Below are 133,664 nucleotides of genomic sequence, written 5' to 3'. Positions count from 1 at the left end.
AAATTCTGTCTAGAATTTTCTGTCTAGAAATTTGACTAGAAATTCTTCAGAATTTCTCCTGTTTTAAATAATTTTTAATCTTGCCCTGTGTTGTAAACTTTCTGGAGTATTTTTGGTTGGGAGGGAGGATTACAAAAGGCCTGACAAGTGAACTGCATATGGTTTAAAACTTTCATTCTGAAATTTCAAGTTCTTAAGATGAATGATGCAAACATCAAGGAACAAATCTCTAGTTCAGCTGTTGGATTTTGGAGGAGGTTTGTAAGTTTCTGGAGTTTTCAGCTAATGTTTGTTTCACACTTGCCTGGGTTTCCTTAGCACCTTTGCACTGCAGAATATGCCATAGTATCTTTTAAGAGAAAATCACAGATCCTTTTTCTGAGTTCTCTCAGGCATAGTGGCTGGTCACTGAGGTGAGTGTGGATGTTGGAAAGGAAGAGGCATTATCACTGCCTACAGTTTTGTGTTTAAGGTTGAGGGAAATGCCAGTGGCTCACTTTTAGCTTGTTCCAAATGTGTGCTGGTTTCCCTCTTAACAACTCCCTAAATTCTGGGATTAATCTATGTATGTAAAATTGTTTCAGCTTGCCAACACTCCTGCTTACTGTCTGGAATTATGTTACCTGGGAAGGGAGAAACAGTTTGGTGATGTTCAGTCTTAAGGCTAAGACCAGTTTTACTGTTGCTTTACTGGGAAGATTCACAACAAGACAAGTCTTCAAGCTGCAAGGAGACAGGATCATTGGAAGTGGACACAAAATAAAACATGGGAAAAATCCAGTTAGATTTAATTGGGAATAACAATATTTTATTACCTAAAAGATCATTAGGCACTAGAAGCAGTCACCCAGAAAGGATATGCAATCTCCACCTTTGGATTTACTAAGTACCTCAGCACCCTGATAGACCTAAACCTGCTTTGAGGAGGGAGTTGAACTCTGGCCTTCAAAGATCCCTTCCTTGGCTGAGAAACTGGAATTTAAAAAGTGGTAGCAATAAGCAGTTAAAAGTAGATTGCTGCAGATCTGTAACCATGGTTCAAGGAAGCTGGTCTACAGCACAAGGATTCACTTTATGGATAGGATTGGTTCCTAGGATGGGGATGAAGAGTCTGAAACACAGCTGAAGTTAACAGGTTGCTTTGGGAGAGCAGTTTCATTATGCTGAGCATACTGTATGCCAAGTTCCTTATTCCCCGAGTTTTCTATCGAGGGATTGATTAAATTGCAATCTGTAGATTCACTCTATATTGTTACAGCCCCAAAGCAGTCGCTTCAGAACAATCCAGATTGTGTAATAGCCATGTTCCCTGTTAACACAGTTATAGAAGTGCAGTTGTGTAATAATTAAAGAATTTTTAAATGAGATAAAATAGGAATGTTTCTTTGTAAACAGCAGGGAAAGGGCTCACATACTGCTTTTGCTTTGGAAGAATTAACTTAAAAGTACAGATTTACAATAATCTCATCCCAGGAGTGAGATACTGTGTTATCATGGTTTTTGGTTCTCTGTGTTTTGGACCTTCAGGCACAGAAAAGGTGCATGCAGATTGTAGCACTACTGAAATACTTGGTAACTTTGTGTCATGCCAGTTCCCCGAAAATTTTAGGCTTGAGAATGTTCTGTAAATGTGAAAGCCTTAAAGCAAAACTTCCATTCAAAATGATAACAGTACCTTCTGTAAAAGTATTGAGCAATGAGATGTCTTTCTGTCCTCTCTACCCTTTAATTCTTACACCACCATGATGCTGTGTCAGAGGGTCTCCCTTTAAAGATTTCAGTCCAGCTCACAAACCGCAACACTTTTATGACTCACATTCACTAAAGAAACAATCATTACTCTTTTATTTGATCCTTAGGAAGCTCAAAGGGTGGAGTTTATTCAACTTGTGGATGTAAAACCATTGCTTTGTGGGTTGATTCTGATTTTTTTTTTTTTTTTTTTAAGGAGGGTGGCAGGCGAGGAGTTTCTTGGTTTTGCACTGTCATTTAAATCCTGGTGCTGTCATTGCTGATGATTATAGTACACAGATGGGTTTCAGGACAGGAATTCAAAATAATTCATACAGATTTCCAGGAGAGACATTTGCTAGTCAGTTTACTAAAATAGAAATCATGTAATGGATGTAAGATTCAGAGCAAACTATATTCACTAGTGACATCTCAGGTAGATGTATTGTATGTAATGCTTTTCATTTTCTGAAATTGCAATTTTAGATGAAAGGGGTTTTAAGCAAATGATTTATTTTTAGTACTTCTGTCAGTACCCCTCATCTCTGCTTAGAAGTTTAAAAAATGTTCTTGTCACTCTTTAAAACAAAAAATGAAACAGAAGGGTGGTTGTATGGTTGGAGAGTGGTGCATTTATTCTGAAGCCCACCTGCTGCTACACATATGAAGTAATGTTTCTAAAAATCATTCTTGTAAATTGATAGATCTCACCTGGTTTCAATGACTGGAAGGGAAAAGCTTCATTCAAAATGCTGCTATGAAGGACTTTACTTCACCAAGAGGTAGCTGGAACCAAACCTACTGTGCTTTCAGCAGCCCAGTAAGAATCAGTCTGCTGGGTTTTTCTGTATGTCCCAGTGCTGCTGTTCAGAGAGGAAAGCTTGGCTGAATCTAAATCTCCAAGAACAAGCCCTGTCGTGGGCTCTCCTGCCAGTGCTGCAACAGCCCTTGGCTCTGCCAGCGGTCACCCGAGGCTTTTCCGTGTGGCTGAATGTGTGCTTGGCTGGGACTGTCCCCGTGGTTGTGGGGAATGTGCTGCCTTCCCTGCCTGGCAATCTGGGACACCTTCACAAATAACTGAGTTATGATTGAATTATACAGGCAGGGAAGAGCAGAAGGGGGAAGGCAAAGTTTATTCTCAGGCAGAGGGTGATGCTGGCCAGAGTGTGAGTTTGCAGTAGGTTGGCAGTAGATGAAGCTTTCTTCAAGCATGACAATTGTAAATTCTGTCATAACTTTCCATTGACTAAGCTTTAGCGATCTCATTAGTAGCAATATTTTATAAACATCCAAGAATAGTTGTTCTCTAAATTACATGAAGATAACGTCTACTTCGTGTCTCTTGTTTTGGCTTTGCTTTTACAAAAAAATATTTGTAGTAACTGCTAAAAGAAAACTTGGAACGGGGAGAGGTCTTGTTTTAAGACTTCCTTCTCTTTCCTTTAGTTTTTGGAATGATGAAGGGTGAAAGAGAAATATTGTACTTCTGCTCCAAGGACTCTTTTAAAATTAAGATTTTTTTTATTTTTTCCATAAACTTGTTGAGCAGATACAATGTTATAATATCAAGTTTTCCCTCTTTTGGAGAATATAAAAATTGTTGTTTTCCCTTTAAGCAACTGTAACATGTTTGGGAATTGTTGGGGGTTAAAATATTTAATCTGTCCTATTTAGAGAAGATGTGTTGTCATGTTTGCAATTATTTTAATAAAATTTTAATAGTTTCAATAAATGTCTTCTCAATTCCCATTGTAGAAATACCATCAGAAATTAAGCCTGCAAAAGCCATTCAAGGATCTTTAACGGGAGGGTTGTGCTAAGGCAACAGTGCTGCTTCTGGTAGAGAGCTCCTTTTATAGCATGTGGGAGTGCAAGAACTTGTGAGGCACTTCCACTCTTCCCTGCAATTGTTTATGTAACCTGTAATATCCAGGAGGGAAGCAAAATCAGATGACTGTAAGCTGTACATTAAAATAAAGAAATCCCACCTGCAGCTTGGAAAGGCAGACATATTTTCTACTCCAAGTTGTCACTATGTTTTATAGCCTAAGACTCTGTTGTGCCAGCCAAGAGCACTGACTGCTGGAATTGTTGTGAGTCAGAATGGGGAATGAGCAAATGTAGGAGATCAGCAGAAAATGCCAAGAGCACAGAGGGGCTGAAAAGTGGACTTGCCTTTCCTTGATCATTTTGTAACTCAGCAGAGGATTTGGTGCATGAGCTATCTTTGTAAATAAACAAGATGGCAACAAGTAGGTGCCTTCCTGTGTAGAGCAAGACTTCTGAGGCCTGTGGGTAACAGCACAGTGAGGTGATCAGTACCAAGAACTGGCTACCCAGGAACTATGGGAGGTGCATGTGAACTCCCTGCAGCTGGATTCGTGAATAGAATAGAATAGAATAGAATAGAATAGAATAGAATAGAATAGAATAGAATAGAAGCCAAATTGTGAAACAAGTTCCTTGCCATGTATGAGTAGCCAGCTGATTACTTGTGTCATGCAACCCTGGCTAAGTAAAGTGTAATTTAAAGATGTGAAAATGCAAATCTGCAAGCCTCTTAATGAATACTTTCATTTTGTGCAAGAATGAGTAATGTTTTGCCAAGAGCAAAACCACCACTGGTGTACAGCTGTCCAAAAATACAGCTCTCCATTAATTGTTCACACAGAGGATGCCTATGGTTTCTTAGCAGCCTGGGCAAAGGAATAGGCCACATAACCACATCTTCCTTGACCTCACAGCACACACAACTTCAGAAGCAGTCTATTTGTTTCTTGCTCAGTGCATCCTCAGTGATAGGAGGATATTTTGAATGAAGGGTATATATAATCCATATCTCCTCTTGTAAAAAAAGCAGGCTGCATGGTAGCAGACTAGACCAGGCATGGCAGGCCTCACCCATCTGCCCTGTGTCAGTAGAAAAGTCTAAACTTCTCCATCCACTGTGTCTCAGCACTTGCTGAGCTTTAGCAAGAGGTGAAATCATAATGCAGTATGTGCATTCCACAGCTTAAGGCATTTAAAGGTGTATGAATTAGATTATTGTCATTTGGATCTCATCTTCCTGGAGTAACCAACACTGAATATGCTAAATTGGCAATGAGGAGAAACTTTAATGCAAAGAACATAAAAGTTTAAGCCTGTTTCAGTAGGTTGAACTTCTTGTTGCAGTAAACATCTAATGTAAATGCTAAAATTTGCCTTAAAAAAATGAGGTGCTTGTGAGAGCTTGCACACACTGCAGTAGCATCTGGAAAGGTGCTGGCCAGGCTGCTCAGCTCCAGCTGCCTTGGCTGAAGTGGCCACAGGCTGGAAGCTGCACTGTGTGAGTGTGTAAGAGTTGGACGCATGCAGATGATATTTCTCTTATAAGAACCCTGGGCAGGGCATGTAGAAGCAATTGTTTACGGCAATTATTTTTTATACCCATGTTGAGAAGACTAAATTGTCTTCCTGCAGAGATCAGGAGTGATGGTATTTAAGGAAATACTGTGCTGTGCCAAAGAGCCATTCACTGAACCTGTAAAATTATTAACCTTGTGACTGAACAGTGAGGCTGCCTGTAGAAGGATCAAGATTTTACATATGGACAGAGGTTTCTTGTTTAATCTCATGGCAAAGAAATGTATGCTTTATGTCCCATCTTAGGAATTAGAAGTCAAAGTAGTTCCTTGGAGTTTTGAGGTGTTAATTATTTCTGTATGTTTTCATATTTTACAGTAAGGCCCACAGAAACACATTGTGATATTTGATAAAAATTGTTTGCATAATTCATAATTTAGGTGGGTTTTTCCCTATTTCTTCTGCTTTAAGGTGCATTTTTCCTCTCATGATGCCAGATTGATGTATTTTTGAAGAGACAAAAGGTGATAACATTTAGATAGTAATCGTTTTTCCTACATCAAGCTGCAGTTCCTCCTTCTCACTTGTACAAACCTTGTGTTGTATGATTTCCCTGATGTAAAAACCCCTTTTCCTAATGAATTTAAATGAAGAAATTTTGTTTGCAATAAAGGAAATTTTATAGTTTGCTTAGTGTAAGGAACAGAGAACAACCTGTTTATTTCTTTTCCATAGGTTTATTTTTGACCTAACTAGTCCTGTTTGTTTGGTGCTGTGCCTTCCTTACTGCATATATTGGGAGAGGCTTATTTCAACTTCATTTCTTCCCCATTCCACACTTCATATTGCCTTATAACTCTCCCTGAAGGATCTGAAACTCACTCAAGGCAGTCAGCTTCCAAAGATTTGAAAACACTTATTGGAAATTATTAGTATAAAATTATAATCCAATATTTTGTATGATTTGAACATAAAGCAAATGTTACCCAGAATGGGAAATGTCAGATAATTTCTGTGAGTCTCCAGGAGGTTCAAATTAGGTTAAAAGTAACAAGAACACTCATCTATTTTGGCTTTCAGCATGGTTAGATATTAGTTTCCTGGACAAATTCAATGAGAGTTTTCAGCAAATATAGAGCTTAAACTATAATTACAAGCCTTAACTGTACTAATAATTTGCAGTGTCCCTGCCAAGTAAACAGAATTTATGAGAGGTCAAACACTTGTGATTATTGAGTTGTTACTGGTATAGCCAACTCGAGATTGAGGAACTTAATTTAGACAGCGACATCATTTCAAATTTTGGCTACGTTTAGGTAGTGCTACAGGAGCCTTTTGGATTCAAAGGTGCCTTGTGTCAATAGTACAGTGAAGGAACATCCCTGATGTGAAATGAGCTTTCCATTTTGACTTCACTCAATCCTCATCTCCCCAAAAATTATCTGACTGCATCTTGTGTATATAATTTATCTGTCAATTCTCTCAAAAAAGAGAGCTTAGGTTACTTGGAGGGCCTTCATGCCAATTCCAAAATGAAAAGCAATACACACTGCCAATGCAGCAATTGCCTGCAGGCTTATTGAATTTCTTTCTTCACTCCTACTTGCCACCAAAACCAACTCAAGGAAAAAAAATCCCCCTAAAAATCTTGTTAGAAGTCAACAGAACTGAAAGCTGATAAAATACTAAGTGTTTTCCTGGGGTGAAAAAAAGGGAAAAATTAGGTATTAAACATTATTTATAAGCTATGGTGTATATGCTTTGCTCTTGAATAGAGCCGGACCCAGCAGGACTGAGTGTATGTGTAGGCAGAGGGAGCCACAAAGAGATATATGTGGTGTTAGTTTAAGGCCACATATTCCAGTACTCTTTATCTTCACTTCCTCTACAGCTTCTGCGTTGGTCCCATGGAGAGAGAAAACACAGCCCTCCCCTTCCCTCTCTCTGTTAGAGCTGCACTTGTGAGAAAAGAAAAGAGGATATAAGGGGATACCCATCAGCTGGCAGGCTCCATCTAGGTGAGTGGCATCTATCCATTAGTTAAAAATCCATGATGCAGGAACCATCAACTCAACATCACCACTTCCGGAGCAGCAGGGAACTTGAGATGCAGTGTTTTCCTCCTGTGGGTTTTTCCATCTGTATTGTTTTCAAACTGAGGAATTATTAGGGACCCATGTAAGGGAGTAAAGATAAAGGATGTGAAGGGAAGTCGTGGGAGAAGCCTCTACTCCAGAAGAGTGTTTGAAAGGGATTTCTAAAGAAATGGGAGACGGCAAAGGGAGGAGGAGCCTGAGCAAAATACAAGGCAGTATGAAACAAGAGCATGTTATGAAAAAGAGAGAAAAGATGCTGTCAGATAAGAAGAATCAAAAAGTACTAGACAAAGTTAGGAAGAAATTAGAACAAAGATATAGACAAGATAAAAATTCTAGATAGCCACGAATACTGGGAGCAGTATTAAAATTGCATCAGTACATGGGGCACATTGGCCAATGACATTGATTCAAATGTAATTTTTAAATATTTGTTGGTATTAGTGGTAATAACTGGAACATAAAAACTGGACAAAACATGATGGGAAAAGAAAGAGGATGAAACATGCTCTGCTGTTTGTCTCTTAATTTTGTCTGTTTTCGGTGTATTGGCTCATTAGCTATCCTGCCTGCCTGCCAAGAGAGAAACCATTTTGGATTTGCATAGCTGTAGCCATATGGGGAAAAGATAGTGTTCTCCCTGAAAAAAATTGTTTTCTCTCTAATGTAAGATAAGATATTTTGGACACACCATGCTGTTTGCATGGAAATATTACAGTTGAGGAGTTACATGGCAGAAACAGAAATGGAATAATAATCTTGAGAGAAGTAGTCTGGTTGGCAGCTTATTGGAGGTTTTGGTTAGTATTTATGACAATCCAAAGGCTTCAAGTACCACAAGCATATTTCTTTTCTTTTTGGTTTATTTGTGATGAGAGAAGAATGACAGAAAAGATCCAATTTTAAATTTCCAACATATTTATATTTTTTCTCTTGTGTTTGGAATGGTGATTTATTAAGTGACAGGGAAGAAGACTTGCCACTGGGGGAATGGCACACTACAGCTCTTGCTATGCACTGGACAAAGCTTCCAAGCTCTAATTTGCACAGGAGCTCTTATACAAAATGCTACAAATAAATAACATAATGTGGAGATGGCTGAGAGCAAGAAGTCACTGCAGTCCAAGCCTCCCCGAGCTAGAGAAGTCTGGCTGAACAATCCTGTGTTTCAGCAAGGGATAGAAGGCTTCTCATGTTGGGGCAGCCTGCCAGGGACCTTAAGAATCAATTTATTATTGCTAGACTGATCTAAAACGAGGATAACAATTTCCAGTGCATAGTTGTTCCAAGCACCATAGGTGGCTTGTGTGTCTTGATGCTGTCAAGTGGCCTGGAATATGGAACTAGAAATAATGTGGCTGTTGCCTTAGTCAGGAGCTTTCAAATCCAGACCTGCTTTCAAGATCCTCCCACATGGTGCTTCCAGATGTATCTGTCAAACTTATAAATGGAAAAGGTATAAAGTTCACTGAAAAATTAGGGCCTTAAGCCTATTCTTTACATTCTCCTGATCTGCCCCTAAAAGTTTTAGTAAATAGCCTCAAACTACCTCATAAAGATATAAGTGGCAACGAGGATGCTCTGTCACAGGACTTGGTGCAGAAGAAGAATCCCAGGAAGGCCTGGGTGCTCCCAGTAGGTGTGCACAGCCCATGGTGAATCCCAAACCACTGGTGCTCTGCTAGCTTACCCTTGGAGTTTCACTTTCAGGAAAGGCTTAATCTATGTGTTAAAAATCCCCCAAAGTATAGCAATGTTGGGATAGCCCTGTAAATATCAGAAAATAAGGATGTGCTCTATTCCTACAGCAGTATTGCCTTAGGCACACTGTGTGTTCCCAAAATTGTCTTGCTTTCAGGTGAACACCACAGCTCTCTGTACTTCTACATCTGGCATCAAGTCTGTGACAGTTTTCCTGCAGTCTTTACTTAGATCTTCTAAAACTGTGAGAATGGTGGTTTATAATTTTTTGTTCCAACAATAGTTACTAATAAAGAAACCAGAAGGAAGAGATGTGGTAGTTTGCAGAAAAAGTTACCTTAGTCTTATGGGCAGAAATGCATAAGAAGACAGTATTCAACCACCTTTCTTCAGCCAGGTAGTGGGATTACAATTAGAGGGGAATATCTTTGAAAACCATTACTCCATCTGTCATCACTGTACAGGCTGAACCAGTGATAGAAAATTGTTTCACTGTCAGGTGCCTACATACAAAATTTAAACCTGCTATGCTTTCTACAGCTGCAATCTAACTCTTGAGACTTCTGAATTCCCTGTATGGCTAAATGCCCAATTTCATACATGCAGGCCGAACTTTGCAGGAGCTGAAGTTGTGTTCCTTTTCCTGGAGTCCATCCTACCTGGTGGGCATTCTCTGGGATCTGTCCTATCAGGAAAACAAACCCAGAGGAGGGATTTGTCAGTTGTGTAGCCTGAGTGAATGCCCAGGACATTTAATACCAGGCTTACATTCCTCTTTTTCCTGATTTTAGAATAAGGATTTGAACCTCAACCTGTCACCTCTCCCAGAGCACTAGGAGGCTTTCTGGTTTTGCAATTCCTAAATGAGTTTTGGATCAGGTCTGCCCCAGGAAGTTTGATAATCACTCTCTTACAATCAATGTTTAATTGCTTTTTTCAAAGCAAACCAGCTATATCTAAGAAAAAGAAACAATATTGTTTGGGAATCCAGTAACCCCAACACAAATGCTTTCTATACCTTGCATGCAATATGATGCAGTTTATGGAAAGGTTTTGGTATAACAAAAACTCTCCAGCAGCGGAAACAAAGTGTATTTATTTTAACTGAGGTATCAGCTAGTGATATCTGACAGATATATCTGCAACAAGAATCATTCTTAGCAAAGCTCTGCTAATTGCTTACTTCAGGTTGATTTACTCAAAAGGTGGCTTTCTTCTACTGCTTGTTTGAACAAGTTACAAAGTATTGCAGGATTTTTTTGACTGAACATGTATGATTTATATAGTTTGGGTTTTAACATATTTTTTTACAAAAAATATTAATATTTTTTCATTAGTTACTCTGATGTGTTTTCTCTATTAACATACTACTTGCTGTTACAAAAAACTCTCCACTTACAGGCTATCTTGCTGGAAATTATTATGTTGTGTGTGTTTGTGTTGCAGAATGAAATGGAAAAACAGTTGTTGACAATTTGGCATTTAATTAAACATGCTGCAGATACCTCAGCCAAATCTCTCGCCTAGTGTAAACAACACTACCAGGTTAGATGTTAAAATAATATTTGTAATATAATTTTAATGGCCTCTGTTCTACTGGATCTGGGATTGTAAATATTGACAGTTTATCAGCCTCATTAGACTGTCCCCAACCAAGTTCAGATCTTTTGTCCTCAGGCTTCCTAAGCAGTCTCAGACCTGACACCTCAAAACAAGTTGGCCTTCTGTGCCAGCTCAGAAGACCCACGACTCATTTTCCCAGTTAAGAGACGCATGGACTTGCTGGAGTGAGCCCAGCAGAGGGGGACCAGAGCATCTCACTTGGGAGAAGAGGCTGAAAAAGCTGGGACTGTCCAGTCTGGAAAAGAGAAGGCACAGGGGGTTCTTATATGTATAAATAAATACCTGGTGGGATGGGATGAAAAAGAGAAAGTCAATCTTCCCAGCAGGGTCCGGTTACAAGTTGAGAGGCAGTGATCACAAACCTAATAAACCTAAATTCAATCTGAACACAAAACCCCCCACTTTTTTATTCTGCGTATGATCAAGCACTGGCACAGATCAAACTTTTTCACTCTGAGTATGATCAAACACAGATGCCCAAAAGCCCAAAGTGTTCCTTGGACGTACTCGAAAGCCATCTGGCCAACCAGCTGTTGCTACACGAGCAGGGAGGTTGGAGCAGGTGACTTTCAGAGGTCCATTCCAACCTCAGCCATCCTGTAATTCTGTGATAATTTCTTTGTACATGTGACCACTGAATGGAAATGTGCCAGTACCAAACACTGCAACGTACCCAGATTTAATACAAAACTATGACATGGCAATGCAGCTATACCAGAGCTAAATCAGGCCCCAGAAATTGCTAGGAGTGTATTCTCCAAGGCTGGCATGACACTAGGCCTCCCCTAGTACAAACCATAACACAAGAACAATAGTTGGAAATGTCCAAAATAAATTTCTCCCAGCAATTTCAATATGTTTGTGGCCAGGATCTGGCACAGGACAGGACAGGACAGGACAGGGCTGAGTTCTAATGCAGGTCTGAAAGAAAGCTTGGTTTGATGGGTCCTCTGAAGATGAAGTAGTATCTTGTGTCTGATGTGAGCATCTGAGTCATACCCTGAGCATAAACATGAATGGAAGAGGTCCTGGAGGAATAATCTACCATTAAAAGTAGTTTGCATTTTGCACTTTGCAGGAGAAAAGGGTTTTTTTGGAACAAAACATTTTTCAGTAGCAAACTTTAATGTAAGAATGATATATGGCTAGAGAGTGAGAAAAACATCAGTGGAATGGAAAAATCTGCTCTAAGTCTTGCCAAGAGTTTCATGCTTCAACTCTGTTGCTCTTACCACCACTAGTAAGCATGATTTGGTACCTTCCCTCCCCACAAACTCACATAAGCTTTTCAAAACTTCTCCCCTCTTTCCACATTCCCTTTTAATAATGGTTGATTTTGCAGTTGGGAGCCGTGGTTTCCTTTGTTTTAGCAGCTGCTGGATGCCCTGCTGCTGGCTGGGCTCCTGCTCCTGTCCCCTCCATGGAAAATGCCATTTACCTTTTTCCAGACATCCTCCAAGCAGGCAGTGGTCATTTTGGATAAAAAGCTAGCAGGTTAGTTTCCTCAAAAAACTATATGCTGTGATCTTATTGTCCTGGTCCTAGACATCTTCTTGTGCCCACTGATTTTTGCACCAAGATCATATCCAAGCACAGAAAGAACTGAAATTTGGGAAATCAAATGCATGCACCCCCGTACCAGTCATTTCTTATTACAAAAAAAAGAGCATGGAAAAACCCACCTAGCTAGACTGGTTTTATGTGCTGTTACCTGCCTTTCTTTTCCATCCTCTTCCTGCAGATGATCATAATTTAAAGCATCTCCCAAAAAAATCTGTAGTGTTATGTGTGAATTATAAGCTCAGGTAGCAAAGCAATATTCACACAGCCTTTCACAGAGCTACAGCCTCCTCAGCTGACCCAGCAAGGGTCATTTGATGCACTTGGATCAGTGCTTCAAATGACATTAGAGAAGCAGATGCCAACACAAGTTAAACAACAACACAGTTAAAGGCATGGGTTGCCTTTAACTTGGATAAGAAGACAGCTCAGTCTGAGGCACCTGAATGAGGCTCAGCAAACACTGCTAGTGCTGGGCCACTTTTGATCATGCTCTCATCCTTGACTTGTGAAGGGCATTTTTTATGTCATGAAACCATAGGTAGCTGTAAGCCAGTGATCCACACACCTCTGCTGCCATCACATATGCTCAAAAGCTGACATGTCATCACATGGAGCTACTGAGGAAACTGTTAGGGGAGCTGGGTTACAGCTGCCTGTGAGTGGTGTCCCGGTCAAAGGTGTTTGGGAGGCAGCAGTGCTCCTGCACCTCTCCAAAGAGCCACCGTAAGGGAGATACTGCTTTAACCAGTGAAGAGGGTTGAAAAATATAGCCACCATGTGACTTACCTACAGCCATTTTGCCAAAGAACAGATAATTTTCTTTAAAAAAAACCCACCTTGTTAGGTCATGTCTCTCTTTTATACTGTCTCACGCAGGTGGATAAACACATCATGTGGTGGGTGAACATCTGGCTCACGGGTTGGGTACAAAGTGTTGCAGTGAACAGGGTGACATCAGACTGGAGACCTGTCCCTAGTGGGGTTCTGCAGGGCTCCACCCTCAGCCCTGTGCTCTTCAACATCTTCATAAATCACTTGGGACTGGAAGGGATACTGAGCCAGTTCACAGACAATGCAAAACTGGAACTGAGTCCCATGAAGGTAGGGAGTCCCCACAGAGAAACCTCAACAAATTACAGAACTGGGCAATCACCAACCACATGCAGTTTAACAAGAGACAGTGCTGGATTCTGCTCCTGAGCTGCAGCAACTCCAGATGCATGGACAGACTGGGGAATGAGATGCTGGAGAGCAGTGCCATGGAAAGGGCCCTGGGGGTCCTGGTCAATGGCAAGTTGAGCATGAGCCAGCAGTGCCCTGTCAGCCAGGAGGGCCAAGAGTGTCCTGGGGGGCATCAGGCACAGCATCACCAGCTGGGCAAGGGAGGGGATTGTCCTGCTCTGCTCTGCACTGGGCAGCCTCACCTTGAGTGCTGGGGGCAGTTCTGGGTGCCTCAGTATAAGAAAGACATTAAACTGTTAGAGAGTGTCCAAGGGAGAGCAACAAAGATGGTGAAGGGCCTTGAGGGGAAGCTGTATGAGGAGTAGCTCAGGTCACTTGGTCTGTTCAGCCTGGAGAAGAGGAAACTGAGGAGAGACATCACTGCAGTTACAACTTCCTCATGAGGGGAAGAGGAGGGGCAGGCACTGATCTCATCTCTGTGGTGTTCAGTAACAGGACACAAGGGAATGGCCTGAAGTTGTGTCAGGGGAGGTTTAGGTTGGATATTAGGAAAAAGTTCTTCACCCAGAGAGTGGTTGGGGCATTGGAACAGGATCCCCAGGGAAGTGGTCACAGCACAGCCTGACAGAACTCAAGAAAAGTTTGGACAATGTTCTCAGGCACCTGGTGTGACTTTTAGGGATGGTGCTGTGCAGGGTTGGGAGCTGGACTTTGTTATCCTTGTGGGTCCCTTCCAACTCCGTTTATTCTGTGATTCTGTGCTGTAATTTACATGCTGAGCCATTCAGCTGGGGGGTGAGAGATGGGTACTCATGAATATTCTCAGCCTCAATGTACATTCTGATCCACATCTACTGCTCCCCAGGCACTGGTAGCCATGTGCTTCTCTAGCTGGAATCATCATGGAAGGCATGGAAGGCATTGCTGCCTTCACTTACAGCAGCTTCATGGACAGTGTTTGCAGACAGAGCTTGCCATGGGCTGATTGCTCCAAAGTAAATTTATAGCTGAGGGCTCTCAGCCCCCCATTCCAAGGCAGTTTTCTGTAGTGGGACACATGTAATATTTTAGGCAGTAACTGATGAACGCAAACATAAACCTTTTGGGGGACAGAAAACAGGAAGCCATGCATGGATCTTTCCTAGAATGTGGGTTTCTTTCTCCTGCTTTTTTCCAGTCTAACAAATCCTGATTTCCTAGGATTGTTTAGATCACTTCATCCCCATTCTGCCTTCCACTACTAATTACTTAGGATACATCCAGAAATGTAGGCTTTGCTATCATGAAGCAAATGGGAAATAGTCAGTTGTGTAGTGTTAGGGCCGTGTTGCTGTCTAAAAAAGTCATCTGTGGTGTTTTGTAAGGACACCATTCCTGAATATTTTCTCAGAATGCATCTGATAAACCACACTGGCAGAGCTAGGGGCATAGATTGAAAATAGTGATCTGCATTTCATGTTTGTTTTGCAATTAAGGTTTGAGGATGTGTTTGCTGAAGAGGGTCTCAGCCTTGTACATTTGCCAGTATGAGGTAGCAAAGTTTCCAGGATCTTTGAAATCAAGCTAAATGGTGCTATGGAGTTTAAAACCTTCAGTTGAGAAGCAAGACAAGATTTATTATTATTATTATTATTATTATTGATTTCCATTTTGTATTTAGGTGCAGCAATTCAGGTAAAATTTAGTTGCAGATATTCAAATATGTTCGTCAGGGATTTAGCCCCTAGTTTCCATCCCATATGTATAAGGGGTATGAGACAAGGTACCTTGTTTTTCCCTAATATTAAAAAAGCATCTTAAGTTTTGAAGGTGACACTTTGTAAGGGGCCAGCAGTAGCACAACACAAATTCCCTTTTAAAAATCCCTTGCCTGAAACTGTCCCAGCTACATCCCTCTGCATTCCTCATGAGGAGCAGATAAAATGTGGATTTTGATATTTCAACAATTGCTTACTGTGCAAGATGCTGTTCCCCAGAAGTACTAAACAGCAGGGAGTGGAGTTGGGCCCAGAGATATTATTAGTTGTATTCACCAAGTCAGCTATCAGTCAGAAAATATTCAGCTGCTAGCTGTGTGCCAAACCAGCACTGGGGTAAAGAAGGTTTGGGACAGTCATGAGGGCATTGAAGATGATCAGTAGCTGTTTTTAGACTGAACCATGTGATTTGTAATATTCCCTTTGTTAATTGTCATGATAGTAAAAAAAAGTCCTAACTTAGTATTTTCCCCAAGGAGAGAAGTTGCCATTAAATAATGAAAATCAACACAGAGGTCCAGCTGATCTGAAAATATCCCTCAAAGTGATGATAAAAAACTTCAGTATTGAGTTCAGGGAAAGGAAAGTGAAATATCTGCATTTGGCATGGCCTCACATACTCCTCTGCTTTAAAGGGCTCAGTGGACAGAGAAAAATGTCCAAAATAAAGTAGAAAGTAAATCTTCTAGATTATCATATGTATTATTCTGCCAGTGCATGACTGAATCCTTTAATACTTATTTAAGCCTTTCAGTCCCTAAGGAGCATGATTTATGGGCTTTCTGCTGATCATCAGAAGATAGGCATGGTTATAGGCTACAACTACTTTCGTACTGTGGTTCATGCTTTTGGCTCCAGCAGTCTTCTCAGCCCCTGGGGCACTGTTGAAATGGCTGCCATCACAGTTTCTCTGCCCTATTCTTTAATTTAATTTTACTTTGAAGAATTGTTCTGAAGAATGATGACCTCAAATTTTCACTTTTTTCCCCTTATGGTTTATCTCTATTTTATTTTAAGGACAGAAATAAGTCTAATTTTGGTTCCAGAAGATAGATATGGTACACTTCTCCAAAACTTGCAATGAAGTAAAAGCTGACATGCAGCTCCCATCATGACTGGCAGCCTATAAAGCTCAAACAAAACAATATTTTACTGTGGTTTATTGCGCTTTTTAAAAATTAAAGCTGTATTTTGTGGCTCTCACATTTAAAAAATAAGTCTTCAGTTACATCTGTGTAATTCCACTGACAAAACTGACTGTAAGCTCTTTTGTTGCCCTTTCACTAAAACCCCTGGTTTCTGTACTTAGGTATTTGTACAAGGTCATGTAGGGGGCTGGCATCCCAAGTGCACTGCTCCCCTCTCCTATTCCAAGGAGTAAATATCCTTCAGTGTAGGATCACCTACTGCTCCAGGCTCTCTCCTGAGCTGGGCTAAAGGAGGTGACAGTGTTTCAGAGAGAATGCTCATGAGTTCTCTTTTAATTTGTTTTCCTGAGCTGTTTGTTCAATACATAAGACAAGGACTAAGCAATGATGTGGCAGTGGAAAAGTATAATATTTTGCAGATTATAAAACTGCCTTGAACATATTTTTTATTACTGGAGACAATTTTACTTTTGAAACTTGGTGTAGATTAACTACACAAATTTCAGGATTTTATCTAAGAATTCTCAACTGTCCAAAATTCTTTTTAAACTCCCTTCTTTATTATCATTTGGCAGAGATACTTCTCGTATATTCCAACAAGTATTGCAATCACTTTATTGCTAAATAGATATGCTGGAGAAAACATGCACTTAACATCACAACATTTAACACTTAGCCTTTATTAACATTAAATAGTAAATATCTCTAAATTATACTTGGAAGACATCTCCAAAGGCAGTTACTAAATTAGAAGGCTATTGAGAAAAGATGTTGAATACAGCATATGCCTATGCTGAACAATGCTTCTGTTACAAGAAAATAATCCACAAATTGTTACATTTCAATAAACAAGTTTCCATCATATAACTTTTCTCACTTTGAAAGCCACTTTTGGTTGTTATTGCTCATTGTGGTAACAGTTCTGTGCTTACAGGTACACAATCATCTTTGCTCCCTTTCCTTCTGCAACCAACAGAAACAATGGGAAAACAAACGAAACATTTCAAGATGATAGGGTTGGTCTCAGGGATATAATTTTAAAGAAATATCTTAAATATTTCTCCAGATATAAAGGGGAACTTATAGGAAGATGGAGTTCGCAGAGAAAAGCAAAGTGGCAATAGTTACAACTTGCAATGAGGAAAGTTTTCTCTGGAGACATAGCAAAAATTTTCACTATGAGGATGGACAAGCACTGGAAGAAGTCACCCAGAGAACCTGTGGAATCTCCCACCTTGAACTTTTTCAAACCTCAGCCAGATAAGGCTCTCAGTAACCTGACCTAACTTTGAAGTTAGCTCTGCTTTGAGCAAGAGATGATCTTCCATGGTCCCTTCCAAACTCAGTTACTCTAGGATTTTTATGTGTATGAGAGACAAAGCAGTGACTGCATAAAGCTTAGGGGACATGATGTAAAATCTTTGTTAAAAAACTATGCCAATACCAGCTCACCATTCATCTTTGCATTCCAGATCCTTGTGAAGCCATTCTGTTGAGGCCATATTGGAGTAAATTTAAACCCATATATGTGTGTTGCAAACCTCCTCTGTAGCTGTGGTGCCATGAAAAGCAAAACAGAAAGCCTGAACTTTGGTATACATTAATTTTTCAGTAATTTTCTGATCTATATGCTGGCAAACTAAAATCACCATTGTCCAAAAGAAGTGAATTTTCTGCAGCTGCCAGGCTGGAATTTGAACTCTCACCTTCAGAATGCAGTATCCACACAGGAGGACACTGGCTCTTGCATACTCCAAGAGAATCATTGTGTCCCAAGCTGGCAGGCAGGAACTGGTAGTGTGATGCCAGTCCAAACTGGGAAAGGAGGATACACACCATTTAGAATATATTTTTCTTACTATTTTCTGTATTTCTTTCTTTTAGTTTTTTTTTTCCAGAAACAACTGAAAATTATATTTGAGAGCTACTGAAGTTATTTTAGAGATGTTAACCCCTTTCCCCCATCTTTTCTTCTCTGAACCCTTAATAAAAACATACAGCTTTGATGAATTGATGAACTTATTCTTTAGGCAAAACACTCATGGACACTGTTGGTAGCTCTGCAAGAGCAAAGTCTGCACAAAGAGTTAAAAATCGAGGAGTTTGATCATGTTTCAGAGAGGAAGAAGAGTCAGAAGGATGACAACTTTTTGATCTCCCCAGGGTTTGAATGGAAGAGATGTGGGTGTCCAGAGGTGTGCAGAGCAGTCCTCTCAGCCTGTTTTGGGAGCTCATGGGTTTTACAGGATTGACAGATCATGAAGCTTGGCAGGGACCTTGGGGGTCCTGAGTGCAACCCCTTGCTAAAAGCAAGTACCATCAGCAGAGGCCAGACCAGGCTGCTTAAGGCCTTGTTGTAGGAAGGAGAGTCCACAACTTGTCTGGCCAAACTGCTTCCAGTTCTTATTCATCCTCAGAGGGAAAATTATTTTCTATTATACCCAGTACAAATCTCCCCAGTTTCAGTACATGACCACTGTCTCCTGTTCTTCTGTTCAGCACCTCCATAGGCATCCTGGCACTTCCTGCTCAGTAACCTTCTCATAGGTGTGGAAAGGAACTGTTTGGTCTCCTCTAAATCTTCTCCTTCAGGGTGAACAAGCCCAGCTTCTTAAGCTTTACTTCACAGGACTAGTGCTCCAGCCCCCAAATATTATGGTTCTCCAGTAGTCTTCCTCTGATTTTGGGAGAAAATATTCCATTACTGTTATTATTATTTCAGATGACATTTTGAAGAACAAATGAAGTAAGTGTATTTTAAGAATTTAAAGAAGGTAAAATTTGACTAAGAAATAAAAAGTTTGAAGCTGGGCTTTATAAAAATGTATTTGTTTTTGAAGGTTAGATATAAAGCTTGTCACATTCATTCATTTCTTTCACTGAAAAAAAAAGATATGTCTTTTCTACTGCAGTGTAAGGCTGCTAAGACTTACATGTTGTTGCTGAGATCCTGGTCTTAGGAAAGATCATGACTTTCACATAGCAATGAGTTGCCCAGTTATAAGAATATGGAGAAATTTCTTCTAAAGTAAACCTTAGTGTTGCTCATTTTGAGATGATGAAGTTAGGATACTTACAGATCAAATCCTAGGGAGCCCAATAAAAAATGGAAAGATTCAATTACAATTACTTTATATCGCAAAAGCAGCAGTGCTTTGGCTTTAATACAGCTGAAATGTAGAAGGTAAGTTCTTTTACAGTCAGTGAAACCTCTGTGGAGCAGAACACATAAAAATTAATTTTCTATGAACTGAAATTTGGTTCTAGAAAATAATATGATTTCTGAACAGTGTGTAATGAATCATCTCAGCACTATTCAAATACATTAATTTGGCTGCTAACAGTTTTGAATGATCTATGTCAAATACACCAGTTCTTAGCTATCCCCATTGCTGAAGCTGTTGCCAAGACTGTCATCATCTGGTAATTCAATCATTGCCACATCATCCACTTGGGCCTCGACTAAAGCATTCTTTCTAGGACTGTTAATTGACCATACTCAGATAATTTTCCCAGTTCCTCCCTGTGACAAAGCTGGCCTCAGAATGAGTGCAGTGTTCATTAGAGCTGCAGTACACAAAGTGCCATACCTACAGTCAGTTCCTCTCTGGTAATTGAAGTGAAGCTGCAGAGACAGAGGTCTACCATGTCCTACAGAAGTCATCCCAGTACTTTTCCTTCCTCCGATTTTTAATCTCTTGCAGCCCCTGACTTTTTCCCCTCTGACTGTAAAAATGGGCTCTGCAGACTCTGGTTTGGCTTCCAGGCCACAGACACCACACTTTGACAGATGTCAGTCATCTTCAGTACCAGCAGGACACCTGTCATAAAGTCCTTTCATACTTTTATTTCAAACACTTCCAGAAGTGGAGCTGTGTTAGTGAGGAGGTCCTGGTATCACTGTTTGCAAAAAGGACTCCAAAACTCTAGAAAGCTGTTGTAGAGTCAAAGACACATAACTATGGGTTTGTAGACGTGAAACAGTAAAGGGGATTAGTTCCTGGAGCCCTCACAAAAGTGTAGTTAACACCTTTGTTTCGTTTCCCCTTCTTGTACTTTGATATCTCTCTCCCTGGCGTTAAAGCTTGGGAGGATCTCTAGGGTGCTGGTACACTTCTTATTTCTGCATCAGAAAATCACAAGCACGTACTCTAAAGATAGTGCTAGTGCAAAAAGGCTCACTTTTAGCTGTCTAGGGTACACAACATGTCACATGAAACATGAGAGGATACAGGGACTGCACATCTTGGAGAGCTCCAGCTGACAGTAAACACACTTGACTGAAATAGATTATGGCATCAGTTGCAACAAGTTTTACAGAAAAGTTTCACTGTGTAAGTAGATTGGGGAAAATAAAGACCATAAACCACATATACACATGCCCTTTTTTTGGCACTCTTTCTCTTAGCATCCTCTCCAAACCCACTTGGATACCACTGACACTGAGCTAGACTGACCTTGACTGACTGAGTTCTTAGATCTGTGTTAATTACTTTGACAGGTCACATCTTTGTAATTCTTGGATTATGACAGTACTGCAAGATATTGGTGCTCTGCATAGCACAATGGAATCTCACACACTGTCACACCATCCTGACAGTTCTAATAAATAAATATTTTGTATCAGAAAATACTTATACCATAGAATCATAAAATGGCTTGGATTGGAAGGGACCTTAAAGAACATTTAGTTCCAACATTCCTGCCATGGCCAGGGACACCGTCCACTAGACCAGGTTGCTCAGAGCTCCATCCAGCCTGGCCTTGAGCATTTCCAGGGATGGGGCAGCCACAGCTTCTCTGTGCCAGTGTCTCACCACCCTCAGAGCAAAAAATTTCTTCCTAATAGATAATATAGAACTACTCTCTTTCAGTTTGAAGATCCCTCCCTTGTGTCACTACAGCCCCTTGTAAAAATTCTTTCTTTTCTTGTAGGCTCCCTTCAGGTATTGGAAGGCTGCAATTAGGTCACCTCAAAGCCTTCTCTCTTCTAGACTGAATAATTCCAATTCTCTCAGGCTTTCCTGAAAAAGTGCTCCATCTCTCCAATCGTCTTGGTGGCCTCCTCTGGACTCACTCCAACAGGTCAATGTCTTTCCTGTGCTGGGGATGTCACAGCATTCCAGGTGGGTTCTCATGAGAGCAGAGTAGCAGGATGAAATTGCCTCTGCTGACCTGCTGCCCACGCTGCTTTTGATGCAGCCCAGGACGTGTTTGGCTTTCTGGGCTGCAAGTGCACATTGCTGTCGCATGTCCAGCCTCTCATCTGCCAGCACCCCCAAGTCCTTCTTGGTAAGGCTGCTCCTGTATTGGTACTGGGGGTTGCTCCAATCCATGGGCACAGTGCTCTTGGTCTTGTTAAATCTCATGAGATTCCCTTGTGCCCACTGCTCGAGCTTATCCAGGTCCTTCTGGATGGATCGCGTCCTTCAGGGTATGTCAGCTGCATCACTCAGCTTGGTATCTTCTGCAAAATTGCTGAGGATGCACTCCATCCCTACTGTAACATTACTTTAAAAAATCTTTATAATTTATACTAGTGATTAAACTAGTGTAGTGCTACTATTATACGCTAGAAAAATATAAAGAAGGGCAGCGCAGGGATTAAAGAAATATCTGAGAGCTTGGGAAACTCAGGACACAGTCTCATATGTCCCTTTTGATTTCAGGCAAGTTATTTATCCTCTTTGTAAGTCAATCTTCAGTATGGAAACTGATGATACTGATCCTTCTCTGCACCAGAGGAATATTATACAATAAATGAAGTCAAAAATGCTGAGGTCTCAGGATGGTATGGAAAACACCATACAGTCAGACTTCACTTATCTATGGTTAGATTGTTTCATGGGTGAAAAGCCAGCATGGATCTAACACGACATATTAGGTCAGGCACAGTGCCACATGAATGCAGTTATGCTCTTTCTAAGGCCAGCTCTGCTGTGGAAAGAGTACATCTGCTTTTGTGAGAGCCTAGCTGGCTCCATCCCCAGGCAGCTCAGGTATTTCAGCACCAAAATTATTGGCGCAGGGTTTGGGGGAGGGGGCAAGAAGGAGGAGCAGAAACACACAGCACAGACCTAGCCTCGATCCTGGATCTAGCTGGGTTTATAAGACCTGGCTTTGCACCAGCTGTACCAGATCCACGCTGCCTCCCAGCCTTTGCACCTGCTTCCCAGAGCCCCAGGCCCTACAGGGTCAGGCACAACGGGATGAGCGCCACAAGCAAAGAGTCATGGTCTGTCCATACCTGGCTGGGGAACAGGCTGTGAGTGAGGAGCAGAGAAATAAACGGCACTGTGGAGTCAGTGTAGTGGATGTTAGGAGGAATTAACAGATCTTCCGTATCAAAACTAAATTCACTTGGAAACTCTTGGCTTGCCCCTTGTTTCAGCCTTCCTTTTCTGTACTATTGGGATTCCCATTTTACTAACTTTACAATACCTCTGCCAAGTAGAGATGTGGCTAGAAACAAGTACAAATCACTTACTGAAGTCACACTTTAGGACTTCCAGAGCCATCTTGCCAAGACAATGAAAGTGGTGTTTCAAGGAAGAGACTTTGAAATGTGTGAGATCAGACTTTAGGAAGCCAGAAAGAAAGGGGGGGTGGGGGCAGAATAAATCAATCAAGGTCTTAAATCCAGGCTTGAAACACAGAGTTATCAAGACGAAAAGAAAAGAGAAAGGAAAAATAAAAAAAGGAGAAAGAACAGGGCGAGAAGTGAGGAGAACTAGGTTTCCCCAGGCTGAAAGCAGGGCAGAGAAAGAGAAAGGACGAGAAGGCTTTGCGGGGAGAGGGAGAAGCCCGCCGAGGAAGAGCCTCCAGGCGAAAGCATCAGCGGCTCTCGGGCCGGCGTTAGGGCCCGGCGGAGGCGGCGCCAGGGCCGGGCGGCGGGAGGGCCGGGGCCGCGGCACCACCCACGCCCCGCGGCCCCGCGCATCCCCGCGGAGCCCGCACGGCCCCGGCGCCCCCGCCTCGCCGCATAAAAGGAGCGGTCGGAGGCGGGCGGCCGGGGGCCCGGCGCGGACACCGCCTGCATGTGCCCGGGAGCCCCCGCCGCCCGCCCCGCCGAGCCCGCCTGGGGCTGCCCCGCGGCGCGGAGCCGCGCTCGGGGGGGACCCGGCGGCGGGACGGGGCGGCCGCGGGGCCGCGCCGCGGGAGGTATGGGGGGGACGGCTTCGCCCCGCCGTGCCGCGACCTGAGCGCGTGTGGGCGGGGAGCGCCCCGCGCCGGGATAAATAGCGCTGTGCCCCGGCTGACAGCCCGTCCCGGGGCGCGCGGGGCCGGCGGCAGCGCTCGCCCGCCGCCGTGGGCAGGCTGGGGGCTCTCGGTGGCTCCGCTGCGCGATCCCGCTCCTGCCCCGACGCGGGTTGTGATTTTTCTCTGTCTGTTTGATTTTGGGGAGAGCTAGAGCAGAGGAGGACCAGGAGAGCCCGGGTCCAAGCTTTTCACCTCTCTCTCCCCGCAGCACAGGGGAGATGCTGGAAGCGGCGGTGAGTTCGCAGCGCCCGAGAAGGGCGGCAAGAAGCGTGTAAACTCCTGCGGTCCCCAGCGGCAGCCGCTGCCCCGCGACCCTCCGCCGGCCCCTCCTCGCCCCGCACGCCGCCGGCCTCGCCGCCCCTCGCTGCCGCCGGAGGAGGCTGCCCACCCCAGCGGCCCAGGATGCAGTTTCGCCTCTTCTCCTTTGCCTTGATCATCCTGAACTGCATGGATTACGGCCACTGCCAGCCCGGCCGCTGGAGACGCAGCAAAAGAGGTGAGTGGCGCCGGCCGGGGCAGCTGCGGGAGCGCCCGCGGGGCAGGGCCGCTCTCCGGCAGGTGAGCCGCGCTCCGCTCCGCGGGCACCGGGCCGGCACGGGGGGCGGCAGCGGGGGCGAGCCCGGGGGCGCGGGGCCGTGCCGGCGTGGCGACCGCTCCGCGGGGCTGCTCGCCGCCGTCCTGCTGCGGAGACGGGAGCAGGAGCAGCGGCGTGGACGGGAGCTCCGATGGGAAGGGACCGGCCGGAGCCCGGGGCAGCCGGGGACGAGAACGCCGAGCGGTGGGGCACGGCCCCCGGCCCCCACGGCGTGTCCTCCCCGGGGCCGGTGGAGCCGGGGTCTCGCTGGGAGCTGCCCACCGCGGGAGGGGCCGCAGCGGGCAGGGAACGTCGCTGATGTCGCTTTCGCTCCTCGTCCAGCGGCTGCCCGGGGATCCCTGTTAGCCCGCGCAGTTAGAGGCGTGTGTCCACGGGACGGACTTTGAAGCTGCTTTCCGAGGACGTTCTTGAGGCAGAAAGGCGGCTGCTCCCCTCCGTCCTCCGGTGCCGCCGTGCCGCTCCCGCGGGGCTTGGCCGCCGGGAGAGCACCGCGCCGTGCCCGGCTGCGCCGCCAGCTTTGCTGGAAACGTGCAGACCCCTTTGAGGAAAAAACATAAACGGTGCGTTGGGGCTTCATCGGTTTCCCTAAACGCGGATGTCGGGATGCCGGAGCTTTGAGCCGGAGCGGTGCAATATGCCAGTACAGCTCCCGTGTGGACGGAGAGGTTACTGCAGCAGCGCCTTCTGGCTGGCAGCCTGGCCGAGGCGTCGTCTGTTTCTCTGTTAATTTTTTTTTTTTTTTGGTGATGGGGAGGTTCACCTTATTATAAAATGTTTTATTATCCACATATTCTGAATTACTAATTACTTTCCTGTCTCTTTTCCTGTTATTTTCTCGGCCGTGCATCCCCTTCACATTTCTAAAGTTCACTGAAAATCAGGTGGCTCAAGCTGCTGAGAAATTTCTGAAAGAATTGCACTTTTAGTGGTATTATTTGGAAGGGGAGGGACTTCCAGTGTTAAGCTGGTACAAATAGTAACAAAACTGTGAGAAGAAAATCGTTTGCACTTTCGTGCATATGTCATCTTCAGAGTAGGTACAAATAAAATTGTAAGGCAGTTTGGTTTTGATGGTTTCCAGAGTTTAATTTATGTGTGTGTGGCTAAAACGATAGCAGTCCTTTAAAGTGACCAGACTATCTGTGCTAACAAAGGGTATACTGTGTCTTTAATTAAATGTGGAACTACTTAGAGTGCTGGCTAGACAGCGGAGGGTGATAGTGGTATTTCTGCTTTACAACAGAGCTTAAGGGCTGCATTGTGGGAGTACTGAAATGAATAGACATCTAACTCAAGTTGTGTGAATTGTCCTCTTACAAAAACTTAAGCTGGTTTTAATTGATCTCATGTTCACTGATTGATCCTAGACCAATTGTTGTGCTTGTTGAACAGTTGGCTTTTCCAAAAGAGATTGATTTAAATTAGTTTTTAGTTTAATTATTGGATAAATACGATCAGTATTGACAGTTGACTTACTGGCTCTGTTTTGTGCTATCACCTATGGGTTTTGTTTTGGGCTTAGAAGAATGCAGTCTTTTTCAATTAATAAGTATAAAGAAGTAAGCATAGCCAGTTCTAAGCACAGAAAGCACAATCTAGAATGTATTCAAATTATAATAGGTATTTGCCATGACACATCCAGTCTGAAGTAATGCTTTCATACAGGACTCAAAATTCCAATAATTTCACAATTTTTCCATATCCCATCTGCAAATAATCAGGCAGTCACTGTGGGGTACTGGCAGTTAAAATTTCTCTGGCATTCTGTTTTGTCTGTTACATGATCTCAGATGCTCCATAATATCGTTTTCTTAATGAAATACAATTTTTGGCATAGATTAAGTCTCCTGTGTGGTGGGAATCAATTGCATTCAGTCTGGAATTATGGGCAAATATCATGTGTAGCTGATTTTTTAAAAGCAGCTAAATGTAATAAACTTAAAGTGTATATGCCTGTATTGGCATTTGCTTGGATTTGTTGCTGATGTAGAATACTCTAGTAAAGAAGACTTAAGTAAATTTGGGGAGATGTTCCCAGAATTCCTCATTCACCATCTGCTTGCAACCCTTTCCCAAATCAAGGCTTGCAACATTGATTGCAGTAGAAGCAAAATAATAAAATAGAGTTTAGAAAGTGCTTCCTACCTGGCATTGTTTTGTTAGTCAATGTCACTTCACTAATTTTTTTTTTTAATGAATATGTAATAATCAACAGGCTCTACTTATTCCACTGCTGCTCTTAGTTACTTTTTCAGCTCATTAGGGTATTGCTTTACATAGTTGCTCAGAATAGAACCTTACTTTCCTTAAGACACCTCACGAAATTATTTCTCTGGAAGCCACTGCCCTGACCAGAATTAAGGCCTTTTAGCCTTTCCTGCAAAAGACATTTGAAAACTACTTAAAGGTTACCTAGCTTAAAGCTCAATGGTTGTAATATCACTGCTGGTTTAGCCTAATCTTTCCTTTTCTTGTTGAATTATGTAACTTGATTTTTTTGTTTCCCTTGTAAGCCTTCTTCACTGAAAATTAATGTTTATTTTTCAGATTTCTCTTTAGCAATCAGTATAAGATGGGCAGCTTCATGTCTTGACATTTCACTGAATATCGCAGGGTGCGTGAAAGACCAGTGGTTTTTTCCTTTGAGACGTAATGAAAGCAACTTTTCCAAAGAGTACCACAAGTCAAAATGGGCACATAGAAATGGAGACTCTCAGGGAGGTGTGGTGGCAATTCTGCAAAAGTTCTGACAGAAGAGAGTATAGGGATCATTATAAACAGCCATCAAAAACCAGATGCTAACAATATTCCCCAAGAGAAAAAAAGTCAATGTGATAGCAGTGCCTAGGTTGAGGGGAAGACTCAAGAGTTTACAGAGAGGCTCTCTACAGTTGGTAAGACCAATGTGGAGTAATAAAAAATGTGAATGGGTCACATTCACACAGTCAAAACAGAAGTTCTGTATATCCAAGAACTCAAAACCTGTGGCTGTAAAATACTTGTCTTTCCATTTAGTTCCTGTTCATGGAGTGTCATGAAGGCTAAGATGAATACTTATCTCCTAGATGCTTACACTCTGTGTTAGAGGTACATAAAGGTGGAATACCTGTGGCAATGAGTGAATAATGAGGGACAGTGGTGATGGCAAAATATCTACAGGTAGAAACAGGAGGAATACCCAGGGCAGGAAATTTCCCAGGTGTTTCTCAATATAGCTTTGTGCACAATGTTTATTGAAGAATATGATTATATGGAAGGGCACAGTCACTGGGTTCAAAATTATGTCAATTAAATTTTTATCATCTTAATATAAGATGGGAATCCTGACCAGAAACCTGTTATTATTACAAGAAGTTGTTTCATGGATTTTCAACTAGGAAAAAAAATCTGCTTGGATATTGGGGATTGTGATTTAGCTTTCCTAACAAGCTATTTACCTGGGATAATTTTGGAACCTGTCTCAGCTGGACTGTATGGCCAAACTTTGTGAAAGATAGATGATTTAAGCATTAGGGAAAAAGAAACTCTGTTATATATACTTGACTGAAACAAATACCACAGCTACTTTTACAAGGACTGTAGTAGCTCTTAAAGAGTAATTTATCTCAAAAAAAGTCACACTATGTGACTTTTAATTGTCTAACATTATCCAACTATTCTAGCTGTTATTAGCTAGTGTATCCTCCTCTCTTTGAGGTTGAAACATGTTATGTTTGAAGGACAGTTAACTTTTTTGTCTGCAGGTTAAGACTTAAAATTCTATGTGGAAGCAATACTTTTAAGATATTTTTTTTCCTCAGGTGTAACATTAAGCAGTTGTAACAGAACCTGTGAAAGAACTGAGTTGTGCTACCACAAGTGGTAATTTTACAGGCACTGATGATCAGGAGAAATGCCTCCTATGAGGAACATAGCTTCAATTTCTCAGACCTGTACTTAGGATAGTTACTGATCATTCTTTATACATATATTGCTATTACAGCAATTAGAATATTCTAATGCTGTAACCATTGAAAAATGACAACTTTTAAACCTTTGGCTGTTTACATTTATTATTGGGTACATCTGAGGAAGTTTCTTAAACTGCCAGAAATCACAATTTCTGTGTGAATGACTGAATACTGAACTAGCTGATGATGCAATGTTAGTGAGGATAAGCAGTGCTCAAACAGATTGTGGAGATTTGCAGGAGAATGCTCAAAGCACCAAGAGCAGGATTCACTGTCAAAATAGACATCTAAGTTTAGGTGTTTGTTTCAGCTTCTCAAAGTTGGTTTTCAGTGGTGCTTATAATATTTAAAAGATATACTTTTGGGCTTGGTGTGTACAAGACTGTCTTTAGCAAGCAGGATATCTTGGGGCAGGCAATGCATTTGGCACCTTTGGGTGTCCCAGGACTATTACTGGGGAAGCTAGAACTGGGGAGCATGTTCTGGCACAGTGTTGGGTTGTATTTGCCTTTCCTTGCCTGAATCCATCCCTTTAGGTTCCATTATAGGTCACTTGAGTTTAGGATGCAGGGCTAGATGGGTGTGCCTGATCAAATCTTGAAGTCTGTGTACATGCTTTTACGTTAAAACCTGCTGTAAGATTTACACTGTGATGAAGAGCTTAGATTTGTATGCTTGATAAACTTGTTTTAACTGTCTATCTTCCCCTTTTGGGGTATGGAGGGGATACACATTCCTTTTGTAAGCCTTTTCTAAGGCTTGGCTGAAAACTCTCACTAAAGCAGCTCAAAATGCATGATAGGTACTGAAAGTGAGTTTTTACATTAATATAGGGACATTATGGTGATAAAAGCAAGAATGCAGTTTCTCGATTCAATGTGTTATTTACAATACACAGGCCAGCATAATTACTATGTTAAAGTATGTTAGCATGGTGTTGTTTACATATGCTGCTTTTAGAAATATGGAAAATATTAAATTATTTAAAAGGTAGTAAGTGAAAGAGGTGCTTGCTATCAAAATTCAAAGAATAAAGAAATAGAAAAACCCAACAAAGAAACAGCCCTTTGTTTTTCTCTTGCTCTTTCTGCCAGGACTGACTACCCCATGGAGGCCTGCATTTCATTTCTGATAATCTAGCTATTTTTTTAATACCAAAAACTTAAGCTAACTAAAGGAACTGTCTATTCAAACCTGCAAATCGTCACAGGCTGAAAATATTGCCCAACTTACCATACCTCCAACTTGAAAACTTATAACTCACCATAACATCCTTTCCAAAAATGCATCCCTGATTTTGAATTCTGGGGTGGGATTCATGTGACTACAGGTAACTGTCTGGAGCATGAAGGGCTATGTGTTCTTTTATAATTGATCTAGTTGCTGCAGTCCATCGAACTGTTGGTACAATTTAACTCATCCTATGGTAGATGCTTGCCTTTGATCAGATAAAGCATACCCCTAACTAAATAAATATAAGATTACTTGATTACCTTTATCTGTAATTGAAGTGTAGTTCAGCTGCACATGTCTTCAGTGTTAGCCCCTGAATAAACTGAAATCAGCCCTCAATGAGAAAGATCCACTACCTATATTAAAATTAAATGTTGGTGCAGCTCTTAACTTTAACAGATACAGTCTCTGAAAGTTCTAATCTGTCCTGTATTAGAGATTGATTTAGTTTCAGGTATTTTTTAATAAATTCAATTCTTCAAGCATGCCCTTTCTTTTCACCTCAAAGTTTTGTTCAGGCACAGTTGGAGAACCTTCTGTATTTGTCTAGGCTCCAAGTATTTGCTAATCCTTTTCTTAGTGAAGAGCATGACTTCATAAGTATTGGCTGTTGGTAATGCACGAATGTAACAGCTTGATCCTTTCATCATGGGCTGCTTTAGAAACTGAAATTAGGTGCTGCCGTGGTTTGTATACTCATTGTGTTTGTAGTACGTGTTTAGCAGATGTAATGCTTTGGTGTCAGTGTGGTGCTGCAAAGCAATTTTGTGCAAGAGGAGTAAATCTATCACTTTTTGGGACAGCGGTGGTGAGTTTAAACCTGTTCCTAAGTAATTTTTGTTGTAGAAGATGGAATAGGCTTTGTATGACATTTTGATACTTGGATTCTAACTAATACATCTTAGGAAGGGAGGTGTTGAAGTGTCACTTGGATCTTGCTGGTGAGCACCATAAGGCAGATGCAGAGCTCTCTTTCCTGCCTACATGGTGGCCTTGTCCAGGCAGCTCCGTCCATGAAGACCTCTCACTGGTCAGACTTCAGTGTTACCCTTGGTGAGCTTTGCATATCTGTGGGCAGTAAGGTCGCTTGTAAGTCTGACTTGAATTCCAGCTGTGTCACTTTATTCTCTCTATATGTGGCTCTTGTCCATTTTTGCTAATACTTTTCGAAACTCTGAGGAGAAATGAAGTTGAAATGGATCAGGGTGGTGGTCTCTGCAGTGCATGCCCCAAAAAGGCAGATGGTGATACAACAGTGTCCAGCACAGGAGAGGCAAGAGTGAAAGCGTAAGTTTGCCAACACTCTAATGTCACCTTTCTGATGAAGTTTCTGCAGTGGAGGGGGGACGGAGGAATTACAAGAAATTGGTATTTATACATAATACTATTTCAAAATGACTGGTGTAAAACTTGTGTTCTGAACATGGAATGGAGATAACAAGTGTAACTTCTGTGAAATTATGGAATATAATGATATCTTGCTCTGTAGATCTTCCTTTGAGCCTAAATGGATTTGAGATTTTAGTTGTATATTCTTACTTATGTCTTAGCACTTTGATTTTAAACATCTGCACACATCTCTGACCTTTGTCTGTCAAACTGTGGTCCATGGAGCAGCTGCTAGCATCTTCTGGATGTGTAGAGATCACACTGTCTCATGCTTGTGTTTCTACCTAAATACCCTTGAATGAAACACTCCAGTGAACTTGTATAGCTCTGCTTTAATCTTATCCTATTTTGATGCAAGTGCTTCTTACTTAAATTCAAATTTAAGCTTAAAATTTGTTTTTAGGGGACAGCATGTGAAAGATTGGCAGTTAAATTATCTGAAATTTCCTCTTGGTAGTGAATTTGAATGTGCAAACTGTGAAGTGCAAAAAGATATAAAAGAAGGAATAGAATTGTGGTGTGGACGAGATTAATTATCTCGAAAGCAGAGAAGGAATTAGCATTTGAGGTACCTTGATTATGTGATCAGTGGGTGGTTTTTAAGATCCCATTTTTAAGATCTGGTGAGAAGTAAAAAAAGCCTTTACATTCTTTTTTTCAGTAATTATACTGTTATATATTTCTTTTTGAAATACAAATTTCAGCAGAGCCAAGTACTTGATGTGTCTCCGAGATTTTGTCCTTTTGTGAGGAAATGTTGTCTCCTTTCCCTCCTTTTTTGTTGATTTTATGGGATGATCATAAGACTGTTACTAGGGAAATGTAAGCAATTACAGGTTACACACAGAATATTTAGAAGAGGTGTGCAGTTCTGTAATTTTGTTTCAAACATCACCCTCCCTGCCTACCGCACTTACAGTGGAATTATGTGTGTTATTTGATAAGGATAATCAAAAATCAAATCTCATGTACAGTTAACACAGATCCAAAATATCCAAATATGAGAGTACTTCTACTGTGTCTTTCTGTTTGCAAAAATATTTTTTCTCACTAGGAATTAAATCTAAAAATAATTAAAATCATATGGTCTAGGGACTGAGTCTCAAATTTACCTTGCAGAAAATTTTGTCTATATTTTTTGTGAGAATTGTCAAGATTTTCTCCATCATGATCAAAACTGGACCCAAACATAGATGTAGAGAGATGGAGGAAGGGACTTGGAAGTTAAGTAATGTTTGTGATGTTGGCTTTTACGTTGGTGAATTTTTTTTAAATCACTGGACCATTGCATGAGCACTAACTCCAAAGAAGACCATGTACAGCAATGAAGACAGTGTTTGTGCCTTTTTATCTTGGAAGATACTTGTACTGCTTTTACACTGCAAAGGGACAAGTGTATTTGTGTTAAAGAATTGCAGTGGTGCCATGAAATATAAACTTCCTGATCCAAGCACATTATTTTCTTTTTTGAGTTGAAATGCTGGCTGAAATATGTTGCACACAAACATATACTCTGCAGTAATGTATGGTCTTCTCAGCCGTATGGTTGCCACCTTTGGAATACCAAAAAACCCCAAACTAGCCACATCAGACAAACGGCTGTTGTGCATGCACAGATTAATCTGCACGTGTATAGCAGCACTGACAACACCCATCACATCCATACCAAAACATTATGGGCAAGATGGAAACAACTGAAACAGCAACTGTGCTTAGTAAAGATAGATGTTACTGATTTGCTCTTTTTTCTTTCTGCTGTTACTCAAAATTTTTGGTAGATACCATGTGTTTTTATTACAAACCTTCCAACTTAGTGTTTCCGCTGCCAAGCATGTGGCTATGAATGGGCACTAAAGTTCCATCATCTTTTGCTTTACCTATGTTGAGCTGGTACTTAAGCATCCCAGCTGAGGTGAGGCCCTGCCATGCTGGCCCTGCTGACATGAGAGCCTCTGAACTAAGGTCACCAGAGCAGAAATCAGAAATCTGTTCTGGATTCCCTTCCCATAGCAGACATGTTCTTTGGCCCTTCATGCAAGCTAGTTCAGACTTGGTTCCCATCTCAGTTTACACAATGCACACTAATAATGGGTTCAGTGATGGGCATGGGTTCAGTTTTGACTCAGCACGAGTAACTGTAAGTTGGCACAATCACTGCCATGCACATGAAGTGCATTAGGTTCTGTTCACAGCACAACACAGCAGCTGCTGGTTTCAGTTTTCTTAAAGCTTTTAGCAATTATTGTGAAATACTTACAACTAGCCTCTGATCTGAGATGCTTCAGTCTTGCAAGAAACCTAAACCTAAAGAGCATTTCACAGAGCATTTGCTTATTTATCTGTTGGCATCAGCTTATGTGTTTTACTTTCCCAGGGACATTCTAAGAAGGTGGTTCTACCTCTAAATTTGCTTTCCTGTCTTCTCCAAAATGGTCAGCGTTCTCTCCCCTACTTTGTTGGCACTCTGAGACATCTGAGGGAAGGCACCTTTTGCCTTCCCTCAGTAGGGTAGCTGTGTGCCTTTGCTGTTGTGATGTACTCCTGTGACAGCAGGACCGTTCTTACTTAAGTTCCTTGCCTGGGCCATACAAAATATGCCTGGCCCGCAGACATCTGTCTTGGTCTTTTTGAAGTTGTTCAGCAAATATTGATTGTACATGGCTACAATCATTATTATACATTAGATGTTTAATTTTACCTGACATGGCTCAGTGCTGGGAATTCTGCCTCCCTGGTAAAAGGTTTCCTTCAGGATGTCTGAGGGATTTCTTTTATTGTTAGTCTTCCTACCTGTGAAGCTTGCGGTTCATATCTGTGTACATCAATGAAAATAGTAACAGAAAAGAAATTTCTCTTTTCTGTAAATGCCAAGCAGCTTTCCAGTGTGAAATATTATGGCAGTAGAGATGTAAATAATGCCAGCATCTAATTGAAGTGGTGCTTCTAGACAGGTGCTTTGGTTTCCAACTCTGTGTTCTACAGCACTATTGTGATATGCTGGAATTCAGCATCTTTGCTGATGCTGAGAGGACACTGGGTCATGATTTCTCTTTTTAGCTGTAATGGAACTGCAGAATTACAAGTGGTTATCATAATTCTTTTATTAGTTGCAGAGTTTGCTGAATTTTGTCTGTGGCCTTCAAAGTTGTTTTGGGATTCAGTTTTAGGAAATGATTATTCTTTTGTCATGTTTAAAGTTACTTTTTTTTTTTTGTTTTCTGTAAAGCTTACTTTGACTCCACTTTACCCTGGCTTTTTTTTTTTTTAGTTGGTTTGGTGTTTTTAATGGAGATTCTAATAGAAGTAGCAACTATGACTTTGTGATGCAAAATGCGTGGTGTGAAACTGAGAAGAAAATCTGCAAAATCTTACATTTAGGGGAACAGAACATGTAGACTACCTAGTCTAGTTCTGTACAGATGTGGAGTAGTAAAAATATATATATTCCTTTTGAAGGATTCAGGTAAAGAAAAGTGACATGGAGAGGAAGAAACAGCATAGAATAACCTTTTTATTAGTGGACAAGTTTGGGTACTTGATTCTGTAATTTTGATTCTCAGATTCATCCATATTCCTTGGATTATGTAGCCCCTGTGTGCTGAGGGCATGTACTTGGACAAAAAAAGTATTTTCTCCATTTCAGATTAGTGTTCAGCCTCATCTCTTTGAGCAAGAAAGATAATTTTTCTGTTACTGTTCTGCATTCGTGCTGTCCATGCTCTATCCTTCTCTTTTGCATGGTCTCTGCAACCCAAGACAGAGACTTGTGTATTGTGTCGAAGGGAATCTCGTTTTTCTCAGCTTTGAGTACAAGAAGAGGATTTATACTGTCTGTTTTTCTGCTAAAAATGTCTTGTTATTTGCATCTTGTGCCAGGAGTATTCTGGAAAATACCCCCAACCCAGAGAGCATCTACAAGCTGGAGAAATCAAAAGAAACCTTACAAAGTTCAACAAGAAATTCAAAGCCCAGCACCTGGGAAAGAGGAACCCCAGACATCTCTGTAAGCTGGGTAGCAATCAGCAGGAAAGCAGCTTGGCAGAAAGGGCCCTGGGGGACGTGGTGGGTGCTATGCTGAACCTGAGCCAGCAATGTTCCCCTGCTGCAAGGAAGGCTCCTGGTGCTCTGGATTGCCAGCAGGGGATCATTCCCCTTCAGTCAGCTGTGGTGAAGCACAGCTGACTGCTGTGTCCTTCTCTGGGCTCCTCAGTACTAGAGAAAGTTCAACAAAGGAACACAAAGATGATTAAGGGATTGGAGCATCTCTCCTGCAAGGAAAGGTTGAGAGAGCTGGGACTGTTAAGCCCAGAGAAGGCACAAAGGGGTTCTCATCAATGGAGCTGAAAGGGAGGGTGCAATTAGGTCAGGGCCAGGCTCTTGCCTGGTGCTCAGTGCCAGAACAAGAAACAATGAGCACAAACTGAAACACAGAAGGTACCCTCTGAACATCAGGAAAGACTTTTTTACAGTGCAGGTGACTGAGGACTGATATGAGTTATCCAGAGAGGTTGGGGAGTCTCTGTCCTTGGAGATACTCAAAAGTCATCCACATGTGATCCTGGGCAGCTGCATTTGTCGGGCCCTACTTGGATAATTGGACTAAATGGTTCCTTTGGCCTCCAGAAGTTCCTTCCAACTTCAGCCATTCTGTGAAAAATGGTTTGGAAATGTATTGGATACCTGGATTGAGCCAGCTTTTTTCTTTTTAGTAATAGCCAGTTGTGGAGAGGAAACATAATCCATTCCCACTCCTGAGGATAAGTGACAAAATCATGCACAGTTGCAATCCCCTTAATGTTGTTGAAGTACTGAAATCAACCCAACCAAGAGAAGCGTTCTTGGTATTTAGCCGTAGCACTGGTTGTCATAAAAATAGGATTCTATATTCAGCTGATTTTCCATCCCATGCATTCCTTGCTCCCCCAATTTTCTTCTCTCAAATTTTTACGGATACCAAAGAGTGCACTGTGAATGTAATAATTAAGATACTAGACCTGACTCTGGTTAGGTATCCCTCTTTTTGTCATAAAGCTGGGGATGATGTCAATCTTGCTCAGCCATAGTGGATATTCCTGAGATGGTGCTTGCTCTGGGATATTGTTGTCAATTTGCTGATGCTATATTTGAGAAATCTTTAATTTAACTCTTTCATCAGACTCTTGGAAAAAGTCTTGCTGCTTTCAATTTTTATTTCAGTTATTGTAATTAGTAGTGGTATCAATATATAAGGGTTTATTTCAGCTTTGGAAGAAGGCTTTTCTCTAACAGCTTTCCAAGCAGGAGCTAAGTGAAACTGCTGCATATTGAGCCTGATGTAACATGAGGCTCATTGGGTAAAATAACATTAGTCTGTGCTACTTAAACACACTCTGGAAGGCTTAAGGAGGAGAGGAAGGAAAATATTTGAAGAGATCAGTTGGATGTGGTTGAATACATGTAATGTCACCTGAGAAGGATTAGAATTTGCCAAAGCTTGACCTGAACGAAGACCTCCATTTAGAGCTTGTGTTCCTACCAGATCAACTACAGTAGTTTTTCTATGCACAGTTCTCTACCAGCAGTCATAGAGTGAAAGAGTCCAGTGATTTACTTGGCTTCTGTGTCTCAGCTGTAGTAAGTTTAAAAAAAAATAAGAGGGTCTCAGTTTAACATTCCTTCTCCTTATTAGCTGCAGCTGGCTTTTTCTAATTACTAAAGTCAACATTTTTTTTCATCTGCATTCTGTTGCTTTTATCTTTGCTGGGAGCTCAGTGTATGCACTCTAGCTGATAAGCAGCTACACGTGTAGTTCATAGCCACAGATGTGGACAGCTTCAAAAAAAATACATGTACTGACAAATTCCAAGAGAAGACCCAATGGAGTAGTTAGTAGCAATGGTACTTCATCCACCATGGTGTTTGCTTTCTGATTATGTGGTGTTAGCAAACCCAGTGACCTTATTCTTAATAGTATGATTACTGTGATTGTCTTTGAAAATCATGTGTTTTTCTGTTTTGTGATAGTGTTTTAGAGTGCTCAGAGTGTTTTCCCATGCACCTCTCTGAAGTAATGGTGTCTCACAGGTGTGAAAATGGAGTCCTGGGGTTACAAAATGAAGTAAAAGAAAATGACAATTGGGGGTGCTTAGTAGCTCTGAAAAAACAAGTCACAAGTGATGTTCTTGTTTTATTCAAGTTTGCTACAGAATTAGGATAGAGGTTGAAGAAAATTAAATGACTCTGCCAACATCATGCAGCTAGACAGATGTTCACCACAGTAGGCCCCTATAGCCACTCCTGCTAAATCTGAGGTTTGACTATTGAATGGCAGTAATACTTTTACATAGCAATAAAAAAATTACAAATGTTCTTATTAAGATTATAGGGTTTTTTTAGGAATTACTTAATCTCATGCTTCTAGATATAGACTGGAGTTTCACAGACTGTGAATACTCTTAACTGGGAGATGAATTTGCCCTTACCAACAAGAGATTTCTGACACCTTCCTCAAAGCACTGACTGCTGCTGGAGTGAGCAATGCTTTTGCTCAGTATAAAAATTTCCGTGTAAAATTTTTGTTGCAAAGTTTCTTTTTCTGCACAAAATGGTAATTGAGTCTGTATTTTTGGGGTTCAGCATAGCATGTGCCATACTGGGCTTGATCTGAAAAATACATTAAGTCACAGTTAAGTTTGGTGGATATGTAATGAGAAAAAGCACAAAATGAAATGCAGTGGAGGAATAGCATGTCTCTCAAGAGACTTATATTGCAGTGATTTAATGTCAGAACTATTTAGAGTTAACCTTCTTTTGCATTTGCATCTGATACCACTAAATTATGAAACTGTGACTAAGATTTAACCATTTTGTTTAGCCACAAACAAAGTTATCACTGCTTGTTATTGTGTTTGTTTCTTGTTTTTTTCATTCATTCTTAGTTTGTAACAGAAACACTGTCCTTGTAGTATTCATGCAGAGATCCCCATGATACTCTACTGTGTGGAATAATTTTTCTTTTGTTTATGTATGTTTAGCTGAGAAGAAATCTGATTAGTCGAATGCTCTTGATAATATTCAAGTACATCCTAGAGCTTTGCATTTGCTGTTTGATGTTCCATTTTACAGCTTTACTTAAATGCTCTGCAGGGATTGTGGTTTAGTGGTGAGAGCATGAAATTTGAATCCAAGGTGCCTGGTTCTCTTACCAACAGAGCTGGTCAGTGTGTTTAAAACCAGATTCTTCTACCCCACCACCCCATAATGGATTTTTGTATGTGTGCCTACAAGTTGTTTTTCCTCTCTCTGTTTTTCTTAAATAAATGTTGAGCAGCTTAAGCAGGCAGTGCAGGTCTTTCTTTCCTTTCAGTGCCTCAGTACCTCTGGTGTAGAGGGTAGTGTTTTATCACAGTGCAGTTCAAATTATATCAGTGATATGCATGGCTAACAGGTCCTAGAGTGTTAATCTCTAGGCATTTATATGGTTATTATGAAGGATAATAAGCACATAAATAAGTTTCCTGCCTCCAGCTTTATTGACTGAGCACACACCAGCGTGTAGAACATTGCATTCATGGCAATGACTTAGCAACTTTAGAAAGTGCTGGCTCTATCTAATATGAAGTCTTTTGTGCTGTCATGTCTATCAGAACTGAGACAGCAAAATCTGTTTGACTCTGCATCAGTGCTCTTCAGGGTGCAGAAACTACTACAGCCTTTTTTCATTATTAGGTAAGTGTCTGAAAGTATTTAATGGGGTTTTATCCTGACATTTAAACTTTCAGATACAAAGGATGGAGCTCTTCAATTGAAGGTAGGTATTTCCAGTAGTCTGATTTAATTGTTAGATGAAGAATCTATGTATTCTCAAAGAATCCCCCAAATTATATTTTATTTCCTTCCAAACTGAGGTAACTTATCAGATACCTCGGAACTGGGCTGTGAAATGAAGATGCCTCAAAGAGGCCCACAGTTAGAGTTACTAAGCTGAACACCTTACTAAATTTACCTTATATGAAAGTGGAAACATAGCTTTAAAAATTTAAGGTATTCCCAAAATTAAGAAGTGTGTATTTCTTTTATTAAGAATATAAGAAAAGGAAATACCATTTTTGCCTTTGCCTCCTCAGAGCTTCCATTATCTTTTTTTTAATTCTGCAGTCTCTCATTATTCACATTGCAAACATAAGCTGTGTAATGTCAGCCAAGTAGCTTTTAGTTTTTCAGAAACTTAGGACCTGTCTGTTTTTAAGACTGTATTTGCATTTCCATGGAATTATGGAAAAAAAAAATCAATAGGCCCTTGCCAAATACTAATTCTAATTTCTGCTTGAAATGTACTGAATGGTAAGCACTCAGAGTACACAGGTAAATTTAATACATTTTTACCTTCTTTATGATGGAATTCTCATTTGAATTAAAAAAAGCTCTGTAGTAATTAAGATGACACCCAGCCTGCTGTGATTTAAGTGGATCTGAAATACAGAAGCTAGTACATTTAATTTCATTTTTAAGAGTATTCCTGCAAGATGTGGAGATAGCAATATGAATATATCTGAAAAGCAAATATGCTCCATCTGTTCTAGTTCAAGATTTCTAAGTCTGGTCCATCATCTTTGAAGTTTCAGACTCTGGTGCCTGGGGTTGACAACATAGAGGATGACAGAAAATTTGGTGGATGTTTTGAGTGTGGCGAGTACAAGCAGGATGTAAAGCTCAGTGATCTTGGATTGAATTAAAGTGATGTCCTGCAGCAAAGTGTAGGTTTGTGTAGTGTGGAAACATTCAGTTTGAGTTGTCTTTTTCATATATCTTTTTCTAAATCAGATACTTTCATATTTTCAGAGTTCAAATTTTTCAATCCAGTGTTTCTCTACTATGTTTAAAGACACCTATTCTGCTCTTCTCCCTTGCTCCTTCTAGTTAAATTTTGCTGCTTCTCTTCTCAGCCATGTGTGGCTATGGCAGCATAAAGAGCATTAATTTTTCCTTCTCTGTTTATCCAAGTGTCTATGAACTCTTTTGCTTGCCTGCAAATTCAGCATTTTCTGAGAGCATATTGCTAAAATTTCCATATTTATTTGAAATAACACCCTCTTGTCTCCCAATATCCAAAAAAACCTGTCCTAATTGAGAGTGGTTTCACTGATTCATTTTTGTCTTGGAAGATAACTTTGTAAGAATTTTTGAAGTTTTTAAATCTAGCAATTTGAGTTTTTTAAAGAGTTCTATGAATTATGGTTTTGCAATGATTGTTTTGTTTTGCTAAATAATCAAAGAAGAATGACTGCAGTGATAAGGAACTCTCTCAAATGCACAGAAGGTATATTTTGGAGTGCTGATTCTCAGCATATGAGACCTTGTTCAGAAAATGTCCTGTATTCACATTTCTTTTTCTGGAAAATGGGACATTTGCTCCTTGCATAGTCTTGCAGCAACTCTACAATGGTGAAGACTCTGCACATCTGAGAAATAAATTAAATTCTGTTGTCTAGTATTTTGGTTTTGCTTGTATTCTGCTACATGCTTTTTTTTTGTTCGCATATTTATGACTTGGAAGATCTTTTCCTTAGCACTACATATTTTTTTCTTTTAGTGCTTTTATCTGGCATGTTCTTTGGAAGCTTTCTTCCTAGAAGCAGCACAATGGTCAGAATCTCATGCTCAGACTTTAGTGCATAGTATTTCAATTTGCTTAAATTAAGCAAACTAAGTTTCTTAGGGCAAAGATATAGGGAAAATTCTGGCCCTGTGAAATGAATTGCTCATTTTATGCTGATCTGGGTGGAATGAGAATATCACCATTGGTTTACAAGTGTCAGATGAAATGTTGTAACAGTTGGATGTGTTTGTGAAGAAACTTTGCTTTTCCAGTGCTTTTCCTGGGTTCTGGTAGGACTGTTCTCCTTTGCTTATTTGTCAAGTAGTTTTCATGTTACATAGATTATAGATTACTTTAGCCTTAGGTGCCTTAGATGTAGCTGAAGTGAGCTGGAAAACAGGCTATTTCCAGTACAGGGCCAAGCTTGTTACTAATGCTCAATAAAAATAAGAGAATGGGATTTCCTTCAAGTTTCTGAATTTTATTTACTCAGCTTAGTCTCAGCATGTAAAATCTTATGGGCATGAATGAGATTAAGTAACACACGCTCTAGTTAGCATTGTTTCAGACTTGGCAATAAACAAACTTTGCTCTTTTCAGCCTCTCAGTAGATAAATGCTTCATATTTTATTAGAACAATTTGGCTCCTGACATGAACTGTAAGCCTGTTAAGCCTGTAATATAGTGATTAAAATTGGAAAAATACAGGATGCAAATATGTTCTTCATTATGCACTTTAATGCCAACCAGATATGTAGTGTGCAGCCTAGAACATGACAGTTGGAGTGTACTCGGCAACTAGCAAATTGTTGACAAGGCTCATCTGCTATTGGTTTGTGTTAGGGTGAAGAGCAAAAGACCTTAAGAAATTTCAACTGTTTGACGTTATATGTTGATGCCTGTTGCATCTGGCTGGATGCAGCTTAAATAGACAGGGCCAGTACCTTTATTACCCTCAGCTCAGTATTCTTCATTGAAGCAAGAAACAGGGCAAACTAAAGAATATGAGAAGAATTAATCAGTAAATCTTACAGAAAAAAAGACTCCTCAGTTATGAGAATGGCTACTTTTTCTTACACTGGGAATAATAAAAAGTAATTCTAGTCTATGAAGTAGTACATCCAAGCTGTTCTATTTTGCCATGATCTTTTAGTGTGGGACTGGTTTTCCTTCCCAAATTTAATCTGAGGGTTGCTCAGATCACTTAATAAGTGAGAAAGAATGAATTCCTAATGATACCATAGCATCTGCTATGAGGATTTTGGAAGTGATAGTAATGGTCTCAGTTGCCAATGAATGAATTGCTTAGTGAGTAAAATCATCCTCCAAACACTGGCCTCCACATTGGAATGTGTGTACCTTATCTGTGGGGAGCATGCACGTGGAAAAGAAGCATGAAATCCTTTTGAATACAGTTTTAATTTTCCCATGCACTGTTTTCCTCTTGGGTTGTCAACATATTAGATTTCTGCTTGAAATTTGTGAGAGAGAGAATATTGATCAAGAGTCCTCATTATATAATGGAATCATAAAGTCATTCACCTTGGAAAAGACCTCTAAGATCAGTGAGCCAAGCTGTTAGCCCAGCACTGTCATGTCCACCATTAAACCATGCTCCTAAACACCCCATCTGCATGTTTTCTAAATACTTGCAGGGATGGGGACTCAAATGCTTCCTTGGGCAGCCAGTACCCACTCTTCTTTACCAGAGCTATGAGAAATATTCAAGTTATCACTGGTATTAGTGGTTCTTCCATTTCTGTTGCTAAACTCAGCAATGCATTTCTGCACTTGCTTGGATTTCCCTGTGTAAGCCATTGTCCAGCAGCTCCCCAGCCTTATTCCATCTCATCTGGCACAGCCTCCCCATGGAGAGCTTGGAAACATGGTCAGCATGGACAAACCCTTAACAAACTTTTCACTTGGTGTCAAGGACAGCTTAGACCCCTTTTTAGATCCTCTTTGCCAGATTAAATCAATTGAAACTCCCACATGGTGTATAAAATGTGTGGGCTGGACTCACAGCTGCTTTCAGGAGATGTTCCCTCCCCCAGAAATCCCACTCTATTAAGCTGGACTTGCCCCAGGAGACAACCTGTCCCTCAGCACGTGCTCCTGGACAGGCCCTTCCTCTGGCACAGGACAGGATGCAGAGAGGGCTCAGCTCAGCCCTGCCTGCACTCCAACCCTGCAGAAACCTGAAGCTCCTTGCTGGGCCCCATCAGGGTCTCCCTCCAGGTGCCCAGGACCAGACCGCCTGCTCACGCAACTGCTTACAGTGCTGATTTGTAGTGTTTCAAAAGTTTCTGAAGCCTATAAATAGACCTGTTGTCCTGAAATACGTTCTTTCACCCAGAGTACATCAAGTCCACTGTGTGCTGTAGAGATTTGTATTGTTTATACTGAAAGTCATAATTTTTTTTGGTAAAGTTTCCCTTTCTACTCTGTGGAGTTTGTCCTGAACGTATTTCTGTGTGTTGGCTTCCAAGCCAGACAGACTTTTAGTACATTTGCATAAGTGAAAGAACAGTCTTTTTATAAATGGAGGAGATATTTTTTTGAAATCACCAAATTAATGGTAAATTAATTATTGATTTAATAATGAGGCAAAATTAGTGTATTGCATTAGTGTGCTGCTATATTATTTTCTTTCTCTTAAGAGACAGCATAGCAGAAATTTCAGGCCTTCATTAATGGCTTTTTTAAGAATCAGTGACGTTCCATGGCACTGGCAATTGAGCAGTAAGAGATAGAGTGAATCTGTAACCTTAATTTGTGTCTTTCTTAATCCTCAGACCTCTCTTTTAGGACCAAGAACACTATACTTCCACAGCACAAAATGTGGAAAAAGAGTGAGGGAATCAGTGTACTTGGTGAAGAAAAACAAAAAGGTGCTTTCTATTGGTGGTCAAAGTTTGGCAAAGAAATAGGAAAAAAACCCAACCCTTTTTCATGAAAAGCAGACAACTATCATAGAAAGTATCATTCAATGAAAAGAAAAATAATTGCCAAACAAGATGTCAGTCTAGAAGCTTACAAGCAGCCCCAGAAAACAATACCAAATTCATTGGTGTGTGATTTTGGGGTGCAGTTTTTATTGCATCTGACAACGCGTGCTGTGATCTCTTTGGAATGAGACTTCATAGGACTATATTAACAGCCTGCACACAGATTCAGAAAACATTCCTCTATTTGAAGTGGTTTAGCAAAATTCATTTATCCATTAAATCAAGAACTGTGTTTAGGCTGCAGGACCTGATGGTCCACATAATGTGCACTGGGCTCCTACCAGTCATATGTAAACTGTCTAATTGCTCTCAGCTGTGTTGTAACAAATAATTGGAAACTGAATATATCCACCAGCGGCCCTACCTGTAGCTGTAACAGTAGCAGATTCCTCTTATTGTTCCTCAAAAAAAAAAAAAGATGAGAACCTTCAGAAAAAGTTTAGGTTTGTTTTTTTTTTTCCCCTGCTACTTTTAAAAGCTGCTGTTGCAGTGTGACTTGCCTGCCTGTTGTCCATGTTGGATTGCTTTCCTTGAACAAAAGCCAGTCGCCTTTTTTGCAAGTACTCTTGCCAAATGCACCATTTGAGCAACTGTCAGTGGGGAGAGATACATTTCTGTGTTGATACAATGATGATTTTAACAGCTTGCTGATGCAGCGGAGGACACTCCAGAAACTTTCCTGGGTATGGAGATCTTGGCTATGAATCCCAGGGTGGTGTGGTGGCCAGACCTGTCCTGTCCACCAGGTAGACTTTCATGTCTAAAAAAAGTAAACAGCCATGGCAGCATTTGATGTTATTCCTTGATCACTTTATGCGTGTTGGATGCAAAAGCAATGAAAAAAGTCATACCAAGTGTTCTGTAGAAGGATTGTTTCTGTTTTTGTAATGTTACTTGATCTATTGGAATTTTCCAGATATTGAACTGGGGAACCCAAAGCTGCTCAAATGTATTACAATACCTGGGAGGGTACCCTGAAGTTAGGGTTATGGCATTAGTTAATAGAGCTGTGCAGTCCTCTCAAAAACATAAAGGACATACTTATGTCAAAAACCGGGAATAGCTGAAGAAAAGTTGTAATGAGATCTCTTGAAAGCTATAATTACGTACACTTTCATTTTAACTCAAGTATGAAATGAGAAATCTTTTCTTTCCTTCGTGGCTGTGTCTGAGCAGATGTAACTATTTTGGTGTTCTATAGTTAGCCCAGTAATTAGCTGATGATTGCTCAGCAAAGAAACCAACAAATCGAGAATATAGAGAGTACAGTGACTCATCTGAGAATATTTGCTGTATGTTATATTTGATTGTTAATTCTTGGTTATATGATTGCTCTATGAAGTATCCAAGGTTTCATAACTGGTGAAAGGAGATAAAGTGTAAGAGCTGGTTTTCAAAGGAAAGTATTCTCTTGGGTTCATGTGGACACGAACTGTCTTTTTCATATTCAGGATAAGCCAATGAGGCCAAAACAGCAACGAAAAACTGCAAGTGTCACTATGAAGTTGGAGGTGATAGTATGATTTAAACATTTAATTAGGAACTTTACATTCATCTAAGTTTAGCTGTGTTTGTAAGGATTAACAGGTGCTAATGTGTATTAACCACCAACATCTTCCAGGATATGATCACCTGCTCTTGGTCTCCTGATGTGAACTGAGCAGAAGATGGGCTCAGTGGGATATGGATCTGCCCAGTAAAGAACCTTTCACATTCTCATCTTTGTGGCCATCACAGGCTGCAGGCTGGCATGTGAGGAGAACAGTCAGTCTGGAATCATGGAATGGCTTGGGTTGGAAGGATCTCAAAGATCATCTAGTTTAACTGTCCTGCCATGGACAGGGCCACCTTTCCATTGACCAAGTTGCTCAGAGCTCCATCCACCCTGGCCTTGAAACACTACCAGGGATGGGCCATGTGTAACTTCTCTGGGCAACCTCTTTGTTCCAGTGCCAGGAATGTGTGGTCTTCTCTTCCCTCCCATTTTCTTCAGTGTACCTATTTCTAATGGCCAGTGTCTGTTGTGAGAATTCTTATTTGTGGACTTTCAGATTCTCTTGGAACTGCTAGCAAAAGCTCAAACTTCTTGCTATTCAACGTATGTTAAGTTGAATTTGGTGGTTGTACAGACTTGAAAATTTGTAGTTGTCAGTAACAGAGTTAGTGCCTTTACTTCCATTTATAACTTTGAAAATATTCCTTCTTAACTACTCGAGCAATTTACTAAATCTTACCATTTTAACTACATTTCATAGCAGTAAAGGGATGAATAAAAATAAGAAAGTTTTCCTGTGCTTATCTTTTTTAGTTACCCTCTGCTGTAATTTTAGTTGACATACATTTTGATTGGCAGTCCATATCTATATATATATGTATGCATACAGGTGCGGTGCAGCTATATTTTTCTAAACATTTCTTAAACTTCCATGCTGTTCATTATTTGGGTAGGATGCATTACAACAACATGGCCCCTTGAATCTTGAGTGTGTACTTTGTTCCTTGCCCATGGGGTTTGTTTGTTTGTAACCCTTATCTTGAAGTAAGGTACAGTGCAAGGTATTTTGTACGTCTGTGATGAGCTCCACTGAATTCAGGAACCACATGCAAGATCAAGGCCTAAATACTTTGATCAGGAAGCCCTAAAGAGTATAAATAAGGAAACGAAGGTGGTAAAAGATAATGCTAATGTAAGGGAGCAGAATGTGGCACCAAGTGGAAGGAACAGTGAAGGGAGTTTTTATTGTGGAAGAGAAATCAGTTGAGTTTATTAGTTTCATATGTGAGATTCTTTTTTTTTTTTTAATATTTGTTTAAGAACTAAATGGAAATTCTTTACTTGGGAATATTGTGGTTGAGAATGATTATGCATGTGTGACAGAGGATAACAATGTATACATTAAAAAAAAAAACAACAAAAAAATCCCAAAACGACTCAAAATATCAGGGGATTTACAGGAGAAGCACCTATTCATTGACTTTAACAGCAACAAAACTGTGTGTCCCTGACTTAATCAGTTTCAAAGTTACTTGGATCTCATAATATTAATCTTCTATTTGTAACAGTTAACTGAAACACAGTTCTCAAGAGTGTTTAAGTTTTAGGTGCTGATGGACAAAGTTTGTGCATCTTGTAAATTGCATGCACTGTGTAGAACTCTTATTAATTGGTGGTGGAAGTCACAATCCATATTTTAAATAAGTAGTATAATACAGCCATTCAGAATTGCACCACAAAAAAGAGAGGGGTTTAATGGGCTCCATATGTCTGCTTTTAGAACTGGTTAAGTAAAACTTTGTTATACCACATAATGGTAAACCATCAGTGCTATAATGTCCTTGGGGTCTTTTAAGAACCTCCTTTATAGACACTCTTCTGACAAAGATTAATTCATTAATGGATTCAAACTAGCAGGAATGTAGTTTATATTGCTATAATGAACAGGCATCAGTATTGGTTGCATTGTCACTTTAAATTTCTGGAAACTGAAATGCAGTATTCTTTCTCATGAGAAAGAACTAATTTTGAACAAGCAGTAGCTTTTCAAGTATGTCACTTGCATTTTAAAACAGTTGTTTCATTGCATACCTTAGCTTATGTTCTTTCAGAATAAAGACTGGAATAGTAGATGTATCTAGGAACATAGGATGCAATCTTCCTGTATCAGTGATAATTTCTGATATGGAAATATTAATAACTATTTCTTAAAAGTTGTTTCATTGTTAAACATTTTAATAAAACAGCTCTGTTTATAATTTCTAAGTTATAAATAGCTAAGGTGTACTAATGGGTGGCTAGCCTAGGGCCACATTATTTCAATGGTTTGATGGCCTGCATCTCCTTCCCCCCACTGTTTCCCCTCCCTCTCCCCCTGCCCCAAAATTGTACTTATACTTGGGAGTATTTCCAAAGCCAGTGACTATACATGTGTGCTGCCTGACTGAGCCTATGGTCTTCTTTCATACTGAAAATCAGATCACTGGACTCTTGATCAATATTGCCATGAGGAGTATGTTAAAAACCATAACAATTTGCCCTCCTTCATTTCCACTCCTGGGGCACAGGCTGGTGAGAATGTGCATACCCACATCACACCAGGATATTCTGCTTCTTCATTCACACCTATCTGGGTCTGCTGCTCTGTGGATCAAAACTGCCCAGTGGCACGAAGACATCTTCTAGGAGGCAGGCAGAAACTGTTGATGAAAGTTGATTGCAGGAGTTCTGGACATTTGCATAGGTGTATGCTAATGAGACAAGCATGTTTTGGTAGAAAACAAAGGCCACGGCTCTATTTAAAAGGCCTAGACAGGAAGCTAATAATTTGTTTTGGAATTAAAATGATTTCTGCTTTTCAGAATAGTGTATGTAAGTATGTGAGCACATACAAGGGAGTTACTGCATACTTTTGAAGTTCTCACTGTGTTCTGTTGAGGTGTGAAAATGAAAAATTTTACAAAACAAGCCTATAAAAATTGTCTTTTCCAAGATTCCTTTAAAAAGCTAATAAATACGAATATTTTTATTATTTTCATTCAAAATCTCTTCCATATTGATTTATTAATTCCATGAAGTATTTAGTTTTTTTTTTTTTTAAAAAGACTGACTTTGAAAGCAACTCTTTTACTACACATAGTTGACCCCATCAAAGTCATATTCAGAGCATTTTGTTCTTTTCAAAGCAACTGCCCCATGTTCAGATGCATCTTCCACTTCCATAGTCCACATGGGTGTTCTCACTTCATCTCAGGATGGCTGCATGTGTCTGAGCACGGCGGGCTGACCTTGGCTGGAGGTCAGATGCCTGCCCAGCCACTCTCTCGCTCCTCGTCAGCAAAACAGCGTGGGGGAAATAAGATGATAAAGCTCACAGGCAGAGATCAAGACAGGGAGATCACTTACCAAACTAAATTTTGCTACATGGGAGTAACAGCAGCGAGGGTCTATTTTTAAATCCTGGTGAGACAGAAAGGCATATGGGCCACTTCTTGAGTGATTATCTCAGTGTTGCCTTGTGATAATGAAGTAAAACAGTTTCCTCAAAACTTACTGGAATTGCTGATATTTCTATAAGGCAAGGGAAATAAAGCAAAAAAATTGAACGGTTCTTGCTCTGTGAAGTAGCTCATGCATTTCAGGGCTGTTACACAAACTGATTGCAAACTTAGACATTGCTTCATCTATTTTTCCTTCTTTTTTTAAAAAAAAAAAAAAGAAAAAAAAGAAATGCTATTGCTTGCTCATTTATTTTATCACAGGAACCCATGACCTGTATATTTAGGGTCCCATTCTCCCATATCTTAAGTGTTGTCAATACCTTCAGAGGTTCTGCATTTCACAAAAAAACCCCATTTTGATGCTGGAAGGGAATGATATAGCTATCAGAAAAGGTCAGGATAGGTCTCCTCTCATGGAAGTTTATTTATAAGTCATAATTTCTCCTTTCAAAATGCTGATTATTAATTAGTTTTTCGTAAATTTTTCATCAAGCAGTAGTTACTATAGTTTCAAACATAATACATTAGTTATTTCAGATGTTGAGATTGGATACATGCTCGCAATTACCTTCTGCACATATGTAATACATTCTAGCTTTTTATAAGGCTGTTGGTTACAAATGGCTTTGAAATAACTACCATGCCTTCCAGCTATAAAATCCCATAATAATTATTCATTATATCATCATCATTTTTATTATGTTAAAAGGGATTCTTCCACACCCCCTCCCACAGCAGAATGTTGTAGAAGAGATTTCATTTGCCTACATTAATTCAGGATTGTTCAGCACTGCAATGCAGCCGTATCATCTTTGTTTTAGGAAACACTGAATGGAGTGAGACAGCTGCTCCATGAAACTCCAGTAATTGGATTCATGTTTAAATAACTTGGGCAAAAAAACCCTTCAGCTTCCTAGCTTAATTCTTTTTATTATCTGCATGTAATCTGAGTAGGTTCTAACTAGAAGTTCTCTAACAACTAGGCTAGCTGGCTTTATAGCTATAATTTAGGCATAGTTGAACATACCTCTGACAATTCCCACTTCCTGTTACATATTCAGAACATAAAAGACAAGGATGTTGAGATGGTAATTTGTTTCTGAAAGTGAAGTCTGATTATGTTAACCCCTCTTCCTTAAATTTTAAAATTATTTCTGGAGCTTAAGGTCATTTATTTGTTTTTAGTTTTCTTTTCTTCTCTTTTATATTTATGACTACAGAAAGAATCATCTGATTTTAACTTAATTTTCATGTGGTATATGCAGCTATAAACATGCAACAGCATAAGCATATTTTAGGCTGTAAAATACACTAATTTAAACTGCTTTGCTTCCAGAGCATCTGATTTAGATACTTGTGCATGCACTTCTTAAATAAAGTGAAAGCATATTGTGTCATACAAGATTATTTTTTTCTTCATTATCTGATCCTTATGCATTTGAACTTGGGCTTCTGTGACAAAGGCACAGTTGTTTGTCTGCTGATTGAATTTAACAAGAAGCTGGTGTTCTCTAAGTACAAGTCCCTCATTTCCTATAGCATAACAGTACAGTAATGCTAAGGGCACATATATACAAAAAAGCATTAAACTCCAGAAAATCCCCTTAAATCTCAAAGCTGGAAATTCAACCACTGAAAGCTAATTGTACTGAAATTTAAGCCCGAAGTAATTTTCTTACATGGTTAAGGAGTTTTAAATGTGATTAATATGCTGCAATAAAAGGGGTATTTAGAGGTAACTTCAGGGAGATGTTATGAACTCATGTGCTGATCAGTGATTGTAGTTCCCAGCCAAATGTATACCAAATAGATATTTTAAAGCCTCTAGGGAAGCAATAATAGTAATAATCCACATTTTACTGCAGCTTCTCAATTTCTTCAGTTAGATATTTATGTAAATGAGGTATTTTTGGAGCTGCTGCCTAATAAACAGGGACTATTGGCAAGTGTCTCTGCACCTACCCCTGAAGTGTAGCCCTTTTTGTACAGCAAAGTACCACACTGGCTTAGATTGAAGTTTAGAGAGGAACACATTTCATTTAACTGCAGCCATCTGAAGGTAGGCTCTGTCTGACTTAGCCATCAGTCAGTGAAACAAAATGGGCAGCTCAGCAGGCATGCTCATCATCCCCCTTAGCTTTTAGGTTCCTCTCTAGTCAGTGGAACGTGATGAGTGTCTCCAAGGGTAGCTTGTCTTATCCCAAAAGGCTAACCTAAAAATGAATCCTTAAGTTTTTAGCTGCTGAATTTAGGTGAGGTGAATTCCGTCCCCAGCTCACTAAATATTGTTACTAGGGTGTACGTGTTTATGACTTGAGAATGACCCAGGATCTCTGTGCTGGAAATTAAAACATCTTAGAAACTTTAGTAAAGTACAATATTTATTTTAATATCATAGAACAACAAAAAATTTTGAATTGTGAATTTCTGAAAAGAAATACCTTTGTCAAGGCTTGGGATCCCAATGATGGGCTCTCATCTGGGAAGTTTTGATAGAGTCTAAAGACTGAAATTTCAGTGATTTTTTTTTAAAGTATAATTTCATAGTGATAAAGGGCTATAGTAGAAAAACACTTTTAAGATGAAACCTAAACATGTATTTTACATTGTGCAATGTGCACAGGTCTTGTCCTGTTCATTGTTCTTCATTCCTGTATTTTCTAATCCTGACCTTCACAAAAGTTGGAATCAATGTGCAAGCCTTCAAATGCACAGAGCTAATATACAGTGAGTGACATCCTTTTTCTCACAACTGTCAATGAGCTGATGAAAATACCTAAACAAATGAAGAAAACTGCTTGTCTCCAATTCTGTTAAAGCAACTTAAATGTTTCAAATTCAGCAGTATTGTTTGTGAAGCATTTTGCCATAGTATGTTAAATTTCTGGATTGCCTAGAAAGATGTTCTACTAAGATGTTCTTCTAATCTTGCTATGTTCACTTGCACAGTAGTATTAACCTCTCCATAGTATTCTGTATGTGTGAACAGGTTATTTTCCTCTGGTTCCTGTCTGGCTCTACATAGTTACCACCCTGGGCTTTTTTTGTTAGATGGGTGGGGCAATGGATTGGCTCTTAAATTATTTTGCTTTTGGCACTGGTGCCTGACTGGCTTCTGCCTTCTGTTTAATGCCTATTTTTTATTTTGATTGTAGTCTCTGTTCTTTATCTCTAGTACTTACATTGTGATGTGTTTGTTTTAGAGTTTCCACACTGTGCAATAGTTTGTTCTTTGCGTAGTCCCATATGTTCACCTACTGACTTGGACAGCAAAGCGGAAAAAGGAAAAAAAAATAGAAAGGAAAGAGCATATGTATTTTTTTCCAACATTTGCAGTCAACACAAAATACACTATGGAAAACACAGTTATTTCAACAGACCCAAAGCTGAGACCTGGGTAAAGTTTATAGTTTCAATGAGACTCAAGGGAACATGTATTTTTCTGCCAACTCTAAGAAGACTTGAAAATGTGTTGAAATCTTATATGTGTTGTATTTGTTTTGTCTGTGTAGGCAAGTGCTTCTGTGTGGCCCCTGTATTTCTTGATGTTCTCTACAGCTGACCTTGTAGGTGGGTTTTATGTCTCCAGTGTTGATCAAAGGGAGTTTGTAAGGTGCTTTTAAAAAGTTCTTTAAGAGATGGTGTGACTCGTGTTTCATGGGTTTGAAGGATTTATTGAAAATATGTTCAGCAAATTAATTTTTATTTCTATGAGGATTTTTTATTTAGTTTCTGGAGTGTTAGGATTTTTTCCCCCACTCTACTACAAAAAGAAAAAATAAAAAAAAATAGGGATTTCCAATGGTATTTGAGTGGAAAACTGAGAATTCCCATTTTATGATCTGATCTCATATAACTGAGTGTGTAATTTTGCTCATGGCAAAGTTACTGGTCACATGTAGGTAAACATATTAGATTTGTATGCACCTGTACATTAAGGTAAGATTTTTAGAGTGGCATGTGTTGTAACTTCTTACACATCCTTAAATTAATTAGTTCTTCTCCAAACACCTATTATTCCTGTTAGCAAATATTACTCAGTGCAGCTAGGCAAGGGTTGGTGTATTCTGCTGTGCCACTTCAGTTGTTGAGGAGGGAACAGGTACTGCTGTTTGATGTCAAGTGAAAGAACAGATCTCTGGGATGTGGCTTAATTGATTGATTTATTGTTCCAAGTATGCTTGTTAGGTACCATATATTGCCTAAACTCTGCTATAACTTTGAAAGTTACTTTCCCTACTCATGTTTCCAAACAAATTCAAATGTGTACAGACATAACTGGTTTTAAACATCCAGTCAAACAAGGCTGGTTTCAAGACAACTGGAAATAAGGAGTATCAATACACTTTCCATTTTGACCATGTTGCAACTGTTTTAATGAAATTACTTGAGGTGGATTAAGCTGGTAGAGAATTCCTCGAACTACCAGTGGACCTGAGCAGAATTTAACCTTGTCTCTCCATCATGGTGCTTTCTTCAGAAAGTTGCTGTTCTTAATATGTGAAAAAGGTCTGCACAATAAGTATGTAAAGATGGGAGCTCTCACAGGAACATACTTGAAACTGCACCACATATGTAAGCAGATGTTATTTTGTGGTTTAGAAACATTTTTTTTTCTCCAGCTGTATACCAGGATCTTCCATTTGTGCACTTTCTGGATACAGTCAGAAGTTTATGTATCAGTTTATCAAAAACTGGTCTGTTCTCTCTTGAATTTGTGCATGATATTTCCAGGATTTCCAAATGTACTTAGATACATTTGGATGTACTTTTTCAGTTTTGGATACATTTTTATTTGTTTATGTTGATACATGATATTTTGAGATTGCTGCTCTGCAAGAGCAGTGGCCAAAAGGAGATGAGACTAATCCTTTGTTTAAACAGTTCAAAGACTGAACTGATATAAGAACTGCTTTTAGACTCTCCAAAATACTTTGTAACAAAAATAATTTATTTAACTCTCTCCCTGTTTTACTAAATGTAGTTTTATTTAATAACCTTCTCTATTTGAGAATGAAGTGATTTGGGGTATTCCAGTAGAAGCCCACGTCGGTCTGGGTTTTTGTCTGCCTTTTTTTCCTTCTTAGTCATGCTGAGTCGTGGTCTCCCCTTTTCTTAGAAGAGCACGTCTCTGCTGCCAATCGTGGACCTGTTCAGCCACAGAGATTGAGTGTGTGTGTATGTATAGCTTTCCTTTCTGGGCATTGTTTTCTGAAATTTGTATTAATTCCTGTTTCTAAGGTCAGGTACTTTTCATTGCATTCTCTTGATTTGCAATGTCAAAACATACCTACTGCCAGCAGGTGGGGATTGGTTAAAAAATAAATCAGTTGGTTGATCAATCCTCTTTATCAAAAATGACGTTTTCAGATGTGTTCAGGATATCTAAATTCTTTTTTCCTGTTTTAAATCCCACTTCACCATAACCTGTTAATTTCTGCTAGTGAAACAGTTTAAGCCAAAAGGACATTTGGAGGGAGATCTCCTGAGCTGCAGAGGCTTTTGAGGAAAAGCTGATGAATGGGCAGAAATATTGCAGCTGCCCAGAAGGACTCCAGTAACACTTGCTGTGCCACAGAGAGACTGGCAACTCCCTGCCTTTCCAGCTGAGTACCACTGTGAGACTCCTCTCCTAAGGGATGAAAAACATTGAAAATATTTCTAAGCTTTGTGAAGTGTCATCTATCCATTTGCTACTGCAAAGCAAGAGGGAAGGTTTGAGGATTTGCATTAGGAGTTAATAATTTCAGCCTTTTTGGTCTGAATCCAATGAGCTTTTTTCTTGATCTTCCATTTTGAGGACTTTACAGGTAACATACTACTATGGGAGATCTCACATTCAAGTTTCTATTTAGCCTAAGGTGGTCTGGTCTTAACCACTGGGCATATGAACTAGGTTTGGGTTTCTTCTTAGGAGACAGCAGCATCAGAAGCTCAGGGCAACCTTGAGCTGTCTTGGAGGCCAAGCTCTGCTGCTTCTCTCCTCATTGCCCCTCTGACAAATGGCAACTTGTAGTTTTGCTGACTCCCTTCTTCCACTTGAGAAAACTGCAGTGCTCAGGATTCTCCAAGGCTGTGACACTGCAGGGTGGCAGATGCTCCCAGCCCAGCTGTGCAAGAGGCAGCTGGCTGCTTTGCCTCCTCCAGGGAAAAGGCACAGAGCCAGATTCAGCTTGTTAACTTCCAGCTGGATCCACTAGCTAGTCTGCCCCAACATCATGCACAAATGGCAGCTGACATTTGGGAAGTAAGCATAGAACTGCAGACTGTCAGAGAACATACTTTGACCAAATTTGAAGCACCTGTAAAAGCATTAAGAGGGCTTTCATAGTATGAACAATTCATCCAATAATCCATTGTCAATTGTGCATCTGAGCTGACAGACTGTTACAAACTCCTTTACTGGCTTTGCCTTAGCATTTATTTTATCTTCCTTTTTGCATGAGGATTTTTGTCTCCATCCACTCCTCTGCACACCACTTTCTTCAAGAACCTTTCCTTGAAGCCTGAGGAAGTGGTTTAACATTGGATACAGACACAGGCACACAGACACACACAGGCATAAAATCCCACTGATAGAAAAGGAGTGTGACTTCCTGTACACAGCGGGATTGATGGGGGTGGGAATGGCACAGTTTCTAAAATGCAAGCAGCGGAAAGGCAATCCCCTAAGTATATAAAGTTCCTATGATTTAAATGACTAAATCAGCTGAATGCTGGTAAATGTTCTACGGGTTCAGTACCGAGTTTAAATGTGTAACCCCCAGCCTCTCCATCAAACAAATTTGGACTGTGGAGCCAAGCAAAGACCATGGGGGTGGGTTATAAAAGAAGGTAATAGGAATAGTTTTAAGCATCTTACTGCACAAACTTATTTGCCATTTTATTGTCATGTAGAACTAAAGATGGGGAACCTATCTGCAAAACTTTGTTGGACTTAAGCTGGGCTTCCTTGTTACTGAATTCTTTCCTTGTTACTTGCTTCTTCTTTGTTAATATGCATCTCATACAGTAAAGATCTCAAGTCAAATGCATCCTGGAGTAAGGTTGCTTGCAATATATTCAAGGTGGAATAGCAGGAAAATGGTGTGTATGTGATGGAATAATTTTCATTTTTGAAATTTTTGTCTATATTTCCCCAACATGTGTACTCATCCTGTAAAATTGTTGCATACCCATCTCCCTGCAAACTTATTGAAACTCTTTCTGAATGCCCTTGATGTTCCCATGTGCTCTCAGATCAGCCAAGCTTACGGCCCAGTGGGGTAAAAAGTTGAAGTGACCTGCTTCTGTGCTACAGAACCCATTTGATTGGGTACTTGGACATGTAAAATGCCTCAGTGTCTGGCTTCCTAACTGAGTTATTCCTAATTCTCTGTTAGAGAATTAGAGAATGAAGGTTGTTCAACAGAGATCCATGCTTTGCTAGGTGGTTGTACAGGGGCTGCAGGAGGACCTGGTAAGGCAACATTTATCTGGAACTTTCCTTTATGAGGAAAGGAGAAGTATAAGCGGATGCTGGTACAACAAAGAGGTTTCTGATGAGCCAGTTGAAGGCTTTAGGGGTGTTTGTGTCTGCAACAGAATCTAGCAGTACCTGTGCCATCAATAGGAACAAAGCTATGAGAAAGATCATACTCATTTTTAAGTAGAAATGTAAAGCAATCAGCTAAGTAAACCCAGAAAAAACTCTTCAGCTTGCAAATTACCAGCCAAGGCTTTTCTTGCTTTTTAACCAGCTATTATGGGGGAGAAATCCATTCTTGAAAAGAAGTGGTGTTGAAAAGATTGTCTCTTTAGCTGAAACTCTTTCTAAGCTTCATGGTGGTACAGATTTCTAAGAGCGCAACTTGGACTGAGGGAGTTATGACAAGCTTTTCTTTCTTTCCTAATCACCAGATTCTTCAAAAAGACTGTCCCAGTGTCACTTATTGTTCTCTATTCCTTTTCTCTCGTGTTTTTGAATATGATAAACTAAGTTTCACCCTTAGATAACCTTGTGTCCCTACAAAATTTTATTTAGATGTCTACATTTCTAAAAATAATACATGAATGAAGTGTTCCAAGCAGCAAACCGCAGCTTCCTGAGGTATCAGTGGCTGTAATGCAGATTCTAGTTCAAGGATTTTGTTTTATAAGTGATATAACATTGCAGAGTCTACCTCCAGTATTGCTTTGCTGTGTGCTGTTTGTGTTTTTTTTAACCATTTTTGGGTACAAAGCATATGTCATTTAGTTGACTAACATAAACAGAAGACTGCTAAGGTGTGTTTTCTGTGATATGCATGCCTACTCCTCTACTTAACAAGGTTTCTAGCTATATAATGCTTTTAGCCTACAATCAAAATACTGCCCACAAGTTTTAGTCACATATTTTATAACTTACATGCACAAAATACATTTACTTTTGCAGAAGGTTTCAGTATATTACTCTGATTCTTGGTATGAATTGTTTTCCTGGTGTCTAAAGCCATGTTTGCTCAAGAAAACTCTTGTGAAAAGGAATCCGACTGGGATTCAGTAGCCAAATGTTTTTTGAAAAGGCATCATAAATGGTAAATTATGATTTCAAGTTAATTTGTCTGGGACAAAGCCAAGCACAATAGGTGTTATGTTCCAATATTAGTTCAGTGACATAGAGTGAGGAGAGGTGAAGGGGAGGGTGAAATGGTAATTTGGCAATACCAAAGTACTTAATTTTCTTGACAAAGTTCTTGTATTTTAACACAATTCCATTATTTGGACAGCGACCATACACTTTTTAATTGCAGTAAAACTAAATTTTTAATGGCAGTAAAACTAAAGATTTAAGAGCTAAGAGTGTTACAGCTGGAGGAAGCTATAAGTAAGGCTCTGTTTTCTTAAGGAAAACAGAGAGTTCAGGCAGCTTTTCAAAGGAGATGGTAATTATATGTGAACTTCTATGAAGACTGTGTATTGATAAATACATGTTCTCTGGTCTCACTCCAATAAGTTCAGCAATAAAGTGTATCCTAAGTAACTTCTTAATTTGTGTCTCCCAATGTGCTGCTTCAGGTCTAAGGTAATTTATCTAGTAATAGTTATAATTTCTTTAAATTGTAAGTCAGAATTCCTTAATTCTATATCTTTTATTGTCGACTGAGAAAGGGAGGTGTAGAACAAAGCAAAATTTAATGGATATGGTTAAGAAGTAAGCTGGTTCTAAAATATGCTCTGTGTTTGTATTTGCACTCTATTGCAGCCTGTCTGCTTCCAGAGAGTCAGGGAGACATGGCTACTAATGAACACAATAGCTGGAAGACTGTTAGTCGACAAATAAATGTGGGTGTACTTAAGTATTGTCAGTCAGCAGGTCATTGCATACAACTCCGTCTAGACCATCTTGGAACCACTGCAGAAACCACTGGCACATAAATCCCTCTTAGTCTGATGGGCTTCCCTGGGGCAATATTTTTCAGTCGGGAAAGATGCTGTGGAGGCTGGAGCTTGGAGTGGTGATTGCGGCAGCTCCTGTGCGCTGCAGCTCTCACTTTACCACAACGTTCCATGGCTGTCAGGATTTTGGCTGCTTTTTCCACTGGCTTCCCAGGCACTGTGGGGAGAGCAGACTGGTGTGTCCTGGTGCTGAGCCATGTGGGCTTTCCCTCAGTGTCAAATATGCTGGAAGGACATGAGTACCTGGGAAGCCCTGTGATACCAGTTCTCAAGTGCCTGTGTTGCTGCTCCTGGTGCAAGGAAATACTCTTGTCAGATGGGCAGCACCAGAACTTGGCTTATCTTTGAATTATTTATTCCTATGTTATTCTGCACTGGAATGAAGACCGATTTTGAAACAGGAAGATCTGTAAAGTGAAGTAATATTTTCTCAACATTCCTGCAAATGAGAATGACTGTTTTTGTCAGTCATTCTGTTTTTATCACAGGATTTTGAAGTATTAGGTAGATTCAGGTAAAGAGTTATGTAGCTAGGGAACAGAATACCTTAGAAAACTTTGTTTACAAAGTCATCACACTAGTGCTGTAGAAGGATAGTGTGACATATAAAATTTTCTTCCACTTAATAATTTTTTTCTAATCAATTCTCCATTTAACATTCATTGTTGAATTGGTAGATTAATTGTTGTTTGCAGGGTCAAGCATTTGTGGTGATTTTATTTGAATTTTAGTGGAGCAGAGTTCATGTCTTTAGCATTAAGGTTTATTTTATGAGTGAGTTAGAGTAACCAGAACATTTTGTGTGATTTTTTGTAAACAGATAATTTTGCATGTGAGATAGTTTGGTTTTGAGGCAACTTCTTGAGAATCTAGTTAGAGCTATCTGTAGATAAACTGCTGCAGTGCTGTGAAGAGGAGGTGTGGTCCACAACTTAATGTCCTGATGGACAGTGGTGCCAAGTGGTGTCCCTCAGGGCCCTACACTGGGACCAGTACTGTTTAATATCTTCAAGATTGACACAGTGGTGGGATCAAGTACACTTGCAACAAATTTGTGGAAACCACCAAGCTGAGCGGTGTGGATGACGTGCCTGAGGGAAGGGGTGCCATCCATATGGACCTGCACAAGCTTGAGACACGGACCCATGGGAAGCTCATGAGGTTCAGCAAGGCCAGGTGCTGGTGCTGCACCTGGACTGGGGCAATCCCCAGTATCAATCCAGTCTGGGGGATGAGCAGAGTGAGAGCAGCCCTGCCAAGAAGGACTTGGGGGTGCTGGTGAACAAGAGGCTGGATATGACCCAGCAATGTCTACTTGCAGCCAGAAAGCCAAACAAGTCCTGGGCTGCACCAAAAGCAGCATGGCCAGCAAGGAAGGGATTTCTGCCCCTCAATTCTGCTCTGCTGAGATCCTACCTGGAGTGTTGCATGAAGCTCTGGGGCCCCCAACATAAGAATGATATTTGTGATACGACAACAGATAATGGTTTTAAACTAAAAGAGGGTAGATTCAGACTAGATATAAGGAAGAAGTTTTTTACAATGAGGGTGATAAAATACCAGAACCCATTGCCCAGAGAGGTTGTGGATGCCCCATCCCTGGAAACATTCAGGTTGAACAGGGCTCTGAGGAACCTGCTCTGGTTGAGGACGTCCCTGCTTATTGCAGGGGGTTGGAATTACATGGCCTTTGAATGTCTCATCCAACTCAAATTGTTCTATCAAATTGTTCATGCACCCTTTTTCATATATGAATAACTTTTAAAAGGTAAAGTAAAATGAATATGTTTACAGTGCTTGCAGCAAAGCAGAGCTAAGCACAGCACCATGTTTTTGTACAGGTATATGCCACAATTATGTTTTTCTCTCCAGCTTTGGAGACGGAGGAGGAAGCTGTTCAATGAGGACCATAGTGGAGAGTGAGGGAAAACTGTTGTTTTGGCACCTGGGATTCTTTTTGAGTTTCTAATTTTTACATTTAACTAACCCTGAAAAAGCACACAAAATGCTGAAACACAAAGTGTTAAGAATGACTTTTTAGGTCACAGGTTATGTTTTAAAGCAGACTCATGTTTTTATGGCTCCTGATAATATTTTTGGAATTAGAAACCTGTCAGTGTTTCCATTTGGAGATAGGGAGCTATAACTGGCTATAAAAATATGTTCCCAGCCAAGGCATGCCATATGAGGTTGTTGCTGAAAAGCAATTAAAGTCTGGCAGCTTTGAAATGAGAGGCACATCAACAAGATTGGGAAATCTCCTGTTTTCTGTTGGTGCTGAATTTCTAGAAGTCAGGAAATGTATGACAATAGGTGTGACTGTTCAGGGTCTGCTTTTATGGGTCACTGTGCAGAATCAGGTCTGGGTGGATAATTTTGGTTTGTCTTAATGTTAGGTTTCCTTGTGCTCTGGATGTCATTTCACAAATTAAGTTCTTGATAGATATTTTAACACCTTCTATCCATTTCCTAAATCTTTTGTGCAATTGGTCCTTTTCCTTTGGTTCACCACAACTTTAAGTAGCTCCAGCACATTCTTCCAATTTACAATGTCTCCCTGACTCGCCAGCTGGACTCCACACATAGCCTTGGTGCTCCAGGAAGGAAGACTTGGCATCAAGTGAGTCTGGGGTTAATGAAAGCCTGGAGTGGGAAGTTATAAAAATCAGATGGTTATAGTAATTTTAAGGGGCTGTACTGAGTTTAATGGCTCCATGGGGACTGGTGATATGTATATATGAGGAGTGGAGAAGGAGAGAACTGGCATAGCAAGGTGCCATTATTTATACATATTAATGTGTGTGCATATATATATATATCCCTCATCCCTCTCCCCTTTCATTCCCTCTTTTCAGGAGGTTTGATATGTTTTGGCCAGAATCCTAGTCTGACCTGACTGCACTGCATCATCAAACAATCCGTACAGAAAGCTTGCAGAGAGGGGAAGCTGTTTTCAAGATTCAGTTTTCTCCTCTGGCTGCAATGAAATATTTGACTCTGATAATCACACATGAGCATCTCCCCTGCATTTGTCATGGTAATTCAAAATCATCTACTTTATCTTTTATCACGATCAGATGAAACTTAGCTGTTTCATTTTTTGTTCAGGCCAACGTAAGATAGATTTCTTTAAAAGGAAAACAGCCCCAAAGTTAACTTGGGTTTTGGTTTGCCCCAAATTCAGAGTCAGAATCACATGGGCCAATGCTCCTGCTGAAGTGGAAGGAGGTAGTAGCTGGAGGCAGGTAAAGGGTTGGCTGCAATCACACACCTCTTGTGGGTGGCTGTCTGTAATGCCCAGTGTGGAGGCAGAGGTGCAGACTCGGGAGCTCACAGCTCCAAGTGGAAGCACTGGAAGCTGCTGTTTTACAGGGCTTGGTGCTCCCATCCTTGTCCCTCAGTGGAGCAGATGCCAGGTGCTTGATCTCACTGAGCTGGACCACTGAGTCTTGTCCCATCACCCTAACTATGAAGAGATAGTGGTGTTACTTAGTAGGCATAAGAAGACATGAAAATTAGGTATTGCCTCAGGTTAAGGGTTATGATGTATCTTAATGATTGGAATCTGCAGAAAATGAATGTTTAAATAACAGTGGATAGTACTATGTTGAGGCATGATGATTTCAAAATGAAAAGATTAGATAATATGACCTTGTAAATATAAAAAAGTCTTTTATAAGATAAGGTATTCTATGGGACTGTTGTGCATTCATTCTCTGTAATTCTAATTCCATAGTGATGATAGGTGGTTGTTTGTCTTCTTGGCTTTGCAAAGTCAGCATTGTGACAAAAAAAAATTTGTATATTTAAGAGCAATGAAATGAAATTGCAACCGATATTCTGCTTTTACTTACATCTTTGAATTATGAAGGCCATGTTTTTTAATGTAGTTTGAAAGAAAGCATAGGGAGTACAAAACGTTTAAGGGAAATACAAGTCCTTTTTATGACTTTGTTTAATTTGTTGTTTTGTAGGGCTGGTTTTGGCAGGGAGTATAAATGCATGTGTATATGTGGGCATGTACATAGATGCACACGCATGCTCATAACTTGAGCAAATTCTTCTGGCAAGTCCTTGAGACTCAGCTGTGGAACACCACTTTGTTGGTTTAGCAGTCATGTTTTGGAGAGGAACTGTACTTTGAAGAATATTCTAACTGCATCATTTATTCCATTTTTAAAAATATACTTGAGGTTAGGATAGCTTGTTTTCTGTATGCTTCACAATGTCAGAAAAATAATAAAAGCAAGCAAACAAAACCCCAATACTATAGAGATTACATATCTTGAGGTTTCATTTTAAGTAAAGTGTTCAAATAGACATTTGAATACAAATGTGTTTAATTATGTTTTTGCAGAGGCAAAAAATGTGTTATGACTTCCTAAAAATATACCTCTGGTGGTAGAGATGAAAATGTTCTTATGCTTCTCAGCTACAGCTTTGTATATTACAAATATCCCCTAAAAATCTTAGAAACTAAAAACTCAACTAAGTCTGAGCTACTAAGTGAGAAATGTATTTAAATATATTGCTTTCTTCCTATGAAATAACTGTGAAGAAAACAGGTTTATTAGGGGTCATTTGAGTGCACTCTCCTTCCCAGGACATGAGCTTTCATTTCACATGCAATGAAGTAAATTTGTTCTCAGTCATTTGGACTTCTCGTTTTAGAGCCCAGATATGCCCACACGAAGGCGTTTTTTATTACACATAGTTTTGTGAATGAAGAACATTTTTAAATTTTTTTTTTAGGTCTTAATGTGGGACTTTGGACAAATAAGTAGGAGAGCATGTTTAGTACTATTAATTTTTAGGCTTCTCCTATTAGATAATAATGTGACTAGGATTTTCTTTACTCAGGTGTTACTATTTGGGCTCTGCCCAGGCTTTCCTGAGAGGGAGTTTTTGCGTATCTTCACAGAAAACTCATATAATCTGCTTTCACTGGGAGGAGAATTTTTCTTTCTTCCAATTAATTACTTTGAGTCAAAATGTCTTTTAATGGAGTTGTAATCATGAGCAGGTTGAGTTAAAGACCATAGCTGCACCGAGGCTGTACTACACTGTCCTTTCTTTCTGGAAAACTACCAATAAACATTTATTATTCAGAAAACTGTACCAGGGACTTACAGCTGGAGCATTCCTGATTGCTACTGTCTTAGTTTAAATGATTGGAGTCTGTTCATGTGCAGCAATCTTGAAAAAAAAATAACCTGTTTGAATATCTCTTTAGCTACCAAGTTTTTGCCTCATTGGGAAATCTTTCTGCATTTTTCAATAGCTGTTTATTTCAGTGGCTTATGTAATTTTTATGTCTGATGGTCTCTAGAATGAAATATTTTGAGAACTGATAGGATAGCTTTGGAGGATTAATTTCTCTTTTATGAAATACTCCAGAAATTAAATTGTTCCATTTTTAATAGATTAAACTCTTTTCTCTCTCTCTTTTTAAAATAAAATATAAGCCCATGTAACTTCTTACTTTAAGTCACTGACCCTCTTTCCATTCAGAGACAGTGAAGTTCTATTATCTCACTTTTAAGAAAGAGGGAAGAGTAAGAAAGGCTAAAGTTATTCACCCAAGTCACAAAACAGCTATGCCCAAATTATTGCTTGAACTTAGGTGGGTCTTATCTTAAACTCAGAGCTCACTGAACTAGTTCATTGCTCCTCTCAGAGGAGGCCTTTGTAATAAAAGGGAATAAAAAATAAAGTGATTTATTTAGCATATTGCAATTTTGTTTTGTTGTGACCAAGAAGTGTTACTCAAATACACTGACAAGTATTATTACGTTTTACTGAGATGTATGCAGACTAAAAATTAAAACTGGCACAAAGCACTCCAATTCAATGATTACATAACTATGTGTCACAGACTACAGCAGTGACCAAGCAGCCACAAACCACTTCTGGTCCTTGCAAAAGTAAGAATTAACTTAAATGAAAATTGCCTAGATAGTCTCAGCTAGTAAACCATGGCACACGCTGCAAGTCTGAGCTGATTTGATGGAAGAAAATTCCTTTATGTATATAATCTGTATGTAATCTGATAACTAGCTTGACTCTGAGTATGTTGGAGATATATATGAATTAGACACAAGTTTTGATCTAGCATATTATTTCCCCCTCATTATCATCAGTCTCTGATCATCCAGAGGAAGAAAAATAATTTTCCTTTTTTTCTTGGGATGCTGTATCTTCTGGTTGCATGTTAAAGTTGGTAACCTTTCAAGGGTATTGGCTGGGCCCTGAAATATAAGATTATGTGTAATTTATAAACTAATGTGTCTCTGCTCTTTTCAAGAGGTCTTGTGGGTCTCTGTGGGGAATTGTTGGCAGGTTATTGGCCAGTAGTGGATATTTTCTTGCTCTTTCCTGAATTTCATGTCATTTGAGCTGGGCTGCATTGCTACCTATAGGTCTTTTCCTCTTAAGACTCACTTTGTGTGGGAAAGGTTATACGTCCAGCTGTGAAGATACCACTTTTGTTACCTTATTTGCAGTTACAACACATTTCTAAAATGCTTTGTTTCTATTTCATTCATTGATACTTGTTGTCTCCCTCCATGGGAAGTCCCGTGTAAAGGAACAAACCTGGACATCCAGAAAATTTTTCATATCCTCATGTGCTTTGTTATCTATTCCTCCTCTATCTAAGTGTGTTTCACATCACGTAGCTCAAGGTGCCTCCTTCTTCAGGCAAGTGAGATCTGATACTACACATGCAGGTTGTAGGACCACAGGGTGAGTCCTGTGGAAGTGACTTCTCTGGCAGGATTTTGGACTTCCTTCAGCAATCTCCTGCTCGAAGCAGGGTTACATGTGATGGCAGACCAGGTTAGTTGGGCTTTATCTATTTGGGGCTTGAAATGGCTGTGCCTTCCTTAAACTATTGTGACACCAATTGGAGTCCTGGGCTTAAACTGAGTAGCTCTTGGAGTAACCACAGCATCCATGTTGCTCTGAATTTCCTACTTGGAGCAATTTCCTTCTGAGTGGTCAAAGCCTCATTCTCAGCCTATGATGCCTACCCTGAAAGCCTGGTGCCCTCCATCAGGCTTGGACATCTGGCAAATCTACTTGTACAGGCCCTCACTGAAGCTTAGGTCAGAGCTAGCTTTGCTCAGTGCAAAGAGAGCTGTGCAACATTCCTTCTGCAAAACTTCTGATACTGTGAATAAAACCTGACGTGCATTTTGAAGTTCCCTACTTAGCTACTTATATCTAAGGACATTAAATCTTCCAGACTACTCACAGTTATCTAAACCTTGAATTTCTTCATTCCAAGAGTGTTCATAGCTGTATAATCTGGAGAACTAAGGCAAGTTCTTCACTGTTACAGATTTGTAAATTTTTGTTGTTGTTGTTTCCTTTGTCATTTCCTTCATGTGCCAATTCTGTTGAACAATAAAATGTGACAGTATCAATAGTTAAGATGTGGTCATTAGTTTACTGGTACCTAATATAACAGCAAATAACTACATAGTCTTTCCTTCTGTTTATTTCTGCTGGAATTTTTGTATGAGTCCAGATTTGGTATCTATGACTTTTAAATTATGTTTCATTTCATCTTCCGAGAAAAGAAAATAAAGACTTTGCTTAAACTCTTTCTCTAACTGCATTTTTCCCCCGTTCCTCAGTATTTTTTACCTTTTTAGGAATTTTTCAGTAAAAGTATGAAAAGGTAAAGTGAAATATCACCCATCATGCATCAAGTCTTCTTCTATGTCATTGTACTTTGTGTCTTAAACAGAGTGTTCTGGATCTTCACATCTATAGCTTCAGTGCTGCCAATAATGTTTTGTCTTTTGTGGTTTGGGTGGATCTGGATTTGGAACTGTGTTTTTGTTGGAATGCCTCTACATCCCTGCAGTTTTCAGTGCTTGGAAAAGTTATAACTTACAATGGAAGACAAAGTAAACCCACCATCAAAGGGGGAAAATTAAATCTCTGTTTATTCACCTGCATGTTGAGCTGAATCTTATTGACAGCAGCTAGCTGAAATATTCTAGATATTAAAAGACTTGGAAAAAAGTGAATTTTTTAAAATGCCTGGGACTTTTTTTCAATAGGGTTTGTGTCCCAGATGTTGATTTGCACCAGCAATATGCTGGATGAAATTTGTGTTGAATGTGCTATCAGATAGTGGCACAGAATACTTACACGGGAAAAATGCATTTCTGTGCAATTTTGTAATTAAGGAATAGGCTGTGACAGCCTCTGCATTTCTGAATGACTATAGCATGGGAATCTGAAATGGAAAAGTCTGAGAATGGTGTCCAAGTGACTTTTAACCATCTGAGAGGTGAAAAAACACTGCCTTGTCGACTCCACTGGCCAGGCCTCTCCACTGGCATGGTGTTATGAGGAAAGAGTAAAGGAGTGTTGTTTTAAGTTTTGTTTCCCTTTGCAGCTTTCACAGCAGCACTATATATAAAGAGTTGGTTCAAGTTGTAGTAAGTCCAGCTTCTAGACTTTTTCTGGCTTCCAGAAGAAGCATGACCACTTTTTTATATTAGAAATGTAACTATCGGCCTCAGTTTGTGCACCTGCTCATGCTTCCCAGTAAAATTTATTTTCAATGGAAGGCAAATAAAACACCCAATTGAAATAAGCTGGGAACATGGTGGTTTTCATGTACTGTCTTCCCTGCATATCTCTTCCCACATACAAAGACTAGAAGGAGCTCCTGTGCCTCATATACGGGTAAGACATGGTAGATTAGATGTATGTGAAAAAGAGATAAAGCCTCAGCTGAGGAATGTGACTTTTCGAAAACCTGTTTGGGAGAACCCAGCAATTCGTTTTGAAAACCCACAGCTGCTTCTGTAGATGGTTTAAGGTCAGCTCTGTGCAGGGTCTTCAGTAGACATGCTCCTGGCAAGACACACACTGTTTGCAGCAGAGCTGAGATTGGTGAGCTACTGCATGGTGGCCTGATGGAAGGGAGCTCTAGCTGTGCCTTCACTGAAACCAGCCTGCTGGCCCACTGGCCTGTGAAAAGAGGAGATTTCCTCAACTCTTAGTATTTAATTTGTCTGTCAGTGTTCCGGGAAAGCTGAGATCCTTGTGCCCAACCAGTCTGTCAGCGTCCCCTTTCAGGGACCCTTCACTGAGCACTCCTGGGTCAGAGGGTGGTTTGACTGACTGAGCCAGGGACACACACCAACAGCATAAAGGAGACCCCTCAGTGGGTCTTCCCACTTTGAGTGTGTTACCTCCTGCCAGTGACTGCTTGTGCTGTGAAAGATTGAACACTAACAGTTTACAGAATCACACTCTTTTTTAGTATAAAACTGTGACAGATTAAGGTTCAAGAACTGCCAGTGATAGTATCTGACTGCAAAAATGTATTCAAAGCGATATTGCTAATCCCCAATAAAAGTATTTGGTCTGCATAGAGTATGGTTCTTACCCAAAAGTTGTCCCTGTAGGGGGGGAAACAGGTTCAGCCCATTGGCTGCTCCCAGCAGTTCCTATGGAGTCTTCCCTAGCATTTCCCCATTCTCACTATTTCTTTATGTTTAGGTGGAGCTTGAGTGGCTCTAGTCATACATACCTTTGTTAATGATTAGTGTAAAATTATCTTGTTTAGCTCTTAAAAATACAGTAAAAATATATAGAGCACATGTTTAGTGAAGGGTGATCATATGTTGGAGTTGGGTAACTTTGGATGGAGGTCAATATTACAATTAGGTTGCAATGAACTGAGTTCATCTGAGGAGAGCAATTTCACCACACTTGTTGACTCAGCAGCTGGACACCTTCTCCTATCTCCCCTGGCTGACAGGTACTGTGTATTTATCAGCTGCAAAGTACCATTGAGTTCCCCTCCCTCCGAGGATTTCTACAGAGCCTGGCTGTGGTGTCTCCACTCCTCTCCACTGTCCATTCCATCCCTCTTGGTTGCAGATCATGTGTATGGGGAGTCATTTTGGAGCATTCCAGCCAGGGAGCAGCAGCTGTATTTTACCCTGTAATTTCTACAGTGTTACAAGTTATGTTAGGGTGTGAATATAACTCCTCAGTTTCTCCTTATTTTGCCCCCAGCCCTTTTTCCACTGAGACAGAAGAGCCCCATCACTACATGAAGTACATTTCAGAGAGAGCTGAACATTGGGTAGATCTAAGGGGTAGAGCAGACTGGCTGTCTGGCCTCTGTCCCATCACTTGATTTGTGCAGTTCATCAGATATAAATAATCTGTGCTGTGGCCAAAGTCAATGATTGTGCTGCTCTTCCTCTCTGTCTGAATTACTGGGGTTTGGGGAAGAACAGCAGCTTCTCTTTAAGGAGCTGTTTTGCGGGATTTCTACATTTTACTCTATAGACTTGGAAAAGGGAGGAAGTATAATGAGTGTGAAATCTAAATAACAGCATTTGAGAAGTTATCCTTCAAAAGTACTGCATGTTAAAAGTCCTGTTGAGTTTTATGATTGGAATTTCTTGAGGTTACTATACATGAAACTACTGACATTTCATCACATTATCTGGGACTTACGAAGTATCCTAAAACCCAATGGAAGTTCATTCAAAGCTTATATCATTAATATTTTTATGGAGACTGAAGATACCATATAAGAAAAAGATTTTTAAGATTTGGAGTAGACAAAACTGTCTGGAGCTGCACACATGGAATGCAACTGGCAGATATTGTCTGTACTGCAGTACTGTTAGACCTATAGGGTTTCTAAAAAAGCATCAATCTATCAACTCATAAGGAAATGAAACAGAGGTCATCTTGGAAGGACTCTTCTCAGTGTGATGAAAACTGAAGTAGCCACTTACAATTCAGCAATTTCAGTTGATTAAAAGAAGCAGCTGGTTCATTTGTTGGAGTAATGTAGTTTCTTACTGTATCTGAAATGGATTGGCCTATAAATTAAAACTCAAAAATGGGATTGGCAATATACACACAAATATGTATCATGTAAGATTTTGAATACCAAAATGAGTACTTGGTGGGGAATGGGTAGGGAACTAGGCTTTGAAAGAAATGAACTGTGAGTGGTATTTGTGAATCAGTTGGTTGGTAAAGCTTGGTTGTTGTGTCATTTTTTTTTTTCTGGACAGGCTCTTTAGCTCTTCTGTTTGCATGAACACAATGGAGCAGGGCTTTTTCAAGTTTTTTTGGTTTTTTTTTGTTTTTTTGTTTTTTTTTCCTGAGTATTCTCTCTGGTTGTGATACTTAGACCTTTTATCACCAGTGTTTCAAGTGTGTATGTTGAATTACTCTCAGTTGTAACAGGAAGATCTAGAATAAAACTGATTAATCTGTGAACAGAAAATATCAGTCAAAGCTAATTTCCTAGGACATTGCAACAGAGAGTATGACACTTTCCTCTCTCTGTCTATTCCAGTAGTTGTTTTTAGGAAGGCAGGTGATGGGGTGGTGTTGGTGACCTGCAACAGATGTTCTGTATTTTTTTTCCATCCTGTAGACAGAATGAACTTCCCATGGATAAAATGTAAATTGGTGACAGCTCTGTATTTCTGCACTGGAAAGACAAGTACCATTAGTGGGGAAACACTGGGGAAATGCAAGAGGCTTGAGCAACCACACTGCTCCATTTTCAGGGGAAGATGAAATGTCTAGGAACTAAACAAAGAAATTGTGGAGGAAAATTCACATTCCAAGAAGAAGAAGGAAGCAGCATTCAGTAGAGTTAAGCCAAGTGAGGATTGGTAGGCTGAACAGTGAACAGAAGAGGACAAGAAGAGTTAAATGTTTCCAGATGACAATAGGTTTGCAGAAAGTGAACTATGAGAGATACCTTTAAAAGCTTCAGATGTTCAATTGAAGAAAGATGGCTGAGATACCTCTGTTAGTAGCAGTTCATCCCAGCTGGAAAGAAAATCAGTAATGTTCTCAAAACATCTTAGTAACCAAGCATCCTGAAACCAATACACGTCATTTTTTTTTGGTAGACTTCTGAACTCGGTAGTCAGTATACAATGATGCTAATGCCTAGAGTCACTAAGTATTGCAAAATATCTGAATATGTAGGTGATTTCTTGAGACTTGCCATGGTGCTGCAGGAGAATAATATCAAACTGATCCTCATAGTGGTTCTCCATGTCATGGTGGTGGGGAAAACCATACAGAAAATTCTGTAAGAATTCAGCTGGATAGATGTGTAGCAAGAGTAAAATGTTTTGATTTGGAAGTGGAATAAAATGCCACTGTCTTTTGAGTGTAGATGGAATGAGGACAAGTCTCTTGGAAGCTTACACTAGAATAACCAGAAAGACATTATATCAAAAATGAGATAGTGAGCTGGTAAGTGAGAGTAGTTTAAGCATAAAATTGTGATATTGAAAATATAATGAAGACCTCCAAAAGAAGTGAAGGAATAATAACCAGGCAAAATTGCTCACTTACAAGCAAAATTTGATGAGATTTATACCAAAATAATTGAAGTTAAATGCTTCTCTACGGTTAATCTGTCTTCAGAGGGAGAGTGGGGAACATGCATTTTCTCACTTGTGGAAGACTTTAGAGAAAATGATCCTGAGTGGTGAAGCCTGGTGGCCTGAGGTGGAACACTGGGTGATCTCCTGTAAAACAAAAAAAAAAAAATGGCTGCATCCTACCCAGAGTACATGATACTTGGGAAATGGTATCTTCATGGTCAAAAAAAATTTACATAACACATGAATGTTTCAGGAGAGTAAAATCTAGGAAAAGTATAGAAGTTATATCACTTCTTTATTTGTCATTGGTACAGTTGCTTTCCCAATGCTGAATTTTTTTGAGTATCCATAAGCCTGCTGATAAAATTGTAAGGGATTGATCAAAGGACTGGATACTTTGCCTTGTGGTGAGACATTCTGGAATCTTGTCTGTTTATCTTACCCATGAGAAAGCTAGGACTTGACCTGATCAGAGGATCTGCATTGGGAAAAAAATTGTTGAAAAACTGTTAACAAACTGGCAGGCAAAGATATAAAAGGTCCAGTGGTTGGTCCTTGAAGTTCAAAATTCCACTGCACATTTTCAACAGTGTGAGTGATTAGCCCCTATGATATCTTAACAAAGGTTGTGGTGGTTTCCTTACCACTAACAATTTAAAAATTAAGATTGAATGGTTTGTTAAATTATATGTTTCAGTAAAGCAAAAGTTTTGTGGCTTCTTTGTACATGGCATTGGCCTAATTGTTCATAAAAATCCCCTTTGACCTTGAATTTTTAAATTCTATTAATTGCTAGAAACAATTTTTTTTAATTGAAGTTTTCTGCCTAAAACTTACTTTTGCTTTTACAAAATTCTAATGAAAAATAGGTATTTTTCATGGCCAGCTTCTGTTCATACCCAGTCAGATGTTTTTCAGCTGTAGTGGACTTGTGGTGTTACAGTCTCAGTGCCTTAGTATACTATGTAGTATTGTTTTATCTATAAGGCTGTATTTTTTGTTCTGTTCCTTGGCGCCCCTGAAGACATAAGCCAAGCACAAATCTACCAATCTACTTAATTGAGATATGTATGGGATGTCTTCAAAGCATTAATTGGATTCAGGATTATGAAATCTGCTATTTTGCAATAAGTGCAGCTTGTAGTGGTCTTTTAGTTCCTCACCTCCTCTGAGTCCCATCTGCACATCTTGTGTTTACAGTGGTAAGTGTCTTGGAGACATTTCTGCTAGATCTGTACTGAAATCCAGTTACCAGCATTCCTGTGGCTGCAGTCCCAGTTAGGGTGAGAGTGTCATTAAGCTGGCCATTGTATCTTCAAGCTAAGTTTATGACTTCAGAGAGCTCAAAAGACCAAAGACTGCCAAAGAGAGACACAGCAACCAGATAGCAAGTGATATTAGGGACATAGTGAGCATGTTAGCCTGGCTCTCTAAAGAAATGTTTTTTAGGGAATGACTTTACTGCTTGTTTCTCTGCCAGGTTCTCCAACTGGTTTTGGATTAATTTGTCTATTTCAGCCTGGTTTTCACAGAAGCATAAAAATACCAGGTTCTTGTGGTGAGCTGAAGCACCAGGTTCAAAAGAGCTTTCTGACACTCAACAAATGGGTATACAAGAAAGACACAAATTAGAAGCAGTTGTAGTATGGGCTGCAGGACAGTAAGATCACAGAAAATCAAATGCTCTTAAGTTCTCTTGCTTACAGAACAACTTGTATTCTTGTGGAGAACAGGCTAGACTCATTTTGATTCTCTTGTGATTTCAAATAGTCATAACAACTCACTTAAATCTGGTTCAGCAGTGTGGCTTAAACACATTTGATCTAGACAAGAGTTAAAGTAATTAGCTGATATTTGATTTTACTTGATATGGATCCAAACCATGAAACTTTGAACACCCTTAGGGTTCAGAAGTGTTTCATTCAGTGTTTGGGTACTAGTCTGTGTTCTCAAGTAACCTTTTGAAACTTGGCAGATTTAATACCAGATTTAAAATAAAGGCACTACATGGGGAATCAAGTCTGTAAATATTTTTTTAACTATGGAGGTGCTCTGGACTATAGTTGTAGAAGCAGAAGGAATAGAAAATGCGTTACCTGTATTAAGGTGTGCACTTGTGTTCACACCTGTGTACATACTAATGTGGCTGTTCAAAATGTTACTCCTGCTGCAGGGACCTTACAGTCTTAATAGAGAACGAAGGCAATTGTGTGCTTTGAGAGCCAGAGGATGGTGCTAACCTACAGCATGTGTGCATTTTCAGATTTGTGATGTGATGACAGCAGCACTCTGACACTGGTTAACATTTGTGGGCTGTGTGGAAGGAGCAAGTCTCCATGAGGGATTTGGCTGGAGGAGACCTGCCTGCCTGCCTGGTGCACGGGAATGAGGAGGGTGCTCCTGTCAGGGCTGAAATAAGGATGGGTAGCATGATGTTTTACATTGCATGTGATGCAGTCAGTTATCTGGAATGTGATAGACCATGTTTTATAAGCTTTTATTTTTTCTTGCAAACAAATATAAAGGGGGGAAAAAAGAAGTTATGAAGAAATTAAAAAGGAAGTGTATAGATGTTTCTGTTGAAGTCGGAGGTGTTCGCTTCCTCTTCAAAGAGCAATTATATGTGAATTGGAAAAGCTGTATGTGATAACAATACATCCAATTTGCTGTGTTAAGAAACTGAGAAGGGAAGAATTTGAGGCAGGGAGGATTTCTTAGGATTTAAGATTTTTTTAGGATTTTTCTTAGGCCTATGTATATAGGGCCAAAAGAGGCACAGTTAAGTGGGTATCTTCAAGATGGCATCCTTACGTGACCCCAAAACCAGTGCTATGTGTTTTATTTGTTAATGTGTATGTTCATTGTCCAAGTAATTTGTTAGTAGATCATATCACAATTTTCTCTGGCTCTGGGAGAAATTGAAATAATGGAAGGGGTGCAGAGTTCAGACTTTCCCATGAAGCTCTGAAAGGAAAACCAGCAACAACAATGTTGAAGAAGATCGATTCAGTGTTATTCACTTTACAGTAATTCATGATATGCAAATTACCCAGAAATTATTCCGTTTAATGCCTAAGCAGCACAGTGGGAAGTTTTCAGATTCTTTCACAAAGTTTGCTCTTTGTGAAAAATCATATTATCATATACAAATCATATTATTTTCCCCTTACCATTATAATTCTTCAGTGGTTTTTAATTTCTTAATGTGTTAAAGAAAGAAAAAAAAAACTAGGAGACCAACAGGGAAATTCATCAATATGTGACGATCAATTAAGTGATGATTTTGAACACTGTCCAAATTCAATGTGTGAATTAAATAATTGTTCATTTAAGTAACAATATATATGAGGATTTCAGAGCAATTTTCAAGTTTTGAATCTCAGAGCATTTCTATAAGAAGTTAAAAACAGCTATAGAAATAAAAAATATAATTTTTTAAGGCTGCTCAGGAGATGAAGGAGGAGGGTCCAGGTGTCATGGTTTGGGAAACCTATAAAATTTACAGAATTAATATCTGAAGTCTTTAATATATCTTGAGTTGACCTTAAGCTGTAAAAGATGTGCCATCCATTTCCTGAACACATAATAGCATAGAATAATGGAAGATAATTTTATGCTGTTAGCTCCTTTTCTATGGAGCTGAAGCTGAAAGGAGTCAGCATAATTAAATTTGCCTGAAGAAAGAAAGGGTTATCAATAAAGATATCTTACTAGAAATAGACAGAAAAGATGCTTGGAAGAGTAACGTGGCACTAATAAAGGAAAGTTGGAGAGTAGACTCAAACTCAGACACATTTTGTGGCAAAGAAGTCAGAATTTTCATGGAGATCCATGAGAGAAGATGACAGAGAAATCTTCATGGACGCCTGATATGTATCTGCTCCAGAGCCTAATTCTTGCTCCACAAGATAATAGAATTGTTTAAGCTGGAAAAGCCCTTTAAGATCATTGAAAACAGCCATTAACCCAGCACTGTCAAGTCCACCAGTAAACCATGTCCCTAACCACCACATCTCCACATTTTTTAATAACTCCAGGGATGGTGATTCAACCACTTCCCTGGGGAGCCCTTTCCAAGCCTTGACAACCCTTTCCGTGGAAAAAAAAATCCTAATACCCAATCTAAACTTCCCTGGCACAGCTTCAGACCATTTTCTCTCATCCTGTTGCTTGTTACTTGGGAGAAAAGACTGAACTCCACCTTGCTAGACCTCTCTTTCAGGTGTTTGTAGAAAATCATGTGCTTCCTGACCCTCCTTTTCTCCTGGCTAAACAACCCCAGCTCCCTCAGGAGCTCCTCACAGACCCTTCCCCAGAAACCTAGCCCTTCTCTGGACATGCTCCAGCTCCTCAGTGTCTTTCTTGTAATAAGAGGCCTAAAACTCAATGCAGGTTTTGAGGCGTGGCCTCAGCAGTGCCCAGTACTGAGGTGCAATTGCTGCCCTGGTCCTGCTGGCCACACTATTTGTGACACAGGCCAGGATGCCACTGTCCTTCTTGGCCACCTGGGCACACGCTGGCTCATGTTCAGCCCCTTGGCAGCTTTCCAGCCAGTCTTTCCCCAGCCTTTAGCATTCCATGGGGTGAATTCCATCTGTGACCCAAGTGCAGGACCCAGCATTTGACCTCACTGAAATTTGTACTCTCAGCCTTAGTCCATCGATCCAGCCTGTCCAGATCCCTCTGCAGAGCCTTCCTACTCTCCAGCAGATCAACACTCCTGCCCAGCTTGTGTCATCTGCAAGCTGACAGAGGGTACCCTCCATCCCCTTGTCCAGATCATATAAAGCATTAGACAGGACTGGCCCCAGAGCTCAGCCCTGGAGGGCACAACTGGTGACCAGTTGCCAGCTCTGTTTGCCACCACTCTCTCAGCCTGGTCATCCAGCCTGGTTTTTTACTGAATGAAGAGTACAGCCATCCAGTACAGCCAGCCATGAGCAGCCAGTTTATTCAGGACAGTGCTGTGAGAAATGGTGTCTAAAGTTTTATTAAAGTCCATGTAGAAACATCCACAGCCTTTCCTTCATCTATTATGTTCACCATGTCATAGAGGAAGATGAGGTTGGTCAGGCAGGACCTGCCTTTGATATTGTGCTGGCTGGACCTGGCTTGTCTTGTGTGTGCTGCATGATGGCACTTGAGATGATTTGCTCCATGACCCCAGCACTGAGGTCAGACTGATGGTCCTGTAGTTCACTTGTCCTCTTTCTGACTCATCTTCTAGATGGGTGTCACGTTGGCCAACCTCCAGGCAGCTGGGACCTCCCTGGCTGACCAGTAAATGATCCTCCACCAGCTCCTCCAGTGTCCTTGTGTGGATTTCATCCACATAAATTAGGATGGGTCTAAGTGGTATTGCTGACCATTCCCCATGGATTATGAAAGCTTCTTTCTGCTCTCTGTCCCTGTCATTCAGCTCAGGGGGCTGAGTGCCAGAAAATAACTGGTCTTGTTTATGTTACAGACTAAAGAAAATAAGACATGTACCTCAGCCTTTTCTATAGCCTTTGTCACTGTGTTTCCCTCCACATTCAGTAAGGAATAGAGATTCTCCTTAGCTCTACTGCTGTTGCTGATGCATTTATAGAAGTATTGTTACTGTTTATGGAAGTAGCAGATGCAGTTCTTATTGGGCTTTGGCCCTTGTAATTTTTTCCCTGCATAACCTCATGATATCCTTGGAGCTGTCCTGAATTGTCTGCCCCTTCTTCCAAAGGGTATGACTTCTGCTTTTTTCCCTGGGTTCCTGCCAAAACTCTCTGTTCAGCTAGTTTTCTTTCCCCCTGGATCGTCTTTTGGCATGTGGCACCTGCCTGCACTTGTGTCTTTAGGATATCCTTCTTGAAGACTTTCTAGCTTTCTTGGACTCTGTTGCCCCAAGGAAGATGTTTTGGTGAGCCATTTCCTTACTTCACCAAGAACCAAAACCTTACCATTTGGTGATCACTATGCCCAGGATGGGCACAGTTACCTCCAACCATCACATCCTCCACAAGTCTTTCTCCATTCCTAAACAACAGGTCCAGCAGTTACCTTCCCTAGTTTGCTCCCCTACCAGCCCTGTCAGGAAGTTATGTGCACCCAGGTTCCAGGAATCTCCTAGGCTCTTTTCTCTTTGCTGTGCTGTGTTTTGAACAGACATCTGGTAAGTTGAAGCTCCCCATGAAAACAAGGGGAAGTTATTGTTAGACTTCTCCCAGCTACTTAGAGAATATTTTATCTGCCTCTTTCTCCTCATTTGGGGTCTGTTGCAAACTCTCACCATGATACCTGCCTTATTGGCCTTCCCCTAGTTCTTACTCAAAACTCAACCCTATCCTTACCATCACTAAGCTCTAGAGAACCAAAAAACCCTTACCTCCACTGAGACAGCAGACTGACAGACCCTGCTAGTACCCTGTCTCTCAGGCCTTGGCATACTGCTCTCAAACTTGTTTGAGCCTTGTTTTATCCTTTTCTCCCTTCAAATCCATTTAAAGCTCTTTCAGTGAGCCCTGCTAACTGCTATAGAAAGATATTTTGCTCCCTTTGAGACAGTTTTGCCCTTTCTGTTGTCAGCAGGCCTGCGGTTTTGTTCCCTTTAGCTATATCCATATGTATAGCAATTATCTGTATATATATGTATATGGTAGCCTTTAGCTATATTCATGCTGCTCAGCAATTGGCCTGGCCCTAAGTTAAAATCATATACATTATTTCAGCTGTTTTAAACTCCAAAAAACACTCTGAGTAGTGAATATGTTCAGGCATCTTGCATCCTTGCCTTTGCTTTATTCCTTTTAACTCTTTTGTTATAATACAGGCTTCTCTGAGGAACCTTGAATAAGCTGGAGGTAATGATTTACTGGGAGTGACATCCAAGGAGACTAAAAGAGAAGTCAGAAGTCTACAGGATTGCCCACTATGTGTTAAGCAACAATTGCTCCTGTGTACATGGTCACATATTATTTGATGTGGTTACAGTAAGGCAATCCCTGCCCACAGTGAGAGGAGAGATGCATCCATGCCTAGTTTATAATTTGTTTGTCTTGTATGTCTTTGAAGAAGTTGGTTGGGAATGAAAATAGTTACAAGATGAAGGGTAGGAAAAGTTACATCTCAAGTCTTGTAGGCAACAGGAGGTGGGAACTGTTTTGAGAGTGTAAGGCAGTTGGTCTGTTAGGGTGTCTCATTACAAAAGGGTTAACAGAGTGCTGAAGAATCATACATATACCATGAAGGGTAAGGATTCTTTTCCCTTCAAGAGGATCTCACCTAGTGAGACTGGTACCAGGGGATTCCAACACTCAGAAAGTGTCCCACTGACTGAGCTGTTTCACACCAGATTTCTTCACTTCTTGTCCTGCCTGCCACCCACTAGGATTATTTGTACAAGACTGGAGTTGAATGCTGTCATGCTGAACTCAGTGACTCCTGTGTGGGGGATGGGAGCAGAGAGGGAATTGGAATGTGGTGTGCAGATGTGTGAAGGTGAGAGTAAAGCTTATCAGCTACTGGTTCCAGAGGATGGTGGGCTTTTCCTTGTTTCTTTTTTGTTTTGTTTTTTTTTTTTTCCTGACTCTGCTGGTGAAGTCATCAGTTGAACAACCTCAATTATCCAGCCATACAAGGTAAAAGTACCAGATTACTACATAAGGGTGTGAATAACTTTAAATATTTAAAAATATAACAATTAAACATAGGCCTTTTTGGTGAGTTGCTCCCTGGGTGGCCTCTATTAGAAACCTCTTGAGACCTCAAAGACAATTTCCTTTGTTGCATAATATTTTTCTTTTGTTTTCAGTAAGCCAGGTCTGAGCAGGCAAAATTCTGTGAAGTCCCGTAGCCAATTTAATATTTAAAACAGACCTGCAAAGTTGTGCTGTTTTCAGGAATGTCTTGAGTCATCCTCCCTCTGCTAACCTACTGTGCTGACCCAGCACCTGAGAAGGACTTAACAGCCCATGGGGACAAAGGCGTGTTCTGCAACTCTGCAGAAAGGCAGAATAATAAAGAACAAAGAGAGATGTGGCTGAAGTCTGTGTTGCAGTTATCAGCCTAGCAACTTAAAAGAAAAAAAATAAAATAATCCAACAAAATCAGAGCATAGACTTGAATGCACAGCAGCTGGTGACCTAAAACGGTAACCTGCACTAAATGTGCTTCTTTGGTAATGGCAAATGGTTTTCAGCCCATTTTGGGTAAAATTTTGTAGAAGAAGGCACTTAAAACTTCTTCTCTTTTTTTTTTTTAAAAATTTGTCTTGATACTCAGGTCAAGAAGAGTCTGTAAGACAGCTGTTCAAGAACCCTGAGAGCAAGGGGACAGCACATGTTGCTAGTGCTGTATCTGCTCTGCAGAGGCTTCTATACTCTGAATATTGCTCACTTCACAAATCAGAAATTGCATTAGTGGTGTTGCTCAATTTCCATGGGCATATCATTCCATGTGCATATATCCGGGTGCTGAAGTTCTTATATTTTGTTGCTGTTGTGTGCTTATGTCCCCAGCTTCATAGAATGCAGCATTGCATTTTTATCCAAGTTTATACTGTGAGCTTTATAAACCTTGGTCTCTGCTTGCTGTGCCTGTATTTTAAATGTGTGTAAAATTATTAAACTGCCCTACATACAATTAAAAATGTAGAGATTGCATTTCTTTTTATTAAGTGCCAGTGCAGATGTCTGAAAGTGAGTGCACTCTTGGAACCTTCCTTTTGAAACTTTTTGTAGTCACGCAAAATATGAGTAACACTTTAGAGTACAGAGGACCTCCAGCCAAAATACTTTCCAAATGACTTAAATTGTAACTTATCTTTTTATTTTGCAGCTAACTATGGACCAAATCCAATTTGCAAAGGTTGCTTATCTTGTTCAAAGGATAATGGGTGCATCAGGTGCCAGCACAAGTTGTTCTTCTTCCTGCGCAGAGAGGGGATGAGACAGTACGGCGAATGCCTGCACTCCTGCCCGTCGGGCTACTACGGGCTAAGGACGCCAGACATGAACAGATGCTCAAGTGAGTTATTCCTTGAACCCTTACACTCACTTCTGTCAGAAGGCCATAATTCACGCTCACTTTTTAAGATGATATGTTGTGAAACGTGGTTGTATTTTCACAGATGTTTCAAGATCATCTTAAGACTTCTTTGCTAAAGAAGGTCCCAGCTCATTCTAAGATATATAGCATTCAGCAGATTAAGTAGTTGATAAATGGACCTATTTTTTATTGTTGTTATTATTATTAATTTGATAAGAAGAGTAACTTAAGGAAAAAAAATGTGATTCAAGCAGATACGCCTAGTTTTAAGAAACAAATTCCCACTATATGAAAATGAAAAGGATTCAGAATGAATTTAACATGTGCAATTAAGGATAAATTTTACATGTACAATTCAGAATTGATGTTGCATGTACAAGTCAGTATAAACACTAATATATGGGTGGGCTTTTTGTCATATTTTTTGTTCCCACACAAACTTCAGGTGACCAGACACCTCACACCAGACATACTTTAATATGTAAGTGTTGCTAATTTAATAAAACAGATGTACTATTAAAAACAAGCAAACAACCTTTCACTTTTAGTGAAACATTTTATTTGGAAATTTACAACCTGCTAATGTGCAACAAGATTCCCTGTTTGCATGTTTGTGCCTAGAAGCACAACCGTTAAAATCCATGAGTGCTCTGGTATCTCACATTATTTCACCTCTGTCTGGCAGTTGTGCTGATTTGTATTGATTTTTCCATATGCTCATATGTGGAGTATTACCCATATGGATTGTTAATCACTGCTGTTACCTCTTATTTCTGTTCAGGGGGAGAATGTTTTTGTCATAGTCTAACCAGAATCAGGTCACCTGACATAAGAACCTGAAGTGAGAAATAGCTTTTCTTTTTTTCCTGCAATAATCACATGTCTGTTAAATGTGTGGCACCTTTCCCCTAGTGCTGTGCCATGTCATTGGGAGCACAAGCTGTGAGAAAGCGTGTGCTGCTTTTCACATCACACATAATCTTGAGACTCACATGAGGTCACTCAGTGGCAGTCTGGCTGGATGAGGAGCACTTATGGCCATGCTTGGACCTGTCCCAAGCAATCCACCTCTTTCTCCCCATTCCCTGCGTGGGCTCCTTGGATATAGTATTCCCAACTGCTGTGTAATATTGGAGAGTGCTGCCTAATCTCTACCAGGTGGTTAAGTTTTGATAAAAAATTAAATGAGACAGTATATGGTTTATGCATCCATTTTGTAAAGTTATTTATAATCTTGGCCTTAATTTTCCTAACACGCTTGTGAATTCAACAGCTTCTGTACTTGAAATATTTCAAAACTTGGCTGTAAATACTTCCCCATGTAAAAATATTTTTGAATATATTTGTAGGTTTAGGAAATTGATTGATTTATTTCTATTAGCCTGTACTGTGCTTGTGAGAAAGGCAAAGTAGTCTATATTGGCAGTATTCTTTAGTTTCTTAAAAAGAAAAAAAACCCCAGAAAAGTTAATCGCAGAAAGTGGAGGGTGAATTCAAAGTAATAATTTTTTTGCTTTTACCACTTATGGAAAGCGGCCTTTTCTTCTGAATTACAGATTGATTTTGAAAAGCATAAATGCAAGTTGTGTCTAACCCATACTGGCATGTGTTGAGCACTTGATGTTTATCTCAGCCTCATGCCTTTGACAGTCTCCCCCTGTGAGAATAATGATGCACTTGCATTTATGGACCAGTCCTTGTTCTCCTCTGATGATATTTGTATTGTATATTTTTATGTTAATGTAACTGCTAACTGCTGTATTTATACATCACTTCTCTTTTGTTTTGGTTTGGTGATGTTGGTTTGCACATATGAAGCATTGTGGACATGCAAACATTTTCTTGATTGAAGTTGAGTTGAAATAAACATCCTTAAAATTGAATAGGTTTCTTCCTACTTGCTCTTCTTATGTACGCTTACAGATTCCATTGCTCAGCTAGTATTATTTCAGCTAAAAATAATAAAAATTTTGGCTATGTTAAAATCCTTATGGGAGTTATAGGACTTGAATTACATAAACTGAAATAATTTCTGCCCCACTAATTTCTTCATAGGCACAAAAGATTTTTAACATTTTTTACTGGAACATTTTCCCATTTTTGTTAGAGAAGCTATAGAACATATTTTAATGGAAGATGATGTCTTGATTTTAAAAGCCAAACATGGTCAGTGCCAAATGTAATACAATAAATACCACAGCCAAGTGCAGCAGCTCTAAAATGGAAATTTTGGATTTCAAGAGAAATGTTCTTTTCTACATGTAAGCAGTATGTGTTCCTAGAATTCGCTAAATGTTTCTAGACTATTTTTCTTGTAACAGTGAATCATGAAATTTGAGACTGTTTGTCTCTAGAAATCAGTGCAGTTTCCTGCTGGATATGATTTTCACCTTGAACACTGCAGTATGAGAATGCAGTCCTTTTGGACATGAACTTGGAAATTGTTGAATTTCTTCTGTAGAAGAATATCCAAGAGATGAGCTACACTTTGTTAATTTTCCAATACATTTTTAATAATTAATGACTTTGAACTGAAGTGCTCCAACAAGAGGTGATCTCATAAGAAAAAAACAGAACTGAATTTAAAGAGTAAGATGAAACCTGTCAGTTTGGTGGTTGCACTGATTAATGGATCAAGCCTAATTTGAACCTTTCAACTTAGTCTGTGGCCATGGTAACCTTTATAATTTTAGGAGGAGAAACCACTCAGAGATTAGAAATTACAGCTCCCTTCAGCTTTGGTTGACTACTTATTTGTTTAGGTTCTCCCTCTTTATCCTAGGTGGGTCTAACATTGTAATTTCCCTTTCCATTCACCTTCAGTGAAAACAAGATAAAGAGAAACTTTTAAACAAGTTGAGCGTTTATTAAACACATGTTGTTAATTCAATGCATTAAGAAAGGCAATGATTTTTTTTAATAGTGTTACAAAATAGGAAGAGTTCATGAATATGCTGTTGCTTGAACTATACTTATGTAGTTTGGTAGAGCATACGACCCTTTAATTCTGTTGTAATTACAACTGTAGCAGTCAGGGGCTTCAGTTACCAAAAAAAAAATAGCACAGAAGGTGTTGCTGGTCAATGCCAGATGGGTGCAGAGTGCCAGTGGACACTTCAGGATGGCAATGTGAATTTAGATCTGTAGCACCAAAGCTGCTCTAGTGAGCAGCAGAGGGATGGGAGCAGGAGTTGAAATGAGTGGGTGTCATGGTGATGGGGACCGTGTGGGCATTGGTGAAATTGTAGAAGAGTCAGGCTGAGTCAGGTTGTTGTCACTCCTAGTTTGTCTTCAGCTACAGTTAAATTATCATTACGATTAGCACTCAATAACCCTAAGCATTATGATGAATATCACTCTGATGAATTATTTTAATTTCAGAATTCTTACAGTATTCTTAATACTCTTTCAGTATTTTCCCCTAATTTACATCTGATACAGATTAAATAATACGTTTTCATGTTTGGAGTAGTTTATTTTCATAGGAAAAAAATGAAAATAAACTCTTTGTGGAAATCTCCACCCAACCTTCATCCAACCTTCACTCAACTTTCACAGACTAAAGCTTCTAAAATATAGCTATCTCAAGGACTCTGCTGGCAAAAGGAAACTGGCATTTCAGGTAAAGCAGAAAATGCAAACAAGACAGGAGTTTTGAAGTATGATCAAAACTGAAAGAGAATTTATTCATTCATTTAATGAATGATAGTTTTATGGAGGGAATCCCAATGAAAAGTGAGGCTTCCACCCGCCAAGCATGTCTGTATCATGTCAAAGACTAGCTTCTGTTGAAAGTTTTTCCTTTAGTCTCTCTTCCACTCACACACAGAAAAGCTTTTAGCATGTTACTCTCAGCATGTTTTTTGAAAGCAATAGTTAAAATGTTGTTCAAAAATTGTTGTGTCACTTGGATGTGAGGGAGGGTTGCAAGATGCTGATTTTTCTTTCAATGTTCTGGTCTGCATCTTATTATTGGGACTACATGATTTGTAAAAACCTTGATTTCTTTTCAAGTGTCTCAGGTGACTGGGGAAGAGGCAAATGTTTTTTCTGAATATTTAAATACACAGGATGTTTGACTCAAGAATTGCATTTAATAAAATACTTGCAGTACATCTTGAGTGTAACAAATCAGATTAGCAATTAAGTATTGTGGTACATCTCCAGAGCAGCTCACCTGGTTGGTTTTGCCTTGCAGTTCATTAATTTGGAAAAGTTATTTTGCAGGATCACTGTGTAGACATTGACCAGGATCCTGTTCTTTAGGGACTAGTTCAACCCTTGTGAATTATTATTCTAAGGAATTTCCTATGACCCTAAGTGTGGACAAGAAGCCCAAGTTATGCTGCTTATATGAACTTGAGTTTTAAAAGCCCCTTTGGAAAATGCTGGATGCAGGAGTTGGTACATTTAGGTCATGTGTGGTTTTGTCTAAATAAAGCCAGCAGAGGTTACCTTTGTCAGGGCAAGGCTTCAAACTGATGCTCACATTCCTTTTAACCAAGCAAAGGTCAAAACCACTAGAAATAAACATTTTCCTTTTCATTCAATCTGCCTAATTTTTTGCCCAATGCCACAAGAAATCTGATCTAAAAAGTCTCATATTTCCCTAATTGCTGACAAAGAATTTTACACAACCACACTCACACATGCACTGTTTAAGTATTGTGGGATGCCCTGTTTTGGCCTTCTACAGTTCAAGAACAAATATTAAAATTTGTTTCATAAATATTGGCTAAATTTGAAGTGTTGATTGGAGATATTTACTAATTGCTATTTCAGAATAGTGACCTTATGTTTTGTGCTTTTTTTTCCATTATAAACGAATGAAGAATAAATGAGTGACAGAATTACCAAAATTATTATTATATTGTTGCATAACATGAATAAAAAATACTTCTTGTTATGGCTTCAGATAGCTGAAGAGCGGATACAGCTATTGTAGTTTATTTAATTTTGTTAGTTGAAGGATTAAATTTTTAAAAATTAATTATATAATTATCATTACTGTTTTAAATATAATGGCTTATCCTTTTTAATCATTGGAATATTTTTCCCCTGGTATTTTTTGTAGGTATGCATGGTATACATATGATTATTAATAGTTTTAATATGGAATAGGAGATCTCTGAATAGCCTACACCTGAGTCTGTCATCTATGGCAGGTTATTTTCCTCTTAAATTTTCAGAGATATACAATATTTCATAAAGATAATAGTTGTTTGGTTTGGTTTGTTTGGTTTTGTTTTTTTTTTTTACTTTTTAATATATTCATTATGGTGTATCTCTCCTAGTAATTTAAGTATGGTTATTTTTTGTGGATTAAGTGTCTCAATAACAGAGAGGAGTTAAATCCAGCAAAACTGAGGCTTTTTGCACATGCATATGTGTAGACACGGGCATCAGATATACTACATGAAAGCATCCACTCAGCTATTCATAGGGTCAACTCAGAGAAAAGAAGGTATCCTGCTTTCAATGATAAATTATGAACTGAAGACAATACATATAATACATGCATGCTTCCCAAAATAATTTGTTGCATCTCAGTTTCATTGAAATTACTTACACATGAAAATAATTTATGCTGAACATTTTTCCTCCAAAGAGATGTCAGTAATTGAAATGTAATTAAACTAGGGGCTTTATCTTCAGTTTGATTTTAAAAAAGTAGGATTAGAAGGACATAGAGGAAAATGTGGTAAACAAAGTTACCTCTAATTTTGTCTATATACCAGATACATTTCAGGATGACAGTAATATAGCATTTCCGGCTTTGTTATTTTATTCCTTTATAAATCCCTTCAGTTTCAGTCTTACCCTAACTTTGCTGTCTCATTGTTCCTTATGATCCTTCTGATTTAGGATGCAGAATAGAAAACTGCGACTCCTGCTTTAGCAGAGACTTTTGTACCAAATGCAAAAGTGGCTTTTACTCGCACAGAGGCCGCTGCTTTCGAGGATGTCCCGCTGGATTTGCAGCCTTGGAAGAGCTTATGGAATGTGTGGGTGAGTCAAGTAGCTCTTTTGCCAGGTGGCCATATTCAAATATGACACTAATTTATGATCAGGAAATATTCAGTAATGAATTATTATTGATTTCTTTACTGATAATACTAGTAAATGTTCCCAGACTTTAAAATATGCTTCACTGGGAATGCTACTCTGTTGTGCATCACAAAGTTCTGTCCTTTTAACTGTAAAATCACTTTGTGTGAAGATTTGCAACTCAGAATTTGTAAGATTTCAGGACTTATGTCAGAACAAACTCTTTCTTTCAAGAGTATTTCTTGCATTTCATGATGGAGAGGACTTAGAAATATGAACTTCTGAAGTTTTCAAACCCAGGTGACAACCAAATAGGATGTATATATTAGATAGAGAAAAAAAGTTAATCTCATTATTTTAGGAGGGTTTTTGAATATTTGGGACTGTCATGACATATCAAACATACAGTCTGATATTCTGGGGTTTTTATGGTTGTGTTGATGCTGGCTAAAATGATTCAGATTCTGTAAGAGATTTTAATTTTGTTTCTAGCTTTTTGCCTGTTAATGGTAAAACTGTAATGTTGCTTTCTAACAATGTACAGTGTATTTGGATAAAGAAAAAGAAAAAAAAACAAACAAAAAAAAAACCCAGAAGTATTGCTCACTTGTGTTTTCTTTTACTTTATCAGAAGGCTGTGAAGTGGGTCAATGGAGTGAGTGGGGAACTTGCAGCAGAAATAACAAAACATGTGGATTTAAGTGGGGCCTGGAAACAAGAACAAGACAAATTGTGAAGAAGCCAGCAAAAGACACAATACCATGTCCAACCATTGCAGAATCCAGACGGTGTAAAATGGCCATGAGGCATTGTCCAGGAGGTAAGTGTGGCCCATGCCAGAAAAATCTTTATGAGCTGAAGGCCAAATTCTGTCTCTGTTCTGCCAGCCAAGGCTGAAAAGCAGCAGTAGTCCATCAGTGTTAGTCTGTGTAGCGAGACTCCAGGGAAGTGCTCCCATGGGAACAATAACTTCTTCAGCAGACTGTGAAACTCCGTTTTTCCTGGTGTGGTACTGAGGGTTTTTCAAAAAGGTGCCTCATGGAAGAACCTTAACAGATTGCAGTCTTGAGCTTCAGCATGGAAATGATGGTGATGGTGGAAGAACTACTTGTTCTGCACTTGGCAGGAAGGATGATTCTGAACTTCTCTGCAGGTGGCACAGGCAGTGTTGGTGCTCTGGGTATTTAAATTAAAAGAAGTTAGTTACACATGGCATTGTTAGCTGGAACCTTTAGCTGGAATATGTTATTTGTTTTGAATATTCTGGAATGAGGCTAAACTGTGATAGATGTGATACAAACAGAACAGTGATAGATATCAAGATTTTCAGCTTGAGACCAGCCTATGGCAGCTGCCCCAAGTAAATAAAATCAAATTTCTTTATCATGGTGTTGCAAGACTTAAGTAGTGATGCTGATGTGAGAAAGGAAATCAAGTTTCAAATTTAGGCTTGGTTTTTGTAGACTCCAAACTGAAGACACATCACTGCTGGAGATTGAAAAGTTTAACCTCTCAGATATGGATCCTGACAACTTAAACAGGTTTCAAAATTTTTAGGAGAGGTGGGTGATCAGCAGGTGATAAAGATGCCATTCCTTTCAGAACCACAGGGTTAAATAAGGAATGGTCTTCAAGAGATCTCTAGTTCAACCTCCTACTGCTGCTGGGTCAGCTGTGAAATGAGACAAATAAAAAAAAGAAAGGAAGGGTTAAGGAACCCTGAGGAAAGCCTTAACACGATGAATAAGATAAACCTGAAACAGTCTTGGAAAAGCTACCTAAATAAGTTGCTTTGTATTCTGGGATTGTTGAAGGTGTCTGTCTTGGGTTGAACCTTCTGCCTACCAGTGTGTATGTGTGTTATGCATAGAGTTTTATCTTATGGATATGGATTAAATCTCTGTAAGCTTCATTTCTTTGTCTCTAGGACTGCAAGGCAATCTGGAAGGGTATATAAAGTTGATTCTCTGTTATCCAGGTTGACAGATGGTGTACTTTCCATCCCTGTCCCACTCCTGTATTCATACACACATGGTCACACGTAGGGCACAGTCACAGTGGTACAGGGAGCATTGTACAGCACAGTTAATCTGCAACTTAAATAAAATTCTCTAAGGCATTGAAGAATTGAACCTGCAAAAGTAACATCTCTGTAGGAAAGAAGAAGAAAAGGTAAAAAGGAAGGCCATGGTATGTGTGTCATGGTATCTTTGAATATTAGTCAGCTGCCTCTGCACCAAGGTAGTGACACTTACCAGTGCTTGCAGCCTCATGAGTGATCCAGTTACTTGTAACCGACTGAAGCCCAAATGGGGTTAATAATCAGATCAGCTGAAGAAATGTTTTACTGCTGAAATGAAAGGAAATAAAAAAGGGCCCATAACAAGTTCTACTAAATCTCCAATCAGTGTTTTCTTTCTTTTCATTTGCCTTCAAATACAGGCAGTTTAGCTTGCAGTGGAAAATTTGAGAAAATTGCAGAATTTTTTTCAATTCAACATCATGTGGTACAGATTTAGTCATTTATGTACTCAGTGTATATAAATGGAGGTATTTTATGGATGCAGCATCCAACTTCTATAAGAACTCCTAGCAAGTAGAAGTATGGGTTTAGTCTCGATAATTTAGTTAGGATACAAATGATTCAAATTGTTGTAGTTTGAGAAGTGTGCTTAAGTGAATCATAATACTCAAGCATGATGTAGCATACTTACGTAACTATGTTAATTTGGATATTCATACTTTTTATGTTATATTTTCTTAGGTTGTTTCAAATTTTCTTGTCCAGCAATTCAGGTCACTGCTTAAAGATTTACATCTGAAATTTATCTTTTTGAAGGCACAGTGGCTTTCCTAAGAGTGAGGATACTTATTGCCTAGTGTCCATACTGTCTCTGTATTAAGATCCATGATCAAATATTTGCTTTTTTTTTCACCACGTATCAGGAAAGTTGTTGCTGCAAATACAAATTCAGTGTAGTACTTGTAGTATGCTTTAATGAGCTTCAGTAAATCCTAAAGATTACAGTCCTCTGCTCCCATGGTGTGGAATTCCCTGCATCTGTTTTCAGAGGTAAAAATAAATGTGTACAAAACTGCAGGTTTGAACTCTCCACACTGAATACAGTGTTTAATACTGCTTCTGTGCCATCATAGAAAGCACCTCCCAGAGAATAAGCTCCTTTCTCTCTCCCAAGTAACTCCTGGGAGAGTGTCGGTGGTGTTTTAAGTGCCTAGGGTAAGTCTTCCCCAGACCTGGTTATCTCTGCAGGTGAGGAAGCCACAGAGGCTGCCCTGTATACAACTCCTGCTTTTTAGTATGTTTTAATTTATGCTATTTACAGGGCTGTTCATTTATCATATTTTAGTAGCAGGTTTCCCCATTAGACACTCAGAATGTTTTATTGCCTATTTGAACACTGTAGCATAGGGGGAGGCACAGACACAGCTTACAGGTTCTCGCTGCTGAAGAAGAGATTCTGAGTCTTTAAAAATATGGTGCTTTCCTAATGTTAGGAATTTCGTGACTGAACCTTTAAACTGAAGAAATAATAGAGAAAAATTATAAGGTTAGCACTTCTGGGAGACTGAATAACCATAATCTCCTGTAAATGTCAGTTGAGAGGCTGTTAATAAATCCTTTCATCCTAATGTTCTCAGTACATAAACTCACACAAATATGGAGAATAAGTATTGGATTATACAGCTAAAATGATTGAAGATTGTGACGGATTAAGCTGAGCACAGGAAGTAAGGATATTTTTGGTAGAATAGGGTCAAATAAAGTGCTTTTGTCATGTGCTTTCTACTTCTCTTTATTTTAAAGTTACCATTTATGGTCCACACTACAGAGAAACATCCAAAACAGATTTTAAACATTTGCAGTAGAAGGAGAATTAAGGAAGGAGAGTTAAATTCTGCTTTCCTACTTAGTATTTCAGCTACTTAGTATTTCAGCTATCCAGCTGGCCATATGGCTGTGGTGCAACTTTGGTTTTTGATGAATGATTTATCACTTTCTCAGTATCTGCAGAGTTGTAGAGCTACAAACTGGAATATAGGTGATAGATCATCTAACTTCTTTCCTACTGAAGCTAGCAACATAAGAATAACACTGATTTCATATTTGTTGCTTAGAGATTTCCTTAGTGTCAGTAGTTATTGATTTAATTGTTACTGTATGGAAATGTCACATTTGTATATCTGTCAATGTTACATAAGTTACTCTGTGGCTTTGACTGTAATGTGAATTCTACTTTGAGAGGTTAGACTTAGACAAAGGAGACTTGGATTGTTCAGGCCACCTTCTACCCATGCTGGTCTCTTCCTCATAAGGGATTTTCTTCTCTTTAGTTCAAAAAGAGAGAAAACAAGAACTTTAAAAACCAAATAGGGAAATCAGCAGTCAGAAATGTAAAATAGACTGATAAATCTTACTCTCTTCATGTTTTCCCATATATTTGCTATAAATATTTTATTTGCACCTCTTATTTGTATGTTGCTCATGTTTACTTCAGTAATTGCTCCTCTTTTGTTTGTACACTCCAGGAACCTACAGATTGGTTTAATTATTCATATTAAGTGTTACATAAGCAAGCAAAGCAGCTCTCTGCTATTTTACTGTTCATCAGACTGCAGTTCTTCAGGTTGTCTGAAACTTGAATATTACTCTGTGCCAAACTAATACTTCTGCAAGTGCACATTGCTGGCCCATGTCCAGCCTCTCACCACCAGCACCCTCAAGTCCCTCTAGGTCACCAAAGCCTTCTGTTTTCCAGCCTCAACAAACCCAGTTCCTTCAGTTTCACTTCACAGGGTAAACACTTCAGCTCCTCACCATGTTGGTGATGCTGTGCCAAACTCTATCAATATTTTTCTTTTTTTGAGCTGAGGGACCCAAAAGCTACATATGCTATTCTAGATGTGGTCTGATGGATGTCAAATAAAGGGAGATGATCACTTCCTTTAATCTGCTGTCACACTGTATTAACAGGTCAGCAGATTGAAGGAAGTGATCACTGCTGCTACGGCACAAAGTTGGCTCACATTTAGCTCAAGTTTCATCAGGACCTTCCCAGGAGAGCTCTTCCCCAGACAGTCCATATCCAGCCCATATTTTTTCAGAGAGTACTTCCTCCCCAGATGCAGGACTTTGCACTTTGTTGAATTTCATGAGATTCCTTTCAACTACAATGAATCTTTTCCTCATAAGTGAAATAAAAACCAGTCAAAATAAATATAACACCAGAACTCAGTGAATGATCAGGCAGTTAAACACATTCTTTTGAGATTTTTGATACATCTTCATTGTAGTACCTAATGTTGAAAAGTTTGTAAGCTGGGACTCTTTTTATATATTGCACTTATAGTCTGTATCAGTGCCAAATCCCTACAAACACCATCTGCCCTTTGAGTCAAGGCTAGGGCATTCTCTAGGCGGGTCTCAGGAAACATTACCATCATATTCTCTGTCTCCTATTGGTCATGCTATGTTGCTAGCTTAAGTGGCAAAGGCTGGTCCACGAACAGCAAGAACTGTTGCCTCCTCCAGGAGGACTGCCAAGCATTTGGCTGGATTGGTCCAGTGGACTGTGTAGGCACCATCCTTGGAAGTTTCTAAGACCTCACTTGACAAACTCTTGAACAATCTAGTCTGAATGGTCTCAATCCTGCTGAGGATATTGGACTGGGCATCTCGATCCTACTGATTTTTGGACTGGGGACCAGTCTGAATGATTCTGTCTGAATGATAGAACCTCCTGTGAGTATGTGCTGAAAGAACACTGTTCTTCCTGTTTGGGTTTTGTAAAATTTCTCATAACTTCTGCTCTGAAATAGAGACAATCTGGAATGACTGGTTGTAGGGAATAGGAGCAAACCAAATCTTTACTGTGGCTGCTATAGTGCTGATATATTTTCATTTGGCCTATTTTATTGTGGTTGAAATATATGCAAATTATGTGTCATGTTTTGAATATAATGCTAACCATTGTTTCATGCATTTCCATGTTTAGCGTTAACCAGGATACAAGCTTAGTTCAAAGTCTGATTTATTGATTTATTTGTTGTTATTTGACCTGTTCGCTTAGTTGTCTTTGGCTGAATGCTGCACAGTTCTAAATTCAAAATCATGCATAGGATCTAAAAGATCCATTGTACAATGTACTTCTTTTTTAAGTTACTGCACTATGGCAGTCTAAGAAAACATTGGAAGACCAGCAGAACTATAGAAATGCAGCTATAAGACTCTGGTTTGGAGTTGCTGTGACTTTTCACATCTTAAAGAAAAGTCTGATTTTTTGGACATTTTTAGTAAATTGAGGATTTCATTCCATTGCTATTTAAGTAATGACATAAATGTCTCTGTCAAGTTAGACATAAAAGTAAATGATCCCACTTAGAAAAGATTGTCTTATAGGTTGAGGCATGATCTGACCAGAGATGGTGGCAACCAGAAACCATTGTGGTTTAGGGAAAGATGACGAGATTTACAGTTTATACTACTTTATTAGTATTGCACGGTTCTTTAAGACATTGGAATATTGTTTATCACTTTAAGACTAAAATTAGGATTTACAAAACTTACTAGTATTTTAAACAAGACTGTACTACATAGAATATACAACAATTATACTGTCATTGCCTGCTGCAGTTCTTTGTTAATTTTGCAGTCACATTGGACAAATCTGCCCTTGTTTGGACTCACCAGACAAGTAGAAGGTGCATTAAGTGTAGCTCCACTGAGTGCTGGCTCTGCTAGAATGCTGGTGTCACCAAGCAGGTTTCCTTCCTTGATGTGTTTTTTGCATGTCACCCTGACAAGATGACTTGCCCTTAGCTGGAATGAAAAGTTAACCCATCATCTTCATTTACGAGTCATGACTCAAAGTTTTTGAAGGAGAGAAGGAAAACCTGCTTCAGCATCAGTTTACAAGACATAACCTCCACCAAAAACACCTAATTGCACAGTGCAGGTTGGGAAAGCAATAGTAATGAGGAAATTTTTTTTTTGAGTATTTTAGTTGATGGCCATTCTGTGAAGGACCAAATAAGTGGGAGCAAGAAAGGACAAAATAGTAGTCCGACGTAATTTGGAGGCTTTCCAGGAAACAAGAACTGTTTTATGGTGTGGCTTAAGTCTCAGAGCCTGGCATGCTTATTAGTACATTTGTTCAGGAAACAGGCCTTTGCCAGCTGCAGAGTCTGCTTGTCTGGATTGTCAACATCTACCTAGTACAGAGAATGTTGTGCTGCAAGTATTAAAATATGGTTTTTTCCTACCCTTTAGCTGATCACATTCAGAAGGGGCTACAGCCAGTGAAATCTAATTGTTAAGGAAATCCAGATCCTGAAGAAAGTGAAACACATAATACTGCTCATTTCAGTGGGAGTGCCTGCAACTAGACTATGTATTTTGATTAAGGCACATAGGCAGAGCTATAGTTATATCACCAATACTCAATTAAGTTTATACCAACTTCTAAGAAGAGCATCATTTTTTAAATCTCTGTTTGGTAACAATAAAAAAAGCAAAAATCAAATCATAAGTAGTTTCAGGTTGAAGAGGAACATAGAAGGTCATCTAGTCCAGCCTCCTGCTTAAATCAGGTCAGTTGTGAGAAAACCAGGATTAGCCATTACTCTCACAACCCTCAGACATTAAATAGTCCCCATTTTTTGGTCTTAGTTATGTTCCTCTTCATATGCTTATTTTAGAGATGATGATTCACAACTTGTAATTTTTATTTGTTTCAAAGTGGAAAATATAGAAATGTACAGCAAATTTGTAGGTTTATTTTCATGACATTTGCATTCATTGACAGATGTACATGCACACATGTCCCTGCATTGAAGCACTTCTATATCTGATTCTTCTTAGATTTGCAGGTAAAAGTTAGGCAGTGTACCTCTCAGGTGATAGCATACTATAAAGTAACTCAAATGATGCAAGAAACTCTGAGGGTTTTTTTTTAAATTGCATTAAAATAACATGTTTTCTATAACCTTTCTTCAGAGAAACAAAAAATTACATGGATATTTTTTGTGCCTTTTTTGGGGGGGGCTGAGAGAGCAAATAACTCTCTCTGTATTATGCATGCATTTGATTCATATTCATTAAAATGAGTTCACGAATAAATTTACTGTGACTTTTGAACAATTGCTGTTATTTTTCTTCTGTACTGTTGGGAGCAATCCATTCCTGAGTTATTTTCCAAAGAGAAAATGCAATCCAATTTGATTCATATTGAAAAGTAGTTAGAAATAGTTTTTATAAGCCACATAAACTTGAACTCCAGATTGGTAGCAGTCATGTTCAATTCTGAAACCAAGTACTATCCATCAAGGATCAACAGGCAGATTTTCAGGAATGCCTCCTCTTTGCTGCTACTAGATTACATCACATTGCTCTAAGGTTGAGGTGGCTCTTAAAGCTCAGTGAACAAGATATAGCTGTTGACTGATCCTCCTTTTCCTACGTCTTTGGAATCAGGTCAGTTCAAGTAAGCAGTTAAACAATTAAGTGCTATGAAACAATATCAACACTTATTGAAAATAACCCTTCTGAGATTTAGGTCATTTAGATAACTGTTCAGTGTTTGGATTTGCATTTTTCTTGAGAATGAGATGGTGGTTCTTGCGTGGGAGTTGAGGCAGATTGTGTCTATGCCACTGTGCTCCTACAAAACCTTTTGCTGTTTTGTCTGGATAAATACTACCATGGGTTACAATTACAATTATTAAAATTTCTGAGTTTTTGTGAATGTGGTGGAATAATGCATTGCTTATATTCAAACATGTAACTTAGACAGACACAGCTAACCTAAACTTCCTTGGAGTGCTGCTGTAGTGATGTATGGTTTTGGTTTTCTTTTTTAACTGATGGATTACATTTTAAAGCTTTTAAGCAAGTTCAGTCTCTTTGAATGAAGCAGAATTTAAAAATGCATGAACCAGAAGTTAAATCTGTCTAAAGTGATCTGTAGAGGGTGCCTTTCATGACAGTAGCAAAACACTTCTGCAGAAAAGCATTGTTGTAATTTGATTTCCATTTTAGTTTTCCTCGTCAGTACCACTGCCCAAAGCATATCTTGTAATGAACTATATATACTGAGCACAAGGTTTTAACTCTACATACTTTATCAGGATGATACAGCCTGTGGAAATTTATGTATTGTTTTATCATATTGGCAGGCTACATTTTCAGCTTATTTTTAAAGGCTTTCGAGGGAATTACTGGCAGTGCAGAAAAGCCAACTCAAGTGCATTTTTCCCTTCCTTCTGAATATAAATTATCCTTCAATCCTTCTTTTTAATTTAAGTAATAGGAACTATTTTCTTGGGAAGAGATTAACGTAGTTTTCCCAATCATTAAAAGGTAATATGCACAATTTATTTATTTATTGCTATTATTATTATAACTTAGACCAGATAAGTATTTTTAACATGTGTGTTTCTTTAAGTATACCATATTTCAGAAGTAGCATGAGTATTGAGTGATGCAGTGTGTCCTGTGGGAGTTATCTGTTTTTAATGAATAACTGAGTGTACCAGAGTGTAAATCCTCGTAAATGACCAGAGTATGAGTTAGAATGGTCCCATGGCAATTATACAATTCAGGGTTGTTTAAAAATACTGAAGGAGAGCCAGCTGCTAATCCACATGGAAATACAAATTCTGAAAAGAGCTGTGGCTGATCCAAGTGCACAGATTGAATTTGTCCACAAAAGATAATTGATGGATTTTATTGTGCATACCCTTGTGAAGTAACTGCTGTTGGTTTTTGTCTCTTGCTCATTCTGAAACCACAATCCACTTGTAGGAGGAAAAGTCATATACATATAATTTCTAATTCTTGATCAAAAAGCTATTTTTGTACATTATGGTGTCAGCCATTTCAGTCACAGCAGAGAAACCAGCAAATGCTCTCCTGCCTGAGATTATATGTTCCTCCCTTAGGATCAATCAGTTTTGCACAGTTCTATGCATTTCTTCTGCCAAACCACAAGCCTGGGTATGGCAGGTCTGGAGACCCATCTGCCTCAGGTGTGGCATGACTAGAGAGCAATCAGCCTTTCTCAGGTTTTAAAGGTTCTATAAGGCTTTCTTTGCACAGAAGTCTCTTCTTAAGTAATAAACCTATTAGGGCATACGGAGACTATTTGTATTCACAGATTGGTACAAGGGCCACATCCTGACTTTGGTATCCTCAGGCACAAAAGTAAAGCTGACAGGTCTGTATTTCCCCAGGTTCTGCCTCCTGCACTTTTTAAAGGGTATAGTGTTTCCCTTTCTTCAGTCACTGGTTATTTCACCTGATTGCCATGAATTTTCAAACATCGTAGAGAGGGACTTGGTGAACAGCCAGTTCCCTCAGGACTCTGGGATGCATCTCATCAGGCTCCACAGGCTTATGCACATTCAGGTTCTTCGTGCAGTCATGAACCTGAACTTCTCTTCTAGGATGGATTTTGCTACCCCATCTTCCAGTCTGTTCTCTCAAGTGGTGTGGGAAGAGAGGTTGGTGGTAAAGACTGAGGCAAAAAAGTTGTTGAATTCCTCAGTGTTCTCCTCATCTATTTTTATCAATTTTGTCAATTTTGCTCATCAGGGGGGTATGCTTTCTTTGACCTTTTTCTGGCTGATGCACCTATAGAAGCCCTTCCTGGTATTGTTTGTGTCCCTTGCCAAGTTTAATTCCAGCTTGGCCTTCCTGACTGCATCTCCACATAACCAGACAGGGAGCCCATATCCTTCCCAGAATACCTGGCCCTGCTTCCATTGCTTGTGCGTTTCCTTCTTGCCCTTTAGGTTGACCAGTAGGTCTTGACTCTGCCATGCTGCTCTCTTGCTTTTCTTTCCTGATTTCTTGCAACTGGGAGTCGTGAGTTCTTGTGCTCTATGGAAAGCATCTTAAAGTTCTACCAGTTATTGTCCCTGAGGGCAGTTTCCTGGGGAGAAACCAGGGGTTTCTACTGACTAACAGAAATAGGACCAGGGGGTCCTATTGACCAATTCCTTGACCAGCTGGAATTTTGCTTTCCTAAAATTCAAGGACCCAAATTTTCTCTTTGCCTGACCTATATCCATAGGTCTACAAACTCCACCAATGCGTGAGTTTGTACCAGTCACAGAAGCCCAGGTTTCTTCCAGTCTTGGTGTCACTGATGGCAATGATCATTTGTGTTAGTGACCATCAGGTGCAGTACTCCTTGTCCAGTACCAGTGCAAATTATCTAGATCACCCTCCCATATGCAGTAGCCAGCAGTGTACAGAAGATAATTGCAGCTGCTTGCCTGCTAAGATAGAAACCCATTACACTGCTGTAATTGTGATTGTGATGTCTCATCTCTACCCTTCATAATAACTTTGTTATTCTGGAGAATCATTTTGAATGCTCTGTGGCCTGCTTGCTTGGCAGCTTGTGACAAGCTGAGGTAGCCTAAGACAGGAGCCTCACAGCTTCAGGCTAAATTCAGCAGAAGTTGTTTACTTCTTATCCTACAGCCAGAGAGTGCAGTGTGGAGGACAAAGAATCCAGGAAAGAGAAGGGAAGGGGAAAGAATCTGAGAAATAGAGTGAATGCTTCTTCCTCTTTGATTCTTTAGAAAAAAAATCATGAAGGTACAGACATATGGTTCCTAATTAATGTTTTTGTTAGCTAATGGGAGAAGGTAAAGGCTATTCACACATGATGATTTGCTGAAGATTTTCCAGTGTCTTCTAAAATCAGAGTATGCAATTCTACAGTGGTGTGTAGTTCAGAGACTCCTAAGCCAATGCTGCATAAAGTAGCTCAAGAAATGGAGGGTTTAAAGGTGTCAGCATAATGCTGTGCAGGAGTTAATGGTCCCTGCTGAGACACAGGATTTATTAGATCTGGCATGGTGCTGTGCAGATATAATGTTTTCAGGTCATGAGGTACTATGTTTGGGATGAAGAATTGTGATTTGCTCTAAGGGTGCATAGATCACTTGGGGGACTCATACTCTTGTGGGATTTATTCCTGACTAATTATTACAGAGAGTCTCACAATAACTCTGGAAGGGCAGTTTTTCAATGCATAAATGCAGCAGCTTCCAGTACTCTGCTGCAGGCCAGATTTAATTTAATTAACTTGCAGCAGACAGCTAGAGGGGTGAAGGGGGAGTGCCAAGAGGGAATATGTGAAGGAACAGTCTCCCCAGCTGCTGTCACTTGTGTGACCACTTGTGCTAGAAGCAGGCTGGAGTCAACTGCACTGATTTTTAAGGCTGTGCAGTGGAAGTTCTTCACAGAAAGCTTCTAGATATGTCTGCATCTTTACCTCTTGTGCACAGCAGAAGAAGGGGAATGGAAGAACAGATCTGCTACTCTTTTTTTTTTAATTGTTGCTTGGTTTTGCCTTTGGTGGTGGTGGTGTTGTTGTCTTTATAGAGCTTTTTGAGACAACTTGAGATAATTTTATTTCAGACTGGGAAGTTTGGGCATCACTGATTCCTGTGACATTTTGCTTTACACCTCTAAGGTGAATTCAAAGAACTTCCTCTTGAACACTTTGAATTCCTGGTTCATTCTGAAGAACTACAAAAATTACTGCAGATAGTGTTTGGTTAAAGGAATGGGAACCTGAGCATAGGAAAAGAGTGAGAGAAAGCAAGAATTTCTCATGATGAACAGGGCATCCCCACTCTGCATTGATGTTGTATGGTATTGTACCCATTAAATATGAGTAGGTTTAAATAATTTTCTGAGCACAGTCTTAAGAATAAATTAGCCTAAAACAAAAGTAGCATGTAAAGAGCAAGGCAGTACCATGGCGGTATCTCAATACTTTTCCTTTGTCAGTATAAACATTCTGCACCACGTGATCAAACTCAGAAGCAGTATTAATTATGATGGACACAATGCAGGGCCCTTTTGTTCAATATATCCTCTATCTTAAACATATTTATTTTGTGTGTCACTGTTTATATTTTGAAGGGACCCCAAAAGTCTGTTTTAAAGTGTCCTCCCCTGAGTTAGTATCTTACATCATCTTTGCCATTTACTGTGAGAGTTTATCAGTTTGTGTTTCTTTATATAAAGAGTGTGTATCAGAAGGCTACTGGGGTTCAAATGATGTTGAGCTTATACAGCCTTATATAACACCTTCAAGTCTGACACTTCAGTCATATATTGTGCACATCTGTTTACTGTGTAGAAATAGTGCAAACACAATAGCAAGCTTTTAGATCATGTTTTAAGACTATTCTATTGACACAACTGTATTAGCTCTCATATATTTGTCTATTTTAAGCCTTTTATCGGTTTCCTGTGAGCATTCCTTGGTGTTCTTACATAAGTGTGATGACTTTTTCAAACCTGGTGCCAAGTCAGAGGTATCTAGTTGCAAAGAGCAGCAGCAGCAGTAGGACACGAAAGCAGGTGCTTTACATCATGTCAGGTTTACTAAAAACTGTGAGAAGTTCAAACAAGGGACATGACTTGCAACTCCAACATAGCTGCTTGAGCTATCATGGAACATAAAGATCACAGGTATTTCCAATGACATCAATATCCCACGTTAACACCATGGCACTTGCTAGAGTAACTCCTGATGAAAATGGCAGCCAGCTCTTAAATTATTCTGCTTCTCTGTCAGATACAAACGTGAACATTTTGAGTGGGTTGCCAACTGTCCTTATACAAAAAGCTCAGCACAGTAGAAAGAGTACTGTAAAAACTGTCACACTCTTTTAATACATTGCTTTTAATATTGCACAATGAAACCTTAGCTGTTGACTAGAGGCAAGTGCCAAGCAGCTTTGATCAGATCTGGCACAGCTGCCCTGAAGCTAGATTGCATCTATACTATAGTTTCTTCAATACTGACAAAGTTGCTACATTTATCTACTACTTGACATGACAAATGTTTAAAGGGTTTCTAAAACAAAGCTAGTTATAAGCTACCAAAAAGATGGTTAAATTCCAGCTTTTTATTTTTGCTGTGAATTTATGGACCAGATTATTTTGTTACCTCCTCATTTACCATCTGTTCCTTTCTAAACAAGAAGAAAAAAACTTCTGTTAGGGTTTGCAAAGAAAAACCACAATTTGGTCAAATGCAGAGGATAATCTTAAGCATCGCAAAACATTGTGCAGGGGATATGCACTAAAAATCAATTTGCAGCTCTGCCATATAGCACTAACAGTGATATATGAGTAAGTCTCTTTGAGTGTATTTACAACAGGAAAAAAGACTTTGTATTTGATAGCTGATGGCTGAAGAAATTTCTGGGCCATAAAAACTTGACAGATGAAAAATATCTACTGAGCAAGTCCTGTGTCAGGCTTCAGGTCATTGCTCTGGTTAGGCAACTGGAGTAACTGGTGGGAGGTTTCTAGCTAAAAGAAAGTACTGTGGCAAAATAAAGGGTGGTGAGTCTGAAGAAAAAGGAAGTTGTTTCAAGATCATTACAGATTGTGTCAGTGTAATAATACAAATTACTGACATTCTGATGTAAGGTCAGAATCAGTTTTTCATAGTCACTGAAGGTGATTCTATGTGTGTTCTCTGTGGGATGAATCGATGCTATCAGCTGTAATTCCCAGCACTCAGCACATGATTATTGTGCCACCAGATTTGTTAATCGTGTCTGCAATCCAGTGCCAGCTTGAGCATATGCTACAATAATTCCTCTTTTGAGAACAGGGGACGCCAGTGGATGATGAGACCTAGACATATAAATGGAAAAATCCTGGGAGATAAAGTTCATTTTTTGACTTGCAGCTGTGGCAAGGAAAAAGAGAAGAGGATTTATTATTTCGGCAGAACTCAGAAATAGAAATTACCCAAAAAACAGCATAGTGTTTTGAGAGAAGTTTTATAACATGCTGAACAGTTCTTTCAAGTGGAGTTTTTAATTATATAAGTAATTGTTCTTCAAATTTCAAGCTCTAAAAAAAAAAAAGAGCTGATTCATATGTCTTTTCCAGAATAATGTTTTTTTTTGGGTGGAGTATGTTGTGAAATAATATTTCACTTTTCGCTTAGTTTTCTCCCAAACAGCTGATTTTTTTTTTTTGAGAGATAAAAGAAATTAAATTTCTTTGGAGGGGAACTTTTCCCCCCTTTTATTACAGTGTCATAGATTTACAGTATCTCAAACTGTGGCACAAACTTATAAAGCATTCACCTCCCAGTTCTTTGGGTGAGACGCTTATCTGGAATAGGTCGGTGGTGTTTTATAGATGAGTTGCTATTAATCTCTCATAGCATTGATGAGCGTGAACTTCTTGATGGTTATTGCCAAAAACGAGAAGTCCCATCAAAGCCAGCAAAGTTTAATTGCTTGCTTGGTTTAAGTGAGAAGCAAATCTATCTGTTTTGTAGTTATTACTTGTTCCATGAAGTAATAGGACCTCAGAACTTAAAAGTGAATGTAAAATAGGAACCAAAAAGTAGCTAGAGTCCTTCTCACTTCATTGAGCAACTTTAGAACCTCTCTCTATTTCAGTGAAGGTTGTCCTAGAAGAAATAGTAAAAAAAACCCCAAGAAGTGATACACTTTCCTCAGCTGAGTGTGGAATGAGAGTTCAAACAGCATTGCTGGACTTGGAGTTACAACTGTCTGCATCAGTGCATGCACTTCAAAGCTGGGAGCAGCATGCTTCAAAACAACCACTTAAAAATTATTATTCCTTTTTAGACAGTTGTTCAAGTCAGCATCTCTATATCATCTTTCAGGGCTATTAAAGAAAGACATGGATCTATTGATAGGAGTTTCATTTTTTCTATGTGAACCAAAATTGTATCTAGTTGGACAATTAGCTGTGTAAATTCTCTAGAATTGGTAGAGGCTTCGTGTCAGTTCAATAGCAATTGAATTGGTGTGTTTACCTTTTGTACCACAGTAATTTTTCTAATTGTCTTGTTCTAAGACAATAGCAGACAAATGACTAGCAGATGCCTTCTGAGAACAATGTCCTGTGTAAAATTCTTTCTTCTCTCTCAACCAAAAATGAGTGATTTTGGAAAGACACCTTTTATAAGGAGTGAAACTCCAATGCTATCAGTGTGGCAATGCTTCAGCTGCCAAAGGAAAGGTACAAATGCCCTGAAATCTGTAAGAGCATTTGCTCCTTGTGGACACTTTGAGGAAGCTCAGGTACTTCCTCTAGCAAAACTTATTGAGCTGTGAAGGTTACCATGCAGCACTTGCAGGAGTTGTTATAAAAAGGTTTTACCTTATTACTTTCTAAAACAATTTGGAGAATAAAGTAGTAGTGAGGACGTTAATGGTAGTTCCCTGCATTGCTTTCTTGTGTAATTTTTGTCACCAGTTTCCTCATTTCTTAAAGCTCAGCTGCTGGAACCACCACATAATACTTTTAATGTTCTAGCTGTTTTTCCAGTCTTTATAGCTGCAGGCAAAAGTTGGAGAAAATGGACTTTGAATGTTTCAACACCAGAAATTAAATGAAAAGCACTGGAAATTAATTACTCCATTAAAAGCCAGTGGTTTTAAATTTTACTTGCAACTGGCTTATGATTTTTGACTCAATGTGGTTGTCAAACTTTTACCTGACACCAACCCCAAAGGGAACATGTTTAGAGGTGGTGGTCTTCAGTGTTTGCTAAAACACCTTATCACTTAGGTATTCATGTGAAACTGATGTATTTCTGTGTGAAAACATTTGGTTTTCATTTACGTATTTACGTAAAACCTAGTCAGCAGCAAAAAATCAAGTATTATTAGTGAAGGAACACTTCAGTGCACTATCTGGCATGCTAATTTGAGAAGATTAGAAATTCATATTCTCTACTAAGCTCTAAAAAATGAGCTAATGCAATGCATTGTGACTGAGCAAAATAATAGCTGGTAATTTACTTCCTTGGTTCCTGTCAGCAGTTTCATTTGTCTTGAATAGGTATAATTGTGTGTCCAAAAAGAGATTGCTCTAAACCCAGTTGTGATATAGTCAGACTTTCCAAATCCTGTATTAAGCACAGCAATTTCCTGCTTCAGATAAAAATACTTCAGCCTTTAGTTATATTTATGTTCTGCTAGTAAAACATAGCTTTCTTTTAAAATGTGAAAAAGAAACATTTCTTCAAAGCTGAGTTGATTGAAGTTGTCCTATTACAGCAGTGTTCACGTGAATATGGTGTTCAGCTGAGCATAAGTTAAAATCAACTCATTTTAAAGGGCTGTTGAAGGGTAGAGATGTTGCCATGCTTCCTCAGGTATGAGATTTGGAAAGCAAGCACTTGCTGATTGTTTAACAGTTGTGAGTTATCACAGAGGTCAAGTGTGGGAGGTTTCAAGCCTAAGCCATTTTACAGAAAATGAAGTGATAATAGTTACTGCCATTAGCTATATGAGTCAGTTTTAACTCAGACAAACATTGCTTATCCTTGGCAGAAGTTAATACGAAACAAGCTCCATAATCTCGTTTTAGCTAGCAAACATATTTTCCCACTAAAAAGGAGCTAAATCATGCTTATGGTGATCTTTCACTTCTGAAGATAAATGCAAAAGGTACTTTGCCTAGTTTGGAGGTTTTGGAGTGTTTTTCTACCAAATTTATAAAGATAATGATAATAAAAATCAGATATAGATCTTCCTTACTTCATACAGTGTTTATTATAGTCTAGCTTTATTTTGATGGAAAAATACCAGGAATTTGAGTATCTAATTATGTGTATAATAATAAAATGTAGAAACATTTTTGACTGAGCGACTGTACCTCAAGAGCTAACATTTATTATTCTGCCTGTATTTTTCTACCACTCAACACATTTAGCTATGATATGGCTAAATGTGATAGATTTAGTGTGTGCTTGATTAAGTTTGGTATATATCAGGGTTTTCATTTATACCTAAAGCTTATTAGGTTATCCCGAAAAGCTAATACTTCCACATTAGAGAGACTGGCAATAGTTATCTGTTTAGATATAATATTAATACTAAAATCTATGTGTACAAGCACAGAAGTAAATGTGTTTGTGTGCACCCAGGCTTTCGAGTGTTTCCTAAGTCTAGAAGATGCTTGCAGCTAGAATAATTTTAATCTTTCACTATTGGTGTTTCTTTTAATACACAGCTGCTGTTCAGGCTTTCAAAAATTTGTTCCATAACAATTTTGTTATTATCATGCCCTACAGAGTGCTGAGCACTTTGGAACATTTGCTCCTGAGGAGTATTCTTTCTGAGGGATAGTGTGTTCAAAGCTTTTATAAAAATGCTTTACTGACTTCTAGATGGACTTGCTGCTCGAAATCCCTGAGGGGCTTGTGAAAATGTTCATCGTAAAGTTGGTCTTTTCTGCCTACAGTAATCATATTACAGAGCATGCTGGGAGATTTTTGTAGTCTTATGCTTGTTCACATTAAACTTCAAGATTATAAAATGCTAGATTACAAATAGTCCCATAAAATCAAATTCTCTCATTTTCCTCAGAAGCAGTGTCCCAATTTATGAAATACTTCTGATATGTTACAGTTAAACATAGCAGCCCAAATGAGACAAATAATTTAGTGGTCAGACCTGCTGAACAGTCTGTAAGGAGCCCTCCCTGACTGGTTTAGAAATTGGAGTTTTAAACAGTTTGTCAATAAAAATGTTGTTGCACTATTCTTGGAATTGCTTGATATTAGTGAAAATATACACAATTTATTTTCAAGTATTTAATACGCTATTTTTGCAAGGCTTAAATCAAGGGGTGGAATAGAAGGATAGAGGTCTTTGTGTTGTATCTACCTGTGAATTGCATATAATGGTAGCCCAGCATGTCTTTGAATACAGTCTGGATATTAACCCACAGCTCTAGAATCCTAACCATGACCTCAAGAATATTTAGCTTTCTATATCATTCCAAAAAGTCTTGATCATGATTTATCTTACCATTATAAAAGAATGTAAAATTTTCAAAATCATGCCATAAGAACAAACTTTATTCCTGGATTTTGGAGCTTCCAGTACTGGCTAAAAGTAGGAATTGCAGAAGTATATGAAAATGTTCAAATTGTGGTTAATGGATTGTGTTTTGTTTTGTATGATTATATTGCTATTGTACTGTGTATAATTGTGATACTTGATATACAGCTATTTTTCTAAATGTCAAGATGTGGCTACTAAATAACCCTAGAACTCCAGTTCTTGGTTACTAAAATAAATGATTTTCAATGGAATAATGCATCTATTCCATTGAAATATTTGGAGAGGAGACATAGCTGTTGCTCACACTGTGCATTTTTGTTGAGATATATCTACTTCTGGGTATTTTTTTTTTATTTAGCTCTCTAATATAACCACAAAAAAATTTGATATGTTTTCTTAAGGCCCTTGAAGAAAAAAGAAAATTCATAGTATTTCATAATATTCCATTCAAATCATGTGTCTATTTTCAGTCCTATACTGAGACAAGATTTGATATTCTTGTTTGATGGAGTGACTCTCCACTCAGGATATTTGTACAGAGATAGATCCACTCTTACACAGGTGCTGGCACAGTGCATGTTGAAAATCACATTTTCATGTATTCATAAAATTGTTGTAGTTTCACCAAAACCTCCATTTTTGAAGCTGCTGAGCTTAGCAGACATGCATAGTGATGTGAGTTTTCTGTCCTGCATAAAATAATTGCTATATTTAATTTTAAAAGCATTATATTAAATTATTAATTACTTTATTTGATGGATGATTACAAAAAGCATCACTTAACATAAATTTACCAAAATGTCAACATGTCAACATATCTTCTGTCATGGCATTATTTTTGTCTAGTGACTGCCAGCCTTCTAGCACTTTTTCACCTTCCCAAACTATTTCTGGGTACCTGGATGTTTTCTTCTTCCTTCAGTTTTTGACACATTTCTCCCTGTTTAACTATATTCCTCCCCACTTCCCTGGTTTATTTCTGCTTCCTGTGCTTGTACTTTATTTTTCTTCAATAAACAGGGGTTTCTACTCTCTACATATTTTCTATTTACTCATTAATGCTGTAACTCACTCTTTCAATTTCGCAAGCTCTTTCAATCTGTGTAAAATAAATTAATTTATGTAACTAATCTAGAGTGATTATTTTTATCGGCCAGCCCAATAATTTTGATACCATTTTGTATTTAATAGGTAATCTAAGTGAATGTGATATAGTTATCTAACCTTTAAATAAGAAATCTCAATTTATTTATGTATTTGAGCCAGCAATGTGCCATAACAGCCTTTACAGCCTAGGAGGTTAATGGTGTCCTTTGCTGCACTAGGAGAAGTGCTGCCAATGGGATGAGGGAGATCCTTCCCCTCTGCTCAGCAAGGTGAGGCCACAGCTGGAGTAGTGTGTCCACCTCTGTACATGAGAGAAGTGGACACTTGAGAGAGCTCAGTGAAGGGTTAAGTGAAGATGATTGAAGGATCTGGATTGTCTCTGCTGTGAGGAAGAGCTGAGAGAGAGAGGCAAAGCTGTTCAGCCTACAGAGAAGCCTCAGGGGGATCTTACTAGTGTGTTTAAATACCTGAGGAGAGAATGGAAACAAGGTGATGGGCATGAACTGAGACCCAGGAGGTTCCTTCTGAATATCAGGAAACACTTTTTCGCTGTGAGGTAACCAAGTGCTGGCTCAGGTTGCTCAAAGAAGCTGGGGAGTCTTTCACCTTGGAGATGTTCCAAAGTCATTTGAATATATTCTGGGGCAAATGACTCCTGATTAGGCAGGAGATGTTGGACCAGATGACATCTCTTTTTAAGCTCAAAGTCCTTCCCAACTTCAACCATTCTCTGCTATGCATAGTTCAATTTCAAATTTGAAGTGGTGGTAAATGAATCAAAATTGTTATACTTAGCTATCTTAAAAGCAAGCATATTGCCAGAGGTAAAAAGTTCATGGCTTTTTTATGAATGACATGGTTCTCCATTATTAATAAAAAAACAAAACGTGATGGAGCATTTGCTTTCATGCAGTGTAATTTAGAGAACCTGACATTTTAGTCCACCTGACATTCTCAGCCTGTTTCTTTACCAGGGAAGGGCAATTTATATGACTAGATTACTCATGAGAAGCTGTACACCTCACTGGAACACTGAGGGTGATTGTAGAGAAAGTTTCTGAAACTAGCAGAGCACTATGGAAAAAAATTAGTGAGAACTTAGGTGTGATATATATAATGCCAGCAAAATATCTGCAGTTTACTTCATGTAGCTGAAAGCAGAATGTAGTTCTTTGTTGTACTGTGGATGCTTTTTTCTTACAACTGAGACATTAGCACCATTTGTGTCTCTTTCTTACTATCCTGAAATAACTGCCGTGTTTTAGAGTCACCCTATGTCTCTCTGCTACAATAATAATTACAATCAATGTAATAAGTGACTAGAACCTAACAAGATTCTATCTCCCTTGAAATGTCAATACAGAAGCCTGAAATCACTTAGCTACTTGGACTTTGATTTCTGAATCAACCTACATTTTAATTTCCTCAAAATAACATTTAAAACTGAACATTTGCAGTGTTGGTGGTTGAAGCAAAGGGCAATGTGCTTAAAATTCTCTTTTATGATGGTTATTAAACAAACCAATGTCTTCTGTGTATAGTTTCTTACTTCAAAAAGCCCAGAGGATCTGGCTGTATTATGTTCCACTGCACATCTGCAACAAACTGTTGCCATTTGCATTAGCACAATAGTTGGCTGAATAGGGTTGTCTCACAACAGAATATTAACAGATGCCTTTCTCTTTTCTGACCCCATTTAATTACAATGAAAATAATTTTCTGTTTTCTTTCCCAAAGGTGATAGAAGTCTTAATTCAGTGTGTTATCTGATGTAGTCAGCTTATAACAGAAGTCTCAACCATTCATTTTATCAGAAATTAATGTTTCCACAAGTTTTCGTGTTTTGTAACTACCATCCTAGGCCAGTCTTTCCAAACTGTGGTACTTGAAAGGCATATGCAAAAAATGAAATTATTTTTTATAGTAGGAAACTTCAGATAACTGAAATGCAGGCACTATGTGTCTGATTTATAAAGAGTTTAAATTAGAGACAGAGTAATGCACACATTTTTGTATGACACTATGGAGCTACAAGTTTGAAGTGGCAGCATCTTGATGGCTACATGATGCTATAGGCTGGCATTGCAAAAGAAGTAGATTCATGACTTCTTATGTCAGGAATGGACCTGGTGTTCAGGGCATAAGACAATAAATATCCTGATTTCAACATGAAAACTGTTGTGCTGAGGTGTATCTCCACTTTTTCTTTTACTCTCTATTAATGTAATCTCATACAGCAGTTCACATTTTTCCCTTATTGTTTCTGATCTCTCATGTCTCAGGTAGTACATGTGAAATTTGCAAGTTCAATCCATGTCTTGTACTTTATTAAGCCTAGATTTCATACATTTTCAGTTTCATGCAAAGTCAGCTGTCCCTTTTGTGCAAAAAAGTTTATCCTGATCTATTATCAGCTGAAAAATTGTAAGTCAGCATGTCATGGTTACATGGTCCTAACCAGATATGCAGGATTAGCATCATGAAGTGACAAAGACGTTCCTGAGTGGCGAAAGGTCAGGCTGAGGCAGAAACCTGTTTCCAAGCCCTTCTGCAGTGAGTGCCTCCATATGGCCATGGACATGCCAGGCCTCATGTGTGTTAGGGAAGCTTCTTGTGAAAGGGAGTACATGTCTTTATCTGTTTTTATACTGTTAGTGACATGTTAGTTTTGGGCTACTGCTGCAGTAGTGGTTTTGGTGGATCCTTGGTTCACCCAGAGCAGCCACTTTCATGTTTTTGTATTCTGATGCCACCAGCTGACTCTTGCAGACCATAGCATTATGCACATAGGCTTTTAAGGATTTGTGAAATTTGAGTTTCAGTGATTGTTCAAGACTTATGGCCAGCATGGAATGAGCAAAATTCTGCTAGTAATAGTAACTTGTATCTGGTCTGTTGTTTGAAAGCTCAGTTATGTTTCCAAGTAGTAATTCTTGCGCATAAGAAGAGAATAAATCAGTTCTTCAAAGATGACCAAAATTTCATTGCCAGATGAAATTTCAGAAGAGAATAATTTATCAAAACAATGTTTTTGAGAAATGATGAGATCAGGCTAGTTAAGTTGTTCATTATGTAAATTATGGATGAAATCAATCCCATCTATTATAATTAAAAAAAAAAGAAAACTCTATCTTCCGACTTAGTAACATATTGTATTGTTCAGTGTTAGTTTTAGCTTCTGTACTTGGCCTATTCACAGATCTGCAGCCCATTACAGTGGCGCCTGTTAGGGCAAATACTATGAAAGTTTTGCCAATTTTTCTATGATAAACCGTGTTTTCCAGGAATTCATACTTAATCATAAAAAAATCCCTCATAGTTGAGACTTGGCTTGGAAAGTCTTGATTCACAAAAATATCACTTGTATGTTTATCCAGATATTAAAAAATAAATCAGTCATCTAATTTACAAAATCAGAGGTATTTAAAAATAATGTATTGTTTAAAGATCAGAGGATTGTATTTGTTGGAAACAAATAGTATTATGATCACTTAATCCAGATAGACACATTTCCTGACAAAGAATAATTGATTTCTTGCTCTAACCTTACTAATCACTTTTAAATGTTTCTGTGTGTTTTGTCTGTTGGGCAGATCTGTAGTTTAAAATGGTAACATTTTAAAAATGTTAAAATTTTTTCAGTATTCTAGAAATAATCAAATGTCTAAGATATTTTCCTTTGAAAAGCTCACTGTGTACCAATGAAAATCTAAATATATAAATAACTCTGTAAGTTGTGATATGATGTTGGTGTTGTATCCTAATGTGCATTTTAAACTTTTTTTTTAGATGGCATGCTTGTAGTGTGGGTGGCAGGATTTTTTGGTTTAGTTAATTACATATGAATAATGACTAATGCCAGTTGTGAATGTTGATCATGGAGATATGAGAGTTAATCTGCATTGTTATTCTTACCTGGGATGTTTCCATAGTTCTGATAGAGACAAACTTTAACACTGTCAATTTCTAACTAATGAATTAATGAACTAATGAACTAATGAATCTGAACAATCCACATGATTGTTCAGATTTAAATTGCCTGTAATTGACAGACAAACTAGTGAGAAATGCTTGTTCTGTAGTACAAACATTTCTTGTCAACTGTGTATTAGTGCTTTACATTTCCTGTTGAAATCAGCTTTGAGGAAAGAGCTATTACCTAAAGTTTATTTACACAGAAATGAGCAGCAACAGAAATCACATGTTCAAAGCCTGTGTATGTGGAAAGAAGTTTAAAGAAGAATAACTAGTTAGCATTAGGGAGTAAGTAATTATTTGGCAACACAGAAGGAAACTGGAAGATATTACGCATAACTGGAAAGATAATAAATTCAGACAGGATTTTGAAAGGATTTTTGTGAAGTTGGTAAATGAAGAGAAGAAAATGCTTCCAGTCTCAGAGAGAAGGAAACTGGCTGTAATAGTGGTTTAATTGTCTCAGTAGGGAAAATAAACAATTGAGAGGATGCTTGTAACTAATTTGATAAGTATGTCACACCCTAAATGATCCAGTTGTCATCCACAATTAATCTTACAGGACAGTTTGAATCAACATATGGAATAGATTGTGATGAATGTGCTGGCCAAGAAATGAGTATTTGCTGACATGATGAAATAATTAGCGTTTGGTAGAGATCAGTCATACCTCAATATGAGGAGCTGATAATCACTTAGGTGAGCTTGGTCCAAATTAATAGTTCCTTCCAGCACTTAAAATTATATCAGCCAGTCCAAGTATGCAGCCAAAGTCATACATCTGTGTTAATTTTCTTCCTAGTAGCTAGTACAGTGCTTGGATTTAGGATGAGAATAATTTTGATAACACACTTATGTGCTGGCTGTTGCTGAGCAGTGCTTTACACTAAGGCTAGGACTTCTCAGCTTCTCATGCTGCCCTGACAGCAAGGAGTTGGAGGGGGCACAAAAAGCTGGGAGGGGACACAGCCAGGACAGAAGGGAATTGCATCTGACCCCACCTGAACAAAGGGATATTCCAGACCATATGGCATCATGCTGAACAAGAAAATCGGGATGAATTGGCTGGGGGCTAGCAGCTACGTCTCAGGGACTGGCTGCGAAATTGCACTGTGCATCACTTGTTTTCCATATTCTATCACCATCATGAGTGTTGATGTTGTTATCATTATTTTCCCTTCCTTCTCTGTCCTACGAAATTGTCTTTAGCACAACCCATGAATGTCACCTCTTTCCCAATTCTCCTCCCCCAGCCTGTTGAAGGGGAGTGAGCAAATGGCTGTGCAGTGTTTAGCTGCCTGTGGGGTTAAACCACAACTTGCATGTCTGGTTTTTAGGACCATGTGTTCCAGTCCAGGCATTTATCACTCATGCACCTAATCTATGAAAATTGTTCAGCTTGAAAAACTGTTGCAAATTTGAAGTTAGTGAGGTCTCAAGGGTTCAGGTAAAAGTTTCATCCTTTCTTAATCTTTTGCAAAGAAGACACAAACAGGAAGGTAGCATTCTTGGAAGACAGTTGGCACAAGAAACATGCCAGGAAATCTGCTAGTGTTTCAGGACAGTGTTCAAACTTGTGCTCTTGTTCTGTTTATTTTCATATAAACATAGAATGGTTTGGATTGGCAGGGACCTTAATGACCCTCTAGTTCCAACCCTTCTGCTGTGGCCAGGAATGCCACCCACCACATCAGGTTACTGATTTTAGTCATCAAGTGTAGCACTTGTAGCTGGTCACCAGTTTAGCAAGGATTGTGGTTTGTGCTGCTGTACCGTATTCCAGTCTCTGACTGCCTGCCTCACTATCTACTGGTGGAAGTAACTCTGGTGCACAAAGAATTATTAGCACCAGGCATTTCTAAAGGGAAAAAAAAAAAGTAGATCTTGAACAGTTTCAGTATTTATGTTAATACTGTCACAAAATAATAAAGGCAAGATCTCACATACATTTGAAGCTCACTAAAGTAGCCATAAGAATCTGATGATGTGGAGCTGGAATAGCACATGCATTTATATTTTTCATATGGTTAATTAAACCCATAGAATCATTCTGTACATACTAGGGTTTTATTGGTATTAGAATAAAGAATTTCTTTTTTTAAAAAAATGAAACTGATAATTACTTCTCTCTGTGCTTCTAATCAACAGTCTTTGATGTACATCTGTTTTTTAAGCACATCTGTACTGTAACTTCCAGTCAGGAAAAGCCTTTTATGGCAAGTAGTCTTTAAGCTGCATGTTGTGTTTATTTCATGTATTCTCTTTCCTTTTCTTAAGAAAGTATTCACACATTTTTCTTAAATTTCAGTTGCATTTTCAGTGAATATATACCTTGAAATGTTTTATGCAAGACAAACTTCAGTTTTTCAATTTAGTTTTGACATGTGGTTGAAACTGATATTAGAGGTTATAGTACTGTCTTTCTTGCAGATACATCTCAGAATAAGAAGAGAACTTATTTGTCTACTCCACATGTATTGAATCCAATATTATATTGCTTCTTATATGATGTGATGCCAAGTGTGTCTCCAGCTGCTGTGTATATGAGGGGGATCTCAGGGGAAAGACAGCCTGCTGTGGTGCTGAGAGCATCTACAGTGCTAGGCTGCTGCAACAGAGATGCTGCAGACTATTTATTGATTCCCCTAGCAAATCAGTCTCCTACCTCTGGAAGGGGAAAAAAGGCATTTTTTAGTTGTGTTCTTCAGGTCAGTGTTGAATGTAAAAAATACATGCTTTTAAGTACAATGTGTTTAACCACTAATGCACTTGGGGTTGAAATATATACTCATTATTTAGCATATTTAAGCATGTGAATAGCTCCTGTGGATAAATTTATTGTCATGGACTTATTTCAGTTTAGTGAAAAAATGTTCAGATAAACCTTTGTTCAGTTCAGGGTGGTTGCTGTACGTGAGGCCAGCACTGCCCTGCTGTAAGTGTTCCTGCAGCTGTCCAGAGAAGGGACATGGGAGTGCACAGCTGTCTGGAAAAGGGACACACACATGCACAGCTGTTTGGAGAAGGGACACACACGTGCACAAGCAATCCAGAGAAGGGACACACATGCACAGCTGTCCATCCAGTCTCCAGCAGCATGGGTGGAGCTGAGCCTTCCTGCAGGCACACTTTGCTTCCATGGGCTGACAATTTTAGTGCATCCTCTTCTGCCTGCAAAGCTGTGAGTTGTCGTTGCTGGGTTGGTGGGCACTGAGGAAGAGCTCGGACAAAAATGTCCCCAGCAGCTGCAGCTGGATTCAGAAAAGGGACACTCCCTGTAATTGTAGTAGTACTGATTTCATTATGAAAATACGCAAGTTATGTTTCTAATGGCTTTTCCTAGACTTACATTTCAATAGTGAAGATAAGTAACAGACTTGGGCTCTGTGGCACCACCCTGAGTGACCACATTTTGCTTATTGCAGCTTCTGATGTGAAAGGTGTTAAAGGCATTCAGCTAAGTCCAGCCTAGGTTGTTTTGGTTTTCTTTGTTTGGTGTTGTCATGCCATCAGAGGAGTTTAACCAAGCATAATTACTTTAAAAGTAGAATTTCTGTTTGTGAGACTAAGCCTGTACATTCATGTATGGAAAGCTTCTTCAAAGTTTGTTCCTTTTGGATTAATACTTGCAGCTGTAGAAATGAAGCTAACAGAAGCATAACAGGGGTCATGTCCAGGTCCACCTACCATACTTGAATGTGTTCAGACTTGGGACATTAATAGACCTATTGAATTTTTTTATCTTTATCACAAAATAAAATTAAAGCATTTGCTGACTGGATGTCTAGGAAAAAGTGGTCATAGACTCTAGATGTATCTGTAAGCATTACTTATTGTTTTAGTCAGTTATATAAACATCTTTTAGGAAAAGAAATAATCTGAGGATAATGGTAAACTATACTATAGGGTAGACCCAAAGAAAAATGTAGGCTATTTTGTAAAGCAATCACAATTACTTTTCATATAGTTAAATATGAAGTTATTTAACTCTGAGAATCACAGTTATAGAAGTAGAAAAACATAGCTGCGGGATGAGGAATGGCATCCAAAAAACAGTGTTTCTCAAAAGAAATCATTGGAGTCCACTACAATACATGGAAAAAATTCCAAATGCAATTCCTTTCTTTATAACTTTGGTAATAAGGAAGAAGAAAAATAAATCAGTTTCAGAATTCTGACATCCAGACTGAGATCTGTATTTTATAGAAGATATTGGAGGAATAGTTCAGTTGGAAACTGCAAGTACAAGTAAAAAAGAATTCTATGAGGACTACAAAATAAACTTTAAAGAAAGGTGTACAAAATCTGCCACATGTTTAACTTCTCAGATGATGAATAAACATTTATCTACAGTCTGATCTAGGACAGAAAGGAATGATAAAAAATAATACCCGCATAATAAAATTCAAGTTAGGAATTGGACAGAAATTCTGGTGGTGGAATGATTAACTGCTGGAACAATTACTAAAGTATTGAAACCTCTATCTCCTTTTGTCTTTGGATTTAGATTGGACAAATTTCTTGTACAAGTTAGTAGCCTCAGCAACATATGAAATTAGTGTTTCATTTCTCATGTTTATGTAAGAAATCACAGTAAAGGTTCTCTTGACCCCAATTCTCATTTGTAATCACTGCATCATCTTAAGATTTAAGCAAGAAAACATGCTTTCAATCACATTAATGTAAAGTGTAGGCATTCTAAAAGGGACAAATATGATCTAATTTGCCTACGTATTTATTATTTAATCTACAGATTTTGAAAAGCTACGGAGGTATGAATTATTAGGGCCTCATAGTACTGGGAAAGTGGTTCTCATGAAGCCAGCAAGAAAGCTATTGTAACACACTTAGGGATCTCATTCTGTGACTCCTGCCTGGCCGCAGCTTGAGGACAGTCACCATCTCTACAGGAGTTCACTGGAGTTGCTGTGCTCTTACCTGGCACTGCACTGGGGGCACATCCATATGGATTGGCTCAGAGCTCCCGAGCCAGGGTGATGCCTGCAGGAGCAGCCCTGCCTGCACTGCCTCTCTGGGAAGGACAGGGCTGACCCAGATCAAAGTTCAGCCCATGGAGGTAGGGTCTGGAGATGTTCTCTAGCACTGTAGAATTTAGTAATGCAGGCCCAGCATTACTAGGGAGAAGTCTGTGGCTGTACTGTGTGAGATGTACAGGTAAAGGGAAGTCCTCAAAGCTAAATTTGGATCTCTGGTCTGATCAAATGTGTGTGCAGAGGGGAAAGTGAAGTTACGGATAAACTGAGTCTGCCTAACCAAATTCAGGCAGGCACTGGAACATCCTGAGCACCCTCACAACATAAATCCAGTGAGTGCCAGGGAGCAATGCAGGTGCACAGCTCACCTGGTACACTCCTCACTACATGGGAAGAATGAGGCAACAATTTTACACCATATTAGAAATAATGCATTCACATTCACTTTCAGTTATTATTCAGAAGGAGTCATCCTGCTGGGCTGTACTTTAATTTGTTGTCAGATGTTTAATTTAGCCTCTTCCTGAACATCTATAAGATTTACTGTGCAATAATTAAGGAGGGGCATGAGGGATAATAAAAATAATTTCTGAGCTGTTTCAGTTATAAAAAAGGAATAAAATAAAATAAAATAAAAACATCCTGAAACAAATTTATTCCTCAGTTCTTGACCTGAATCCTTGAAGGGAATTTAAAAAGGACTAACTCTTCTTAACTAAATAGTATTCCACAGAAGAAAATATATCTCTAAAAAAAAAATTAGCTTCTCAGTATAATCTTCCTCTCTGTAAGAAACCCTTAATTGAATAAAATGCAATTTCCAGTATGAAATTAAACCTTGAGGGTGCCAAAAATAAGTGTCGCTTCAATAAAATTCCTTTTTTTTCCAAATATGATGAGATAAAAATAAAATTAATTAAATTCACTTGGAAACAGGAAGAAAAATAAAGAATGTATTTTGAAATAGTAAGCAGAAGGAGTTTAAAGTCAGATTAGTATCCAGTCAAACCTAGAGAAGTTCAAGCCAATTAGTTTTTATCTATGAATGTTGTCTGTAGAGTTAGAATGTATTTATATGTGTATGCATACTCTTGACAGTGTATACATTTTTAAATTATTATTTTGAAATTTGCTTTATATTTCTCTGTAAAAGGAGGGAAAATAAATAAGCCCAAACCTTCCATTGTAAATATTTTGCTTGGCTCTGCTTGCAAAGTGTCTGATCTGACATGGTGTTGATTAAGATAAGAATAGTGAGTTCCCTGCATGCAACTGATATTCATATTGTTTGAATTCTGAGTTAAATTTACATTAGACAAACATTTTGGTTGCAGTGGAAACTCGCCTGTTTTCATGGAACTGTGACTGAGAGGACACCCAACATTTCAGCATCTGTGTATTCAGTTAAACATGAGGTCTTCTATGAGAGTTTTATAGAGTTTCCATGTTCCCTTGAGTTTACTGGTTTTCCTCTACCCCGAGAGTGCTTACTCTTACTTTCTTCTCTGTTTGTGAATTTTTAGTATTTCACTTTCCATATTCTTTCATGAATATGTACTTCTACAAATAAAAAATAATATTCCTGGAAATGTTGGGAGTGCAAGCCAGTTTTCAGTTCAATCTCACTGCCATCTACTGTATGTGCTGGAAAACTGCACTGTATTGCATTTCAGCTGTGTAAGATGACTCTTTTCCCAGTTAATTTGCCCTGAAGTTGCGGGAAAAAATACTGAACTTTCAATAGGCTGTGACATGTGAATTCGTTCTTTGTGTAGGAATCAGTATTTCTTTATAATATGGCAATGTCTGATTACACCATATTGTCCAGAAGGAAAGAACATCAGATTATATAGTATTGCTTAGTTAGTTTGTATTCAGGCCAGACAAAAAACAGATGAGTAGTTTGGGACAAAAAGAATACCTCACTTTGCTTATTCTTGTCCTAAATAGTAATACCTTTAAGTTCTTAATGAAAATGTCAAAACAAAAACCTAGCAGGATTTAGATGCAGGCACTTGAGATATTTTGATATTTCTTTTAGTTGAAGAATTAGTCTTTGAATCCTTTAAATTGGCTTTCATCTCAGTAGCTGATGTCTAATGTATGCAAACATCAAGTATATACAACACGAAGTGCTGATTGGGATAGATATAATAATTTACCTAAAGTTGTGACATTATTAAGTTGAAAATAAACTATCAGGATTCTGGGAACTGAGTGAGGTATCACTCAGATCAGTTTTGCACTGAGTGCTTTTGTAATGGTTTCTGTAGAAATTGGAAGGTTTACTCAAGAAAGAAATTTTTCTGATTGCTTTAGGAAAGATGACACCAAATAGACAAGAATGCATGCAAAACATCAAATGCTGTGTTTGCATAAGTAAATTCCACTTCTTAGTCTATTAATCATTTCATTATGCTGGGAATATATATTTATACCATTAGCTACCAATATTACACCAAAAAGAATAAAAGAAGACCAGTAAGCTTGCAAACTCGGGAATTGCAAAGCTGAAGAAGTGTCTTCATTTGCTTCTTATTTTTATCTGTTTTGATGATGTCTATAATTATGGTATGGGTTTTTTGTATTCTTATTCAGTAACTGCTCTAAGACCTCATTTGCTGAACATTATTTAACCCTTGCAAATGAGGAAAGAATGAGAAAAGAATTTCTTACGTTTTGTGATGATCATTGTTACCATGTTTCAGTGCTTTGCAAATGTTTATTAACCCACCTTTACACATTCTGGCCTTTAGGGATTTGAAATGGTATTATGGGCAGCTGATGTACTCTGTGTGATCATTCCATTCCTTCTGCTGTCTTCAGAGGCAAATACAGGTTCACAAGACTTTGTCAAATGACATCAGAAATTCACCCAGGAAAATGAGGAAGTGGTTTCTGACACTTGACCCTTTCTGTTGCATCTCCTCAACCTTATTTCTTTTTCTGTGTCACCATCCAGGACCATATGTCTTTCACTCCTTGTCCAAAAAGATATTTTTCTTTGGCTGATTTCCTCCAAATCATATTCCTCCTAAAGCACATATTGAGCACAGACAATTTCAGCCTAAATGTTATGGCATTAAAAAATAATCCACAACTGCAAACTAGTTTAGAAAAACTGTCTTGAATTCAGTAGCAGGTGAGATTGGTAGAGATGCCCATGGGTTGTGATTTGCAAAGTTATTAAAGCTCTGTACATCCCCTTCTTTGGGGCCACTTGTTAGTGTTGGTTTGTAAATCATGCTTTAGGAAGAGGATGACTCTGTAGCAGTGAAGAATTTCTTTTTCCATTGAGTGTGTGTTTATAAGATTTCTTAACAATTTGTACATTTCTCTGGCAGTTCAGTATCCAGAATTTTTAACTGAAAGCCCTGGGAAATAAATTATTTCTGGGAATAATTTCTGGACTGAATTATTTGTTTGCTTGGTTTTTGGATTTTTGCAGTCAGTGTTTATGTGCAGCTTGATGTGTGGTGCAAATGCAAACTAAGTGATGAGGCATTTGTGGGTCTGTGCATGACCAGTGTTCTGCCAGAGGGGCTTCCCCAGAAGCTGATTTGAGGAATGGCTGAGGCAGCTGGGAGGGTTTCCCCTGGAGCAGGGGAGGATCAGGGGAGACCTTATCACTCTGCAACTACCTGGAAGGGGGCTGGAGCCACGTAGAGGTTGGGCTCTTCTCCCTGGCAGCAAGAGATGGGATTAGGAGACATTGCCTCAAGCTGTGCCAGGGGAGGTTCAGGCTGAACCAGAAAGAATTTATTCACAGAAAGGGTTGTTAAATCAGGGATGTGGTGGAGTCACCATTCCTGGAAATGTTCAAGGAAAGACTGGACATGGCACTTAGTGCCATTGTCTAGTTGGCAAGCTGGTGATTGATTGTACTCAATCTTAGAGGTCTTTTCCAACCTAAAGGTTCTGTGATTCTGTGATTGTGACATGGTTTAGTGGCAAATATGGTGGTGGTGCTTTATTGATAGTTGGACTTGATGATCTCAGATGACTTTTCCAACCTTAATGATTGTATTCTATGATTCCGTGACCTGCCATCTTTTTCTTGAGTTGATCTCGTTGACTGGTAAATCATTGAGTATCTATCATCTTTCCACTGCTGTTATTAGTTCCCTATATCCTTCAGTGATATGTCTTGATAATAACTTTTCTAGCTTTCTACATGGTTGAAATGCTGTCACACACGAGGTCTGTGGTAGAACTCTGTAAGAGCATCATGCACAAATTTGCAGCATTTAGCTCCTTAAAGGACAAGTGAAAGGGGAGGAAAGACTAAAAGGTGTATTTAGCAGGGTCTGCTCTTATCTTAGGATTCCCCTGTGCCTTGCTACTAGTAGTGAAAGTTCTGTGTATGAAAATCCAGAAGGGAAAAAAGCCCACACATGTAAATTCGATCATTCAGTAATCATCAATAGAAGAGAAAAATGTTTTAAATAAGGAAGGGAGTATTAAGCATTCTGGTAGCTCTAATATGATGATTTATTTATAGGTAAGATTGCTGAAATTACACTGTGAGATAAAACTGCAGATGGTTATTTTGTTCTTCCCTTTTATTAAATGCTTTAAATTTGCTGCCCTCATGTGGCTGTATACTATACTTTCTCTGCTGAAACTCCCAATGGACAGGATTCCTTAGGACAGCAGTACGTGCAGCAGTGTTTACAAACCAGATGAAGGACAGTTCAGACACTGAACTGGTGCTGTCTGGCTGAGTCTAGAATCTCAAGAAATGTGGCTGGGAGTCCCTGTGAATACATTTTCTGTCTTTTAACTCTGGAAGGCCAGGACTGCCCTGGGTGTTAGGAATCTGCTGCCCAAATTCTGTCTGGAGGAAGCTGCCTTTGCAGCTGTCAGGAGGTGATAAGGGCTTCTTCTGAACTGGGTAATATGTGTATTCGCAGTTGGCCAGGTGGCAGTATTTCCAAGCACCTTTCAGCTTGGGGTATATGAGACAAACCAGAAAACTGAGAACAAGTGCATGAGTTGTAGGACAAAATGGTACAAAAAATGGTACAAAAATGGTACAAAAGCAACATGAAATGAAAAAAAAAAAGAAAAAACCAAAAAACCCCAGCAAGATCGGTTGTTTTTGGTTTTTTTTGTAGCTGTTACTCTTTGGTGTAAAGACAATTGCTGGGTATATAAGCATAAATAATGTTTTATAATTGCATTATAACCTATAAGTTATTGGACCATTACCTATATGTTGCCATTAAAACACATGGTTAGCTAAAATACATGGTTAGAAATGATTATATTTCATTGCATAGCATATTAGTAGCCCAGGTACCTAGCATAACTAAGTGGTCGGAACAAAAGTTCAATGAGTAACACTGTAAAGACACCACCCATTGGGGTAAGTTACTTAAAAGATAAAGACTTACTCGTTGCTAATTTATAAAGCAAATAGAAAAACTGAATTTTTTAAAATTGGAATAAAGAGTTTAAATTAATGCCTTTACCAGTATTGCTTCTACAGAAATAACCTGTGCAGAAATATGAGATATAGAATCATAGATTGGCCTTTTAAGGCTTCTTTTTTGGTAGGTAGCTGAACACTGAATTCAGCTACATTTCACATATTTCTTGGGCCTTATGCATTTCAGTGTATACATATGACTTGTTTAATTTGTGAATTAAAGAAATTATGTAAATCGTGTTCAGAGCTGACTTTGATAAAAGAAACTGAGGAGCCTGTTTTTAGACAGTCAGAGATAAAAAATGCTTTCCAACAAAAAGATAGTTAGCTAGTTAGTATGCAAGAGAAAACACAATTAAAAAAAAGTATAAGAATACAGTATGCTGTATATCTGAACAATGCTCAGATAGCATGCTCTTTGAATGAATTATTTGTATTTGCTCCCCTTTCTGCTAGCATCATAGTCTTAAAAAAATGACAGCAGTCATAAAACAAAGATTGAAGATGAAGCCTGGAGATCTATAACTCAGAAAGCAGAAGCAAGGTGCATTGCTATCTGCCAGATAACAAACAGATGAGCATCCTTCCTCTAGAAAGGATGAATGTCACTTAAAAGATCAGTGCTGACTGTGGATTCTAGGCAGGTGCAATGAATTGTTTGCTTGCTTGGATACTGCTTCTCATCAGGAGAGGTTTTTATGGTAATTTGACTTAATATCTCAGATATTCATATAACCATAAAATGGTTTGGGTTGGACCTTAAGGTCGTCTAAACCCCCTGCCATGGGCAGGGACACCTTCCACTAGACTGGGTCGCTCAAAGCCTCATCCATCCTTGGCCTTGAACACCTCCAGAGGTAGGGCAGGCACAACTTCTCTGGGGAACCTGTTCCAATGCCTCACAGTAAAGAATAATGCCTCACTACCCTCACAGTAAAAAATTCCTGCCTGATATCTAATCTTAACCAACCTTCCTTCAGTTTAAAGCTATTTTTTCCTGCCCTATCGCCACATGCCCTTCCTTGTAAAAAATCCCTCTCCAATTCTCACGTGTTGTCACTTTCTGTTCTGTACAATAACATTTTAGCCTGGTTTGATGGTGATAAAACCCCTCTAAAGAGGCAGAGTCCTTTTGCTCACTCTCCTCATTTTCGTCAGTCGGGAATTACCTTTTTTGTGCCACAGCAGGTTCTGGAATATAATACAGTGCTGCTAAAAAATTCCACTCCTTTTCAACTGCATGACAGGGACAAACATTGCAGAGCCCTGCTGCTTCCTGTGGAGAGATGAACTTGGGGTCAGGGCTTTTGCTCAGGAAGTGAGCGTGGCAAGGTGTGGGGAAGGTTGTGCACACAACCTGCACACAACCTGACCCATGACACAGAGCAGAGGTGGCTGCTCCATCCTGGCCCCAGGGGACAGTCTCCTCCATTGGCTGTCCTCGTCCCACTGCCCTGCAGTCAGGAAAATGGGATAGTTTGGCTCACAGAGCCTTTCAGAGGAGAAACATCATGTTGTTCAAAAGATATCTGCAGCAAGAACTTCAGGAGATACTTCTGTTCACTGTGCTTCTGCCGATAAAATAAACACTGTAATTGAAATCTGCATTTAATAAAATTTGTTATGCATGGGGACTTTAGCAGCAAACTTTGTTTGAACTCTAGTCTTCATAATCAGTTTTTTCTTGCTAATCTCTAATCTCTGTTACATTCTACTAACAGTATGAGAACCTTTTATATTCGGTGTGGTTAAAATGACATTTGGCATTTGGGACTCTTAGCATCACCAAATTATCTGGATTTTCTCTGTGTGGTTTAATATTGTCCTGAAAATAATGAAATTTAATCTGTACAACAGGGCAATTTGAGATATAGTGATCAGCCAAAGAGCTGCTAACAGAAGAACAAACTATCATTTATCAGTGGCTCAGGGATTCTGCCTCTGCATGGGTAGCTATTCCACAGCACAGGTGGAAGTAAATTTGCCTTTGGTGTCCCTTGGAATAAAAAAGCAGGGAGGGAGAGAATTGCTGCAGAGCAGCAGAAACATTGCATTGTGCTTGTTGCACAGTGACATCAAATCATCAAATCATTGAACTCAAGTCCCATTCATTTCTGTTTTAAGGATATAATATGGGCAGTGTGCTGGCAATTTGTTTTGATGTTTGTGTTGCAGGAGCTACTTCCTAAGGCTTAGACAGAGATACCAACTCTGATGTGTGTTATTTTATCAGCTCAACTCACAGTTTTTTAGAGGAAAAAGAATAGGATCTTTCACTACCTTAAACTTATAGTAAACAATTAATCTAGTTCTCTGGAGGAGGTCATACAGAAACTAGATGAGACACTGACTGAAGTTTATGTTTTACTGACTGGTCTCCAGTGAAAAATCCCAGAAGGTAAGATCACTGAGCAAACTGTGTAGGAAATTTCCAGTAAAGCTCCTGTTGATTCTGCTGGTCTTGTCTTGTCAGAATCAATTGACGAGCAGAATTGGTCACTTTTCTCATATTATTTCCTCTCATCTACTCTTCCTTAATAAGCATTTCAGAGATTTGGATAAAAAAAATTTAGCATATTGGAAGTGCAAGTTAGACTACAGTGTTGAACCATACATTCATGCAAATTCTGATGCCTTAAAATGTACCAACCAGTAGAATTCCATAAAAAAGATTATCTTGAAATATCTGTAATTCAAACCACCTTATTGTAATGCCACTTTGTGTCAAGTGTTCCTTCCCTCTGACCTCATTAGGCTTGCCTCGTCATTAGATACACTGTTACTAAAGAGTTTTAACTTAAGAGCTGCTTTGATTAATGCTTGGTTGGACTGAGGATTTATTGTGTAGGATTAACTAGATTTAAAAATGGCAAAATGCCATACTAACTTTAATGCCAGACTTTAATGAGAAGCAGAAGTAAACTCCAAGGACCCTTATGATTTTTAATGTGGACTGAAATCATGTGCTTGTTAGCTTAATGTCCTGTCCTATTTTATAGACAAGTAATCCAATAATTCCTAGAGAACAGTAGCCTAGAAAGTGTATTACAAATGTGTAACCTGAAGTATGTACATATTTTTAATGAATCATAAATTTTGATAATTTTGTAATCAGATTTATTCAGTGTTATTATCAAATAGAGGAAAACTCTTTGCACTGGTTTGGGCCTTTTAAATTAAGAAACAATATGGAAATAAGACAAAACCAGACTGGCAAACATTTTTCCCATTAAATAATGTACTGACAATGTAGATGAAAAATGCATTTTCACATTGTTATGTAATCTGCTAGTCAAATTTCTTTTTACTGTCTTCTTAAGTTCATTAAGTGCTCCTGAAAGTTTATCAAGTTGGTGCTTCTCAAGTTTAATAACCTTATTTTTTTACTATTGATCACATATTTTAGTATATGATACTGCCAAGAAAATCCAGACCATTCTCACATCTGACAACATTTGGTCGTCTCCTTAAATCCTACTAGACTTGATAGGATTTAAGCATATACTTAAAAGGTAATGCACTGCTCAATGAGGGCCTTTGTATCTGACATTTTTTCTGTCCATGCTATCTTCGCTGAGATAACCAAAGGGCACTGATTTATTATTAGAGCCAAACAGGAAAAACTTTCCCATTCAAAAAGCTTGTAAATATTTTTTCCTGAATTGATGGTGAGTTCCTAATTTGATTTTTCAGTGAACTTTCAGTGAACAGTGAATAATAGACGCATGTATTTAAATTTTTGTTTCTGCACAGTTATATGCTGTGAGAATTAGGCACAATGTACTTATAAGCAATATCAACAGTTCTGGTACTGTCTCTGCCAAAGCAGGTAGGATGGTATCCAACCGAGTTCTTGGGCTGTAATGCCAAATTTCTCATTGAAATCACACATGTATTGGACATGACTTAAATAGGATTACTCACTCAAGCAAATTTACACAAGGGTCTAAGACGTATATCCAGCTTCCAGTGGGTAAGGAGCCTGCATTCTCATTTGGCTCTGGGCCTTGGCCACTTGCATAACGTTGCTTGTGTAACTTACCCTGCCAAAAATGAAACCTGCATCAACATGGTTACTCATACCAGAAAAATTGTGCCTGTGGACAAGTGATGACAGTCAGGGATCCTGCTTCCTTTTGTAACACACTGAAAACTTCTGTTTTCACTGGTGATTGAAGCTCTTTAGCCAGCATTACCATTGCAGTCCCTATTGATAATTTCTGTACCACTGAGTTCTTTTTATTGGTTTTTTTGTCACTTCTGGATTCTTTACTTGACTCATTACTATTATCTGTTTTTCTTTTTTTTTTTTTAGGGAGAAGGCCAGCAAAAACGAAGGACAAAAAAAAGAAGAAAAAGAATTTGATGGAAAGGGCTCAGAAGCAGCACAGCATCTTTTTAGCAACAGATAAAGCAAGCCAGTAAAGACTTGATTTTCCTTAATGTATTTTTTTGCAAAGTGCACAAAAGCTGCTATATGCTCCTGCCCATGGATGCACTACAATTTGGCTGCTTTGACAGTATTGGTGGCAAATAACTTGTGAAAATAAAGCCCACAAGCTTGTTTGCTTTATTTATATATATTTTTATTTTATTTTTTCCTTTCGTTTTTGACCTGAAGACTTCAAGGTCGGGAGTGCACTGAGCTGGATCAGTGGAAGTGGTCCTGAAGTGCATCAGTGATATTGTTCTGAGTGCCTGGTCAACATGTTGTCAAGGAAAGAAACCTACACAGCACCAGTAGGTGGACTTGTGCATATTTAAATAAATAGGGGGAAAAGGAAGTCTTGGAGGTGTAGGTACAATTGGACTTATGGCCTTTGTTTCCTATATTTGTACATTTCAAGAGTAAATGGATACGACTTACCTACTTAGTGTTAATGTACATTGTTCTCACCCCTGCTACGTCGACACAGTTGTGTAATAAAACTGCTTTCAGACAACGTGCTGCAGGATTCACTGCTCAGACTCACCCAAGCACAACAGACTCTGTGTGTACATATTACTCTGTCTACATATAAATGAACATATTTACTGTACATCTATGCATTTTTATGTATAATACTTTATACATGTTTAAAGGTATGTCCTGTTGGTTCTAGTAATGTACTTTAAATAATCCAGTAAATGTTTACTTTTTGCTATGTTTTAACTATCTTCTCATGTTCCTCAATAGTTACAAACTGGATTTTTTTTTCTCATCTGCAAAGAACACTCATTTGCAGAACTACCTTGCACTGACCCTCACAATGGAGTGTCAGCTCTGAAGTATACTTGCCAGACTAGGAATCTACAAATTCTTTCTGCTATTCAGTACTTCTGTCTCAGCTCCCATGTATTTTGTCTCAGAAAAAGAAGATCAATGTTTTTTAAGATGAGGCACGATGATGATAGAAGTTTTGAGTGTCAGGAGAGAAATTACTTGTAAAGTTCTTGGTATCTAAGACTCTATGTGTAGTTTTGGGTTTTTGTTGTTTTTTCTTTTTCCCATTGTAATGCAGTGTTTCATTTCAGTTAGTCCTGATGCAGTCAGATAAGAAAACAATTTTTCTCTCTGAATAAGAGAGAAAAAAAATAAAGGTCATGTAAGATCAACCATTCAAAAGTATAGAAAACACCAATTCCCCAGTATTGCTGAATATTTGTAGATGCTTAACAAATTTATTCTGCAGCTGTTGTTTGCTTTGGGATATTTTTTTGGGGGGAGAGGTAGAGACAATTTTCTGTGTAGGACATTAAAATGGCACAGGATATGTAATTTGGTAATCTAGCATTATTGAGGTAGCATTCAAGGTGATTTTTGGATACCTGACAGGGAAAGCCTACACTAAAATGCTTGTCACTTAAGAGAAATTATTTCCCTTTTAGACCTCAAACTTGCATATGACCTACACAAAAAAAAAAAGAAGCAGCAAAACAGACCCCAGACCTCCACAAACCGCTTTTTGACATACACTTGAGAAAAATCCCACAAATTCCAGCTTTAGTTTTATGGGTTGTATGGTTTTCAAATAAATGAGGGAAATAAAGCATCTGTAAGCACAAATATATCTGCATTTAGCTATGACAAGTGTTACTACCAAAATGTACATATGTTAGACACATATGAATGTTCCATCAAACTGCTTGTGGACTTCCACTCAGCTGTGAAGTTTTCACTGTATGTTCATATTTACCTAGAACATAATAATGTTACAGACAGTATGAATGCTCTAATCCTGGGATGCTATTTTGGACATAAAATGCTCACTTAAAAAAACCAAAAACAAACAATGAAAACTGTAGCTGTCTGCTTATTGGTTATCAAATTTGGCTGTAAGTTCATTTAATGCCCTCATACAAGCCCTTCAGTAGTGGTTACAACTATTGTATTAGGCGTGTCATGGAAAGAATGCTACAAAATACAATAAAATGTGTCACAAGCTCCTGAGTAAAATATTTTTGGTCCTTTTTAATTCAAATAGCATATTCTTTTGGAATTTCATACATGTAGAAAAATTGCAGAAGGTGGGGAAATGCAAATTTTCTTCCACTGGAGTAAAAAATGTGTTTTCCATACTGCTGTTTTGTTTGAAAAGACCCTGATCATTAGATATACATTGATTTCTCCTGTCCCAGTCACCTCCACACCAAGAGTTTTCTTGGCAGTGTAGAATGAAAAAAACTTATGCCTAAGTAGCCCTCTGTAGCTCCTCCTTTGTCCTGGACATCCTGCCTTTGCATGGTGGACCCTGTCAGTGTGTTCATAGCACTGGGGTTTTGTAGGATCACAATTTGGAGGTTGGAAAGGACTGTTCCTTGGACATTAGGAAAAAGCTTTGCACTGAGAAGCTCTTTGGTCACCGGCTCTTCAGGGAAGTGGTCATGGCACCAAGCCTGTCAGACTTCAAGGAGTGTCTGGACAGTGCTCTTGGTAACATGGTTTAATTTGAGGTATTCCTGTGAGGAGCAGGGATTGGACTCAGTGATCCATATGGGTCTTTTCCATCTTGAGATATTCTATGATTTGATGAGTCTATGACCTTGAGAGATCAGCTAGTCAAAATATTTGCTTGAAACAGGGCTACTTCAAAGTTATCTTCAGGTACTGTTTCATTATAAGGTGAAGAAGATCAGGTTTCCAAAGCTGGATAGCGTAAAAACAGCCTGTGCCCATTGTGCCTCTTATTTCCTTTAAATTTGTTCAGAAGTGGACTTACAAAGGTCATAGTTCTTTTCTGGTAAGCAACTGACCTGGTACAAATGCCACCTTTTCCCTCCTTTCATAGCTGTTACTGTTTTTTAAATCTGTTTCTCTCAAAGAGCAGAAGGTTTCAGCACAGTGTAACTTTTGTGTTCACAAAGCTTTTATGCTCAAGTTTAATGATTCACTATTGGAAATTTATTTTAAACTACAAAAGATTCAAATTAGGAGGGCAAAGAACTTTATATGCTGTAGTCATTTGTTTTAAAATGCTGTTACGTTGCTATGATGAGTAGAAAGTGCTTTTTCAAAACCATACATTATTTTATATCTTATTCACATGTCCCAGAAAAGACAATTGCATAGTGCACTGTGCATTCAGGATCTCTCTATTCTCAGTTCGCCTTAGCTTATCCTGGCTTCCTAATATCTGCCTCTAAATTAAAACAAAACAAAACCAAATGAAACAAAACAGGAAAAAAGAAAAAGAAAAAGCAAAAGAAAAAAAAAAACCCAAGTGTATCTTTAAAGCAATTATTTTGTAACTGACTGAAGAAAAAACAATATTGTATTCCACATTATGGTAATGCATACCTTCCATATTACAAATGTTGCTATAAGGAAATTGTTCTCTTACACCTGTATGCTCAATATAAAGATGCCAGCAAAGGAATAGTGAATAGTTATAGATCTTACATGATGTGTCTTCGTTTATCTGTATGAGTTACAGAAAATTGCAGAGCGGAAAAAAAAAGTAAAATTTCATCCATGTTAGCTAAAAACAAACCAAAGATCAATTAAGTGCCATGTTAACTTTTTTAAACAAAAATGTTGCTAAAATCCTGATTGAAACCTCATAAAATGAGAAGACAGATCTTTTTCAGACAGATTAAAATCAAATTCAGTGCTTCAGCTTTTTTATGCTGATGAAATGGAATATAGAATGAAAATAACCAGATATTTCTGGCACAAATGCCATTTTTTTAAAGTGGGTGATATTACTGAAGGCTGATGCTACCACTTACCAGAGGGTATAAGAGTTTTGAATTCAAAGTCTCTCTTCACCAACAAAATGTATTTGTCTTTTGACACCAGTCCACTTTCATGTCCAGTGGTGTAAGCCAGCACGAATTCCAGTAAGCTCTAGACTGAAGTTATTTTGGACTGACACCAAGAAGAACAAAATGTACCCTTCTGAAAGTGTAACCCAGAAACCACTGTCAGCTTTTTGTTTAGTTCTTTACCGAAAGCTCTGTGCTGAACCTGGCATCGTTTCTTTTATGAGAAGGCTCAGCCTCAAGACTGAGGAAAGGACATTAGCTTTAGGAAGTATTAGAGCAGCCTGATTGCAGGACATCTGGGAGAAGAGCAGCCCAGTATTTGAAGTGCAGTTCCTCTCAGAAAAGAAAAACTTTAAGAAAAGTGTGACTAGAGAGAACTTTAGTCCATTGCCAAACTCTTCCAGACTTCAACTGATTTTTTATAATGCAAACTAGTTCTGTTTATGTCTAATAAACATATGTCTTCAACCCCAGTGAAGCTGTATGCTTACTTAAAGGGCCAGTAATATATCTGTGGTTGTGCCAGCTGCAAAAATGCTCCCAGCCTCCTTGTTTTCAAATTGTGTCTTCAGTGACAATTGTGTCACACTTGATTTTAATTGGGCAATACTGATGAAGCTAACTAACAGTTCATAGACCACAAATGAATAAACACTAAAAATGAGGGTGGTTTGTTCTACCCCTGTGACTTTTCAAAATAGAAATTCAGCTCAAGAAAGCAAACATGTCTAGGCTTGCAACTATTTATTAGCTTCCCTTCAGACTTTAAGGGGGCTTTATGAGAAAGATAAGAGTTTGGGGTATTTAATTGGGGTTGTTTGGTTTTATTTTTTCCCCTGATATCTGCTTTTTTAAAAAAATATTTATTTTAAATATTTTTTTGTCACAAACTGCAGTAAGACTTTCTGTTTGATTTCTGTTTCTGAGTGGACTTGGTTGCCATCTACAGAACCTAAGGGACACAACTGCAAGGGAGCTCCTGATATTTGCTCCACAATTGTTTCAGTCTTTTATTTAATTGACTTTTGGTAGGCACATGAAAAGTCTCAGGGACATGGAGTGCAGCCTCAGGATTTCTCTGTCACAGCCTGGTGCTCTCCTTTTGGCCTCATATTCCTTGTTATGCTTTAGCCTGGCTTTAGCCTGGCTTCAGCAGGAGCAGTGAACAGTTTTTCTACCATAAATATCTTCTTGTCTGCATATTGTCTTGGCTAGGGCCTGTGATTTCTAACTCTAAGGCTGATCCTAGTAATTTATTTTGTGGTCAGATATTTTCTCTCTAGAGAGAGTTAAAGAGAAATTCAAGGACTAAAGGTCTATAAACAGATGATGAGAGGCATGTATGTAACCTCTCACAGCTATAATCTAATACATGAATAGGTAAATGTATGGTAAATATAACAACCATCCCTGATCCAGTGATTGTAGATACTGAGGGAGTATGAGATGAATGGAGAGCAGATAATGGCTCAGGTATGACACAGCATTGCCCATTGCCAATGTTGGAGACAGAATATTAAACTATTGGTTTGACTTGTTAGAGCTTCTTTTTTAAGCTTTTATGGAAAAGTATGTTGTGTTTGCTGCTCGACTAAGATAGTTTAGATAATGAGTTTTCTGCCCCTTTTTTTTGGTTCATAATGAATTTATAAATTCAAATCAGTTTGATCCAAGTTCAATGGGATTGTTTAAAATCAAAGTCTTCAATCAGTTCTCTTGGGACTGTTGATGAAGGCAGTCAGTGATCTTAGCAGGGAAGGTAAAAGGTCTTTATCCCCTAGAGGTATGTTTGACTTTGAACTAAAACTGTGACAGTTAATGACAAGGTGATAGATTGTAGAAACCTGGCAACAAGAAGAAATATTTTTCAGTCTTAATTTTATATGCAGTAATGATAAATATGTGTGAAGGCTGAATGCTAGCATTTTAAAGATCTGTAATGAGATGAACAACATTGTGTTTCCTCTGTATGTAAGTAATTGCAGTTCCACAATGCTGATTATTTGAATGAGTCAATATATCTTCATTTTTACTCTAATTTTGGGTTTATTTTTTTCTTTCATGCTAACAGTGTAGCATAAGGATTTGGGAGTTTTGCCTACTCTTTCTTCCCCTCCCCTCCTACTCCCTGGTACCCCGTCTGCCATAATTCAAGGGATTCCCACAAGCCCAAAGCTGCAGATGCTTTGCAATGCACAGCCAACTTAGATATGTTTTGGCATGTATTTTCAAGTTACACAGCCAGCCACTCTGAAGAAAATCCAGATGTTATTCTGACAGAGAAAGTAGGTAGCACATGCATTCTGGATAAGTATATTATTATTCTTATTCTTTCCCTGGTCAGTTTCATTCTTTTAGGTGTGATGCTAAATGCTGGCTACAATGGTATGTGACAGAGTGGATAATTGCACTGCTTATTATTATTTAAATCAATTAATTAGAAAATTAATCAAAACAACTAATTATAAAAGTTATTAGGAAAGTTATATCATTTACTGTGCATGGTATGGTACAAAACTAAGCATTAATCATGGCAAGGGATGAAACACTATTGTGTTAAGGTTAAAAGAATTTTCCAAAGTCTTCCCCCACTGCTGCATAGATGCCTTTTTAAAGAAATACAACTTGTTCTGTAACATCCTGAAAGACTAGGTGAGCATATGCCAGAAAGAAGGGCACTGGACAGCTGGTAATTTTTAATTCTTGAGTCTATAGGTGTCTTTACAGTTGAGAAAGTCTGGCTGAGGACTGAGTCACAAGCCTTTGATGTAACTGTAGTAACCAGATGCTTTGGAGCTGCCTTCCACCTACTCCACAGATTCCAGGGATCATCACTATTAAGGAAATTTCCTTCTCTAACCATCCAGGCAGTCACTGTCACACCATCCTAAATGAACGGAGACCAAGGCTCCTTCCTGGCTACACACCCCACACTCCCACAGTCAGAACAGGTTTCCTGACCAGCTGGACCCTATGCTCCCCAGAACATAAAATGTGGGGATCCTTTAAATAATTTAATTATGGTGGAACAATTAAATAACAAAATAACAGCCTGAGCTGGTGCTTTCCAGAAGGGACCTTGAATAAAGGCACACCTGGGCTTTTAAACCTTCACAGTCCAAGTCCACAAAAGCCTGGGAGTCATTGGTGCCTGCTGGGTCTCTGAGTGTCTGGTGCCCTGGCCAGGCTGTGGTCCCCATGGCTTTTGTTGTGCAAAGGGTCAGCAGTTCTTGGCCTCTTGCCTGGGGCTGTCACCACACAGAGCTCAGCCTGCAGCTGGCACTGACTGCACCCTGAGCTACCGGCACCGCGCCTGCTCCCCGACAATTGTCACCAGCCCTTGTCCTCAGCTGTGCCCACTGAGATCCATGTGTAGGCACTGAAATGAAATGGGTGGAAATGCATCTGTGTTCAGCAGTTTATAAACGACAGCACCTCAAACAAAGGCATACCTTGTAGTGTACTGCTACATTGCACTAATCTTCAGAGTGGAACTGAGACTGATATCTAAGTGCAGGCACTTTGTTAGATTTTGCAGCTGAATTTGTAGATCTTGCTGAGCTGAAGCTATCCGACACCACTGTGTTCACCTTGTTGGTGAGCTCCCAGAAGGCACATAGAAACTTTAGTGGATTACCATGAGTTTGAGCAGGCACAAATCTGTAAAAATACAGTCTAGTCTGGTGTCCTAAAATATTATCCCATTTTTTGAGAAAATTCATACTGGATGCAGATAAAGATAAAACCAGACATATTCTAAAATTTTCATCCCAAGCTGAAGAACAGTATGATCTTAAAGTAGCAAGAATCCTTCCCGTAATGCTCTGGGAAGTTATCAGATGTAATCAGAAGCAAGGCTCACATGCACTGTCAGTGAAGGCTCTCCATGGGTAGATACTATTTAACTTTAGACCCTCAGACCGAAGCACATCTAAAAGGTGTGTTTTGCTTATATCTTTAGCAACAGTTTAACAGCAGCAGTAAGACATGATGTGGTGTATGCACTGAACTAAAAAGTGGTAGTTGCACAGGACATAGATCTTAAGAGAAAAGGAGGTTATCTCACAGTCTATGCCCAGCTGTGTCTGTAGAATTGCTCAAAGTTAAATGCTTTACAGGGAAGCATATGACACATTTAGATAATTAGTTGAAGATTAGACACCTGAAAGAATCTGGGCAGTATTTTCTTTGGAAATGTGGTCACGAAGATATTATTTTATTTTTTTAAACCTGGCCTTATAGATGAGCTCTCCTTTACTTCTCATTTGGTGTGTGTAGGTAAACCTGTTGCCTTCTTGGGGAATAAGTCCTTTTTCCTGACTTCATGAAAAAGAATAATTGGAAGGCAGTTTTTCATTAGTGGGTGACAACAACAACTCAAAAACTAGTATAAGCTTAATAAGCCCTCGACTTTGTGAAAATCTCCACATTTTTTTCCAAGAGTATTATTTTAACCAATCCTGGATTTCAGGATCATGGGAGAGATAGAAAGCATATGTGCAAACATGAACTTCTCAGCATCATTGGAAGACATCAGCTTGGACTCAATACCTTACATATTCAAAGGCATTTCAATGCCAATTATGCAAATTGCTGCTTAGAAGACTGAGAGCTTTATAATTGTTACTTAGCTTTTTAAAGAAAATTCCTGGTTTTTAATTTTTGTGCTTTTTTTATTTGAAAAAAATAAATACTATTTCTACCCTGAGTTCTTTACTTCAGTTAATGATTCAAAGATACATGATTGCAAATTGCTAAACAGAATTGAGGTAAGATTGATATCTGTTAATTGGCAAAAGTACTTTTTAAATAAACCCTCCAAACATAAATGCCTAGTTTATATAAATAACAAGTTAAAAGGCTTCTTTTGATGAGAAATATTTGGCATTGTGAAGCATAAGAGTATGACATAAATATCAAAGCTTGTAACAATTCAGTGCTGTTTTCACAATATTTGTCAAAAGTTACCATTTTATTTTTCAGCATACACTAATTTAATCTGAATTTATTGTTGGCATATTAGTGGACATAAGTTGCAGGTTTTAGGTTTCAGAGGGATGTAGTGACCTGTGTGAGGAGACCATGAACTACGCTGTGATATTCACAGCTTCCTCCAGCTGACTCTGAAAGAAGTGCTGTCCACAGTGGTAAAACCCATCCGCGATCAAAACTTTACTTTAACCCAGAAGCCCTCAGGTGCTTCTGAGTTAAACTAAAGTTTTAGAAGGACAACTGCAACTCCTGGAGACCAGAGATGCACTCTTGGAGCAGGAGATATTCTGTTCTGAAGGGGGTATGGACACTGCAGATCCTGTGAGCCGCTCAGCCTGGTGCAGGTATCTGTGAGGAGCTGTGGCTCATCATCTCACTGCATGGATCTTGATGGATTTAATATAATCCAGAGTAGAAGGAAGGAAAATATAGATTGAGAACAGAGTGGGGTAGGGGTTTTTATGAAGGATTTTTTTGTATGTGTGTCCTTTTTCTCAACACCAGACTTGGTAAGCAGAGAATTGTGTTCATTGGCACTCCAGCAAAAGTCCCCAGATCTGTACTTCACCCACAGCCGTGCAGGTTGAAATAGACTGGTAGAATTGATAGGCCTGAGGTCCCAGTTTTGCAAGCAAAATTATTTTTTCTGTGTGGGTTTGTTTTGCAATATTCCTGAAAATTATTTTTCAAATTTGTTGAGTTCTCATGGGAAATGCTGAAGGCAGCCTACAAAGAAAAATTAGCACCCATCAGATGAAAAGTGATTCATAAACCTCTGGCTTGTGGAGTTGTGCCAGCCTGGGAGAGTTTTCAGGATTGGTCCTGATGTGCGTGGTCTCTTACTTAGGATCAAAGAAACAGAAATATATATCAAAAACTTTGTAGCAGTAGAAAAAAGACATGTTGAGCTAACATATGATGCTAGAGAATAGTGGCAGCCTGTTTTAGTCATATTTCAAATGAGCA

The 133,664-nt window shown here is 38.9% G+C and overlaps 1 protein-coding gene across 2 annotated transcripts; it reads left to right on the top strand.

Moving 5' to 3' along the window:
• Positions 1–23,023: 23,023 nt before the first annotated feature.
• RSPO2 (R-spondin 2) lies at positions 23,024–125,884 on the top strand. Of its 2 annotated transcripts, XM_064394664.1 has the most exons (6): positions 23,024–23,307; positions 23,615–23,902; positions 78,795–78,983; positions 84,870–85,013; positions 85,684–85,872; positions 123,778–125,884. In XM_064394664.1, exons 2-6 carry the CDS (start codon positions 23,809–23,811, stop codon positions 123,885–123,887), a joined length of 726 nt encoding a protein of 241 aa, XP_064250734.1. In that variant the 5' UTR covers positions 23,024–23,307; positions 23,615–23,808; the 3' UTR covers positions 123,888–125,884. The 2 variants fall into 2 exon arrangements, with proteins under 2 accessions (XP_064250734.1, XP_064250744.1); XM_064394674.1 differs by lacking the exon at positions 23,024–23,307 and having other exon boundaries at positions 23,355–23,902.
• Positions 125,885–133,664: the final 7,780 nt, after the last annotated feature.

Source organism: Passer domesticus, chromosome 1, assembly GCF_036417665.1.
Source record: "Passer domesticus isolate bPasDom1 chromosome 1, bPasDom1.hap1, whole genome shotgun sequence".
NCBI classification, from domain to species: domain Eukaryota; kingdom Metazoa; phylum Chordata; class Aves; order Passeriformes; family Passeridae; genus Passer; species Passer domesticus.
This window is presented reverse-complemented; position numbering and strand designations above follow the sequence as displayed.

Coding starts and splice junctions, on each gene's coding strand:
- RSPO2 (XM_064394664.1), top strand. CDS start 23,809: ATGCAGTTTCGCCTCTTCTCCTTTGCCTTGATCATCCTGAACTGCATG. Junction 23,903..78,794: donor CTGGAGACGCAGCAAAAGAG/GTGAGTGGCGCC, acceptor TTTATTTTGCAG/CTAACTATGGACCAAATCCA. Junction 85,014..85,683: donor AGAGCTTATGGAATGTGTGG/GTGAGTCAAGTA, acceptor TTACTTTATCAG/AAGGCTGTGAAGTGGGTCAA.